This window comes from Numenius arquata, chromosome 9, assembly GCF_964106895.1.
Source record: "Numenius arquata chromosome 9, bNumArq3.hap1.1, whole genome shotgun sequence".
Classification (NCBI taxonomy): domain Eukaryota; kingdom Metazoa; phylum Chordata; class Aves; order Charadriiformes; family Scolopacidae; genus Numenius; species Numenius arquata.
In genome coordinates, this window is record NC_133584.1 from 24,867,420 (window position 1) to 24,991,912 (window position 124,493).

Below are 124,493 nucleotides of genomic sequence, written 5' to 3' on the forward strand. Positions count from 1 at the left end.
ACGATCTCTGAAAAAGAGCCTTGCAGAACAAAGACCGGTTATGAATTAGAGACAGAACAGTTCAGAAAATCACCAGCTGGAAGAAGAGATGGCCAGGTGTCTGAGGAAGAGGAATTCAAAGCACATCAAGGCAAAGAGGAAGGCTTATGTATAACTAGTGCAGTAACACTGGAAGCGTGCAATGTAAGCAATTTGTGTCAGGGAGATGGTGCCGATGTGGACCTTCAAGGGGTTGTCATGATCTCTGAGCAAGCAGCGGGCAGGCAAGGAACCGAAGGCTGTGATGTTTCAAAGGAACATATAGGTATTTGTGAAGAGCCTTCTCCTAGTGAAGGAAAGGAGGGCTCTCTTGCAGAAGACACAGCAAGTCCTAGCAAAGACAGCGCACTGAATCTAGATGTGTCTGATGTCTTTAACTATGCTGTGAAAAGGGAGACCCCTAACGCTTGCATGCTGGGCCTAGATAATGTAAGTACCTGCAGCACAAACAGTGAGGAAATGGATGAGAACTCAGTCCACATCCTGGGAAGTAACAGCAATCTCTGTAAAGCTGTGCAAAAGCCAACAAAGAATGGGAATAGTGGGAAAGCTTCCAGGTTTTTAGTATTCTCGAAAATGACATCTTTCAGGAAAACTAAGCCTGCCACAGCAGAAAATCAGGGAAGTAGCAGCTTCTTTGGCAGCAAGGCGAAGCTGGAAGAACTGGATGCTGGGAAAGAGGATGAAGACACTGAAAGTTTACAGTCTTTCAAAAGTTGTTCATCTGGTTCAGCCTTCCACAGGAAGGAAAGCTATGCCTCTGAGTACTCTGATGATGATGATTTATTCTATGAGAGACCTGCAGGATTATTCAACAGAATGAGCCTGAGGAAGGCTTCTGGCTCTGGTCGGATACTGATGGAAGATGTAGATACAAACTCAACCTCTCCCACACTGGCTGCTGTCAAATATGCAGATCGACAAGTTTCAGGTTCATCTGAAAATAATGACAGTGAACCCGTGGAATACTCTGGGATTAGAAAATCGTTCCCTGAAAATGAATACAAAAGAAGCAAAAACCCCGAGGGTAAGAAGTTCAAGACAAGGTTGGCCTTGGCACACAAATCCCTCTCAAGCTTATTTGAATCCAAATCTCCAGAAAAGGAAAATACTGAGCAAAGCTCAAGAGTATCACTGAAAAACGAAAAGGAGAAAGCCAAACTTCGCCAGAGCGCCTGGAAAGCTTTTCTGAAAAGCAAGGAGGCAGATGGACTAAAAAGGCCTGTCTTAGCAAGTTTATCACCAACACAGGAGAGTCTTGATGCAACTAGAGGCCATATAATGAGAACAACGTCAGTAGACCGACAGGATAGTTCCAACGGACACACATTTTTTAAAACAGAAACAGCTAATGGCTCCTCAACAGACACCAACTATTTTGAGGCCTCTGTGGAGCCTGTTGATGTCTCTTCACCTGCAGGTGTGTGGAGAAAACGAATACAGTCCCATGACCTGGGCATCAGATACTCACAGAGTTCAGATTGTGACGAACAACAGGAGTCTCTGAGCAACAGTTTAAATACTTCTCTAGAGGAATACTGGATGAAATCTCCATTTAGCCCCACTGACTTGCAGTTGGCATTTAGTCAGTCAAGTCCATCATGTCCCCAGCTCTCAAATTCTGATGGTAAAGACATGCCGTGTAGGCCCATGAGCCCTAAACCGCAGAGTCCACGATCCACTTCTCAACACAAGAGCTTCCGTTATCCCGGAAGAATATGTGCCACTTCAATGATCTCTCTTGGGAACACCTCTGCAGTTGAAAGCAATTTGGAGGCTCCTGAGAGACCAAAGACACTGAAACCCAGAGGTAGTCTGTTACTTTCTGTACACTCGTTGGACAACGAATACCAGAGGGATGACAGCGGCATAAGCAGTCAGTCCCAGATCAGCTTAAACACAGCTTCTTCCATTAGTGACATGCTCCGAGATGAGGTGAGTTGTTGTCTGGGAATGATCAGGGGGTGGTTTTGTTTGCAGAGTCTTTTGTTTTAATGTGGTTTAGGAATCCCAGTGAAACTTTTTAATGGCTTAGTGAACACATTGGTTAGATGGTGCCTAAATATTTCTCTTTGTCTAAGACAGGTAGCACTATGTAATCTTTCTGTTTAAGACTCTATGAATTGAGCACTCTTTAAGGGAGGATTTACCACAAAAATCTAAAGGAATGGAGTCACCACAACAGTGCTAATGCCTAATATGTCTCAGACAGATTATAAAGATGCCACCCTGTGTTCAACTCCATTTTTTTAGCTGGGTCTTACCCCTCTTAAGGCAGAATTGAGCCTTGCAATTGCTGTATAGTAAATTAGTTTCTCAAGGTGAAAGGCAACACAGAAATCAATTCCCATTGCTAGCAGTCACTTTTTAAGAAGTAAAATCTTTTTCTTTAGGCAATGAGTAGCTGCCTTTCAAAGTACCGTGAGTCTTTCGCAGTCGCCTTAACTACCCTTTGATTACCACTAGGAGTCCTTTTCTCCCTTTTCTACAGCAAACAGAAAAACCCCATGGATTTAGGTTCTGCTTTTGATCTTACATTGTATTCTACCCCTGGTAACATGTTCATTTCCTTGTGATAGGCTGGATCTGACAGAAAAGGTTGCATCTTAAATAGGGATTTCTTGGTTGGCTGAGGCCTTTAAAAGCAGAGACTTCCTCTGTCAGTAGTCTTTTAATCCCAGAGAGGACTTCCCGAGTTGTAAGTGGCTGGAAGCTTAGGAATCTCTTCCAGTGGCTGAGCATTGCCAGAGTAACTGGGATTGATCTGTTAGCTGAGTTCCCAAAACCTGGCTTGATCATGCTACTTTTTCAGTATTGCTGCTGATGAGTTTTGACATTAAGAAATGGGCAAAAATTTTGTTGAGCAGATTTTCAAAAGTGGCACTTGAGAGAGGGTATGAGATTCTGCATACCCCAAACAGACATGTTTCAGAGAGTTCATGAATCTGGAACCGCTTGATCAGTTCTGCAGCTGAGGGCTGATTGTGTTCAACACAAATGAGCCCTCGCACAGCTTTTGCTGCTGCTGCTGCTGCCTTTTGTCTCTCACATCCCAGGTTATATTAAAGTTTTAAGTTACCTCTCCCTATTTTTTTTTATAGAAATTCCCTATTTTTTGTATAGAAACAAAGAAAGGTTGGTTGGAACAGACCTTGGGAGGTCATCTAATCCCACCTCCTTCCTCAGACAGGACTAGTGTCAACACCAGATAAACAAAACCATGACTTTGTCTAACCAAGCCTTGAAAACCTCCATTGCTGGAGATTTCAGCACCTTTCTGGGAAACATATTCCTGAGGAAATTTTTTTCCTAATGCCCAACCAGAACTTCACAAGCTACAATTTCTGGCCATTTTCTTGTGGCATTGTCTGGCCCTACTAAGAAGAGTTTGGATCCATCATCCATGTAACTACAAAATTGTTGCAGACTGCTCTTGTATTGTCTTTAGTGCCCTCTTATCAGCTTGAATGAACCCAATTCCCTCAACCTCTCCTCACATATTCCCAGTGAAAGTTTTTTGGTTGATTGGTTTGGTTTTTTTAGCTAATGCTGTCTGGAATCTAAAGAAGTGTGTGGGTGGCAGTTTGAGAAGTGAGGGCTGTAGTACTGGAATTGCTGTGGGCAGAAGGGGAAGAGAATTTGCTTTATTCCCTTCTGTCCTCTGCTTTACTTGAAAGTCTTTTGTTCTCATGGGCATCAACTTAACTTACAAACTTAATACTGGACACCACATTCCAGACAAAAGACAAGTGTCAAACCAGCCTAGGAAAATGCAAGATACTTGGACTATACACACTGTCAACAGATGAAGCCTCTCAGAGGATGAATAAAATCATTGACCTGTAAATGATAACCCAAAAGAGCATCTAGAAAAGAGTGGAGAGATGTGGCACCTGTAAAGCCTTGAATAGGCAAGCCCACATCCTTTAACATAATCAGTAGGAGCAAATAAATAATTACTTAAATCGATTGCTAGATTCAATAATTTAAAGAAAATTATGAAAAACTTAAATGGTATCTAAGCCATATAAAGACAGTTTAATTTTCCTGATTCTTCTGGAGGCTGCAGAACATGATATCTGAAATTGGATAAATGCAGCTGGAACCTGGAAATTAATGTAAATGTCCCAGCTTTCAGGACACAACATCTAATCTATTCAAGCGGATAGGGCTTTTATTTATTTCCGTTTTCATAACATTGTGAAATGAAGTAGAACTGCATTTTGTAAGTGAAGTAACCTGAAAATACAGCAGAGGCATTGGGCAATGTATATTTGCAGCATTAAGTCTTTCCAACGTAATTATCATCTAAACACTAAGGATGGTCTTCCTTATGTATGTTGCTAAGTAAAAAGGTGGTAACAGTGTTTTAACAATGGATTTGAAGACAAGTCCTTTTCTGTTCCACATCAGTAAAGACATTATTGCAAAACACATGCATAATTGTGAAGTTCCTTGAGCTGACTTCCCAGTGTGCCCTATGAGTATATATTCCCAAGCTCTCAGCCAGGTATTTTTCCAGTGGTATCGGCTTCATCTGTGTTATAGTGCTGTATCAAACTGCAGTGGATCGGCTTGCCCCTGATGCCTCTGGCTACCACACTGGTAAGTAACCCTTCTTAGCCTGATGGAACACAGACCAGCCCCTCTCTCGTTACCTGCTAATGGTTAACATTGTCCAAGTTATAATTGGGATGAAGATTTTATGCTGAAAACAGCAAGACAGAACAATTACCAATTTACCAATGTGTCAGGACCTTCATTACATATTTAATTAATCTATTTGTGGCATGATTTTACTTACATAATTGTGTTACCCAGCAGGCAAGAGCAAACTGTCCTAACACGTCCCATGTTTGGAATCTGTGCAAGTTCTCTTTCTTGCTTCTCTCCAATTTGATGGGGTCAGGCTCAGAATAGCAGCAGGATACACTTTCCTTTTTACATAGCATCTTGTAGATAAAGAGTGTTTCTAGACCGTGGCATCTCTTGCCAGTGGCAAAGAAGAATTGATATGGGGTTGTTGGTTAATTGAGAGTAGATAGGAAGTGCCTGCAGTGGTTTAAGGGTTGTTATATTTGGGTTCTCCAAATGAACTGTGAGAAACTGGAGAGATGCTATTGTCAGGACACAAGATTTTCTTAGCATGAAAAGAGACCCCTGAGATCATTCATTCCTCAATGTTGTTCTCCTCCACCTTAATATGATTCTAACACTGATGCTACCTGGAGTGGTAGGTAGGTGCCTCAGGGCACACGTAATTTCAAGTTGTTCTGGTATAAAAGCTGTAATTTTGTGCAACCATTCATTAAAAGCAAATGAGAGTGAAGTGCAAAGCTGTGCAATTTCTCGCTCTCGGCCCAACATCAAGCAAATAAAATGGATAGCACAAAGAGCACATCAGGAAGCACAAGGCTTAATATATCAGACCTGCAGGCATCTGGGAAGCCTTTTCACATTGTATAACTGAAATGCAGTTGGAAAAGCACAGACAGACAAGACTGGTTATTATTCTATTTTCAGAGACACTGTCTGTCTTTGTAAATAATAATATACAGACAGAGTGACCTAAATCCCAGTAGTAATGTTATTGTAATATGCCATCTAGAATGAGGGTGAAAAGGGCATTGTCCTGTGCAGAGGGAGTGTACGTTACACTCTCAAAGGGTGGCAGAGCTGCTGCTTCAGAGTGGAGTACCCGTAAACCTATGGAGAAGGCTGAGTGAGTAGATAGGCTCGTTTCGGCCAGTCAATACTCTTAGGAAAGCATTTTCTTCTGAATAGATCTGGGGCTAAATAACTGAGCTTTACCATCTTCTCTTCAACCTGATTTGAAGCAAACAAAATTTCCAGCCAACAAACACTATGTTGTCACCTGCTGTTTGTAAAACAGGAGTCTAAACAGCAATGTCAAACGCCACCTGAAAAGAGGCCAGATGAGAAATGGGTTCCCCATCGCAAAAGAAGGGCCCCCCAGGTTCCACCATCCCTACGCCCTATCTCCACCCTGGAGAGCAAAGCCTGGAGGCTTTCCTTCCTTGCTCCAGATGAAAAAGCCAAGGAGATTCCAGAGAGGAGGAGGAAGAGACCTAAACCCCTCTATAAGTGCTTCAGCTTCGATGATGTTTGGATGGAGAGGAACCAAAAAAGGAAGCTAGAGAAGGAGACACAGCCAGAGAGAGGGATTCAATTGCGGCACCTCCCAGAGGACCAGTTAAAAGTAAGAAACCATACACTGTCCTCCTCATTCTCTGGCACTGCCTTCCTCTCTGCTCCGGCTGCTTCTTTCTACTGTCATCATATTCTTGTCCTTGCACTTTGTCTGGTACCAGTTCTGTCTGCTTTTCTTTGGGCCTGGAAATCTGCAGAGACTGATTAAACACTAACCTGGTCCGTAAGTGATGATCTCTGAAGGTGGTAAGATTTTTAGTTGCTGTAAGTGAGCAGTTCCTGCCCTGTGCCATCTTGGACAATAGGATGCAAGAGCATCAGATTGCACTGTGAGATGAAAGATAGTGAGAGCAGGGAGCAAATCAAAATTGCCTTAAATCAATATAAATTAAGCTGATGAAATCTCATTCTGTGCCCCATGGCATTGCTGTATAACATTTTAAAAGGACTTCTAAATTAGATTTCCCCTGTATCTGAGGCCAACTCCACTCCTCCTATTGAGGCAAATTCCTGCTGTGAAGTGCTCGAGAGAACATTGGCATTGGAGTTTTAGCTGTTAGTATTCTCCTTTCCACTGGGGGAGACTTCTAGATCAGCTATGATTGCTTGTGGCAAACTTTGTGGCTGTTGTGACTCACACTGATGGCATCTGTTACTCTTGGATCCAGAGCTAAGGTCTGTTCCCTTCAGGGTGAGCCATCAATCTGTATCCAAGAGCCAAATTTAGTCTTCATACATAAAAAAAAGAACTTCTAAGGAAAAAGGACATGAGATAGAGGGACATTCCATGCAGAATCTGATGATAATATGGAGGAAGCTTCTGAGCAAGCTTGAAATCAAGTAGCAGATACTCAAAAGCTTTCCTCAGGGTTTTGCTTGGTCTGTTATCTGCATTTGTTTCTCTTTCTCTCTATTGTCCTGGTTGCCTGTTTCTGGTTGCTTTTGCATCAAAACGACAATGTTTGAGGGGACCTGAGGCCCCAGTCACCACTTCAGCATGTGCTTCAGCTTATGTGCACAAGTAGTTCTGTGGCTGGCGAGGGAGAAACACTCCCCCGACACAGCTCAGCTTGTCCACTATGGCTCGCTGGGAGTAAACCTGCTGCCTCGTACCTGTCTGAGAGAGCCTCCCATCAAAGCTGACGGACACTTGAGACAGAAATTCCAGGAACAGCGTTTCTGAAAAACTGCACACTGCTCTCCCCTCCTCAAGAAAAGGGGCTAAAAGTCTTCAAAACGTTGCCAGTTGATGCTTGGATGAGTGCTGGGTATGGCTCTGTGATGTGTTGCCTACTCTCAGTTCAGTGAGGATGCTTCCCTGGCCCAGCCCCACTACTGCCTATGTGTTGGAGACAATGAGCAATTCTCCTGAGGCACGTGTATGTTAAGTTTAAAAAAATTTAAAAAGCTAATTGTGTTACTTTTGTACCTTGTTCAGAGTTCTGAGTATATGGGCATGAAACAAGCTAGGGAAAATTAATCCCTGGTTTACATAGGCTCAGTGATAAACAGAAGCCAGTAAAACACGCTAACAATATTTCTTACAATTCCTCGACAGGTACGGATAGTGGTGGAAATCTAGCCTGTGCTGCAGGGTACATTGGCCAGCCCTGAGACAATCTAAGTCTAAGCTAAGAGGAGCGACTAGTTATCTCAATAGCTTCCCCTGGGGCCATCAGATTATGCAGCTTCAGTGCTGTCTGTTTTGCTGATTGACTGCACATTTTGATGCTGCTAGAAAAGAGTTTCTCCTTTAAGCAGTTCCACCCTTATTTTCCGATGCAAACTTACCCCTAATTGTCATCAGCTGTGTAATGATTTGCAGCTGCCCCATGCCCTCCCTTAACATCACCTGCGGGGGATGGGAGGGGTTATGGGCCTGAGTTAGTTTTCTGGTTCATTCTTCTTTTGGTCGTAGAGGTGAGTAGAAGATACACAGTAGTATGTAGGTAGATCTGGTTTTTTGCTGTTTCTGTTAATTTGTGTTGTGCAGGTAATTGATGCTTTTTGTCTCTGTGGGCAGGCTAGTGCTGCCCACATAGCACAACACTAAGTTTTATTGAGAGAACTGTTGGGATTCAAAGGCTATTTCCTGTATGCCCATATAGCTGCATTTCTTGGCCTGTACTTTTTATTTATTTATTTATATATTTATTTATAATAGTCATCACATGGTTTCTTTTTCCTATTGTGTTTTATTCTGTCTTTGCAATGCTCTATTCCTGTAATAATGCTGGCTTATTCATACTCCGAAGTGTGGTGGGAGTGCTGTCACAAGCTGCAGTTTTTGAGGGCAGTTCTAGAAGCACGCTAAATCCCTTTATTATAAGGAGAAATAAGTTATCACAAAAGAAGCTTTGTAATATGTTGAGTGTCTGTTGTGTTTCTGTGATTGGAACAAGGCAACTGTATGGGGCTTTGGAGATCTGAAATTGCAAGTCTAGTGTCTTCTGACACACGGGTGCCTTGGGATGTGTGGCTTCAGTTACGACAAATTGTATTGTGTTAGTCAAGATGAGGTCAGAGCACAAGGTGATGTAATGCCGCAATACTGTGGAAACAACTTCATAGGTCAGACCAGAGAGGAATTCTTGATTTTTCTAGTGCTGATTTCTGATACTACTCTATCATTGAGATCAACATACACAAATTAGTATTTGTGAAGAATTTTCAGGATTTTGAATTCTGAAAGCTGGCAATTGAGATTGAGGGAAATGGATGAACGGTCAAGAAACTACCTTTAAACTAAAAAAATAACCAATTGAAATACCAGTCCTAAACAATTCTATATACTGGTCTTTGTTTTGCTTAGGTCCAGTAAGCTGCTCATCTACTTTAAATGGGAACAGTTTGTGTAAATCCCTAGAGTCAGACTCAAAGCTTGACCCAGCTGTCCCTTGTAATGAAATGCCACCAGTAACAAGCTGAGCAGCTTCTGATCTTGTACCTTAAAGTGCTAACGTTTAAGTGGATATGGCAAGCTTTTGAACGTAGCACCCCCCAAAGTGGAAGAAAATAAACTCTCCTGGCTGTGGATGAATCTATTTTCTTTTGCTTGGCTGTAGACTTTGCCCTTCACATGGTGATGGGTTTCACAGTGTAGCCTGGGGTCCTCATACTTATTTTTAATGCAGTCTAAATTCCCTAGCTGGAGCAGAGACGATGCCTCAAACCACTGATACGGGTAATGCTGTAATGGCAATAGACTCTGTTTGGGGAATTGTTTTTGCAGAAATTGTTAGTGATGTCTGTGAACTGCCTGTCTGCTCCCATCCTGCTCCTTCCTATTTTGACAAAAAGTTAAAACCTGACTGTTAAGCTTGATGCCTCTCCAGTGCACAGTGATAGAAGCACAGACATGGCTTCTACATGCATTTGTTAGAGCACAGTTTTTGCACTGCCAAATTAGAGAGATTCCTAAAAGGCCCATCAGGGGACTATACCCAGAGGGGGTATAGTGCAGAAAAAGCTCTCCCTTTTATTTTGAAAGAGAAATGAGAAGCAGTGAAAAATAGATCTTTAGCTTATTGTCCTGAATATGACTCCTGGAGATCCAATTTTACCCAATCTGAAATAAGAGAAAATGAAGTTTTGCTGTGTGCTACCAGGGTTATGAGCACTGTGGGCACCTCAGATACACTTCAAGAGGGTAATGAACACACTTTAGAGAGGGGATTGAAGGAGATACACAACAGGGGGAGAGTTATCTGTCAAGGCACAGGCACACAACAGGGGTAAATGCCTCTCCCAGGGACTGAATTGCTGTGCATAGAAATAACACCCTTGAACCTATAGAAGGAAGTGTAGAAGACAGGGTCTTTACTATGTTCTGGTCCCTCATTTCTGCTCCCCTCTCTTGTAGGTTGGGGAAAACCCTGCCCACATATTACTAACATCTCTGAAAATGCTTTCTCTCCTGCCTTTGGGTTGTACAGGCCTGGCTTCCATGCTCTAAAAACCAAATTATGCCTGTACCTGAGATTTGCTCTGATGTCCTGGAGATTAGTAAGGATGAAGCCTGCAGTTTTCCTTGTAACAGCCCTGAGGCAACGTTCTACTTCCTAGTTTTAAACAGGACAATAATGCTTTCTGTCACCTTTCTTGTAAATAACCTAGACTTTACCCTTGGCATTTTCAGAGCTGTAGCTCAGTAAGTTGCCTGTTTTGCTTGATTTCATCGTCACTGGAAGAGCATGTGCTCCCACTGGGGTTTTACTGTAACTTTTCTAGACAAACAGGCACTGCTCAGGTTAATTTGAACAGGGTTCATGGCATCCCTCAGGAGATGGTGATTTGTGCCAAAGTATTGGCTGTGTTCTTTTTGTTTTAGGGAAGTCCAGGAAGAATAAAGTAAACCAGGCACAGAGCAGCAGCACTCTCGGCTGCTTGGGCAGTGTGTGACTATTCCATGGGCTTAGTTTGCCATTTAGTTTTGGAAGGATGTTTTGACTAATTGCCATCTTCTAAGGAAGAGGCTTCAATATCGAGGCTAGTCAGCAGCCTTTATGCTCATGGGACATAGTTTGTGCTGGTAGGGAGAAGGAAAGATCCTAGATACTGGATCTCACTGTCCCAAATTCTTGGTTCAGTGAAGGATGGATATGTTGGTCTCATTTCCTTATATCAAGCAGATATTATTTCAGGGTGGATGGCAGGAGACAGGAACCGTTGAAAGTTTCTTGGTGTGGGAAGACTGGCAGAAAATATTGGATTTGACACAGAAAAGGAGAACAACCTTGTTTATGTTTTGGATTTTGTTGATAGATTTCTAATTTCTTTTTAAAACTTCAAGTGAATGTCTGCATGAGAGAGTGGATTGGTCTGTGGGTGGATGGAGTATCTTATGACAGTGGTTTGTTTGATTGTGTGAGTTCTTAAATAAACAAAAAATGTATTTTTGTTTATTTAAGCCTGACTTACTGAGACATTAGAAGTTGTGAGCTGTGTGTATATATCTATATATTTTTCCCCTTAAACCAGCAAAAGTTATTAATTCAATGACATATGGCAATAGTATGGAGTTTTCAAAGTTTCATAAAGTTCTGTAAGTCTTGTAAATTCAATCAGCCAGGTAGAGAACAGAGTGAGGGAACCTTTAACTGGAGCAAAGAATGCTGTGTTATCCATGTCCTATATGGTTGGGGACTAGTAACAATAAATCTTTGAGGGGAAAAGCTTTATTTACAGGAATTATCAGTCATAAAGTTGTAGGAAACAGTTCTGTAGCTGAGGGGATGACATGCTTCCCCCTTCCACTAGATGCACTTCATAGGAATGAGTGGAACTTTAACTTTCTGTGAACGTAGGTATATGTGGCAGTATGTGAAGTATCAGCCCCGTACTCTGTTACCCATTTCTGTTCTTATTATCTTGCAGTTTTCCCTGCCTTCTCACCCTTTTCTAACCTCTCTAGCCAAAATCATCGGCATGTGTCTACTAACATACTGCTTACTTACGTGAGCAAGCATCAGAGGTGGAAAGAGGTACTCCGTGGTGAATGCTGTATTTTGTCCTCTAGGGCATCTAAGTTTAATATTTGTTGTCTCTATTTTCCCTCTCTTGTTGCAGGTTGGAATAAGTTCATCCATCACTTCTGCTGTTGCCTTTGACATCCTACCGCTGAAACTGCATCCATTTTCCCAGAGCACTCCGACAGGCTTAGACTGCGTGGGCTGGAAACGGCGCATCTCCTCTCCTGGTGTGTACCCTACTTTTAGTTGGATGTGAATTATGAGAGAATTAAGTTCTGGTTTATTGAATATGGAAACTATGTGATAAGTATTCTAACCTATTTATGTGGAATGCTCCATCTGTATCTGAGCAGAAATCTGCTTTAGAGTTAATTATTTCATGTGCCTTTCCTATTCTGGTTTGTTTTCTCCCTGAGCAAATAACCAGGTACTGCTTTAAGGCAGCAGTCAGCGTTTTAGTGAAGAAAAGCTCACTAATGGCATTGATAGTGTGCTTGATGTAGAAACACTGTGTTGTCTCATGAGAGCTCTGTCTCACCTAGGATGATGTCATACATACTGCACTCTTGAATTAGGTTTCTGCACATGAAACCGACTTTCTGTCTTGTGTTTGCTGGAGAGCACTACGGTAGGTATGGTGAGGTTCCTCTCAAGTTGCTAATTAGGCACTAAAACAACTAAATGAGCCTCTAGAGGTAGAAGTTTCCTGTACTTTAAATAAATCACCTTAAAGAACAAGTACGCTGTATTTTCATGAGGAATGTGCGTGAAATATCTTGTCTGCTTCATTTCCAATGACTGACACTTTCTCAGAATTAAAATGTAAGTCGCACAGATTATTAAACAGTGAGACGTATCTTTGCCAGGTTTTTAAATTCTCCATCTGACAGTGCCTGCCCAAACACTGCAGATATCTCTGTCGTAGCACTTTGGGGTGGGACAAGAAAAGCAGACTGCAACGGAGTTGTTTGGTGATTAGGAAGCTAGCCAGGAAAAGCCAACCACAGTTGGGTGCCAAGCTGCCGTTTCTGCCTCAGAAAGTCTCTTTGTACCATCGATTAAACACTGCTGGAATTACCTAATTAAGGGACCATAACATCGTGCTAATTACATCAGAGTTGAATGGTCATAATATTTTGTCAAGCAAAACTGGTTTGCTTTCTGACACTTTATACAACTCATGCATAGAGTCATGAGGTTTCATCTGGAAATAAGAAAACAAACTACTTATTATCATGGTGTCAAGAGCCCTGCCTCTGCTCTCTCAGCACTGAGGGCTTTGATCACTTGCTGTCACAAGCACCTGGTGTTGCTCTAATGCTTAGGACCAGCTCCCTGGCTAAATTTAAAAAGCTGCAGCTTTACTCCTAGGAAATCCCAGATGGAAACCCATCATTGTCAGGTTGTCTGCATCTGTGACGTTAGATGAAATCCCTAAGTGCCACTGTCATAGAAGTACATTCTGAGCCACAGCTGATACAAGTGTCATGACAGTTCCCAACTGGGACCTTAGCGAGTTAAAAATATATATATGAATTTTGGAAAATGAATAGGGGTAGTAAATGTAGATTGACCAGTTGGTAGTGCTGTAGGTGTTTATATGCTATCTAGAAATGGGGCATGAAACCTGAATCATCTACGACTCGCACAATGTCCCTGAGGTGGGTACAAGTGAACTTCATGCTATGACCTAAGCCCAGACCTCAAGAATTTCTGTGTAAATTTCACTGAATTTCACTGAATTTTTTAGAGTTGGAAGGGACCATAGAGATCACCTACTCCAACTCCCCTGCTGAAGCAGGATTGCCTAGAGCATGTTGGAGCATGTTACTCAGGACTGCATCCAGGCAGGTCTTGAAAATCTCCAGAGAAGGGGACTCCAAAACCTCCCTGGGCAGCTCGTTCCAGGGCTCTGTCACCCTCACCGTGAAGAATGTAGCAAAACAAATTAAGTGCAGCAGAACCCTTTATCCACCACTAAAAACATGCTGGTGGGGGAGAAAAACGATGAACAGAGGAAGCACTGTAATGCTTCTACAACAGCCATCTCTATTAGCTGCTGCTTGTGGGCTTTATGTGAAGCGTTTTGGTGGTGATGAGGATGTGCATGTGTCCTTTCTGTGAGAGGATGTGGCTGGGAAGAAAATTGGAAATTACTGAAGCAGTACTCTTAAATTGTTGGATCAATTTTAGGATTGGGAATGTCCTAGAGGCAGGAGTAGTGTAGCGGAATGCCCTGTTTGATTCTTGTACAGCTTTGTTGTGATACCTGTTGCTTTTGACAGAGCTATAGATCATTTAAAATAAATATAAAAGTAAATATTAATCAATTTAATCTAATTTTAAGGTTGCTAACTCTAAAGCTGCAACTACTTGTATTGATGATCCTTGCCTGTGTTTTAGTTATAAAAGACTCTGTCATGCACCTACCCATTACCTGGGACACAACCTGATTATTTCAGGTGAGGCTGCCTGTTCCCAACTAGAACAGACTACGAGTGCTGGGAGAAGAGCTTAATTATAGTGCTGTATCTGCTGTGCTCGTTAGCTTCCTCTGACCAGTCACTGGCACTAGAGCACTGACACATTGTTCTCTCTGCCTTTATTTCATGCTGGGAGAAATGAGGCAGGCTCAAACCTGTCATTTGGATATCTCAGCAGTTGGGATCAGGCATACTGTGGTGCTCTTGGTCACTGATCAAGTTTTGCAGACCGCCTTCCTGCCATCTCTTCTGTCCAGAGCAGCCACTTGAGAAAACTGTAAGGAACCAGTAGGTGGCTCTAACATCTGCAAAATAAAGAGCAGCTGAGATGGTGCTAATCTCTATACTCAGCAAAGATTGAATGAGTCTTGAGCTTCCTCCTGAGAAGTATGGAGATTGAACCCCCCCACTAACACGCACGTGTGCACACACACACTCACACACACGAGCTCCCGAGACGAGCAAAGTTAACTATCTTGTTCAAATATCAGGAATGTTTGAACATTTCGGAAGGACCTTATTGGCTGCATTGCGCACTTTGGCAGGTAGTATTGATGAATATCAAGTGTCTTTCCCCTTTAGTTGTCTGGTTATGCCTGTGTCTTTCTTTGTACCTTGCAGTATGTACCTGTTCCTTACTGCCTGGTTTACTGCAGTGTGCGAGTTGGCTGAGCTGAAGTGAAAGACCAGGGTAGGAAACAAGTCACTTCCCTAATGTGGATATGGGAATGATTTTCTGGTTTTGGAAAGCCTCTGAAGATCTTGAGAGAACATTTGACCCAGGAAAGGGGTGAGAGGGAAGGGCCCAAAACATACTGGAGAGAGCAGAGGTAGGCTTTGGGTTAAAACAGTGGACCGGTATGTTTGTCTTTAGGCTATCTTACTTATCCTCTCCTTCCCTACCTCTCTCCTGAGTCTGATATCTGTTTATTTGTAACTTGAACACATTGCCTAAAACTGGGGATGTGACTGGGAAGCTGCTTGATGGACAGTGGATGCAGAGAGATGAGTGGATGAGAATGTAGCCATGACGGGATGAAGCAAAGATGAGCAGTTCTGGGCATGGGGGCTAATAGCCCACAGACCTAGAGCAGAGGGAACTTTCTGGGGAGATACTGCAATCTCTGAGCTTTTCCTTAGGAACTTTTCAGCAGGAGGCAATCACAAGGTGACAAGTGACAGACAGACATAGGTAATTGTCTGAGAGTTGGAGGTGTAGTTCCTTGAAGTCCATGCTTGCTGCTTTCTGTGCTTCTCAGCTAGAGACTTTTCTCTTCTTGTCCCTCCCCTCATTTACTTTCTCCCAGATGTTTCACCCCATGCTACCTCTCAGATAATCTGTGAAACATTTGGATAGGGTCACACATATGAAGATAAACCTTCAGGGTTTGTCATATCCTCAGAGAGGAAGAAACTTGTAAATACTGTTATTACAAGATCAGATTTGTAGCTGTGCTATAACAGATCTTAAACTTGTATTATTTAAAAACATTATTTAAATGCAGACTGGATCTTTTTGGCAATTTTCCCTGTTTCTTGTGGGATTTAAACAGCCTAAGATCTTTAAATTTCCTGCTGTCAGATATCTACAAGAGATGCCCAGGAATTCCACCACAGTGCTGGTGTTGGTTGTGCCAACCAAAGAGGCATGAATTCATTCTGACTGACGTGTACTAATGATGAACATACTGGTGGCCTCGGAAATCTGGCATAAGCAATAAGAATAGGCAAGCCAAGTTCTCAAAGTCTGAATCTTTTGTGGATAGTCTGGAAAACAGTGACCATTTAGTGATACCGAGCTATCCTTTGGCCTCACTGGTGTAGCGGAAAGTATTTCTCAGAGGCAAAGGGACTGTTTGTTTACTCAACATCATGTGGCCAACTTTCATCTTCTTTTCCCAGCTATAGATGGGCTGTTAAGCTCACACTTGGCAACAGTTAATGTGAAGATGTTTGACAGCCACTGGAGAAATCTGTTCAAGAAGGAAAATATTAGCTTAATAACAGGACTTCATTATGTCTTATAAATATTTAGTAGTCCTGTAGTTCAGCAAAATAACAAGCCAATCTATTTATTCCATTTTTGTCATTTTAGTTCTTGAAGAGACACAGAAAAAGGTGGTATGCAAGTCCTCAGAAGTGTATCATTGTAGCTGCAGCATGAAATGTCCATGCCATCCTCATGGAAGTAACATTGGATTTAAGTGGCTAAAAAGCAATCATGTTGCCTATTGTATTTTTCACTTTGTCTCTGAATCGCAGAAAAATTAGACCCTCTATGTCAATCTTGATTCTTTTTAACTACAGCCACAAATATTTGCTCTCTGTGAGGTCTTTGATAACACACGCTCACTCAAAGGTTTTCATCCAACCTTAACATCTGGGCCAAGTGATGGCCAAGTTCCTGAAAATTTGTCTTAGCAGGCTGAGTGGGATTATATGTATTAGCTACTGAGGTGAAAGATTTAGCATACTAATAAAAGCTTTCCATGGGGCAAAGAGCGAAAAAGAAGATCTTAGCAAATCCTGAATGATTCTGGCAATCACTGTTCAAAGATACAAGACTAGAGGAGAACCCAATGGAGACTAAAATATCCAGCAGATATTAAGGATCAGGCTTCCTGAGGCTTGGGCTAGCTTGGCTACCTTGACCAGGCTGCACAGTGAGGTCCTCAATCTGTAGTTGGAGTCAGTTACTGCTACAGCAACTTTTGCTAACTTCTCTCTCTAGGGTCACAGAAGAAAATCTCTATGTAGATTTAACAAAAAAAAAAAAAAAAATTTGTAGTCAGGTGAAACCCCTCTGTGATGGGTTGCAGTTTTGAACTCTGATACAATATTGTGCTTTCCACAACCTGGCTTTGTAGTATTTTTTCTCTCTTTCTATTCTGTTAGAAAATGCCTATCCAGTACGTATGTATAATATTCATACCTCTGTAGCACCTTGAGCTGGGATTACAGCACTATTGTCTCTGGCACTGAATAAACATCTCTTGGTATTTGCCAAGAGCATTCAGTCCAGGGAGTGGGAGGGTTCGCAGAGGAACAGATGGAGTGATTTAAGCAGGTTCAGGGCAGAGATCTCCCAGGAAAGGGCAGTTGCTACAGAGCCTCTGCAAATAATGTTGGGTTTAGCAGCTCAGTCAAGGAGAGATACAGCTACGTGGAGTTTACTTACTTCTCATGTACCAGGCATGGATTTCTAGGAGCAGGGGTAGGATAATTAGGACTGAATTGTAGCGTCTCCTTAGCACCTTTCGTGTCTGAAGAGCTGCACTGTCCCTTCCCCTTCTCAACACCCTGTGCTCCACATCTGCAGAACAGCTTTATTGTTAATGCTTAACTTATCTTCTCCCCCACTATTATGATCAAGAACTGTTTCCCTCCATTTATACTTTAATGCAGGCAGTTCTAGGAGGCCCTGATCAATGCAGAAGAGTGGTTCTACTGCAGTCAAATTGAGAACACATTTCCATTTCTCTGTTGGGAGGCATTAGAGAAAAATATTTTGGTCTAAGTATCTACATTCAGAAGATAATTGAAGGAATTTTTTTTGTTATGGGCCACTGTAGAAATGTTAGTTTTGCTATTACTGCAGAGACCTTTCTTGTAAAGAATAGCCGGAGTATTTAAGGACTCAAAAGTTGGTTCAGCGTTGTTGGATGCCTTGTAGTAACCTGCAGTGATGGAGGGCAAAGCTTTTTCTCTTAGGAAATGGTAAAACAGAAGTCTTACTGAAATAACCCTGCTATTGCACAGATAGTGGGGCGAAGTCAAAGGGGTCTCTCTGTCAGAGCTGGCCATATAATAATGTGGCTTTATTTACTTTGTACAGAATTACCTCACACAGAAATAGTAAAACAAGCATTTTCAATTTTTGTGTGCCTAGTTTGGGTGCCTAGACACACATGTAGCTACTCTTAAATTATTTTGATAGTTTGAGAAATCTACCATCATAAGGCAGGTGTTTTAGCAGACGGGCAGTCCGGAAATGTCCTTTATCATAAAACCTCTGTGGTGTCTCGAAGCTGTTTGTAAACAGTACAGGTATTTTTGCATTCGTGGGAAACTAGTATTCTTTCAGATTTCTTTTTATAGGGGTGCACTGGATCACGTTAGGTAATGAGAATATAAAACTTTCTAATTAAAAGGCAGTTAGTGATGCTGTTTCACTTGGGACTGAGGTCTTTTACAAAGATCACACACTGAAATAGGGACCGCCCCAGGTTTACAGTCTGGGAGTGGATGCTAAATGATTTTTCAAAGCTCCCAGCTGCAGCCTCCCCATATCTCAATCTGTTTTTTTCTGGCTTTGATTTAATTTTGAATTCTTTTTCAGAGGACTTACAAAAATAGTTTTTTAATAGCAGCAGCCGCAGCCAGTTCTGAACATGATTAGTTTGTATGTTAAGTCCTTTCGGAGTTCTCAGGGGAAGCAGATAACACAAGGTCTCTCTCACTTGGGCATTTTTAAAATGCATGAAATTCTACTATTCCCACTTATTTATTTTTAATCTGACAGTTCAGCTAAATTAGGAGGAAAGATCTCTGTCCCACCCTTGCTTTTTTTAATGCCTTGAAATCAGCTTTAACAAAAATCAGCTGCTAGAAGCTGTGGCTGAGAGCAGCTGAGCTGCCACAGAGGGAGCCTCCTTAGTGGACCCCTATGATGTCAGGATGCATCGAGACAAGCGGAGAGGAGGATAGGAATCCAGCTCAGTCCTCAGACAGCGCTGCCAGGTACCACTGCCCTGGGAGCAGCCCCACACCGCTTTGCCCATTTCCTCCCCCAGCAGAGCAGAGCCCCTGGCTCTCCCTCTTACCTGTCTGCATGAGGACCCAGCAGTGCCCCAGTGAGTCCAGTGGGGCACACAGTGGAGAAAACTGCAGTAGCAGTGGAAGCTCTGGGCTCTCACCGGGTTCGGATTCGGACAGCAGTGGGGTAGTGTGTGGCGGTGGTGGGATGAGAGGTGTCCTGTCCAGATACTGGAGCTTGGAGAGTCTTCACTCTGCCACAGGTAAGGGACTCTTTTTTTTGTTTGTTTGTTTTTAAAAACTGCTCTGTGATATTGTACTGACCTTGAGAAACCAAGTCAAATGTTCTGGGGAAAGTATATTATTTGGAAACGCACTCTCTTAGTCATGAGAAATAACCAAAATACTCAGTGTTTGCTAGTTGTTTCCCCTGCAGGCTTACAGCTAAAACAAAACAACATATACCCTTAATATACTTAAGTCAGAAGGCAATAAATAGGTTCTTAATGGCTTTGGAAACAGTGCTTAGGCTTGTACCTGATTAAAGCTGTCCTTTCCTTTTGGAACAGCATTTCTTATTTGAGCTGAATTATATAGAGCCCAACATTAGAGCTGGCATTTCTCTGTGTAAATGCCGGTGTAGAGTGTTGCTGCCTTTAGAAAATGTCCAAGCGAGGTGCTGTGCAGCAGCTGAGGGTAGGCAGGTTTGCACTGCTGTGTACTGAGGGAGGGAAAGGCAGTTCCCTGAGCCATCTGCTCAAGTTCAGTTTCTGTCTTCCTGTCCTTCGTTTAATTCCTTTTTGAACCAGAGATTTTGGAGGCATGTTCATGTAGCCTGGATCTGTTCTGGCTCAGCCTGCCTGGATCTAGCATTCTGGTTTTTAATCACTGATGTGCCTATTTAGGGTTTGGATGTTTGAACTGCAAGCAAAGGGAAAAAGCTTTCTCCTTCCCAACTGATACTAGCAAAGGAGCCTGGCTATGATTTTAATGGCCAGTGATTGCTGAGCTGTTCAGTTTATTTCTTGACTGTTGCTGCTTAGAGATTTTTAGTAGAGCTGCCACAAATTAGTTCCTCTCTTAGATATTCAGACAAGTGCCTTCAAGGCCACCAGTGACTGCCATTTCCTTAGTAAAAATACTCAGTGCTACCAGCTAGAGGCAAAGCTTGGGAAGAATTTTAGGTGTAGTTCTATTTAATTTGCTTCTAGTCACATGTACTTTTAATTATTGAAAGGTCTTGTAATTCCATCTACTACTGTAGATTTGGGGCTGTTTAATAAAATATCCGTTGCTGCTCTGGAGTTCTCTGCTGAAGTGAGAGTAACTGCACTATCATATGAGGAAGGACGACGGCAGGGTGGGAGCCTATCTGACTTTCCAACCCACACCAGACCTTCTAGGTGGCCAAGAAACCCTGAACACCTGCAGTATCCTGAGAGTCCGGGGGCAGGAAAGAAGGCTCAGGGTGAGATCAGGCCACTGGTGCTCTGTTTTGGGGAAAGATCTGGGCTGCAAATGCAAGGGGATGCAATTCACCATCTCAGTAGCATCTGCTGGCTCATTTTCTCCTATAACTGGGAATGCAAATTCCCCAGCATAGCTCTGACGTGGCAAAAAGTAACCCTGGCACAGGAGGCTTTTTCAAACTGCTATTCAGAGTCGTGCATGGGGCAGTAGCGGTAGTTCGGTCCCCTCTGTCTTATAGGGTTTGCTGTCGGCTGTCCTCCACGGATGCATTCTTGGGCTTAATGAGGTCAGTTGATACAAATGATGTACAGTGGTATGAAAGAAGTAAGGTTGATAGCTTCAAAGTTAGCTTTTGCTAAGTCTTTTTTTCTAAATGCTCTTTCTTTTCTACAACAATCTTGTTCCAAAGGCTGTGAGACATGGCATGATTTTGTGGATGCTGCATGCATTTAGCAGGAAATGCAGAGATGAGAGGAAATAGAATAGAACAGAAAATGGTATGGAGACAGACTGAGGACAGGGAGAAGCCAAATTAAGTTTCATAATTACAGTATTGATATATCAATACAATAATAAAAGCAGATCACTGCACTTCAGGCTCCTTGCTGCCTCAAAATACTATGGCTGGTGTCTTCTCATGTGCAAAAGATGTCTGAGCAGTTTGCCTCTAACTGCTAACACAATTCAGGTCAGAATTAGGATTAAACCTGGAGAGCAACACATCTCCTCGAAGACTATATTTTGCTTTGATTCTGCTCTATCGGTGTTCTTTGGATTAAACTAAGGCAGCCGTTGTAGGAGAACTGCTCCTTGCCATCCAGACCAATTGGCTGTCAGAGGAGTGAGGCAGGATTTCTTTAAAGCACGTGCTAAATTACATTTTTTGAGTGGTAACATTTAATACACTACTTAATACAGCAGGAGCAATAGCACCTGGCAGTGCGTAAGAGCAGTGGCAACTATAATACATGGCAATGTCCTCACCTTGCAGGAGCAGGGAGTCTCCAGCATCTTGGTGTGTGTCATGACCATCGAGAAGTCAGGGGAAAAAAAAAATATAAACTGTGTGGTAACTCTGTGAACTGCCTGGTGGCTCATTAAAAAAAGGGCTGGAGAATGAGTCCGTCTCTCTCTCTGTTTTAAAGGGATTCTGCATTTCTAGCAATGGCCTCAAGGCTGGTTAGGTGGACTTGGTGAACAGGGTTTTGCTTTTCTTCTCCCAGTGTGCACATAAACTTGTCTGTAGGGATCTTACCGAATCTGTTACTGTCAAAGACTTCAGAGAAGATTAGAAAGAAGCCAGATTTAAGTGACTGAAAAGTGGAGGTGAAAGGGAGGTTGAGAGGTCTTCATTACTATTGGAATGCAGCTGTTTGAGTTTCTCTTTTACATAATTTAGATCTCAAGAGAGTGAAAAGGCAGGTACATATTTGTGTTTACACATGTATATATTTGACAATACATGATTTCAGAAATACAAATTGACATCCCCTATGTGGAAAAGACAGGTAGCATTTTCCCAGGTTTAGAAGGGGGAAAAGCTGTCTTCTGTTAATAATCTTCCTCCACAATCAGTAATGAAATATGATTCCTTTTGGTTTGGGGTTGACTTTCTTACAATACATTGATCAAGAGGGGAAGTTAAATGTGATACAAAATTGAAAGAGAAAAGACTCATTGTTACAGCATAAACTTCTGTGCAAATGCCATTTGAAAAAATTATGCAAAAAACATAGTTCAGACTTGTATGAAGTGAAAAATTCTACTGTTTTTTAATATCAATCCATGGCATTTTTGGTCTAAATGTCAATATACATTACACTACATGAGTGGGCCATTCTCCCTGAGGCTGAATGTAAACATGAAGAGGGAATGCTTTGCAGTTCTATTAGGCTCTCCGTTTGATACCAGAGGACTTCATAAGCATTAATAACCCGTACAGAGGGCCTGAAAGGCTTTCAAAGTTTGATTGAGGGTAGAAAAAGATGTACGTACAGTTTGATATTTGGCTAGTAGCCTTGCTATTTTTAAATACTTATGAGCAATTTCTGAATGTTTGGCCAGTGCAGTGCTCCAGTGAGAACATGACTGTGAGCTGGGGTTGCTCAAAAATTCTGAAAATCAGGCCTTAAGTATTTCAGCTGGACGAAAAGACATGAAGCATCCAAATTAAAGGTCAGTTGTGACAGTGCTACAGCAAGTGATTCAATGGCACTATGGGCACTCTAACCCTGGTTTCCTAGGCAAGACTTTGTATCCCAGGCTCATGCTGCCTATATCCCATTCATCACTGTTGTACAGCTCTACTGAAGAGTTTGTTTCCTTTAGAATATCTCCAAATTCAAGCTTGTGAGTAGGTCTCTTTGCTTTTCCAGGCTCCTTTGTTGCAGGTCCAATCCCGACCTCATTAATACTTCTGTTTATTCTTCTGCTTGTCCAAGTCGGGAAGGACTAGAAGAGCAAAGAAAAGTAGGGACAAAGGAGGAATCACAGCTTGGTGGACTAGGGGTTGCCATAGTTTCCCAAAGAGATTCTCTGTGTATTTGTGCATATGTAGCAATTTAATTGTACAGACTACACTTCACTGCGACTCTGCACAGCTTTGTGACTCCTGATATGCAGATATGTTCATCTGCTGCCTTGAGAATATGGCCTTTAAACAAACAAGAAAACATAGAATATGGGTGGAGAGTTAATTTTTTTTTTTTCCCCATTCAGAGCTTAAAAAAAAAGAAAGTAGGTTTTTTTAGGTTTTTTTCAAGTCATTCATTTCATTATTGTGGCTGGTGAGGGAGCCAGTAATAGAGCTGTGGCGAATGCTTTGCATCTTTCTCGTTTGGCAAGAGATTTTCTTTTGAGCTCTTTTTTTTCCCTTTTTCTTCCCCTAGCCCTGCCTTTTTGGTACTGATGTCTGCAGCTGTGTTCATGGACTGCAGAGCATAATTCCACTGACCCTTCTCTCTCGAGGGTCACATAGTCAGCAGGAGTTAAAGAGGTCACACAACGGGAGATTGATTTAAGGTTCAAAGTGTTTCAGAATGCTTCCAAAGGAGAGCTGGGGGGAAAAAGTTAGTGCCTCAAAGCACACACTACAGCATGTTGATGTTATGTTTCACACTTGACTTGGCAAATTGTGAGCTGGGATGGTTCAGCTGGATTCATTGATTGCATTGTAGCACGTGCTATGTGTTCCCCCCCTCCCCATATATTGCCTGTGTCACCTGCCAGAATAACTTCCACTCATCTTCTGAACAATTAATCGATGGATTTAAAAAAAAAATAAAAATAAAAAAGATCCAACAATCCATGCTAAATTAACTTTGATTTTTCTCCCTATGTGGATTCATCTGTAATGGCGACTGGTGCAGTCAGGGAAACCTATGGGAAATCCTGAACTTTTGAGGAAGAATTACAAGACTTAATGTTTTTTGGCTGAACTAATGAGCTGCACTAAAGCTTAAGTAAAGATTTCTTATTTGAAAATACATCTTCCAAATAATGTGTTGAATGTTGCTGAACTGTGACTTGGCATCATACTCAAATAGTAAAGCAACTACATTAATAGTGGTTGAGTTCATTTTAATGAATGCAACCTCAGTAAATGCTAGGTGTATCTAAATTTGGCCACCTAACACATTTAGTACACCTAAAGAAATATGTTTTCTGTGCAAAACTCCAGCATCGTGCTTTTCCATAAGAAGGAATAGAAAATAGTGTTAATGTGGGTAGAAAAGTCTAATCATGTTTATGTGCCTCTCTTTGCAGCAGAAACAGTTTTTTTAAGTTCAGCTATTCTGTAGTTCTAATTACATTTTAATTTATTGGAGGGGACAGTGTTAGTTGACTTTCCCTTGAGATTTTTTTGTTTTGTTTAAAAAGGAGTAAATACTTATTCTTATCATGTCCCCATGAGGCACAGATTGCCACCTGTGCCTACCAAGAGATAAACATTCCCATTTTTGCTCATGCTGGTTTTGCAGGGGGGAAAAAGGTACATCTTTGGGAAGCATTGCCTGTGACACCTCCCCAGGTGTACACCCTGTTCAGGTACACCATCTTCATTCTTTTCTTTCTCTGCTTTCAAAACATCTCCCATGAAGAACATTTAGGTTGTGATTACTATTCCCTTTGCTGAGGAATATGACACCTTCCAAGGCTTTATTTCCCCAAAGACTCGGTTACCTTTAAGGCAGCCTTTCAGACCAACACTCCTTTCAGGTATATCCATGCTTCAGCTACTGTTATTTTTCTAGATGGAAGTGAAACAACTTTAAGGCACCTGTTTTGGATACTACCAGCATCACAGCTCTTGCAGCAGGAAACTTGCATGGTCCAAGAGGGTAGATGGAAGGGGGAATGAGTTTGGTACCATGAACCATACCTGACCCTTCCTTTCTCTACCATTGGGTAGATATGCAAAGGCTTGAAATAACTGTTGAATGTGCCCGTTCATTTTGGTTATCTGGACTTGCTTCATTTAGGTTGAAAAAGTAGGTTATAACATGTGCTGGCCAATAGTGTATCTGCCCAGTGGTCATGAAGAATGTGTATAATTGTTGCCTATGCATGATGAAGCTTCACTATTAATGCATAGCAGTTAGTTAGGTTAAATAATATAGGTAACAATCATGCCTTTTCTTTGCCATGGGGATGTATCCTTTAACTTACAAAGCTCTTCTGTAACTAAAATTGTTCCCTATTAAGGTCTTGTTCTCCAATTCATCTGAAACATGAGAAGCATCTTTAAAGTATTAGAGAAATATAGCCCTCTTCTGAGGGTCAGTAATTATCTGTGGAGGTTTCTAATTTAATTAGAATCCCATCTCATCTCAAAATTCTTTGTAGTGTGAAGTTTGTTAAACCAACTAACTAGTTCGATAATTTGCTTAAAAGTGCTAGGGACAAGCTGGATGCTTTAGACTGACTGCACAGGATACTGTTCTTCTGAGCAAGCCCAAAGTCTGCAAGTGAGTGTGAGCTGTCCTCTTGAGTACTGGATGCCTTCAGTGGCTGTGCCATTCAGTGAAAGATGCTGTTGGAAGTGGTGTGTCTGCACATGAAAGCAAGACATTACCTTGGGTGTAAGCAGATAGGAACATAGTTAGCACCTGGTTAATTGTCTTGGATTGTATTTTATGAATATATAAATGTTGGCAGCTGTCACTACAAATATACCTCGGGGTGTATTTGCCTAAACAGGTATAGAGCTTTGCTGTTGTTATTCTCAATCCCTTCTAATCAAGAAGCAAGAGATGCCCTGGACTATGATGTTAGATTTCTGTATTCTGTGGCCTCCCAGCATGATGCAGGCTGGCAAGTGGTAGTCAAACAGGAAGCAATTCATGTGTCAAAGGCAACTGAGTATCTGATGAAATCCATAACAGTTGTTTTGAATTTCCTTCTTGTTCTTGGTCTGTTGAATTCCCTTTTTATGTCATGTTCGAGTGTGTGTATATATACAGTTGTTCACTGGCTAAGCTTAGAATATTCCACATGCTTATTATCAAAACTGTTTGTGAGGTTTCTCGAAAAAAACATTTCTAGTTTCGGGCTCTGAATTTGGTTATCTACTGATGGATAAAGATAAGGCTTCTTTCAAAACCATTCTTAAGGGATCTAATAAATGCCTATATAATGACTTGAAATCCATTTCAAATATACTCTTAAGATATTTGGTACTGTCTTGTACTGGAAGGTGAATTACATGTGAGTATTTTTAAAATAACTTGAAAAAGAAGTTTTTGTTTTGGGAACATTAGGAAAACGCAGAGCTTTGATTTTATTTTCTTTTTTTTTTTTAAATCAAAAACATTGTAACATCATTCTAATGTTTCATGTTGAGAATAAATAAAGATAAGACTGGTTATGTTTTCATAACAGCTGGCAGAGACGTATTTCTATGTGGGAGCGAAACAGCAAGAGTTTCCCTTTTGGCTAATGGAAATAGTTTCCATGAGGTAGTTTTGAATTAGCCTCATTTTTTATTGAAGTCTGTCATTAAAAAGGTAGTCAAAAAGAAGATGCGCTAGGAGGCCTGATACGAATGCCAGGTGATCTGTTTTAATGGATAGGGTTAAGCAATCTATGCTCTCCCTCCTCTGCCAATGAAATCCTTCCATGCCAGGTGTTTAAAAACTGAATTAAGATCACTACTCAAATGCACATGCAGAAAGACATACTTGGTGTTTCAAAACTGCCTCATTGATTCTTTTAAGAAGAAAAGGAAGACTGTAAACAGCACGTATGCACTAATTGGACATGGCTCCCTGTTCTTGGAGCTGTCATTGACGTTATTCCTTGCAGTGATCTTTAGAAAAGTAAAGGCATATACAAATCTGGAGGAGGAAAAGTTCTCTAATTAATTATTGAATAATAATAATAAAGTGCTCTGTGAAAACTGAAGGTTCAGGTGTGGCAATAAGGCACAGCATGCAGTGGGAATCAGTCTCCTCTGCTGAAAAGATGCAACCCAAGGGCTGCTGGAGCTTCTTCCGTTGTGTGAGTTCCATTGCTGTCTCTCTGGTAACGTACTATTCTGTTTGATTCTACTGTAGAGTCTGGGACACAGCGCAGCTCTAAGGCTTCATCACACAAGTCAGCAACTCTGTTCAGTGCTGTGTGTTGAAGTGGTCAATTCAGAGTTCATCTGAAAAATATATACACCTGCAGTGTTCAGACCTGACCTCGGCTTCAGCTGTGAAGTATCTGCAATTGGAAGATTACAGCAGGATGCTGAAGGCAGGATGGTGGTCCAAGAGTGAGGCGCTCTGAGCTCCAGGCCTGGCTTGTTTTGTAGTCCTACAAAAGGCAAAACTGCTCAAGTGGTTATTGTGCAGATTTAGTTGTATGGATATATTAAAAGTGTCTCAATTTCTGATGATACAGAGTGACCTGGAAAAGAAAATAATAGTATGAATTCTGGAGCTTTTGTTTGAAGCACTGAGGAGCTTCTCAGTTGGCTCAGCTCCTGCTTACTCGACTGGTGCTCTGGCAGGAGGACACTCTCCCTGAGCAGAGCTGCGTGTCAGCCTGAGGTCACTGGTGGTACATCCTGCTCAAGGCAAAAACCTACCCTGCATGCCTGAAAGAAGCTTTGACAATAAACCTTTTAAGAGAGTTTATTATGAAAACACAGTGTTACTAATACCCTGAAACAGTGGATTTGGATCAATTTGGAATGTGGCATTCTTATCAGCCTTAAAAGCCTGAATAAATTAAAAATACGCAGAAACCATCTGTACTGAAACTTGTTGATGGGATCTGTCAGCTTTCTTTAGAGAGAGCGAAATAATTTATTTTGGGCTATTTCTGGTCCCAATTCTGAGCTTCACCCCAATCTCTATATTGCTGTAAGTCTAGGGCCTGGCAGTCCTATTTCAAGCTGGCTTAATGTCAGTACTCTCCATAGGCTGAATTCTGGGGGTTTGCTCAAGCTTTCTCCTATGCGTCTACGGTCACAGTTGGTGGTATAATGCTCACCTGTGAGGCATTATAATGCTTCATGCTGCTTCTTCAGGCTCATGTGAGAGCATGCACTAGACAGCTGGGACTTCCACTTGGTCCCCAAGTAGCACTAAGCCACGGGAGGAAGTCTCCAAAGTGATTCTATGTAGGACAGCTTATGCATCTTTTAGGCATCCACTTGTGATGGTCTGCTCTAGATAATTCCTCTGATCTGGGAACTTAGCTTCCTGAAGAACAACAATATACTTCCAATGTTAAGATAAAGAAATGTCACAGCTTTTCAAGCCTGTGACTTGATACTTAGACAGAATTATTTAAAAACCCACTGAATTAATAATGGCTAATTCATTAGTTTTGACTCATCTAAATAATTCTTGATGTCTCTAGAATCATAAATGTAGATGAGTGTTAGCACTGCTGGGTCAATTCCTGAAAGACTCTTTGGCCAAATACAAGTGGGGTTTTTTTCTGAGTAAAGATGAGGACTGCAGCCTCGCATGCTGTCTTTCCTTTTCTCAGCTTTCATTTTTGAGAAGGGCATCTTGGTTGCAAGGATTTTTCCAGGCCTAATAAAAATAAAGGATGAGGACAACTTCTGGTTTTTTATGGAATATAGTGCCAATACAGGGAAGAGGAGAATCATTTTATCTACTTGTCAGAGGACTTGTCACCTATTCTTACACTACACACTTCTGTTAGGGCATTCACTGATGTGCAGTGGCACCAGTGCTTTAACTTTGCAGCTGACTGTGACCCAGTTCCTTTATCATACTGAGCAAAGAAGGGGCAGTTTAGTGAGTTCTCGGTGCTTGGAGGAAAATGAATCTTGGCTAAGTGCAGACTGTATGCAGATAGGGTTAGAAGTAGTATCTTCTACTACTTCCCAGCCTTTGAATATGACAAAGGTTTTTAATGGCACCTTGACTCGTGTGGTTCACTGCTGGCTGGAGTATTGATCCTCTTCTCTGATAAGGCAGCGGGGGGTGTGTGGAAGCTTCCCCCACACCACTGGACTTGGCAAGGAAGCTAACTTGTATGATTGATGCCAATTTTCTTTAATCATACTCTTGTTTCCAGACTCCTGGAGAACTGAAGCATCCTTTGCAGTGGGCTGCTTCTGAAAACTTTATCTACTGTAGAACATTCTAGTTTTGCTTCAGGGCTTCTAAATCAGGTATTCCTTCCACCCTGAATCTCAGAGTGGTTTAGGCACTTCTGGAGGCTGTCTAGTCCAAACCCCTGCTCAAAACAGGGTCACCTAGGGTGGATGGCCAGTCGAGGTTTTAACATCTCCAGGAATGGAGACTCCATAACATCTCTGGACAATCTGTTCCAGGCTGTGACCACCTTTACAGTAAAAGAAGTTTTATGTTTTAATAGAATTTACTGTATTTCAGTTTGTGTCCATTTTGTCTTGTCCTTTTATCAGCCACCACTAAGCAGAGTCTGGCTCTGTCTTCTGCACCCCCTCCCATCAGGTCTGTATACACATTGTTAAGACTATCCTGAGCCTTCTCTTCTCCAGGCTGAACAATCCCAGCTTGCTCAGCCTCTCCGTGTATGTCAGGTGCTCCAGTGCCTTAATCATGTCTGGCCTTTTGCTGGACCCACTCCAGTATATCCATATTTTCCTTGCAGTCTCATTTGCACTGGTTGTCGGCTGAGTCCTGGCTGAGTTTAATATGCTGGGTTTTTTTCAGTCCTGACCACCTTAATGATCATCCTTCTCCCTGTGGGTAGCAGAGCAACTGGTATCTATTCTAAATCACATCTAAAGCTTTATCTGGCAAGTGCTTTCTTTGGCAAAGGAAGTAGGTAGATGAAGTGTTCTGAACACAGAAGCAAATCTCTCCTGCTTTGGTCCTGAGGGCCAGGGTTCCCTGAGTGTTGGATCCCTGCGGGCCTCACAAGTTGCTTCCTATTGATCAGGTGAGCACATAGTTGGAGAGGAAGCTTTGTGGGGACAAGATAGGTTGGAGTTGCTTAATTGCAGCAGATCTTGTAGTTGATGCTTCATTGACGGCACATGCCTGTACGGACAGTGTTTGATGCCTAAAGCTCTGAAATAGCGTGATTTTTCTAGGCTATTAATTGCATGGTGTGGGGTATTTTGTTTGGTTGGTTGGGTTTTTTTTTTTGGTGGCCTCTTGCTGCACATTTCTGCACTTGCTAAGCATGCCCGTGGGAAGTGGGAGAATTAACATCTGATCAGTGCTGGCTTTACTTTTCTGAGAGTAACGTCTGATACTAGCTGTATCACAGCCTCAGGCATGTGCCAGGCCAGAAGTTGATGTGCATGTGAAAAGGATCTGGTTGCACAAATAGTTTATGCAAAGGTGAAGACTTGTCTGGAGTATCTCTAGAAAGCACTGAGGCTATGTGATCAAGCCTTGTATGTGGTTGCTGTACTATATATACACTGAGACTCATTCAGCCTCTCTATTTATAGCACGTAATACGTAACAAGTCATGGCACAGAAGGGCCCTACAATATTGGATGCAACAGCCTGCTGTTACACTGCTGCAGTACTGCTATTATCAATCCCAGAAACCTATGTGAGAGGCCAGCATGCTTGTTAGAATGGGTACTTGTGAGTAAACTCCATGGATAACCCAGTTTAAACACAGCATCCCTCAGTTGTGAACATCTTCCCTTGTTGCCCAGCCTGTGGTGCAGGTGTGTTGATCCAGCAATTGTTCTTACGCAATTTAAAGCATTACAGTTAAAACGGGGCTTTCTCCTCTAGTCACTACTCCAGACTACTTGCTTCTTGTCAAAGCACCTGAGGTGGCAAGACTTTGGGAGATTCTTGGGAGAGACTCTGGAAGTAGATAGGAATCGTGGGGGAAAAGAGGCTTTGGCAGTTACTAACTATGTGCTCTCTGTGGCGGGCAGGCACATGAGCTTCATTCCTGCTCTGTTTTCCTCTCTTACAAAGCCTAAATACAAGGGACAAGCTTGTGTGGGTTGCTAAGCTCTGTCTGTAAGGTAATCAAAAGAAAAACAGAGCTGGGCTGTAGACCAAAAACATTGTTTCGAGTACCCTACAAGGGCCACAGAAAGAGCTCTGAGTCTGCTGCAGGTTGGAATTTCCTGATTCCATGCATATCACTGATCCAGGATCTCAGAGCCACCTGACAGGGAGCATTTTAGAGGATTTTCAGAGTTTAACAGTAGCTATATGTACCCATTCACTGTTTTAAATGGATTGATGTTAAAAGCCCAAGCAGTTCACACGTTGTGTAGCTCTAGCTGTGCCGGCCTGATACTTGCTACTTAGGGACCTGCAGCACAGCAACAAGAGCAAGGCATTTATGCTTTGTCTTAAAACATGCAGTATATTATGCTAAGGCACCAGCTGGCAGTAATGTCCTGCACTGTAATGGGGTTTCTTCAATGGGCAATACTGTTTGCGGTACTCTGCAGGGAGCCTTACTGCTACGTGAACCTCACTTGGTGCTATGAGAAGGAGGAAAATGCAGGTGAGTCCTTCTGATGTGGCTGAAGTTGTCTGTTCTTCACTTCTGCCAGTCTTCTACGTTCAAAGCAGAGCTGGTGAAATGAAACAAGTGTATGAGCCTCAGCTCTTTCAAAATAAGGCTGGGAAACTAAATTTAAACTTTCCTTATCAGCAGTTAATGCTCAGGTGTTTGACTGGGTACTGGAGAACCTAGGGTGAAGGTAGGCGGCTGCTTCCTTCTGGTGATCAACAGCTGAGAGCACTAGTATCTCAAAGGGGCACCATTAATTCTTCTCTGAGTGTTTGCACGTGGCCGTAAGGAAGGGACTGTGTTTAAATGCAGTGCAGTGGAACACCCTCTAGTTATGTGTCTCTTTGTTCTCTGTTTGTTGGAGTCAAATATCTATATTGGGCACATCCTAGGCTGTTGTCATGGAAATGGTTGGATTGACACATCCATAGCAGAGCAGCTTTGTTCCGTACAGAAGGATCAGAAGGACGATGGGTGAGAAAGGAAGAGGCCTGTTCTCAGCATTCAGGCATTCATAATATTTGTTCTTCAGCTCCTTAGCTCCAGTTGGAAGGCATACAGCTGTTGGATTACTTGTTCTGTGGCAGTATTGAAAGAATTATGTAGAACAATACCCAACATTTGGACTTCAACACAGAGCATTACCGAACATCATGCAAGATAGGATCCCCAGTTACAATTGCTGCCTCCTACATAGCTAATGTGCGACTGATTAGCGCATTAAAGAGCAGGGACATCTCTGCTCAGTCCTCTTTACTCTGTATTTCTAGTTCCTGTGAGATCTTGCATATTCCTACAAAGAGAAAATGCACCTTCTGTTCTGAAAATGGTAGGAAAACCCATTTACCCTCTGCGCTCTCCTGTTGAACACTGTAGCTGGGAATGCAGGATTTGTAACCAGGTATTTCCTCATGAACACATGGAAAAGAGTAATATTGAAGAGTTAATGAAGGTGAACTTAGAGGGTAGAAGTTAGTAATTTTTTACAGATCTCATGCCTAGTGTGCTTTTTGCTGCTGCCAGGCCACCCTGCACTTCCTCCAAATAGGTCATCAGCTGTTAGAAGGGGAAGGGATAGAAGAATGAGTATTAGATCTGTTTGCCTCATGTTAGAGTATTTTCACAGCCTGTTGCTACAGGGAGGTTCTCAGCTTCGCGCCAAGAAGAGTCAGAAGATAAGAAACTTCAGAAGCAGTGAGGGAAGCTGCATCCTGCAACTCAAAACTGAGCTCTGCAGGGTTCTTTCCTCCAGTGCCTGGATCTGTGGGAGGAGTTCCTCCCCCTTCCTGTGCATCTTGAACATGGTGGGAGCATGTTTAAATGCTTTTAATCAGATATTTGCTGGTTGGTTTGTTTTTTTTTTAATCTGTTAAACATGCAAATAGAGGCTGGTACATGCTTAGTAAAAGCAATGCTGTTTCTAATGCAGTCTGGTTATGTATCTATCATGATCCAAAAAATCATCAAAGTCAGACTGCAGATAAAGGCAGCCTTTTCTGGTTCCATGTCAAAAATCTTCACTTGTCTTGATGGCTTCTGCAGATTGGACAGAGAGCAAGTAAAGGTAGTTCCTGTCCCTGCATGACACCTGTCCCATGCATTCCATGTCCCTCTGTAAGAAGGAAGGGCAGGACCTATATAGAGACCACCCCTGCTGTGCTCCCAACCACTTTCAAGTGCTTTAATGGATTTTGTCTCTTCAGGTTTTGAGAATATTTATTTGCTACTTAATTTTCCAGGTTCTGTCAGATATGAGCAATCCGTATTAGGGTGGTAAAAGGTATTTTTTTATATATGAGCTTCCCAAAACTAAATTTTCAAATTTTGCATTTCATATATGATTAAAAAAAAAAAAAGCTGTATTGTTTTGATGCAATAGTCTGTTTCCTGGTGCTTTTAGTCTGTGTGTGCATGAAGGGAACCAGATTGGAAGGATTTTCAGTTTGTGTAGAAATTTGCAAGATTAAGAACATCATTTCAAATTTTTAGCTGCTTATCTGTGCCAGCTGTTCTGCCTGAGAAAGCTTCTGCTTCCTTTAGGGTTCTGTGGCCCTAGCACAAACTGGTCGTCCTGTAAATTCTGGCAGATTAGGGTTACAGAACCCATACTATTGCTGCTGCTCAAAAAAGAAGCAACAGGAGCAACCTGGAACTTACTGTTTACCTTAAAGCCAAATATTGAAAAATATTTTGTAAACTTGGCCCTTAATTTTTAACTACTGGAGAGAGTCCAGCATAGGGCAACTAAGATGATTAAGGGATTAGAGCACCTCCCTTAGGAGGAAAGGCTCAAAGAGCTGGGGCTCTTTAGCCTTGAGAAGAGAAGGCTGAGGGGAGACCTTATCTATGTTTACAAGTACGTAAAGGGTGGGTTGAAGGATGATGGAGCCGGACTCTCTTCAGTGGTTTCCAGTGATAGAACGAGGGGCAACGGGCACAAGCTGGAACGTAGGAAGTTCCATTTAAATATGAGGAGAAACTTCTTTATGGTGAGGGTGCCAGAGCCCTGGAACAGCCTGCCCAGGGAGGTCGTGGAGTCCCTTTCTCTGGAGATCTTCAAGACCTGCCTGGATGCAGTCCTGAGTAACATGCTCTAACATGCTCTGGGCAATCCTGCTTCAGCAGGGGAGTTAGACTAGATGATCTCTAGAGGTCCCTTCCAACTCTGACAATTCCGTGATTCCGTAATTTTCATGACAAGTGAAATGAAAGGTGGTCAGTACTTATTATTAGATGCCATTATCTGTTTATTATTAGATACCACTTATTAAATAAAGTGCACCTTAATTTCTCCTCCTCTTTTCTAGGAAGATAGTTCTCTTGATTAGTGACAGCATATCTACATTGCTGCCCTGGGCACAGATGATGAGAGCCTTGGATGGCTTTTGTCTGCAGGATGTGGTTATGGTTGAATAATGGAATGAACAAAATATGAAGTATGATCAGAACAAGTTATCAGGCAGTTTTTCATGTTATAAATTGGGGAAGACATTTAGAACAAATATTGTCCTTTAAAAAGCCACTTTTACATACATTTTCTTGGAGCAAAGAGTCTTTTGCAGATATTCTGAACCTTATGAAGGAATCTTTCCAGATCAAGGAACCTCACCAGGGGAAGGAGGGCCAATTGGCTGTTTTCAGTTCAGCTCTCTGGTGAACTTTTTCTTTTTGTATCTCACAATGGAAATATAGAACACTTCTTTTTTTGATTGGGACCACCTCTGGGGCAAGTGTCAAGTGACTATTGTGAGCGTGCTCGCCATTTTGGTAGCAAAGTGGAAAAGGTAAAGAAATCACTAGGAACTTGGATATATGTTCTTTTGAGCTGTACATTGGCTTTGATAGAAAATGGAGGCAGTTTGCAAACTAGCCTTTTATAAAGATAGCAAAGGTATAGAACTGCTGTCCTTATCTGGCTTCTTTAAGTGGGAGTAGATAGAAATCTCTTCTGAGGCTGCAGTGGAAAATTTGATATGATGCAGAAGCAGAAAATGCCAAATGCACAAATGTCATCATCCCTACTGCAGGGTGCCAACTTGGCTTATACGGAAAGTCCAACTCTATTATTTAGCAGCATGAGGTATTTGACACACAAGCTACTGTGCCCGGCCAAAACCTGCTCAGTTACACATTGCAACTCTCGCCCTTTTCATGCAGACGGTGTTTTCACCCTGTTATCTCATGTATCTGTTTTGTGTGTGTTTGATGGTTGCAGTTATGGCAGGCAGCTTGAGTTGTTCAGAAACACTTTTAGCAGCCAGAATTCAAGGGTCGGGAGACCTATTCAGGAGGAGCAATATAAAGCTTTGTAATCAGATTCACGTAGGCAACTAGTTATGGTTAAAACACCCAAGTGTTTTACTGTCTTCTTTTGTCACCTCCCTGCCCCCTGGCTTCTGAGTAATTAATTGATATATGCTGTGGAGCCTGTGGCTTTTGTGACATCAGTGAGGAAATGGGGTTTGGTACTTCTGAGTAAGAAGTTAAATGTGCAGAAGATGGTAATAGAAATGCTGAATGTATTGATGTTTTCAGGTGGGTGACCTCTTGGCTGTCCTTAGCATTTTGTGAGTAACACATCCTGGATCTCTGTCAGTATCATGTTCTACCCTACACTGTCCATAGGGTCTACTTCTTTATTTGTGCTCCTGCCTTTTCTGCTTGCACAGTCACTCACCGGTCTGCCTGGTGTGGATTCACAGGTTCCTACAGTTACTGGGGATCCATCTTCAGTTCTTCTCAGACATGCTGATTTCCTCTTGCTATCATCTGCATGTGACCAGCTTCAGTCAGCTCTCTTCTCCTCCCAGACTTTCTCCGTTATCACTTTCCCTTTGCTGAACCAATGGGAGCACCAATCTCATGTGCTTCTAATACAACCTGTCATTTTGGTTTGATTAGTTAAGGGTACGTGGGAAGAAACCCTTGAATTTTACTTGGACTCCATGAAAGCTTTTGATATACATACCAATTCTCTCTGTTCTCCAGACACCTCTACCTCTGTTGAATGCACCTTAAATGCTTCATAGGTCATCCTGTAATAACTCTATGGCTCTGCTGCAGGAGTTGGATTCAGCTCGCCTTTCAACACTGTGCTACTGGCCTCTGCTGCTGTAAACAGCACTAGCTTGTATCCTCTGCTGTCACACGTGTAGCTTCTTCAGTTTCAGGTCTAGATAAACTATAAAGAGGGTAGAATTGAGGTTTTTCTGTCCAGAGGGCATCAGACCTTTGTCAGCACAGAGGTGCTACATGCTTGAATCCTTGTGTTTTACAGCTTTCGGAGTAACCTGTAACTATTGCTAGCTGACTTCAATTAGCTCAACATTTCCAAAAGTAAATCTTAGAAGTGTGCCTGGAATCAAAATTGAGGCTTTCCAGTGGGTCTTACTCTGTTTGGATTGCCATGAACTGAAATCGCCTCTTGCAAGAAAGAATAGTATGTGGGTGAGAAGATGCTATCTTAAGGAAAGAGAAAGTTTCCAAAACAGTTGCATAATATAAAGTGACATGGAAAATTAAAAGCTAATTTGCCTGAGAAGTTAGCTCTGACTCACTAAATCTAGCTCAACTCTTAAAGCTATCTACAATAGTGATTTTCACATCAGGTGTCTCATCTGCATTCTGAGATTCTCATGCTCTGGAAGGTGATTAGCTCTTCTTATGACTGATTAAATTAGTTTTCCTCCTTCGGCAGCTGAATACAGTTGTAGATAAGTAGCAATTGTGATACATACGGCATAAGTTGGGAGTGTCTCTTTTATCTGTATTCACTTTCTTCTCTATGCAATAATACTTTACATAAAACTATTCATGCTAGTTTTTGACATTCCACTTTGAATCCAATTTTAATGGCTTTGCCTTTATATAGGCTGAAAATCACATGACGTAAAATCCATTTAGTCGCTTGATGTATGGATCTCCTAGTGCTGGGCTTCAAGGAAATGCATTTGAAATTGGTGACTTGCTCTGTGAGCAAGTAATTAACATGAGGTATCAGAAAAATGATTTTGCTGAAGTGAAGACTTTCTGTGGCATCAACAGGAAATACCGATGGATTACAGTGGGCAACTTCTCACTGTTATTATAATGCAAATATGCAGGAGTTAATTGGTTGTGGGTAGAGGAAGCTCTTAGTAAGAATGTAGAAAAAGAAGCAAACATGCAGAAAAGTTGCAGGTAGAGCACTTAGCGCAAGAGAGAAAAGTATCCGCAATATTAATTAGACTGTGCCTGTAGCATAGTTTTGTTCTGCAGCCAATGATGAATTTTGTAATACATACGCTTGATGGCCAGTCAGCTCACTTGCAGTTAATGCTAATTTATGACTTAAAATAATCTTACCTCTGCTTTGTGACAGTTGTTGCTTGGGAGACTGGATAAAGTAAGGACAAAACAAGACAAGCATGAGATTTGTGTAATACAGCATGGGGTTTGTGACTAAGACTGGAATGTCTCTCCATCAGTGGACCTTTCTGGTGAATATCTCGTGCCTCGGTTAAGAGGGGATGTGCTCACTGTCAGGCTGGCATAGCTGGCTCTGTGCCTTCCTCTGGACTTGCGGGCAGAGGCATTTAACCTCTGGCATTGCTCATGCAGAGAGGAATTCAAGGAGTGGTCAATATCCATTTCCATTCCAGATACGTTTTCACATTTGATGAGGCAATAAATACAGAAGCCAGCATACAAAGCTGTAAGTTCCTAAGGAGGGCTGTGCTTTACTTATACTGATGCTATTTTTTTTATGTCAGGCAAAGACTGTAACTCACTTCTAAAATGAAGCATCTGTTTATGTGTGAAATTATTGGAGGTTTATTAGTGATAGCAGGAGATAGATTGATGCCCCAGCAATCCAGTTCTGCCCATGTATCTCATATTCCTGTGCTGGGCTTCCAAATTTGGTGCATTCTTACTCCAGCAGCAGCAGAGACAGTAAGGTAGTGAAAAGTATTGGCTTTCATTTTGGGGGTTTTCTGTGTCTGAAGTGAAGGCTTTTAATGTTGTGTTTAATGTAATTTCCTCAGTGTTTCCAATTAGCCCTTACAAATCAAGGAATTAGCTACCCATTAGCTTTTCTTGTTGTAACACTTGCCAGGGGAAGGACGTAGTTCAGCCCCTGGAGTGATGAGCCAGTGGATGGATGTCTCACGTGCACTTTAGCTAGATCACAAAGACCACCACTTACCATGGAAAATCTGCTGGTATTTCCTGGCAGCTGGCCATTCATGAGGACCTTGAGCTAGATAGCTTATAGACTCGGAGCATGGGAACTTGAGTGGAATTAAGTTGGATGATTCTGGGCCCTAATCCCTGTTTACCTTGGTGTTCTCATCTGTGGTTTAGCAGTATTAGTTACCGTACGTGCTAAGGCTGAGGTCTTGGTCATTAACGCTGAAAGAGATTGAAGGCACTATTATGTTCCATACATGGGCTTCCAGAAGTTGTTTGCTATCTGGAGGCCTATAACCAAAAGGCTTTAAGTGCTCTCAGTAGGGTGGTGGATCTCTGTGTTGGGTTCAGTCTGCGCTGGAAGGAGGTTGTGTCACTCTTGCTGGTTGTGCTGTGTTGTGCGACCTTGGTTGTTGAGACATGTAAACCCACCTAAATTTGTGTAACCTTTCCTGTGACACTTAGAATGAACAGAATTAGGACTGTAACTGCTTAGTGGAGCCCATGTTTGGAGTGAAATCTGTTTCATCTTTGACTAAGAATGTATGGAATGGTTGCCATCTGAGTATACTTGCTACATACGGACACCTTTTCTGGGAGACAAAGGAACACCTGTTTGTGTTCGCACTTGCTTTGTTTGATCTGATGGGCTGGCTGGGCTTAGCCCTGGGATGGGGGAGACACAGATAGACAGTCCCTGCAATGGGCACTCTGTCATTCTTAAATGGGCACCAGAACTTGTGTTGCAAAGGGGATTTTTGTATAACCAAACCCAACAGTCTTTAGTGCCTCTTTTTACAGATGCCAGCTGAACTCTTGAATAATTATGTGCAGTTTTGCTTTCAGAGGAGTAGGAATGTCTAATGATAATGACTCTTACCTGAGCAACTGAATTTGCATCTCTAAAAATCTTAGCTTGACACCTAAAATCGTATACAGAAAAGGGCTATCATTCCTAAACCCATAGCAGAGATAAAAGAAGCTGAAAGCATTAGCCTTCTAAGCCAGTGTGACAGCTTTTTTTCTATTTTAATAATGTTTACTTTAGAAACGAAGATGTACTTGCTTAGTTGGTTCATTTCTGAGATTAATTTATGTTCTGAGTTCAGCCACACTATTTTCCTTAGTGCTATGGAATTTTGTTATACTAACAATGAAAGAAAAATACAGAGGATTGATCTAGAGACAGGCATAATTTATTATGGAAGGAGGAAACCCAGTGGGATATCTTATCGCTCCAGTTTTCAGTAATAGAAGGAAACTATTCAGCTCTCTGTCCAGATGTTATGGCAGACAGAACTCCAGAACTTTGGCTGCAGCAGTTGCAGAAAACAGAGTTAATCACTTTGGCACCTGGGAAGCTAATTTACTACTTGGCTCTGAAAAATGAGGAGCCTGGGAATCTTTATGCAAACTATATTTGGGAAGAAATAACTATAACAAAGTATAAATTAATCAGCTAGCCCAAAGCTTGAACTAAATGAATAGTTTTGAGAAAATACTACAGACCAAATGCATTGTTCAAAGATTTTAGGAGGTGTATTATAAATCCAAGGCTCTTACTTCGAGGAAATTTTATTACTGTGTACAAAACCCATGTAGCCCAAGGTGACAAATACCACTTCAGCTTTCCCCACTCTGAAGAAACTGTTCAAAATGTAAGCAGTAAATTTTTTGTTATATATTGTTGTACTGTGACCTGCGAAGAGTAAGGGCACAAGAACATGAGAAGTTCAGGACCCAGTTTGTACACTGCAGGGGGAGTCGCTTTAAATTTAGAAATTGGACAAGCTGTGTAAACTACTTCTGCATTTTTGTTTTTTTTTGTTATTTGGTAGGTTTGCTTGGATCGCACAAAATTTTTTTCAAGTTCTGTCCTGCTCCCATCTGTTCTTGGCTCTGGTTGGCTTCACTGGGAGCAGTGAAATGTGCAGTTAGATTCCACTTGTGCAGAACACAGCATCACAGCAAGTGGAAGGTTAGCTTCAAACTCAAATGTCTTCCAATGAAAAGACAAGATTCTCCTGTTTGTATTTTACCTAAGAGTCAATCTTTATGCCTCAAACACCTCTTAGTGCCATGTTTCAGGATAGAGGACAACATCTTGCTGTCTTGGGTCAGTGACCACCTAGTTCTGAGTCCTGACAATGACAGCTAACTGGAAGAAGAAAGCACTACACTTGATTTTAGGTGAATATACTGTCTTAACTGATTGCATTTCACAGTCACAGAGCATAACTGTAAAACTTCTGATATATCAGGGCATTATAACATTATCACTGACTAAAATTAACACAAACCTGGCCTGAATTAAGATTGGGAGAATTCAGTGCTTGTGGTTTTACAGCAAGGTTTCAAATCGTGATTTAAAAAAAGATGTCTCCAATGTTTGAGGTGGCAGTAAAGATTTATAATGGGATCATTGGTTGAAGACACTTGTGGATTTCTTGTTGTGTAATTAAGTATTAATCAGCAAGATATCACCTTCCCATGGTTGTATTAGGCCTGTAAAAGTAACAGGAAGGGAGAATATTATCTTTTAATTAAAATTGATAGGTCTGATCAAGTGTGTTTACTGGACCTTTGACTAAGAGTGATTCCTGCTTTAAGATCATTCTTCCACCTGTAATTTAAAAATGCAACTCAAGGCTATAAATAATTGAGCTACGAGGATGCAACTCTTACAGGAAAAGCAAGAGCAGGGTTTTTTGTTCTCTGTGACTACTGTAGGGTCTCAGAGTTAGGTCTGGTACCATTTATGGAAGAGCTCAGTTGGGTCAGCTTTTCAGGTAGATAAGAAAGCTTTATTTAGCCATGTTATGCAGAGCATGTCACTGTCTCAGCCCTATCCTCAGGAGCAAGTGCCCACATCATGATAAACACAAATGGGGGTTTCTTATTGTCAGGTTCTGAAGTAGGCTCATAATGCATTCCAAGAGTTTCCTTCCTAAAGAGGACTAAAGAACTGTGAGCTCCTGTAGGCAGCTCAGACAGCCTCTGCCTTTCCTCCACCTGCTCTCCAAACAGATGATGAGCACTTTAAAGGGTTTGGCAGCCTACTAATGTTTCTCAAGTGCTTACTTCCCATGAGAGCTGAAGGTGGTATTTGGGGACATGCTCTTCCTAACCTTGAAATGAAGTGGAAGCAGGAACATGAACTAATTCCTTTAACTTTGTAGTGTTCTGTGTCACTTCCCTGTGTCCACAGCTTGGCAGCACCTTGTTGGCTCTGTTTCCTGTCTTGTCTTCGTCCTTTTCATCCATATTCACCCTCTTTTATGTTTAGGTATTTAGGTTTTGATTTCTGAAAGAGATGGAAAGGAATTTCTGAAGAAAGAGGTGGGCATGACCATTCTTTTAAGAAAGGTGAGAAGGAAAAAGTAAAGTATTGTGTAGCATTAGCGCTGAGAAGAACAGACTATTTAGTGGCACAGACTATTCATCGTTTTATTGTGAAGCAGAATAAAATTCCCGGTGGTCAGAGTTCAAACCCGGAGGAATTGGCTGTAGCAATGAGCAACAGCAGCCCTGCTAGGAAAGGTTTTTTTTTTTTTCCTTTTTCAGAGATTTTTCTACACGAATAAATTCAGTTTGCATAATGGAGTGAGGAATACCTCTTTTTTTAGCTGACCTCTTTTTGGCTTCTCAGCTTCTTTCAGTGTCTAATAGCCAGAGACAAGCTCTATCTCAAATTCCCACAGTTCTTTGCCCTGTTCATTCTCAGGCCACCTAGAAACCACTTGCTATTTCTGGATTAGTGCTGGGAAAAAGTTATCTGGGGAACCTGAGAGTAAGAGGGAGCATTTCAAATTAATCTCAGGATCACTGGAGCTGGATGATGGGATACACCTGTGTATGGTCTGAAACTACCAAAATCTGTTCCCATATCCCAGGTAATATGGAGAGAGGGAAAGCGGTATTGGGAATATAGCATAACCAAGATATTCTCAGATTTATGTCACTTCTGCAATTCTGGGGTAGAACCAGAATTTTTATTTAATATCTGTAGAAGCACTAGAATGTATGTTTCAGAAATAGAACAACCAGCCTTTGTAAATTGGATTCTGATCCCTGCACTAAATCCTGAAGCCTTCAGGAATCATACTCGATGTCTTTCAAAGAGGGAGAAGAAGATGATAGAGCTATGTTGTGATCCCTTCTCTAGTACTGTTCCTCCCTTCCCCAGCTTTGTTTATTGGTGAAGCAAAGAACAGGGAGCAGGGAGAATATGGTATTTGCAGCCATATCTTATTTTCTGAGCATTCTGTAAATGCTGAATTATGTTGCTTTGTGCCATCAGAACAACTGGCTTTTTTCCTACAGAAAGCTGTTTAGTTGATCGTGTTTGAGCCCATTTGCCAAGACCAATTCATCAGCACATTTAAGATGCGCTGAAGAAAAATACATTGTCTGATGAGCCTTTGCTTAGTAGGCATGTTATTTAATGGTGCCATTAAATCTGGGGAGCAGCCTTTTACTATAGTATTTTCCATGAGATTATAATTGACCTCTTGAGTCATTTATTACTTTAGTTTTTTTAGAATGTATGCCTTGGGTTCTTCTCTTTGACAGTTTCAATCTACAGTCTTTATCTGCAACCAGAATGTTTTCATCCTGTTCTGGGTGAATGGTTGTTCTTCTAGAGCGTTTCTTGAGAGAAAAGCATTTGAACCCAAGTTAAACACTGCATATCTAAACCCAGGCACCTTCTGTGCCTTCTGCTCCAAGCTGGTCAGCAAGCACAATGCAAATTCGTACTGCTGCTTAACATGTTTTCCTTCGGATTTACCAGATGAAGTGACTGTGTAAGGTACAGAATTAGATCTCAGATTTATATTGAGATTTTGAGGTATTTTTATTACTCTGGAAATTACACGTAGAATGTAGGTCATGATTTCACAGGGAAAAATGGGTCAAAAATCTTACTGAAACAGTGAGGGTCCCCTGATACTGTAGGTATGCAGAACTGATATATCCTGTGCACATTTAGTATATATGCTTATCATGGGATCTGCATCTCTCATCTGCAGAAAGTGTGAGTAGATCAGGGTTTATAATTGGAAGCCCAAACCCTGTGCTGTCCATATCCAACACACTTGGTGGCCTTAGGGGAAGTCTGTGATGCACAAGGAATGTGGGTTTGCCTGCCAAGTGTTATAAAATGCAGAGATGACAGCTCTGTTCCACAGAGCACAGTCTAGGAAGATGCACAGACATCTTTTACGTGATGCTGGTGTCCTCCTTTTGAGCAAAAAGACGACACAAACTAGGAAATCCAGTAGTAAAGGTGGCTGAAGGCTTTTATTGTCTTAAATGTGAAATTGTATCTTGCCTAAAGAAAAAAGGCAATTTTGGAGTGTTTCTGCAGTTTGTCTGGTGGTTTGTTTCTGTCTTGGTGACTGAGACTTTTTGCTAAATGGCCCTGTTGACTTTAATTTATCAAAAGCCTATTAACATGATGCATGAGTTTTATAGCTCCCATCCCTTACCTATGAGCGCTCTTACTGCTTTTAGTCAGAAGTAATGTGTGCTTCTGACCACAGATCTAGTCAAATTGATTAGGCTGTTAATCAGTGAAGTGTTTTGAGTTGCAATAATTTAAACTGGTTTCACAGACGTACTACTTCATCACCAAGTCTGGGTTGATTATCCATTAATATTGTAGCCTCTGGTAAAGCCAGGACAACATCCTTCCTTGCAAATTCTCTTACTAGAAAGAAAGCAAGGTTGATGCATCCAGTGGGTCGTCAGTGGTAAATAAAATAGTAAGAAGGGTCTCACAGAATAGAGATTCAGGTGGCTGTTGCAGGCTGCTGAAACCAGTGCTGACTTTCAGCTGAAACAGAGTTCTTAGAAATGCTGGGGCTAAAATCACGCTGGTTTGTCTTAGAAGAGAGGTTGCTGGGGAATAACTTCCAGGTCTGTCCAGATATTTGTGAACTTTGAGTACTGGATGTCTTAGTGACTACTGAAGGAGCACATACAGTTTTCCAGAGAGCCTATCCTGCAAAATCAAGCTTGGGTCTGCTATCCATCTTTTAGCAAGGTCATCCTTCTAGTGGTGTAAGCACTTCTGCTCATGGTTGTCACGAACACCGTGAGCAATTCCAGTTGGAGACTGGATTCTGAATTGGCAGATTAGTGCTACATTTGGTAAAGCGTGTGTGTGTGTAGACACATATCCTTCTCTCCATTCCCCACAGAATCAGCCTAAGCCAGTATGTGAAGTGTTTTTCCTGCACACATCACTAATAATGCAGGTCCAGAAGCTGACTGCAAATCCCTTGTTTGCCTGTCAGACGCTACAGGGAATTTGTGGAGTATGAGCTTCCTTTGGGACAGACCTTCAGGCTCAGCGTGCTAATTGGTACTGCAGAGAAGTCTGAGAGGAGCTGCTCAGGAGATTTTTGAACTAGGCTGGCTTTTTGTTTTGTTTCCCTGGAAAAGAACAGCTTTTCCATTTTGTAGTTGTGCAATGCTGTGACACTGTTAGCAATGATGCCTCTGCTCTACTTCAAACAAATCCACAGTTTTGAAAGTGGTGTCTGATCCACTGCATCACGTTATTAAGTCTGAAGGTGGGAATGGGAAATGTTCTATTATCTATGCAGGCTAAAAGATGGGAAAGGTCTCATGTCAAGACTGACTCTTGCTTTCTACTAGAGAACAGACCAATTTCACCAGCTCATTCCCCTACATTGGCCCTGATTCTGCAGTTTGCTGTGCTGACCTTAGTACAAAACTTAGTTTTGGGCTGCCTTTGAGGTTAAAAGTTAATTTAAACTTTTCAAGTAAGTATTCTTGTGGCTGCTCTCCCACACCTTTGCCTGCATCACAGCAACAGGCCTCTTCAGTAACAGGCGAAATTCTTCACTTTGGGAGTGAAATGGTATTCTAGGTTGATCCCTTTTGTCAGGTGATGCATGTGTGTGAATAACTGGCAATTAGAAGTTCTGCATCATTGCTTATGCTGACTTCATGACATTTCTTTGTGTCGCTCCAGCCATGTACAACCCAGAACCTCTTTGAAAGACTATACAACAGTTGATGGGGTGGAGGGGAGACATGTCCCTCTTCTGTTTCAGAATACCTCTGTGCTGATTGGTTTATTTTGGGGAACTGACAAGTCTCCTGACATAAATCTGAAAATGTGTCAACAGCCTTTCAGCCAAATTTGAGCACCTGTTGTCTTAAAAAAGATAGAAGAAAAAAAAAAAAAAGGCGGCATTAAAACAAGAGACAATGTCAAACTACAAAAAAATGTAAAGTCTTGCCTCATGAAAATAGCTATGAAGATCCGGTCTCTTAAGAGCTTTTTTGTTTGTGTCTATTGAAATTTTTTTCTTTTTTTTTTAAAAAAAGGTAACTTTATTTGAGGTATTAGTTGTGAGACAAATCATAATGTGAAGACAAGTCCTGTGCCAGACAGCTAAATTCAGGCTTTGCTCTTTTAACAAGTCACAGATACCTCACTCTGGAATTCATTCTCTGAAAAGCAAAGTTGGACACGGGCTGGCACTGGGCTGCTGAATTACATTTCTTCCTTGGCTAATCAAGGACCTTTATACTATATGAGTGAGTCAGACCTTGGTTTACTGTTTGGATACTGGCATACCTTTGCTTCCTGAATTATGGATCCAATCCAAAATCTGTTGCTTTCGGCAAGAATAGGATGGTACCCGACAGAGCATATCAGTGCAATAGCTAGTGGGGAGATAAATGCTCGTCATTTTGAAACGCTTGTGAATCGAACTTATTTCCTCTTCCCCTAGATGGTGGTATCCAAGATGTCCAGAGGGAACAATTCAGTAGTTCATCTGTAATTGTCATGAATGTTTCGTGAAAATAAGATGCCTAATTTGATAGCAGCTTGGCAAACAAACTGAAAGAGCAGGTTGGTCAGCAGGCAGAAATGAATATCAAATATTTTCCTCGCTGTCTCCCGTATTTTTGGAGACTGTTTGGAAGCCAGAAATGTTCATTGGAAACATTCATTAAAATGATCCCCAAAGTGGATTAGTCAGCTAGTTCTGGAAGAACACTGAAAATGCTTTTCTGTTGTGCTGTTGGCCTCCTTGCATCACTATTAATTATGAAACTTAGCTCTTTAGCAGACTGCTAATTAAATTGGGCTGCAGTGATATGGACAAGTATAGTACCTCTTTCTGGTCTCTGCCGGGATAGTCATATATCCTGAGGTTGTCCCGAGGACAAGCCAGCCAGGCGGCCAGTTTTTCTCTCTAGGGATGACGTGTCACATCTCATTTGACTACCTGTCTGTTACAGTGAATCTCTCCCTTCTTTTCTTTTAATTTTAGAATTGTTTATCTCATCCTTTTTTCAAGGCGAGAGTTCAGACCGACAGTGCCTTTTTGACTTGGTTTGAGGGCTCTTAATCAGTCAACTATGTGATTCGATTCTGTCCTAAAGGCGGTGTTGGCCATAGTGTGGAAACTGAAGGCAAGGACAAGAAGTTACTAGTAGTATCATCTCTATAATCATAAGTACTGTCCCAGTTCTAGAAATCTGCTGAACTCTGATGTTTTCCTCTTGTGAAACTTAGTTAAGCTACAAGTGCCTTACAAATAGTGTGTCACTCTCTCCAGACCCAGCCTGATTTCACTGACTTCACTGGGGAGAGGTGATGGTTTACTTTATTGTATCACCTGATTTGTTGTCTGCTCTTAGCTAAAGTAACATGATGATGGAGAGGAGTTTTATTCTGTAATTTCACTCTGTAATTTTTCTTGATGACAAAAGGATGCTGAAGATGGTGCCAGAATTGCAGTTTTATGTCTTCTCAGTGAAGTAAGCTACTAACTGCTGGCTGATGCATGGTGGGCTAGGACTATGGCTTGCATCCTCTTGTATGGCTCTTTGTAGCTGGGCATCTTTCAGTTGGGAAGTCCCTTCCATATTCCTTGCTGGCCTAGTGCTAGAAAGCTATAGCATGATATTTGTATACCACTGCTTTTTCAATTTATTCTCTGTATGAAAGAGGAATGTTTGAACCAGAAACAGATAACTCTTTCTCAAAGAGAGTAAGGCTTTTGTTGTATGATATGTGGCTGCTATACCCTTCTTCTGAGCACCAGTGGAAGGCTGTTCTGAAGAAGTGAGAAGACAAATGCAATGCCATAGTAAGCAATGAGTTAACTTTCATTTCCCACCTTCTGAGTTGAATTCCACAGCCCTGTTGAACAGAAAGTGCAACACCATTACATTTTTTGCTAGATATGCTGTTCAGATATTGATCAAAACCTGCCTTTGCATTCCACTTTACCTAAAGAGCTGATGCGTTATCTCTGAGAGAGTAATCTTTTCTACCAAAAAAAAAAAATATCCCTTAGCTTTTCATGTTGTCTTGTTTTGATTAAATATATTCTTCTTGGAAATTTAAAGCTCATCTACCAAGTCTTGTGGGTAGGATTTTACAGCTGAAGAATATCAGGGGCACTGTGTGCATATAACCTCCTCGTCCAAATTGCAATTTAAAGCAGATCACAGGGATTTGGGATTTGGTTAGTATAAAAGGATAGATTTGCGGCCTACTCTTTTATCACCCTTACATCTGCGTTATATTTACCATCAGTACATGAGAAGCATATCTATATATATAGAGAGAGAGATAATTGGGTTGCATTAAAAATTAAGAGTAAATTTAATTCCATCTTTTAGGTCCTAAATCCCTTATTTGGATTTTCTTGTAGTATTTTTCTTTAAACTTGGGAAAACATTGGGGTGTTCTGTTGAGTTTTCTTGTTTGGTTTGCAGTTTCTGACACGTATTCGTATATTTCCTTACCAGACTGAATATACAACTGAAATTATTATAAACAGCTAATCAAACACTGGAATTCTTCATAGTATAAAAAGCCATGGTCACAACACTGGTTTGTGCATTCCTGTTACAAGATTTTCCTGTGATATGAAAATGCCTACAATGGGCTATTGAAACTAGATGTAGTGTGAATTATAAATAGCATGAGTTAAAATCCCTGTTAAAAAAACAAAACAAAACAGAAAAGGCCTTAAAATACATAGCACAAGAAGTTGCATATTTGTGTTTAGAGAGATGCATACCTTCAATGAGTTTATTATGCTGAGATCACAAGGTTAGCCAGTGTTGTGCACACATGCATATATGAATAAAGAACAAGCTGACTGAAGAAAAATCAACATAGGATTTGTGATTCAATAAACTCAAAGTTGCCAGCCTAAAAACCAGTGAACTTGACTGCAAATCTGGGACAAAAAATTCCCTGCAAACAAGGGGGCTGATTAGTCAGGGCTATATAATACAGCTAAAGAAGTAATGTGTACTAATAGTTTTTCCAGGCAAGTTTCAAATCTTTTCAGGCAAAATTTTATTTTGTCTTCCAGTAACTCCTGTGGAGAATTCAGTAGATGCTCACTTTATTCAAATAGGGAAATCTCAGCTGCATTGAAAAATAGGTTAGTGTTTCCAATCCAGTCTTTATCATGAAGCTATCGTGGATGCTTTGTTCTGCAGAAGGGATTCTAGCCTCAAAGACCTCTTTACGTTTCCTGTACGTGAGAAGTTTTTGAAAAGCATCTTACCAGCCTTGTTCCATGTTGTGAGTCTGTTCACGAGCATAACAGGATGATCTTGGCAAATAGATAATGATTCTCTTGCAACAGGAGGGGAAGCAAGAAGCAGTTTCACAAGTCTAACTTAAAGATGCTCAGAGGGATTTTTCTTCTGGTACCAAAGCTGGGCTGTTTGTCATACGTATTGATGGGGCAGAAAGAAGATCTCTTCACTTACGTTTCCTAACAGTATCTGTGTAAGTTTGCAGGTTCAATTGCAACAGGGGAAATTCTGAATAGAAATTTAAGTTTTTTCACAGTTCTGTTATCTCTCTCACTCACTGCCTACTGCTTTCATACTAGTGGGGGGAGAAAGGTGACATTAGACTACAGACATGAAATCTGTAGCGGGCCCTTCTCCATGTGTCTGACTCTCCTGCTTACTTTTGTCCCCATGTTTGTTGTTGAAATGACAGAGTGGTATCTACCACCTACTGGCTGTGGCTGGCTGCTCTAAAATTCTGGGAATCATAGTTTATTTAACCTTGAGCATCTCCAAAGCTCAGTGCAATGCAGGTTTCCTATTCAAGGTAGCGCGGTGGATGGAAGGATAACACTGTGCTCTTGGCCAAATGATGCATAGTGAAACCCTTCAGTTCAGTGGCCCAAACCTAACCTTTGACTTTCTATTATATGTATATTGTCAGTTCCTTATCTGGTCTTTCTTTATATTTCTTCTTATAAGCTATCACCTTCTGCTGTGCACTTCTGAATTGGTTACTTCACATATATGTGAAGCTCCAGTCTTTAGCTGTGACTATGTTCTGTTTGTGTTGTACACTTTTTAAATACCATATTTGGACACTTCTCAGCCTCCACGTAGTACGTTGGGGTATTTGGTATGGACCTTGGTTAGCTCTTTGACAGACTACAGATGGTCTGTTCATCAGTCTCTTATCTAGCTGCTTATCAGTCATGCTCTCAAGCTCCAGTCCTTGTTTCGGTTGCGCAGCTGCAGTAATTAAGACTTTATTGTTTCTGTGCTTGCCTAGTGTTGCTTCAGCCCACAAGTGGGAGGCCTGCAGCAGCCCAAGTGTGCTTCTGTTTCCCAGTGCCTCCCACCCAGTCTGAAGAAGCAGCAAGCAAGGAAGTCATGTCTCTTCTGTAGTCTGGGAAAAGTCTCTTTTTCTGCTTTCTGCTCTGCTCACTAGGGTAAGCTCTGATCTTCAGCCAGGAGTCTTACAGCAAAACACCACCTACCAGAAAGAGGAGTCCTCAACCAGTAGTGTTCAGGGAGAGTTGGGAAAGCCACACATGAGGGACAAGGCAATGGGAGGAGGACAGAGAGAGATTAATAGAAGGTTGAAACTCTTTCCCCTCCTGCCCTCATCCTTAAAAGGTGGACATCATTGATTTCTTTGAAGGAAGCAAGAAAGAACTCCTGGGTTTGAATCAAACCAGAAAATGGCTGCGGCAAAACCATCTTGAACAAAAATTTTGTAGTGCAGGCAGTGCCTCACAGACTTGCATGAAAAGCTGAAAAATTCCAGTGTTATATCCCCTAGTCAGCCAGAAATATTGCACCCTGAGGCGTGTTAAAGGATAGAGCTGTACAAGCAAGAGTTATAGCCCTTCCTGTAACTTCTCCTTGGATGGGTGAAGAGGTCTGTGGAAAGGAAATTTGTTCAACTTAGACTAGAGAAATAAAATGACAAGGGGATCTTATTTCTTTCATCTTTATTAAATTCTAGAGTACATTTCCTTAGAAGACTTACGTGATTGTAACATTTTATTGATTTAGCATTGTATGCAAAGTAGTTAAAAATACTAGTTTTAAAGAAGCTGCATCCATACTCTGGCATATTGGAGTGTCCAGATTCCCTTACAGTTTCATGAACTTTTCCCGTACATTGTCCAATAACACTTGATTGATAAGGAATTTTATGTGCCTGTTGTTTGAAGGTGCCAAGACAGGGATTTGAATGGTTAATACGCATTCAGAAAGGTAGCCCAGGGTACAGCTGACACAGAGTGCTCGACAGAGCACTCGGACTCCCCTGCCTGTGCACTTGGCTCCCCTACACTTCTTCCTGTGCCTGTGGAGTTAGCATCCTGACAGGTACACGGAATGGTTTGTAACATGCAGCAGAGCAGAAACAGTCTCCATACAGGCAGTAGTGTTCAGCACAGATGTCTGATTTGGGTGCTTTATTTCTGAGGTGTTTTTTGTTTTGTTTGGCTTTTTTTTCAATGGTGACTGATCCTTAATTCGTCTTCATTAATTTATTTTAAAAAGAATGTACAGGAACATCAGGGACTTGATGAGTCACTGTTTTACAATCTCAAATAAGAATAGTCCCTTTTTTCTTGCAGCCAAGTCTGTTCTGGGATACCACTATAACTTATTTTCTAGCAGCATCCCTAAATCAACTAGATTGTCCTGCCCTCATCCCTACAGTACAGGAGGCTGTTCCATGACCTTACTGCTCGGAGAGTTACAAGCCTTCTGCAACTAAAATGTCTTCTCAGTCTTAAATTTCCTTGCAGCAAGTTTGTACACATTTGTCCTTGTGCCAGGGTTGTCCTTCCAGTTGAATAGCTTCTCCCTCCCCACTCTCAAGTTATGTAGGCATTTCTCTTCTGAGAAGCCCCTATTGCTCTGTTTGTCACAGGGGGCCTTCTTGGTGCCAGGAGAACTGGGCTTTGGCATTAAAGATTATTTCCTCAAACAAGGATACTTTGTGCTTTGTGAATTTTATGCCAGCAGTTGAAAGGAACCTTGGCTTCCTCTGACCCATGGGAGTTCTCCTCACTGAATATGTCCTTCTTAAATAAAAATCCCCCATGTGGGAATTTTCAGACTCCTGTTAACTTTTGTAGTCGTGTAGCCAAGAGAATCCTCAGGTAACCCACAAGCCCACAAGTTTCTGAGCAAAAAAGGCTCCAGTGCCAGGGATTTGGAGATCTCAAATAATAATTAAAGCTACCATCTTTTAGTGATCCTTTTGCATTGAAGAGACTCTTACCATTGCATTTGCACTGTAAGGGCAATTTTCTTCCAGAAACACCATGAACAAATAAGATGTTTGGGTTAAAGCATCTGGCAGCCTTTATCTTGCATGCTTTTCTGACAATTACAGCTAATGTCAAATTGAAGATTTGGAGCCCTGTATTAATAGGCCTATCTAATTCTTTACATTCCTTGAGATTTGTTTATGTCTATGGAGGCTAAACAGATTTGATTATGGAAGAGACTATATGTTAGCTTAAGCTGTGCAGAGAGAGGACTGAATTTCAGCCCTCCTGGCATGTCTTTGGTTACTTATGCTGAGATCAGCATGGGACTAACCTTGTCTAGGGAGTCAATTTAAAAAGAGTGAATCTTACTCAACATTCAGGATTATAGTTACTGTTCTGTCAGCCACCATGTTTAGGTGATTTTTTGATGGGATGCAATTTTTGCTTTGATTTCCGAAAAAGAATAGAATTCATTTGTGTATCATAGGTTAAGCAAGAAATCCCCATTAGCAATAATGGGAGGTTGGACTAATTGTTGACTGATGTGTTTGCATTCATATCCTATGCCAACCAGGTTACAGGGTCATAGATTCTGTGCATGGATTCCTCTCTGCTTGAGACACAAACTGTGACTTGCAGTTTACTAATCAACTTGAGTTTTTAGCCCTATTTCACATTCAGCTGAAATTTAAAGCAGGTCTTTTGCATCTGCCAAGATAACATGACATTAACTGTGGCATAACTGTGGCCCTATAATGTAATAGGGTTTGAGCTTTTTTGCTTTGGTTTTTCCTTATTGTGTGTAAGATATTGAAAGAGACCTCTCTCTCTGTTCTTACTCCCATGCTACTCCTAAGAGGAACGTTTTTATAGCCGGGATACTGAAAGTCTGAAGCAATGTTAGAAAAATAGAAAACACAAGCTGAGAATCATCTTCATATCAGTCTGGAGCTATCTGTCACTGCACGCTCTCAAACACTCTCTCTGTTTTTAAAGCTCTTTCCTGGACCCTTGTTTTGTAGGAGAGGTGCTCATCCTTTCAGTAGCAAAGACAAGGTGTTGCCTCCTAAGGTGTGCAATAAAGATATATATCCACAACAGGTATAAGATTTATGTTGTACATACAGCAAGGATTGCCACAGGAAAAATATTTTGTTAAATTGTCTTGGAAACTTCAGTTGTGAGCCCAAATCTTTGCACATCTAGAGCAAAGCAAGTTTAAGACTAGGCTTTTTAAGATTTCTTTTGTTTCTTTTGTTGCCCTCCCTTCCCAAAAAGCCATAGGTGAGCCTTGCAATCTGTTTTAAACTATTTCTTCTGGATGAGGATAATGAAGTCTTTTAAAGTAAAGCCTTCACACTTTTCTGTTATTCCCAACTTGAACATTTCCACAGTCTCTTGATGCATTTAGTATAAACCTATAAAAGGCTTCTTCAGAATTATTTTTTCTCTTTTATAATACGTTTTCCTGGTTTACCCAAAGTTGCCTAAATAGTAGGGAATGAGGACAGGATAAACCCAGGGGCACTGAAAGCATTTTGAGTTCCTTTCAGTTCCAACCCAAGCAAGATGTAGCTAAGCACAGGGCCACCAGGCCACAGAGTGCCATGTTGCAGTTTGTGTAAGTCTGATGCTTATTCAGCATCTGTGATGTGTCTAGAATGGAGGGATTTGAAAACTGGGAAGTATGAGATTCTAGCTTGGAGAGTGGGTTTTTTTTGTGGGTTTGGGTGGAGGGGGACTTACTGCTAGCATGAATCCATGAGAACAATAACATCCTGGCCTGCTGCTAGCGACACAGCATGCTTGTGTGTATTAGGAAGCTTGTGATGCACATCCCGAATGTGTCTGTTCCCAAGGAAAATCAAAGGAGTATCCTGGTATGAGTATGGATTGAAGGGATAATGTGCAGGCTGAATTACAGAGAGCTGATTCCATGGATATTTTGAAGCACAAAAGTGTGCGGTTCTGGCATCCTACCACTGGATTCTGGGTATTGTCTTTTCCCTGCTATTTTCTTTCTCCATTGTAATTACTGCTGGGTATGTGACCCAGCTTCCTGGCTTTGGTGTCATCCTTATTTTCTCTGCATATAGCGGGGTAGACAGGCATTCTGAGCGTCTGCTGCTGCCTAATGAGAAAGCAAAGTTGAGGAATGCACAGCAATGGAAGCACCACCAAATGCTGCAAACCCCAGATTTTGCTTCCTTTATTCAAAGCATAAGTTCAGGGGTTTGCTGCACTTTTTCCTTCAGGCAAACCACATATGTGGCCATTCCCCCATCTGGGCTTCCTTCTGCAGCTTGAAAAAGTGCAGCCAAAATAGAAAAATTTTAGTCCATTGTAAATACTGTATTGCAGTGGCAGTGGAGTCCTGCCAGTCCACAGCCTCCTTCCAGTCCATGCGGTACAAGCAGACTGTGGAGGCGATACTGCCATACGAGGGCAAATCTTCTCAAAATGGTTGGGCTGTATAGCATGACTGTGAGTCTTGCTGCTTGACCTGATCAGGTAACAAACAGATCAATAAAAATGTAATCCTTCTGGCCAGACTTCTTGCAAAGTTGCGTTTTCATTTAATCTATAGCAATAAAGTCAAGCCCTTGCTTAGGTATTTTTATTAGTATTTTTTACAAGTGGTAGAAAAGTAGCCTTAGGCAAGTCTATCCTATCTGCGTGTCTCAGGACATTATAATCTGAAAGGATGCTGTCATGGCTGATAGCAGTTGTATAAGATGATTACAAAAACAAGTGAGCTTTCAGGCCTATTTACAAAAGACATGATATAGAATAGAATAGACTATTTCAGTTGGAAGGGACCTACAATGATCATCTAGTCCAACTGCCCGACCAGTTCAGGGCTGACCAAGTTAAAGCATGTTGCTAAGGGCATTGTCGAAACGCCTTTTACACACTGACAGGCTTGGGGCATCAACTGCCTCTCTAGGAAGCCTGTTGTAGTGTTTTCTGAGTCTTTCTCCCAATGTTAAGAGCTCCAGGAGGTATTTTACTGGGGAATGCAGCAGGTATTGACAGAAATTAATATTTACTTCTGTCTGAGTGATTGCAGGTAGTGACACACATGAGTTAGTGGTGCAGGAAAAGCTACAAAAGTAAGAATGAGAAGATTTTGCTTCAATATCAGTACTGTTACCAGCAAATTGCTTTTTCCATCTCTGCTTTTTACTGTCAGCCTTGTCTCAGTCTGTCCCCTTTTGTACTGCCACCCACCAGAGGGTCTGTGTCCTTAAATGGCCTTAAGTGTTGTGATCCACTCTGAAGTCTCTTTGTGTGCTAATAACACAGGATCTATTCAAAGCTTTTTTTTTTTTTTTTAAAAGAAAAACTCCTGTTACGGTTTTGGAACATGCTCATACTGAGCACCTTGTGCAGCAAAAAGTCATTGTATTCTTGGAGTAAATAGGCAGCAAAATGGTTTCCAAGGGGAGATTATAGACCATGTCTAAGATGTGATTTCTGCGGAGCTCTGTTTTAATGACAACATATTGCTGTATATAAAACACTTAACATTAAGGTAAATTCATATTCTTTGGCACCGGCATCTGAGAGGTTATTGCACGTTCATTGTAACCAGGCAGGCACAACAACAATTTTATTTTGAGTTGGCCTGTAAGCAGCTTTGGGATTATATTGCAAAAGCTCTGCAGTGCCTGGATTTTATGCATTTGCACTAAACCCCAACAATTTCAGGAAGTGTCGGCATTCCTGTACTGCTGATCGCTTGTCTTTCTTCTCACTGAAGACTGCATGGAAAAGAGCAAGGCTGCAGTTATGGCTGAAATCACATCAACAAATAGAGGAATGTCTTCCTCAATTATTTTTAAAATTAGTCTGCAGCTTGAGGACCCTTTTCTGGCATGTATCTCCCAGTTCTTTCAAAACACTGCTTGCTTAAGCAAGATCAGAAAACTGTAAACTATAGCATCTTCCGAGCTTTAGTCCCCACATGCTGTGCTTGATTACAAGGCTATACTGAAAGCAGGAGTAAAGTTCAAGATATAGGGCAAATAAGAGGGCGGCTGAGGTCACGTTTCCAGGACCTGGGGCTGGGAGGCAGGCCGGATCCTGCTCTGAGTTGGGATCCGCTTACTCTGACTGCTGAGCTCTTGCTCACTTGTGACACGTCAATGCTTTACAAGGCACAACTGCAGAGAGGACTTATAGTATGATGAGCAAAGGATTCACGGTGTAGCCTGTGGCATTCAGTTTGGGTTTGTTGTTCTAGGCCCTGTTTTAGAAGAACTTTAAATGGAATTCAGTATTTCTTTTCTGGAAAGACCTGCGGATAGAAAGCTTGAAAGTTAGCTTCCGCCTGTCAAAACAGAGCACTGTTAAAGAATTCCAAGGTAGTTACGCCTGAGCAGATATGTCTGTGTGGGTTAGATCTCGGTAGCCAGGTTGTGACAGGGACAGTGATTAACAGTGTGGCAAATCAACCTGGCTGAAACAGTGAATTGATGTATCCGTGCTCCTTCTGGAGCTAGGTCATCGTGGGCTGACTTGGGAATTGATCCTTCCAGACTTGAATTAAAACTTTAAAATCACCTTGTGCTTCCTGGTGCACATGCTGTGAGTGTAAGCCAAGACACTCCCTTTAACTAATAGCTTCATTCCTCACCCCATCACAGCCTTGCTGTTCTGGTGGCCACAAGCTACTAGATGTGATACAACCCAAAAAACTATTGTGTTTGCTGCCCTGGTGCATTGCCCATCCTAGGATTGAGGAGAGGCAGTAACATTCTGGTGCGAGCCTACCCGAACTCTTAGCTGGTCCTAACTATCAGCATTAGTTAAGTGGCTTGTATCACAGAGTGGCTTCAGGCCCTTGGATTCCCTGGTCTCCACACCACAGCACAGGCATGGCGCTGCGTCAGAGCAAAATCAACAGGCAGATTTATTGAGAGAATGAAGTTCAAACTGCAACTTGGCCAGAGCAATTTCTTAATGGTGCTTGAAGTGAGGCTAGAAGTCATGCTCTAACTGCAAACTGCTGTTCTCGGGACAGTTGGCTAGTGAGCAGCCACGAGCTAATTGGAGCAAGACAGCCTTAGCCAGTGTTGTTTGCACAGGTGAGTATCACTCAGAGCAAATCTTGCTGGTCAAAATCTTTCAAAATCCAGTGAGAGCTGTAGGCTGAGAGAGTTGTTCTGCTCCCTCCGACTGAGCTGCTCCCTGTTCCCCTTGGCTGAGTGGGAGTATTCTGCTCAGCATGAATTCCTGCTCTAAGCATTCCTCCCTCCCCGCTGTGCTCCAGTGACGGCTTGACCTGCTGCGCTGCATCAGATTGTCCTAATCCCCTGCTTCCCATGTCCTCTTCTCTTTGGGGGCTGGGGGAGCCACATGTACCAAGCCCTTGGTGGGAGTGCAGCCCCGCTCAGGCCTGTGGAACGCTTGACCTCAGCCTCTGCTGCAGCAGGAACCAAGCAGCAGCATCTTAACCCAGTGCACTAGTGCTCCTACGGTGGCGTTTGACAGGGCCCATGTTTTATCTAGAGTGGGAACTTTAACCAACACAAATAATAATATTGGAAAAAATTTTGCTGGTGACCGACTGCAATTAAAAGCTAAATGTCATGCAGTAGCGTGGGCTGTTCTTTTCTAGTGAAAATATTACATGGTGATTTGGTGGTAGCAGTTAATTAGTTTGGGCAAATGATCTCTTGCTGTGGATGTTTATCAGTGCAATCACATTTATAGTCAAGCTAACTGGCTGGAAAAAAGGGAAGGGAATACTCTGTCTGCCCTTTTGCATTAGGGAGAGCAGATCATCAAGCGGTGTGACTCTTTGCAAGACAGGGACCTGGCTCTGTGCTTTTTTCCTCAGTTCTTTGCTAAAAAAAATGCTCAGCGGCAATAGTGTCTCCTGAAGGTCAGTGAGCTGCACACAACAAGAACTGACAGGTCTCTTTCCAGGATCTGGCTGAGCTGCAGTAAATGAGAGCAAACGAGAGCATCCACGTTCAGCGAGCTCTTGGAAGGAGTGTGTGGAAAGTTCAGGCCAAAGTGGATACCAAGGGCTGTGCTTCACGTGCTCAACACAGATCGAGAGAGGAACAGTGAATATGAGTACTCTCAAATTATAGAGCATGATTGCACTCAACACGTTGTGCTGGGTTTGTAGACCAGGTGTGTGACTGGCATGTTTCCCACGGAATAGTGCTGAACTTCCATGAAGAGAGCAATGCCTACTGGTGTTCCCAAACATAGTGCCTTTCATTTAACTAAATTTGAGTGAGGTAAATGTAATGGTAATGGTAAATATATTCTTGTTGACCAGTTTAGTCTAAAATGCACTACATTAATCTTCTATATAATTTAAAATAAAGCTGACTTGAACTCGTAACACTATAATTTGAATATGCTTAGCTTTAAGTATGAAACAGTGTGTAGGCTGACTTGTTAAGTGTGTGTGTTGTTTAAAGGAGATATATTGCATATTTTTGGGCACCACAGTAAGAATGCTGTGGGATGAGTTGGAGAGGATCCAGAAGAAAGTAACTAGAGTAATCTGGGGAACGTGATCTACAGGAGAAGTTTGGATTATTTTGGGGGTCTGCAGTAGAAAAGAATGGGGGAAGAAATCTTGAAACACCTGAAAAAGCTGTTGTGAAGGGAATAGCTTGTTTTCTTATTCATGGGGTGAGGAGAGTAGGGGGGCAAAGAGGACAGGAAAATCCATAGCAAAGAAGACTCAGATTGGATACTAGGAGAAACCCTGGGAAAAGAGTATCTGGAGAGACTGTAAAGTCTCAATCAGTGAAGGTCTTGAGAAGGAAGCTGGGGAAGACTTTCTCAAAAGCTGCTATGGCCATTGATTCAGCTTTGGAGCAGATGGCCTGGTAAGAAGATCACAAGGTTCCTTTCCAGTGTTGCCTTTTGTAGACAAGGTCAGAATGAACACTGGGCCACCACCTATGCTTTGAGGTGCAATTCAAGTAATTGGCTTCATTGATCTTTTTGTTTTATTACTGCACAGTAAATAACTTTGGTTCGATTTCAATATTCTTTACTCTGGAAAAAGTTGGATTAAATCCTTTCTGCACAGTTAGGAGCACAGCTATGGTTTCAAGACATTTCCTGCTACTTAGAAAGCATTTTATGTATATGTAAAGGATGAAGATGACTTTAAAGGCCCCCCCCCCTTTCCACTTTCAGTGACATGTTGCGTAGATGTTTGAGTTGTGACTAGTGCAGAACTCGGAAGGTATCTGGATGGACTCATAGATAATTCAAACTACCCGAGACACATAGGGAGGAAGTAGTAGATAAAGTTTGGGGTTCTAGGCAGCTTAATACCCGATCTTGGAGAACTTATCTATAGTGAGTCTCCATTCTGTTCCAAAAATTAACAAAACCCATCACTCGTGACTAATTTAGATATGATAGTATTTAAACTCTTTACTGACATCATCAGTTCCTGGTGTGTGTGAGACAGAATCCAGATGCCAAATGTTATCAGGGAATGTTTTCAGCAGCAAAACGTGCTCAGTAGTTAATGGTACACACAATTTTTGGTGGGTTGTCTTGCTCACTGACTGTCTTCCAGCAATGCTATGCTACATCTGCGTTTTCTTGCCTTCCTGACCCCATTCTTTCTCTAACATGGGTCATCAACTACTAAAAATGGTATTGTATGCCCACTGGGAGTGAGGGTTCCAGATTATGCTGTGATGCCTCAACAATCTCTATGTTGTTGAGTGTTATCTCTAAGTAGCTGTATTCAGCTGCAGACTTGGTCAGCTTACAGCAGGGAGATAACTGGGGAAGGATCGAACGAGATGTAAATCAGCTGCTGGACCAAGAGAAAATTGAAGCAGGCTCTCAACAGCTTTCTCATTAGAACCCACCATAAGCTGTTCATGGGGCCTGGGAATACAATTTACAAGTTGTTCTCTCAAGCCAAAATTTGCTTGTTGCTTCTCACTGGATAAATGCAGTCCATTAGTTGGAGACTGAAGGGGCTTGTTCCACTAATTGAGTTGTTTCAAACTAGTTTCTGGAACAAATTTTTGTGGTTTCATATGTTGTTCCTAAGGTCCAAATCCTCTCTTCTCACTACAGTGGAGATTGATAGGTTGAGTGGCAGCAAGAGGGAATCTGCCCTTTCTTCAGCATATTGATTGTGGCTATGGGGCTGGGTACTCCCCTTCCTGGGGTGAGGGTAGGAAAACAAGCAGAGTATCTTGCAGGCATCACCTTGTAAAAGCCTACAGATGATGCAAGGGTAAAGAGTATGTTGATTTAGCCAAAGATCCTTTCTTCCCTGTAGTGTTTACTCAGTGATTCTGAGAAGGAAAGCTGGTGGATTAGGAGGAATTCTAGAACATCCTGAGTTAACATATAGTATTTATACTTTTAGGGGTTGTTTTTTTCTTAGTAAATCGAATAAATGTGATAGGAAAATGAGGAGTGGCATACTTTCATAGGTTTATACTGTAGCTGCACTGCACTAATGATGTATTCAGAAAACATTCTGCCCTGCCCAGTATGTTGGGAGACAGATCCTTCCTCATCTGGGGAAAAAGAACTTTTGAATCATGGGGGTATTCTGGAGAGAGAATCCTGGGTGGAGAAGGGTATAGGCTAAGTACAAATTTTAAAGTTCTTTCCTTAAAAGCAGAAAAGAATTTTCTGTTTGTAGATGTGCCTTAGCGTGGGAAAGAAAAATGATGCAATTGTAGTGATTTGAAGTAAAACAGTACTGTAATGCTCAGGACATTCTGTTTGCTTGTCCTCCTGTTCAGCAGCATGCTTGATCTTGCTCTGCTTTTTCCACATCACACAGAGGAAAGTGAGAATTTACTTGAGTATGGGTAATAATAGGCTCACTCACTGATGTTGGAAGTATAAATTAATAATGGGGGGAAAAAGTTGTTTTGCATCACAGGTCCTTTTTTTGGGCAAGGTAGATGTGTTCGTGATATGATGCAGCCTGCGCCTTTCCTCCCCTATGCTTGCTAATGTGCAACCTGCTCTAGGGGGACCTGCTTTGGCAGGGGGTTGGACTAGATGATCTCCAGAGGTCCCTTCCAACCCCATATCATTCTGTGATTCTGTGTAATGTTAAATAAAGCTGCTGCTGTTTGCTTTCTAATGGAAGACTAGGTGGTTGGCTGTGAGTCCACTGAGCAGTCCTGCATGCTTATTTCTCCTGGTCCTAACTCCTGGCGTGATCTTGCCTTTATGGTGGCTTAGGGATAGTGTCTCCTCTGGACTCTCTTTGCATATTGGATAATTTTGGGCTTTGCTATATTCTCGACTGTGGAAATATCTGGAATTTGAATGTGAGAATTTTTTCTGCTTAAAACTCCTATTTCCAGGTAATTAACTCTGTGACCATGCTAAAGATGTTGCTTTTTGTGCCTAGGAAAATATTCACAGGGTGCTGAATTAGATGCAGTATTAAAAACAACAAAAAAAACCAAATAAAAAAACAAACCAACACAAAAAAACAAAAAACCCTCACACAGACCAAACTCGGCTCTCTATTGCTCATAAGAGTAACATCCTGATAACAAGCTTCTGTACCTCCTAAAAGGCTGGATTAATCTGGACTCGGCTAAAAAGGGAAGTATGATCCATGGCCATAGTATGAGTGCCAAATGTTCCTGGATTTCAGTTGTCAGTACCCAAACCCACTCCTAAGTGACAACTCATGCCTTTGGTAATCCCAAGCCCTGCAGAATGTAATGAGAAATGGTGGGTACAAGTGAAAAATTCATGTGCTGTGCCTACAATACTGCTTTCACCTCAGCCAGAATCTGGGAAAGCTAACATCAAAGGACACTGTTTTGTTGCTTTGGACTGGGAGTACTATTATAATACTTTTAGTAATCTCTAATAATACCTTGTTTAGTTGTGAATTCATCTTCTTTTTGTCCCTCCCATCTAGTTTCTCTTCACCGCTAAAAGAGAGATATATAGCTGGAGAGTTTTTTTTTCTTTCACCTCTGCGAGAGCTTTCTAACCTTTATGAGACTGGTGATGCCATGCTCTGTTGAAACAAGGCGAGCGCAGTTGTGCCTGGTTTGATTGTTTTGCTGTTGACATTTGTGAGATTATGCAACCAGGGATCTGTGCAGTTTGGTGAAGAGAATGAGCTCAAACCTTTAAGGTTACTGTGAGGTTAATAGTGAAAACTCATACAGCTTGGAAAATGTATCCTGTAATCGATTGGAGACAGTGGTGTGTACAGAGCAATTATTCCCAAGAACAACAATTTCCAGTTCAAACAAGCTCAGACCGTATTTACAGCGAAGGGATACTGGGGTCAAGGGGATTGTTTAAGTTCTGATACGCTTTGATGACATCAGCTACGTTTTCAGCAGGAAAGATAAGCAGACGCCAGGAACATAGTCTTGAAATGGTAGTTTCCTGCTTTCAGTAGAATTGCACCTGCTGAGTTCAGAAAGGGATTCAAGAGGAAAAAAAATATTCCATTTTTCAGAGCCTGTCCTTTGCACTTGTGTCTGAAAGGAAAGGAGGCAGACAGAAACGTTATTAATCAAGGTGAGAGGAAACGGGATTGTAAAGAGATTTATATACATCATCTGCATGTATAATGGCTCTGTCAGCTGCACAAAAGCCTCTCCAAAGGGGCTGCTGTCTAACATGGTGGGATTTAAAGCTCTACAAGGCTGAGGCAGGTGAAGGTGGGGAGGTTGCTACAGGGTGATGTGGGTCCCTATTGCCCTCATCCTTCAGTTATATTCTGATCACTGCAGAACTGTGAGAAAGAAGGGGGGAACAGAGGGTCAACACAGCTTATTGATATAAACAAAAAGGTAATTTGTAAAGATTTGTGGGTTTACTTTGGTCTAATTTGTGAGTAGAAGGGGCATACCTGAATGGCTAAAGAATATCCTCTTTGCATTCATCTGCTGTTGTCCTGTATAGGACTGCAGTTGCTAGCAGCGCTGGCTATCTCCAGCAAGAGTAAGGGATGAGGTCTGTTAATCATTCTGCTTTTCTAGGCTATCACAAAGGCGCTGCATTGCGGCATTGCCCCCTAAGTCAGGCTGATAACCATGTGCTGCAGTTTAGCCATACGCTCTGAATGCAGGATGCCAAATACCAAATGTACGTGCGTGGAACATCCGTCATTGCTGCACCCACACGGCCTTGTGGACTTAAAATGCATCCTAAATTTTTTCATGAATTTTACAGCATGGTAAACTTCCATGACCCCCAGTACATGCTATGTGCCTCACTCACTGATTTTAATCACTAGAATAATCCTCTTTTAAAGCTCCTTTAGAATATATCAGCAATATTCTCACTATTCTCTTCTGTCCCTGAACTCTGGATTTTACAGAAACTGAGAAGCAGTAGACCAGTATCTCCCATGATTGCTTTTGGGGAAAAAATCTGGAGGAGTTAAGTGAGGGGTTAAGGAGAGCCACTTCAGAGCTGCCATGGTGTGCATGGCAGTACACGGGCAATATGCGCCTCACCCTGCTGCTGTTTTCCTCCTGTTGGTCTCTCCACGTCACTCTTAACACACTCCCTATTTGTCAAATAAAACAAATTGTTTTGGTGCTGAGAGCATTGGTCCCTGTCAAAGCAAAGATAGATGGCTTCCTAGGCTGGACGAACATCTTCTGGGAATTTGTTTTAGAGGGGTTATTTTATTTTATTTTTTTGTATTGGAGGAAGAAATGTGTATCTTTTGACATTAGTCTCCTGGGGGACTCCTTCCTTTATTGATACTTCAGTGTTGTTCTTTGATGTAATAATCCTGCATTGCATAGTCTGTCACTCAGAAATGATGAAGTTGAACTTCTGGTGCAGGGAAATACCACCAAAGCTGAAAATAAAAATAATTATTTAAATCTACAAGATAGAGACAACAGCTATGCCTTAACTTAAAGGAAGATGCTACTGCACGGAACCATTCATGATGAATATGAAAATAAGCTGCTTGGTTTCGCAGAAATATAATCTAAACTGACAGATTTTGTGTCATCCAGGCAATGTCATCAGCCAACTTAAAATACATAGATATTTACAAGTAGCCCTTTCATTGCATTTTTTATATATATATGTATATATATACACACCTCAACCACATCCTGCTCTGTAGCAGCTTTCTCTTTGGAGAAGATAATCTGTCTGTAAATATGGGGAGCGATTGGTTTGTTTTTTTTTTTCCCTTGGAACTTCATTTGAAAATGGAATAAGGGTACTAAAACTACCAGCCTGTAAGATTTGAGCCTGGAGAATTTGTGTTGCTTTGTTCAAAAAATCAAATTTTCATATATATGAGAGTAAAGCTCATAGGAAAAAAAAAAAAAAAAAAAAAAGAAAAAAAGACTACAAAGAGAAATCAGCTTGGTTAAATTCTCAGGGAAAGGAGAAACTGGACACTTATATTCGTCATCCTAAGGGAATATGCATCAGGTGTAAGCCTTTGGAAAATAAGGTTAATTTAAATTTCACTTCTAAATTGCCATGGTGTTACTGGAAGAATCCCTTTTCCATTTGCCTTAGTTCTGAGGAACAGTGAGTTTTAGTCACTGTAGCACCAACTAATTGTGTAACTAGTAAACCATAGCACATCCTTCAGTGTAGTTGAGGCTAATGGTAGTTTTATACATTGAGCCCTTTACAAAGCTGGGTGGCACGGCCTTGGATTCCTTGTGTCTTTTCTCCTGCCCTCAGTTGGATACAGTGTAGCTGGAGGCATGTTTGGAAAACTAGAATGTATTTCTGGAATTTTGAGTCTGGAGTCTGTAACAGAGTCTGGAGCGAGTTATTTGTAATTTTTTACCTGCTTTGGAAATGCTAAGGGTTGGGAAATAGTAAATGTGCAGTTTCTGTTCAGAAATATGAAGCAATTTCCTACTCTTATTGGTGGCATATGGGATATAAATAAGAATCAATTAATAAATGGAAACAATAACAGCGGCACCGTGGACTTAAATTTTTAAATCTTAGCTAATCACAGGAAGGGTCAAATTTGACATATTTACCTTTAAGTGAAAGTATTATTGTTTGTTTTATAAGTTCAAATAATTGATAAAGAATTGCAGGTTTGCTGGCTAGTGCTGTGTACTAGAACATGTGAGCAGAGTTGCTCTGGAAGGTACTCTCCTTTTTTTAGCCTGTTTTTATTTTGCAAGTTACACCACTAATATCAATTTGCAAAGATTATTTTGACTGCTTCAGCTGTCTCTCTAGAATAATGTCTATTTTCTGCCATGTGCCTTAGGTAGAGCTGCATTTGACTGTACACTGTATGTACTGGTCAAAAGAAGGATAGTCTTGCTTCAGGTAGTGTGGCTTCTGAAGAGGCTTCATCTTCTCATACTTTTTTAGGAGACCGTGTTCAGTTTGGTCACTGCAAATCAGCAATGCTCTTCTATTGGTTAGTGTTGGAATCTCATTGCTGCCTGTGCTAATATGCTTTTGCCATTTAATTTTAACATCTCCGGCTGGGGATGGGTTCAACTTTTAAATCAGTCTCCAAAGCTTCCAAAATATTCTGTGTTGTATCCAATGATCTGTAAGTGGTAATGTGTCATTTTGAATTCATAGTTCAAAATGCACACTTAGCATCTCAGGCTCATGGTTTGCTGAAATGCTGATCTTACCAATTCTGCTATTCTTATTTCCATGTTGAAGCCCGCAGTAAACATCCTAAGTAATGACTTTAACTATTAAAGACACCCTGACTGGTGTGACCTTGCCAGAATGCTTTCCCCTTTTAAAGGGATGATTAATAATGGCTTTGAATTGAATACTTGATGTATTCCAAGAGGAATAATGTTTTGCTTGGAAGAGTTTTCTTGCTGTAGGGTGAAATTGCATCTGTCACATTCAGCTAAAATTTGGACTTGGAGCTGAATGTTGTGAAAGCGCTCTGAAATAAGGTACCTTCTCACACAAGTTTCCTAGGAAACTTAAAATTATTGAATGTGAAGTCTCTTTTTTTTTTCCCCTATGATACTTGACAATTAATTGAGATGCATCAATCTACAGATTCAGTGTCTCAAGCTTAGTTCTTTCAACTTGATTTGCAGTAATATATTGTATCTGCACCCTCAGATTCCCAGGGAGCAAATACTTTACAGTGGGTGACTTTGTTCCTACTACAATATGAACAGTATTCCATGTACAAGGTTGTAAGGCCTGTCCTTGAGTTCTTAAATATATTTTATAGGAAAATTGCTCTCCATGTACAGTTTGAAATTATTTTGATGCAGTCTTCCACTTTCATATATATCGTTGGTAGGGAAGTCTGGAGGCCCTAGGGAGAAGAGGTAGTGGGGTGTGGGGACTACTGGTAGAGCTGGTGTGAAGCACACTCCCAGCCGTGCAATGAGGGCAAGAGTCTGCACCGTCTATTTCATCCGGGTCACCTCTGTGCTCCAGCCTTCTTCTATCAGTTTGTAGAGCTGATCTTCAACGCAGATGACATATCAGTGCTGGATATTAAAACCAATCAAGCCTGGGTTGTGGCAGCGAAGTTTACACTTGCAGAACTGTAAATATGCAACATCTGAGTGAGTTTGAAATTTCCACCTTGTCTCTGTCCATGAGATTCCTCTAAACTGACCTAATGTGACACCCTCCTATTCTGCACCCATCTTCCAGTGGAGATGCTCTTATGTCTTTCTCTACTCAGAATATAAAGACTGGATTACACTTGGCCGTGTTCAGCATCTCTCCTGTAGCTTGCTCGGAGCTGACCTCCCAAATCTGTTCTGAGTAACATCAAAGAACATCCTAACTCAGAGCCTGACTTTATCTCCTCCATTTGTGTAGCGATTCAAACACATACGCTGTAAAGAGCCTGATCCCTTAGCTATCGTGGCAGTTGTAGTTAAATATTATTAATCCTTGATTTCCTGTTTTCTGTTTAGAAATATTTGGTAGCTTGATCTCGGGGATTTTCTTAGAACTCAGATTAAAATATAAATAGTGACAGAGGGATTTCCTGATTTCCTAAAGGTAAAGCAGTTTTACCAGTGTTTTTAATGAAAAGACTGTAGCCCAAGTATGAAACCAGAAGATCTGTTGTGTGTTACATGAAGACTTGGTCATTCAAAGTAATGTCAACAAAACAATCTTGCTGCCCCTTGAGACTTATACTTGATAATGCACAAGAGCAATTGAAAGTCTTCTCATGGCATTCATTTTTAATTACTTCTGTGGTACAAGGTCATAGATATAAGCCACTTGTCAGCCTGGATAGCTTCACAGAGATAAGGACTAGATTTATAGCATTATGTGGAATTCTGGGAAAAAACAAAGGTCACATTTTTCAAATTTAAGTGTTCAAAGTTGGCCTCTTAAATCTGTCTTTGGACACTTTTATAAACAGCCTGCTTTTCAGAAGTGCCAAGCAGTGGTTCTTTGTGCTGACTTTGCTGGAAACAGCACGGGCCCAGTGCATCCGTGTTATTCGTCGTGTGGGTCAGCGAGCTATAGGGTGCAGGCCTCCTTTTAGGGTCTGGTCTTAAATAGCTTTGTCTTAACCAAAGGTGCCTGCGTTGTGAAAGGTTTTAAATTATTATCAAGACAATTCTTCATTCTTAATCATTCAAGTTATAATGTGGATTACTCCATTATAAGAAAGACCCATGTCTTCTTTATTTTTCCTGCTCCAGGTTTGACTGTCATGAAAATAGTGTAAGGGAGTAGATATTTCCACTCAAAATTGGCATGACTGAGTGCAGCATTTTAAAGACTTTTGTGATATGAATTGTTTTACTTCCTAATGACAATTCTTCATAAAAATGACCTTAACCGTTCTTTACAGCGTGGTCTTTTCCAGGCCAGTAGTTAAAGTTTAGTGTAGAGTGGAATTTTCTTGTTTCTAGACTCTGACTTGAGACAGAAGAAAACTGTACACTTTTTGGAAACAAAATCTTTAGCAAAGACTTAGCTTCCAAGCTCTTGGTCTTCTGAGGGTGTACTTGGATGTGAAGACATAATAAAAGCACAGAATCTTTGGAAATATAAATCAACCGGAATTTCGTGCAGCATGTTTACATTCTTTCCTTTGTTTAATAAAGTAACAGGTACGAGAAAGGAGAAAGCCTATGGTAGCTTGGGTTTCTAACGCTCTCCTGTGAGTGCTCTTAGGAAGTTGTTTTAGAGGTGAAGCAAACATCACAGCTAAATCAATATAATTAAAACAGACAAGGGCAGCGTGAGATTTGGGAGATAACAGCACTTGCATTAAGAAAACTCCAATTAAGTCCCTGGAAAGTAGCTGCAGAGGTAGGAGGAATAACAATTCCTGAGAGAATAGCAAGGAACATTTTATATTCAAGGTCTTCGTTTGAGGACTAGTGATGATTAGAAGCATTGGTTATATCAGATTTGTTTGAGGCTTTTTTATTTGCTTTCTGGAGGAGAAAAAAAAAAAAAGATTAAAACACAGAGTTTCAGTATGTTTGAATATTGAGGGTTTCGGTTCAGATGAGCTCAGGTTCGGTAATGGCAGAGCAGTAAGGCTCAGCAGCGGTAAGACAGTGTGGCTCCTTTGTTTGCATGTTCCCACAGGCAAGTTTCATATATTTGTGCAAGCAAAAGATGAGAGAAGCCCAAAGGACCTTTAGGAGTGACGCCACATGTCACTGTGCACTGAAGTAGTGGTGGGTGTTGAGATCATATAGGGGAATCTCTGGGAATTATCTTAAGAAAATTATGTGACTTTTCTTGCCAGATTGCTGGTCTTCCAACTTGTGAGATGCACCTATAAGGTTTTGAAAAGCTGGAGCAGATGCTCTCCTAAAAATAAATTTTAAAAAAGCCTGAAGTTTTATTGACAAAGCCCTTTCAAATTCACATTTTTCAGACTTGTCAGCTGCACTAACACTCTTTGATGTTGCTTTTACCTCCTGTGTTTGCTGAAGTAGGTGTTGTCCACTGTAAACAACTATTGTTCTGATTTCCTGACTCATTTGCTTGAATTTCCTCAGTTGTTGTTACACTTCTGGGTAAGAATGGGTAGACATGGAGACACGGACATGGTATTTTCCTCTTTGCAGGTGAGCTGGAAGCTCATCCGAGGTTACTGCTGATATGAATTGACTCTGTGCTCTACTGGACAGCGTCAGAAAAGTTGTTTCCTAACCAGCAGCCTGTCAGAATTTTGGGAGGCAGTTGTCTGATGAAGGGGCAGCTTTGTTGTTGTTGTTTTTCCCTTCAAGGGAGGGGAGTTTGGCCTGGGTTTGATTTTTACTTCAAGGCATAGCAGGCACAGTGCTAAGCAGCAGAGTTAAATGGACAGGTAAAAATTCAGCATGAGTTTGGAACGTCAGTGTTTGTTACTTGTTAGAAATAAGAAACGCAACCATTTTAGTCTTCCACACAGGAAACTTTTGAAAAATTATGATGGACAGTTTCATCTATCCCCCCCAAACTCCTTTAAATAGCAGCTGCCTGTTGTTGGGGCAGTAAATGACATGTCAGATACTCCAACCAGTACATCCTACCGAGGAAATGGTAATGTGCCTGGATGCTACAAGGGATTTGTCTGCTACGATTTGATTGCTATGATTGATTTAATGTTTAGATTGTGAGAGGGCTTAAAGGACTAAACTAGAATTGGCCCCATCGTGTTCAACGTTGTCCAGACATAAAGTAAATACCATTTCCAAAGACACTGGTCTGAGAAATGAGGGCAAACAGGTCGGTATGTATGAGTAATCAGACCTGAGCAAATAAACAACAAATAGATAGAGTAGGAGGACATGCCTGCTTTTTCCAAGTCAGTAGCTGTGATGGGAACACATCCAGTGAATTAATAGTTTGTATGCAGTACAATAGAGGGGCTTTTCAACAAAGGATCAGGCTTCGGATTGAGAAAGCACGTTTATGTGATTTCCTATCTGGTTTTCCCATTGTTTCCACTCTTCTTCAAATCTAGTTAAGCTGCTCCCCCTCTTCTCTCCCACTCGTAACACCACTGAACAAGCCAGGAAGGGACTGGGGGCAGTTCTCTGCTGTGTGCCTGCCAAGGCAAAGCAGACCAAGCTACAAGCGCGTGGCAAGTGGGAACGTGGGAGTCAGAGCTGCAGAGCCATTCATAATCCACATCTCTCTTCCCCATAATTATCTCCACTACCCGAGAGAGCTGAGAACTCCCTTAAGCCTCCCTGCAAGTCATTTAGATTCTAATTGGGATTTAAAAACTCTTGAAACCTGAGTGGGTGGCTCAATGCATTATTGCTGATGAATGTTACCCTGGGTGATGTGCCCAGCAGACCCACAGAGGACCTACGCTCAGCTTTCCATTGAAGAACTGTCTCCTTGTTTTCAAGCGTGGATTTGCTCCTTGCCTCAGCTAATTATGAACTGGTTTCATTCATAACAGCAATTCCATTTGTGGCATTATACCAAAATGTTAATTTAATTTTATGTTGAATCCTTTCCCTTCTTAATCTTCCTTAAAAATGGAGGCGATGAAGCTTGCTTTCTTCACTTAAATATTTTCTGCCTCTCCTCCCTATTCTGTGTTGGCTTTTTTTCCTCAAAATTCACTGAACACAGTTTCATTGTCTGCTCAGTAATGTCATCATGAGGACTTCAGCTCTCTAAGGCTTGACTTTGCAGGCCCTGCATGTCTTTGGTTGGGTTTTTTTGGGGGGGTTGGGGTTTTTTTCCCCTCATGAAGCTCATACTAACTGGTCATTGTTCCCTTGATGCTAATTCCCTGCCAGACGTCCCTCTTCCTGTTAAACTGGCCCACAACCATAAGCAGAATGATGTGAGAGGGTCCATCAGCACAGTAAAGAGCTGGAGAATTGCACTGCTGGGGCAGAAGTGGGATGACATCACTCTGATGGATTTTACTGTGGCAGCTGCATAGGGACCTCTGTATATCAAGCATCTGATAAATGAAGCATAAAATTCAGAACAGGACTGATGGAGGCTGCAGCACTACTGTGGCAGCTATTTCTAAGGGAGAACGAGGGTTTAGCAACTCAAAATGGGTGAAGAGGAGGATGGAAGGGTTCTTTTCACCTGGGCAATGTAATCTGGGTTTGGTTTCCCCACCCCATGCACCCCTTTGGTTTGTTTATCATAAATCTCTTGAACTACTCCCTTCCCCAGCTGCAGTGCACTTTCCTGTAGGCACTGCACACAGCCACAGCAATCTCTGCTCACTGAGGCAGAGGGAATGATGTTGTTAGCTCTGAATTAATTTGCTCTGTGAGTGTAAATCAGGCTCCTACTGTTATTTTGGTGAATTATTTTAAATGTAAATGCTGCAGAGACAAATTAAATGTGTGGATGTGGTACTGAAAAAGCACTCCTGAAAGAGAGATACTTCAAATACAAAAAAGTTGTTCCCTTCATCATTAATAAACTATCCTTTTAATAAACTATGGATGGTCTTGGCTTTCAAAGCTGTCTGTAATCATCACAGATTCCTGTCCCAGCCTTACGCCTAAAAGCTGTAGGCTATGAGTCAAGTGAAAACAGATAACCGCGTTTTGGGGAAACTGCCTCTAGCCCATTTTCCTTCAGTCCTGGGTCATCGTTCAGGCTTCTGATCCAGGGACATGGCTGGAGCTCCTCGCCAACGGGAAGCTACTGGGGTTTATTCCAGCAGAGACATAAACCTATGTGACTTTGAGAGATCTCTGTTAGAGTCTCTGATAGATTTGGGGCTGCAGTGTCCAGCTGCTCTGAGGAAACTCTTCTAGAAATTTGTTCTGTGTTTCTCCAGTGGGATTTTTTTTTTTTCCTTTTTTTTTTTTTTTTTTGAGGGTGGTGGTAGGTGGGTTTTTTTGGTTGGTGGTTTTGGTTTTTTTTTTGGCCAACAACGACTTGTGTTCACTAATTCCTGGCACTTGGGATGTAGGAAGCAGGTCCGTCCTTTCCATCCTTTGACAGAGGAGAGGAGCTCAAACATGGCTGTCACCTCTACGAGGTGGCACTAGTCTTAACTGAAATCTGGACTATGGTTAATATTTGTTTTCAGTCTGTGAACTTCAGTAGATCATCTAATCCAGACTTCTTTTGGTTTGCCACCGGTTAGATGAACAACACAAGGTTTCTCTCCGTTTTCCCTCCTCGCCACCTTCTGTTGGTTATTAACATCGAGGCTCGGCATCAACCTTTTACATGCTCCCCTTCAGCAAGGTGGGGGCACAAGCGGAGCCCAGCCAGGACCCTTCCCTCTGCTGACTGCTTACGCCCGCATCCCAAAGCCTGTAGCAGGGTGAAAGGGTGAACCCATATACCTTCTTCCTCTGGACCATTTTGATCAAGCTTTATTTGATTTTTATAGAATCCTTCCCTTTTGTTTTTGTCCTTGAATGTAGCCTGCCTCAGTGCACTTGAACACAGACCACCTGTGCCAGTTGCTGTTTTCAGTGCCATTTTTTGTATGACTTTTGCTGCTTCATATCCTCAAAATATTTCTTCATGGAGTCAGACTCTTTACACCTTATTCTCTATTTAGATGCATAAAAAAGAGTTTGTGCGGCATTCTTTCATGAGCTACTATTGCTAGAATTATCCATCTGCTTTTGTACTTTAATCATAGTCCAAGCCCAAGGTCTGGATTTATAACAAAAATATAAAGCACAGTTTTAATACTTGCACAGAAGGTTGTAGTACTAAATGTTGGTGACAACCCCTCCCAGCATTCCTCTGTATGGGATTTGTTGCCATATTTAGTGAAAATTATCAGGACAGCCATATCAAATATGGAGAAATCTGGTTGAGCTGATTGGATGCTTGGCACTATTTTTTGACAGAACGTTGTTCTTTGCTGTTGCCTGGTTGCCAGGGACAGGTCAGTGGTTTCAGAGGGACACGGAGAGGCCAGCTGCGACCGTACCAGTGGATTTCAGTGTTAAATGGAGATGAGCATTTTGGAGGGAGGGAATGAGGCTTCTGAGTCAACTACCGTGCAGCTTAATAGCTGCCTGTCCGACTAGTACTGTGCTGTGGAGGAAGCTGACTGTTCCAGCAATCTCTGCTAACTTGTCTTTAAAGATTTTTGTATAGTGCTGGCTTCTTTTCTACTTGACCTAGTTTATGCTGTGCATGTTGAGTCACTACCTACGTTAAAAGCCTTCATTTTCCTACTTCCTTGATGGATTTCTAGTGCATTGGGTCACCATTCCAGACTACTGTTTTATTTATTTATTTGTAATCATGTCTCCCATGTAAGCTGCTTCAGAGCAAATTCTTAGTCTTCATTAGTTTTATTCTTCCCTGAAACATTACTTAGTTTGGGAAAACGTGTAATGGCTATCTTGGGCCATTCTTCCTCAAGGATTGAGAACTTTCATATGACTATGACTATGAACTACAGGTTTTTGGTGAAATATGTCTGTGAGAGCTTTTCTGCCAGGAAAACTAATCCAAAATGCAGTAGCAGATTTTGAGACTGCAGAAAAATTGATGAGCTTGGTAAGATCAGAGAAGAAAAACAGATCTCTGGTAAAAGCAAACACAGCTTTCAAGGCACTTAGCAGAGGTACAGAGCATTTTAAGTAATACAGATAAATATCTCCCTGGAGCTTTTGCTTTTTCATCTAAGCACAGATCAGAGAACAAATAGGAAAATGTGGGGAAAAAAACAAAGCTTTAAAGATGTCAATGAACATTTTTCAAGCTGAAAATTACTTTTAGCAGTGAAAATAACACAAGATGCATAAGGCAAAAGCAATGAAGCTGTGAATAAAATAAGGGAAAAGAATGAGATCAGAGGGATGCAAAGAAAGTTTTGAATTAAGTGACTACTAACTCCCCCCCATAAACGACTTATTTTTATTTGTTCTTGAAAAAAATTCTAATTTGTTTTTGTTGCTGTACTGATACACTGGAAGTTGTTAATTACTATCAGACAAATGTTTTTCAGACAGTGTATGAGCAAATGGTGGTACTTTAATGCTCTTAAAGAAAAATAACTAAGTACAAACCATGGTAATTCTGCATAAAATGATAATATCAGTGGCATTCCAGCTTGTTTTGAGTTTTATATTAATGGGCTAAGTCTTAGCCCCAGAACTGCTTGATATGCAATCTATACTACTGGCGTGTATTCGGTAGAGAACTTCTGTATAATGATATGATGTGTCAGAGCAAAGCTATGGGAATGTTTGATTTTTTTTTTTTTGAAATGTCACTTAAAATTGCGTGGTTGGGTAGTTACACGCTTCCACAGAAAATTCTGCTTTAATCATAAGCTCATAGGCACCTCCACGTCCTAAACTGCCATCGATACAGAGCGGAGCTCCAGGTTTAGGCAATGAATATATCTTTGCTATGTTGTGCGCATTTATTGAATTTCAAGCATAAACAATCAAGTATTTAGTTCAAAAATAGCTCATACTCCAGTCACTTTGATGTTAAGTTACCGCACTGAAGCGATAGCTGCTACACTGAATTTTCACCTCACCATGTTATTAGACATAATGAAGTGATGCGGCCTTTACAAATCATCACATATAGTGAAAGCATTGACAAGGATGAACTTTGCAGGTCTTGCTGTAACCTCTGACAGCACTTTATTTGGTATTACTGCGGAGCTTTGCTTTTAGGTTCTAATAAGCTAATGAACCCTTAGGCTCATTCAAGGCCAGGCTGGATGGGGCTTTGAGCAATCTGGTCTAATGTGGGGTGTCTCTGCCCATGCCAGGGGGTTTGGAACTTGATGATCTTTAAGGTCCCTTTCAACTTGAACCATTCTATGATTCTAGGCACTTCTTCTTGGCCCATTGACACAATTAAGTTCATAAGGTGCACTTACATTATGGAGTGAAATGAGGGCTCAAGAACAGGCTTATGTGTCCCCAGACTCTGACTGTCCAAGCTGTACAAGATCAAGCTCAAAGTGTGGTTTTTTTCACCTGTTCTGCAGAAACTTTGAGTGTGACATCATTTGTAACTTGGACAGCCAAGCCTGTCACCAGGAGTGCTGATAGCAATATCTGTTGATATTGAACATAAGAAGTTCCGTCTAAATATGAGGAGGAACTTCTTGACTTTGAGGGTGGCAGAGCCCTGGAACAGGCTGCCCGGAGAGGTGGTGGAGTCTCTTTCTCTGGAGACATTCAAAACCTGCCTGGACACGTTCCTGTGCAACCTGCGCTGGGTGGACCTGCTTTGCAAGGGGGGTTGGACTAGATGATCTCCAGAGGTCCCTTCCAACCCCAATCATTCTGTGATTCTATGATTCTGTGTTTTCACTTAATTCAATTCTACTACTGTAACTGTGTCGAGTCCGCTAACTAGTAATTTAGTTTATGTTGGCTCTTGTTCTCTGCATCATGTTAGTGTTAGGTACTTACTTCATGCATAGAAATCTTTGTGAAACCCACCTCTTTGTCATGGAAACTGTTGTCCTAGCAGTTGCTAATCCAGATGAGTATGTCAGCGAATGTTTTCTTTAATGATTGACATTTTTCACAGATCTTGAGAACAGAAAATTTATGCTCAGTAGCCTATACAGGTATGGGATAAATGAATGATTGGTCAACATGCCACTGAAGGTATTTGCTCATACCTTGAGGAGACCTTAGGAAAAGGTTCCTGCCTGTGAACCAGATGAAATGTCATTTTCTTCTGTGCAAGAAGCATATATGCCATATTTTTATTTCTCTCAGGCATAAGCTTGTATCTGAAGACTTCAGTGCTTGTTCTAGCTACAGACCTCTAACCTTCCATTCCTTCCTGTAGCTTATTCAGAACTGTGCTGAGCGGAATGGCCCTCCTGCGGTAATAATGGATACTTGTATAGCAAACACGTTTTTAGGCAACAAAAAGGGTTCTCAAATGAAATAAATGTGTGGATAAAGAGGAAGGTGAATGTTTTTCCCAAAGGCTGAGAGTTTCCTTTGTCTGATAGGATTTGGTAAATTGTTATCATCAATGCATGAATTGGCAGATATGAGCTTGTTACCTAGTCAAGTTTCCTGTCAACACAGCAACGTCGTAATGAAATCATGTTTGCATCATCTCTGCCCTGCACCTTTGTTCAAAGCCTGTTTTCTTATCCTTATTTGATCTTTTCTTGCAACATGCAGTAGATGTTGAATTTTTTTTAAAATCATACTTTCCAGTCTAGAAAAAGACACAATCATTTGCGGTAACAAAACATGAATGCAGAAAAATTCTCTGAAAGATGGGCGTGCACCAGGCTGGAATTGCCTGTCTAGTTTCCGTGTCTTTTTTTCCTGTATGCTGTGCTATAGTGCCCCTCACCCCAGCCAAGCTCATACAATTGATGCAGAACTGTTCTTTTTGTTGTTGCAGTGATCACCGATGGGGCACTGGATAAAACAGCTCTAACAGATGATGTGGGAAGTGAGGAGGACCTGTATGAGGACTTCCGGAGCTCCAATCACCGCTACGGCCACCCTGGAGGAGGCGGAGAGCAGCTTGCCATCAATGAGGTATTGCGCTGGTCGGTCTCTGACAGGAGGATAAGGATGGATGCTGGTTCTTGCTGTGAACCATAAGAGAGGTCAACAACCAAAGCAATAACAGCAAAGTGGATGGGGCTCCAAATGCCATTTACTGTGGGTACCACTTACAACTGGGTAATGACAGGGTCTGGGCCTTCCATCAGCGCCCTGTCTCTGACAGTAGAGGACAACGATGTAAGGTAGTGTGGAGCCGCAGGTCCTGAGCAGGTAACTCTCCTCTTCCGTGGTTTTAAATGGGAAGTTTAAAACCATTAACGTGCAGCCTGATCAGGGCTGGTGTGAGACTCGAAATGTGATGTACTGAGGGCATAAAGGAAATCTGGAGAAAAAAATCCCAACAACCCGGTAACCCGGTCTGCATACTTCTTTATTGGTAGATGAGAAGGGTGCAAAGTTTAATGTATGCTTGGTCTTCACTGCTTCTTCCTGTTCCCCAGTAAATTGACTCTAGGGACGTGAAAGACATGCCTTTTTAGTTGGTGCTTTTAGCTATTTTCTTTTATAGTGCTGACACTGATTAACTTGACATCAGCAATTTAAAAATGTACTGCTTAAACTGATGCGATGAACAACGTATTTAACAGGATTTAAGATGTTATTTTTCTGCAAAAATACAATGGCTTTGTCTAATGCATTAGAACTGGCATCCTGTTACACACAGAATGCGTTTTCGGTGGGGTTAACTAATAAGCTTTTTCACTGGAATAGTGGAGCATGCTCACCATGTGAATGATCTCTTGCACTCTTACGCCTTCTTTCTCTCTTCCCTATACTCGTTACCTTTACATGACCTCCACAAGATGAGAAGGCAAGGATAAAAGATGTATTATATTTTCTTGTGGCTAAGCTGTAACTGAAACTATGTTGACTGAGGCTCTGTGCCTCTGTTTGATACATACAGCAATAGAGCTTCTGGGGTCTGCAAAAGCTCCAGAAAGCTACACAGTGAGGATAACAGCTTTTCTTCAAAAACAACAGCAGCAAAAGCTCTTGTAGCAGTTTTCCTGCTTCTAGTGCTCAGAATCCCAGAGGCCCTGGGTGCCTGGGGTAGGGAGCAGACTTTGCTGTATTTTCTTCCTCTATTGCTTACATCCAGGTATTGTCAAACCACGGCCAGAGCTTTTTGATTTAACTTCAGCTGGTTTGGACTGTTGCCACTGGCAAGCAAGCATTAGTAGAACACCAGAAAATCTTGAGTTGCATTTTCCCACGTTTACCTGGTGTCTTTATGAGAGTCCCAGGCACCACAGGAGTCAGTCCCACAGTGTGCACTGAGAGTGTGGGAGGAGGATTCTGCTTCTCTCCCATTCAGGTGCTTGCCTTGGTAAGTGTTCTTAGTGTGTCACATCAAACAGAGCATTCTCTGGACTTTTGTTTCCCTTTTTTAAAGGAAAAGGCAAAATATTTTACTTTTTTAAGGGAAATCTTTACAACTCTTTAAAATCAGGAAAAAAATTAACTTGGCAGTGGTCTGTATATCCATCGTGCATGTTGTGGTTTTCTCTTTCAGATACTGTTCATTATTACTGAGAACAACTGTTTTTCTTTCTTTTCTTAAAAGTTCATTTTATTAGAGTAAGATTCCATCATTTAACTTCTAATCAGGAAAGCAAATGATGTGTCCAAAGCAGGTGTAATTTGTGTAGTCTTTGAAGTGTATGTGGGGTTTTGTTGGCCAGTTGACTGGAAGAAAAAAGATTATTTTTGGCTTGTTCCCTAGGAGCTTGCCTGTTCAGGGGCCAACATAATTGTCAGAACAGGCAGTACGTTATTTACTTTGTCAACTGGTTCCTACAGGTAATTAATCCATCACTTAGCTTCACTGAGCCTTAGCAAAGTGCTTTCCTTACACCATCACTGCCTGGAACAAAAGAGTACAGTAAAATACAAAATCTCTGAGGTGAAATACTAAATCTGTGAGGCAGGGATTTTACATGAACAGACATCTTAAGTGTTGGAATTGAAATATTTCAAATAGCTGGTAATCGGACAGGCTTCAGCTTCCCTGCTGGACCAAAAGCTGGATATTGCTTAGTCTTGAGTATTTTCTGCAGTAGTGCAAGGAGTGATGTAGGGTGAAGATATCAACGTCTACTCAGTCACGTTTTGTGAGTAGTCTTGTCTTTGTTTTACTGTATTCCAATTGCATTTTATTGGTCGTGGATAAGGAAACTATGGTAACCACATTATTCTTAGCCTTCTTGGAAGAAGCAGCTTTCAAATAAACAGAGAAGGTTGAAATACATTTTTAAAGCATTTGGCAGACCAAGTGTTGCATTAAAAAACAAAATACCCAGTCACTGAGTTTTAGCTCATTTTGGATCAAGAGAAAATGGTTATGGAATTGAAAAGAAACCTTTCATAAAACTAGAATAGTTTATTGGCAAGAAGTCGAGAGGGATAAAAGAAAGCTGGGAAGGTTGTATAGAGCCCACCTAAGAAGACCAGCATGAGAGTGCGTAAGAGCCAAGAAAAATCAATCAAAAAGTAATAATAAGGGTTTGGGATGAGAAAAGAGGCAGGGGAAGCAATTTTCTTGGGGCATCTGTTTGACATTCTCTCAAATGCATTCTTGATGCTCGTGAAAAGAGATTTTTCTGTTTAGATTGTACTTGGTGGAGTTTACTTTGTGTTTGTTCCAGCTAAAGACTCTATCCTCGTATCTTTTTGCTTCCACAGTATAAGGTAAAATGTGGGAAGGGAAAAATCTATACTGCAAATGCATTGCATCTCTGTCCTTCCAGTGAAGAAATATTATGTACAGGGCAGAGGTAGCTTCAAGCTTCATGAAGTGTATTATATTCAGACTGCAGTTGAGAACGTGAGGGATTAAGCATATAAAAAGCCTGCCTGCCCAGCTCTCAAGCGATCGTGGCGATAACGAGGAAAGCTATGCTGCTTATCAAGTAATTGGCCTGGGTGAGTAGGCTTAGGCTCTTTGCTGCAAAATATCTGATTTGTACAAAGGGTTCGTTCTGTCCTGTTGTGCCAAGGGTCCGTATGGCTCTGTGCTTTGGAAGAAATGCGATTGCAGTTCAGCGTGTGGAGTGTTTGGCCCCTTGCAGCCCTAGATGAGCAGTACCATCCCCGTCTTGTGAAAGCACTAAATGTTTGGAAAATAACAGCAAGACTCCCTGTTTTTTCCTTATCGCTTATGGCTCTATGTTTGATAAGTTTGGAATTTGGTATGTGAAGTCTTGTTCTTGGGGAAGTGCACGACTCGTTGGCTTCAGCAGGCCAGGATTTTATCTAAGACATGTAACACCATTGCCTTATGTTTTAAAGTGACTATATTGTAGTATGTTACAGATGTTTGTGCTAATCAGTGCTTGTTGACAAGATGCAATTAAGCTAATTGGTTCCAACCTATATGTTTCTGATTTAGCAAAGTAGTTCGTACAGAAAGATGTTCAGGAAGTGGCACAAACAGTACATCTGCCACGTACCAAGGGCAGCAGACACTGTAGAAGTCCTCTCTTTGAATTACTGAGCAGTGTACAACTGGGGCTGTTGAGTCTCTAAAGCATTACTTTTGTGCTAAACTCTTTGATCACTCACTGGGAAGTTGTTCTAGGCTTACCCAGTGCTCCTCCAAGCACAGCCAATTTTAAACAAGACAGACGTGTAAACTGTTGTTTGGGTATTTTAAAAAAAAAAACACAAACCAAGCAAAACCCAAACCTCATAAAATGTTAATGCAGATGAAATCAGAACAACGTATTTTAATTTGTTAAATGTGAACGGTATCCTTCGTAGCATTTTTCACATTATCTGTCTACATTCCAATTAATAGAAATCTCTTGTGTACTGTATGAGGACAAATTTCAAAAGACACAAAACATTTAAAATAGTGCTGCAAAATGTTATCATCCCCTTTTTTTAAAAGAGCACAGAATAGGTTGAAAAGGCAGTGGTCACAACAGATTTCCAGGCTGAAAACAGAATTATTGATCACATGGAAGCAATATGTAACATTCCTGTGTAATCTGGGAGAGAAGATTTATTACCGCTTTTATGTTTTAATGTTAGTATATTGCTCTCCCAACTGATACTAAAGCAAATAGAAACCAGTTAACAAATACCCCCCCCCCCTTTTTTTGTTTTGGGTTTTTTTTCTGGAGGGCTTAATTCCCACTTTTGTGCCTTGCGCATTTTCTGCAACCAAGATTGACAACTGTGGTCCAGAAGCAGCAATTATGATTTATTTGAAGAGTACTGTATAAAGCTCAGTGCTGCCAAGGACAAGAAATAAAGTTCCCCGATGGACATAAATCTTTACTGGATCCGAGTTTTTGGTCCCAAGTGCTTGCGTAACTTTGTATAGGGCTCAGATGTGAGCATTCAGAGTATGGAGTCGGAATTGTAATTTCTTTTACTGCCTGATGGATTTAGTTTTTACAGTTCTCAGGTCTGCAAACTTCTAAGGTCGTTTCAGAGGGCTTTTTGCAATGGATTTAAAGCAAATCAGTATATTCAAATACTCTATAGCAATTATGTCCCATCAAATATCAGGATCAGGAGCTAAATGGTCCCAGGGGTTGCCAGAGCCATATTTCTACTTTCTACCATGGGCAGCTGTGGCTGCTCTGAGCCGCTTTCTCATGCACTTGTCAGCTTTAGGGCTTGGTTGTCCCCTGTGCAAGGGATCCTCCCCCAGCAGGCTGAAGATGAAGAGAGGGTGATGGAAGCCAGCTCACTCAGCACTGTGGATTATCCTCACCTGAGGACAAGCTGTCTTGCAAGTAGATGTTGGGGTTTTTTGGAAAAGTGGGAGAAGTGGGATAAGCTTTCACATTTGCAGTCATGCAGTGAGCCCTTAGCAATCCAAATGCTTGTTCCCACACATACGTGTGAGGTGTGAGTATGTAGTTCCCATACCATGTATGTTCTGGTCTGTAGCATACACATAGACCAGCAGCGGTTCAATCCACACAGAAGCATTTCTATGAAATACATAGTTTTTTTGATAGACCCACGCTTTCCCTAATAACCCTATTGATCTGATACTCATTAGGAACAAACCAAAAAAAACCCACCAAGCTTAGCTTAGTTCTTGGGGCAAGAATAGCAAAGGGATGGGTCTGTCACAGTTTTAACTCCTAAACAAAACTGCTGAGGTGTTACAGTGGAAGGGGCCCAGCGTTATCCATAAGAGAATGATTGATTATGGGGGCGGTCTCCAAATGGACCTAACTTCTTCCAGGAGCCAAACTGAAGAAGCAGAACAAGACAGGTAGCCTCCGTCTTTCACCCCTTTGTGGGCACGGGTGTGTCCCTACACATATACCGACATGTTTAAAGAGGGGAAGGTACTGCCCAAGCTTTCATCTGTGGCTGTAAAACAGACCTAAATACGTCACTCAAAGGAAATAACTGGAGACAGTGTGATGGCTTTGGAGTTCTTACATCAGCCCTGCCAGCTGTTAAATTTTAAAGACTCTAACAGCTTCTGTTAACGCTTGTTAATGATAGCTTGTGGTATTAGGGGACTCTTAATAATGTCTGTTGTTTTCCGGCATTAAATGTGTTCCCAGTTACTGGGGTGTAGAGAGAGGCTTGGCTCCATGGTTTTCCCCTTGGAGGAAAAAATGATCCAACAGTGTTTTAACTCCTGAAGTTACTTGTGCCAAATCATCTCAAAGTCTGCCTGTATTTTATCCAGTGTATCCTCTGTCTGATGTTCCCCACCACTTAAAGAAAATATGGCATATCTGTTGATGCTAATCACAAGAGGTGGTTGTCTGTTTATGGTGAAGGCTGCAACCAACTTCCAATACTTTGGCATCCCGTTAAAAGAGCTGCTTTAATCCATACCAGTGGCATATCCTGTAGGGCTAAGGGTTACACTTGCAGAAGGTCTTGGCTTCCTGCCTGCCACTTCTAGCACGAGGGCCATCTACCATGGCGCCACAGAGATCTTCAAATCCTTGCTCTGCTGCACTTGAGTTAGTGTGGCAGGCAGGCGCTAACCCTCTGAGGTCCTGATGGTCCCTACCTGCTGAGGGTTCTCACATGCACCTAATCACAGGCTTTCTAATCTGCTATACTTCAACCAGTGTTGCCTGCAGGACCCAGTTGTGGTGTGCACGTGCTTGATCAGGCCCTGTGCAATAGCCAAGGATAACCTGTGGGCAGGTGAAGATGAGTGATTTCACCGTTCGTTCATGTGTAAAGTGGGAGCCTTTCTTTCAAACCTGCCCTCTGTCTGATACAGAGAAGGAACTTACCCCGTCTTTGACGTTTCTCACCAGCTATCCTTGGGACCTCCTTGTTTGGCTTTAGGGGATCCTTGGTTTGGTACCTAACTCTCCACTGCTGTTCTGTGGGAGGAAGAGCATCAGAAGCTCTGCAATATTTGCACCCCTTCTAAGATTTGCCTTCACAAGTGAAGCATGAATTAAACTGCAGTTATTCTTGCTTGAAATGGTAGCCTGACCATGTGCAAAGACAAGTCTGTTTTGCAGAATCTTGCTGTTACAATTCACTCTGTCAATGTCTTTATTTTAAAATTAGTTTTGGGGATGTCCATTCCCCAGTTTGCTAGTTAAAGAAGCGCCTGTTATAGATAACAGCGCAATAACAAAGTGGATATTGGAGTACAAAGATTTGCTGTGCGAAGCAGATAATGAAGGAATGTAACAGAGTAGGAATGTTGGGTAAAGGTTAGTGTAGAGGTTATTCCAGGTTTAAGTGTTTGCATAGAGGCAGAAGAGTGAATATATCTGGTTTTATAGCATATCTGGTTTTTATAGCTGGGTAGTGTAGAGGTTATTCCAGGCTTAAGTGTTTGCATAGAGACAGAGGAGTGAATACATCTGGTTTTATACCATACTTGTGCCTTAGGTTCCTCTCAGCATGATTTTGATATCAGAACATTTCTTGGATTCATTCTCCTTTCTCCAAATCCTGATTTAGAGCAGCTCCTCTCTGCAAAGTTTTCTTTTTTTCCTAATCCCCAGAAGACATTTCGACCCTGGTGGAAAAGTAAAATCCCTCCTGACTCTTCTGGCCCTTCAGAGAGCACTGTTAATCCCTCCAAAGATCTTCCCTGTTGGCTTCAGCCCTGTCTGTGACCAAGGCCTCTTGTCCTACACTCAGTAAACTGGGGGCAGAGTTAGCAGCAAGCTCAGCCGTGCTGTAATGCAGCGAAAGCATTGGCGTATTCCTTGCAGTTTTAGATTACCGCTCTGATAAAAGCAGCAAAACTGTGGGAGCTGTAGGGGGAAGAAAGATCAGCGAGAACAACCAAACTGCTGAAGTGCCAACTCTGCTTTTCCTCAGGCTCATGGAAAGACTCCCCCTCTCTCTGGGATGCTCAGGGCCAGCCCTCACTGGGTGCCCTTGGTGTGCCCTGGGAGAGCCATATGCCTGCTCCTCGCAGCAGAATGAGGAAATGTTACTTGCATTAACCCCATGACTCCTACTCTTGAACACACGTGCGCTCCATGGGCAGGCGAACAGAACGGCCTTTGTCCCCAGCAGTAGGGGACTGACTGGCACACCTCCATGTGGCACATACTTGTCAGGCAGATTTGCATGGAGTTGTGGAGTGTGATCAGGGCCTTGGAGGACAGGAGTAGAGCTGTGCAGCTCTGCAGCAGCTGAACCTCAAGTGCAGCTTCTTTCTTGAAGTTTTGGGTTGAGGGGTAGGTGCAGTTGTAGGGAACAGTGACCTAAAAAGGTGTTGATGGGGTTTGGTTTTTTCTTTTCCAGTCCTACTTCTAGCTGGTTTTACCTATAATCTTTAGAGAGGTTCCTGCTTCTGGCTATTCCACTGGCAAGTCTTCATGTCAATGGGTTTTATGAAAATAAAGCTATCCAATATGTACTGAAAGTCCTGTTTTTTCTCATTCCTCTGTCCCTAGTGGATGCTTTGCTAGTAAAGCAGATGGGCACCTTGTTCATTTACTGTTGGGGCTATCAGTTTCCCATCCTTGCTTTGCTGATCATCTTGAAAGCCACTTGCAAGGTTTGCTTCTGAGCTGCGTCTTAGATTGTTACTAATTTCTTGGTTGATGAGGCAGGCTCTTGGAGAACAGCCCATCAAGACTCATTCTTTGGAGCACGTTGTTCTGCTGCATTTTTTCTGGCCTGCTGGCTGAAACAGAGGTATCAGTAAAAGATGGCTTCAGAAGGCCACTTTGTCCTGTGAAATTTCTGTCCTGCTTTCCTGTTGTGTAGGAAATAAAAACGTCTAGCCTGTTTCGTTTACACAGCTTATGTATGGCTCTTACACTCCCATAGCTTTTCTCATTCTCACACTCCATGGAGCTTGTTGTTCTCCCCAGCCCTCCTATGGCTCCTTTAATTGTATTAGAAGACAATGAAGGAGGATTCTCAAATTGGCATTATTACATGCCAGCTTGGAAGAACTTTACAGAGCTGTTACTTGTAAGCAGTTTTCCTGTCTTCTACATCCGCAAGGCTGATGTGTTCTGTAAGAGGTGAGGAGGCTGAGCAGTCTGAAAAGTGTCATAACACTTCTCTGCAACCAAACACATTTTTTAAAGATGACAGCTAAGGGAACCCTGTACTCGTGTTTTATAATGTGTGGTCTCAACAGAATATGCCAGACAGCCCAAAACTACATGGCTTTCTTGAAAACTCCTGTTTAGTCAGAAATAAAGGAGTCTTATGGTCTAGAAACTACCAAAACAAAACGTGTTCCTGTTCCCTCCCCTCTCCAGCCACCTCTCTTAAAAACTCTTACAGGGATTATCTTTTAGTGTTTTTTCATCTCTATACGTTATGCATCTTCCTCTACCCCGTGTTAGTCAACACACTCATCACTTACCTTACACTGTTATTCATCCCCTTCTTCTCACCCACTTTGTCTATTGTCACTGCCTTCATTGCAGCTTCCTCTCACCTCCCCTGCTGCAGGTCCTGCAACTCTACCCGTGTCTGTTCTCTCACTCCTTTTCCTGAATTTTCTCAGAGTATTTCTGTGCCTCTGCTTCTCCCTTATTTCTCTGTTCCAACACACATAGTGCCCACATGAAGACCATTCCTTGTCTTTCCGTGCTATCCATGGCTGTCAAATTTTCAGCCCAAAAACAGGATAGCAAAAAAAAAAAAAAAAATTAGAAATAATTTCTAGGACCATAGAATCATAGAATTGTCTAGGTTGGAAGGGACCTTTAAGATCATCTAGTCCAACCATCAACCTAACTCTGATAAAAACCCATCACTAAACCATGTCACTAAGCACTATGTCAACCCATCTTTTAAATACCTGTAGGGATGGTGCCTCAACCACTTCCCTGGGCAGCCCATTCCAATGCTTCTGAACACCTCCTCCCTTGGTGGTGGTTGTTGTTGCTAGCCTGTCTATTCCTGTTCCTCACCTCTGTAACGAGAGTGTAATCTTCTATTCTGACCCCTTTCCAGCTATTGCATTCAAGCTGTTAATCTTGCCAGGTGTCTAAGATGCAGCATTTCCTTTCCTATCCAACCATCTTACTGTATATCCCATTCAGCCTGTCTTTATTTCAGAGCATCATTACTACAGCATCCTTGTGTTCTGTCTTGTATCCAATCTTATATTGAAAAGATCCCTTTTCCTAGGCTATTGCATGTGCCAACCTGTCTTTGCTTCTCTGTGCTTGTTCCTTGCTCCACCACATCTATTGTAAGATGCTTTGTTTTGTTTCCCAGGCCATTTCCATCTATATCCCTTGCCTGTCATCTGCCATATTGAGAGAGAATTTTCCACCTTCAGTCAAACCCAAATGTGTGCCCAGCACTAACCCAGCCCACCCTGGAAATGTGTCATCTTCTGTCTGTGTGTGATACTGGAAGCTCCCTTGCCTCAGCTCGCACAAACGCGTGGGATGTGTTGTGTCGGTACGTGGCTCGCAGCAGCAACACGGCTCCTCTGACACTGAAGCTCTAGGCCATGACAATAATTCCCAGATGCTTCAAACTTGTTAGTAGTGATTGTTACTGTTCTCGAAAATAAAACTTGATTTAGGAGAGCTTGGAAGATTTTCTATCTTTAGTAGACCCTGAAAGCAGAAGACTGGTTGCTAAGCAGTTTTTGTCTTTTTTTTTTTTTTTTTTTTTTTTTAAGTTATTGTCAGGGGTGGCATCTAAATGGCTGCTTTTCTTGCAATGTACCAACATGGCCATGCCTTAATCTATGCACTACACAAAAAAGTTTCAAGCCAATTTTCTTTCCATTGATAATTATCTCTTGAATCTCAATACTCAAGAAAGAGAACAGCTTGTAACATTTTGGCAGTATTGCATGAGTAAACTGTCCAGGGAAGTGCTGGCTGTTAAAGTTGTGTGGGCTTAAACCGTGCAGTACTAGCTAGAGAAACGTGCAGTGGGAGGAACTGTGCTCTAGTAACACAGTGTTACACACTAAAATTCAGAGCAAATTGTGGGCCTTTGACAGACTGTTTTCCATTTGAGAAACACATGATCATATGCTGTTTAAGAAGATGTAATTGTTCTGATGTTTTCTGGCCACGGCTCAGTAGTGAATGATATCCTTTTGGGAGGTGCTAGCTGCAGTTGTTACTGAGGGTTAATTCAATGCATAACAGGATTGATAGTTGCTTAGTTTGGGTGCTGGGGAAAGTGTGATAGTGGAATTTCTGGGAGTTAAAGAAAGTTGGTTTTCATGGATTGATTTGCAGGTAGCAATGCTTGCCCCTCTCGCAGTTTCGTTCTCAGTCTTTGTTTTCAGTTGCTGAACTGAATAATGAGTAGAAATTCATCCATCGAACCTCCACTCAGAGCCTGGATTCTATTTTGAAAGATGCATTTGAAATGGTTTGATCACCTTACTTAGTGTTCTTAGGTGGAAGAATTTTCCTCACCCAATCAAAAAAAAAAAAAGAAATTAATAGAAGCTTCTTCACCAAGAAGCTCTTCAACAAAAGGGCAGTAATACTTTGGTGATTTTTATGCCAAAGAAAGGTTAAAGGGGGGGAAAAAACCCAGTCATTTGGATCCAGGTGACACTTGTTACTTGTGCTGTTGAAGTCTTGAAGATTTCTGTGTGTGCTGAACGTGTTCTCTTCCTTTGTAGTTCTGCGTACACAGCATCCAAACAGCCAGTGATGCCAACCTTGTACTTGTAGCAAGCACATCCCTGTTTGTGCAAAGTCACATAGAGGAAGTCCTGGAAACGTGCTTTAGCATGGTGTCTAGCTTACTACTCGGAGCCTTGCTCTCTGAGTCTGCTCTCCTGTGAGAGGGTGAAGGTGCTGGCGGTGGGGCTGGTCCCTCTGCACAGCTGGGCCTTCTCTGGGGCACATGCTCTCTGCTTTCCCAGGGCACTGGATATAACTTCACTGCTCGCCTCCTTGGTTATTTATTTGCCCGTTCTACTGAAGTACCTGTGCTGCTAATTACAGTTATTAATTTTTCACATTTATGTACGTGTGCCTTTCAGTTCCCAGTTCAGCTGCTATAATATTGTAATGCTCTTTCCATTTGGGAGACAAGTGAGTTTGTCTCTACAGCTCCTGGCCTCCTAAAACTGACACCTAAAGCAGTCTTCAAAAGCTTAGGTGCCACTTGCTGCACATACAAGGAAGGTAATGAGTAAGGGCTGAACAATGATTAATATCATTTTGATGAAAAGCAAAGGGCTGTCTTACTCTTTCTGCTTTATCTAATATTAGACTGGGGGTTCTTGAGTAATTTGCTCTCTGAAAGCTTGGTCACTGACCAGCTTCTGTGGCTGCAGCATGGATTTGTGTGCGATCAGGCCCTCGAGGCCACTCCGCGCTCACCGCTTGCACAGTTTGAGTGGCAGCGGTATTCCCTTGGTGCAGTCCTGGCTGAGGATGGCTCTTAGAGGAAGGCTTGGAAGTAAATTATTACAATTGCAAATTAGATTCCAATGAAGATTGTGCGACACTTACATGAAATATACTCCCTCGGTGATAGTTACGCAAACTAAATCCCACTCTACTACAAGCCACAAGGTAAAACCTTCAGTTATTTCATCTCTGGCTGGTGCCACCTACCACAGAAGCATGTCTGATCAGTGAGGAATAAGAATGAGGCTTTATTTCTGTCATAGAAAAATGCCATGTGGTGTATAGCAGTGTGCGGCAGGAGCTGGAGGGCCCCCACCACCACCACAAGCACTTGGAGTTACCATGGAAGTCACTCCCCCCGTGCACAGACTCTGTGAAGGACTGTGTGAGGGGTTCACTGCGGGGGGGTGAAGACAAAAGCCAGGTCACAGCTAGAGTCACCCTGCAGTTTGTGTCCTTGTCGAGACCAGTTTTACTCACGCCCGCTTATTCACTGCAGGGTCGGAAGGGTGACTGCAACTTAATGTTAATTGTGTAATGCTCCAAGATGTACACAAGGTGAACATGTTAAATGTCCCCAGGCAATGTAGTGCAGGAGGGCACTTAGGTCTGTACATCAGAAAAGGAAAGGAACGTAGCTGTGGCTTAGGATGTTTCTTAGGGACAGCTCCAACAAAGTTAGGTGAAAATAAGCCCCCCATTACAATTATGCATCTTTTTTTTCCTGCATTTTCATCTTGGTATCAGTTTCCCCCCAACTTCTCCTTCCAGGTGGTCTCTGAGCACTGTCCAAGAAGTAAACTACTTTCCCCTTTAAGATGCCTTTATAGATATTCAGTCAAACTTTCTGTGCTTTCACCTTCAAATGCTCGAGCATGTTCATGAGTGGCAAAGATTTCAGAAGGCTACTGGAGAATTACAACATCACGGATTTTAGAAATTGCCTGGTATCCTGTGGCACCAACGGTGTAACCTCTGCCAGCCTGACTCACCAGTGTGTGTCTTGATGGCTCACTGGGGTTGATTTATTTTCTGTGTAACTAAGTGACTAGAGATGCTGGTAGTTGCTGTGCAGGTTTCAAAGAAGCATGTGGGATCATGATTCCCATTTGCCATGATTAGCTTCTCCTGAAGATCCACATCCCTCCCAAATACTGTTTGGTGGCTTATGCCCAAAGTCAATCAGTTCATGAAAAACTTTCAAAACCAGGCAAGATTTGCAGAATGCCTGGGAGTTGAACAGTGCAATAATGAGAGTCAGCTGTGGACTTGAAGTACTTTCACTAAATTGCAGCCTGCAAGCTTAGGGGTCTAAGTATTATGCTGTGATGCATATGGCGGGGAGAACTGGTTTTTTAAAACCATTTAGCGAATGCAGGCCAAAAACTCAAAAACACCCGGGAGCTCGGGCAGCCTGTGGATCCCAGTAGTTTGCTTCATATGTGAAGTTCTGCTTATCAGGTCTTGAAGCTTCACTGGGAGCACAAGCCCTCTTCCTACACGTTATTCCCCTTGTTCTATATTTAGACTAGAGACAAGGAGATGTGCAGGATCTTTATGTTCAGAAACCAGCAAACTGAAATAATTCTAGACTTGATTTTATAATGGCTGAAAAAGACAGATATCTTAAACACTACAGAAGCATAAGGAGACAGTGGAAGTTGTTTGACTGCTTGGCACTTTCTATATAAACCCCTGCTGAGGTTATCACAATTTGGGAAAAAATGAAATGGAAGAAAAGTACCCAGCCAGACCATAACTCTTAAACCTTTTTCCTTTTAAATCTCTCACCTGCTGTGTTCTAGGATACATACAGGAGCTTCAATAACACATACAGATCTTCAAGAAACATTATGGGCATTGATGTGCTAACACCTGAAAAAAGACAGCTTTTCTTATACACGTTCTCTCAATTGTGAGAGCAGCTGAGTGCGTTCTGCTCATACCCACATCAAGTGGCTGCTCATTGCCCTTCCCAGAGATGGATGCTACCATAAGGGTTTAGCAGTTAGTATGTTTAAGGGGGGAGCATGACTTCTGGTTACTGCTCCTAGGAGTGCGTCTGTGTGTGTGTGTATGTATATACACGCACATGTTGGGGTTTTGGATTTTTTTTTTTGGTTTTTCATGTTTGAAACTATTGGGTAAAGTGCAGAGTCATCCTCTTTGTACCCAGCCCCATGCACAAGCTACTGTATCATCTAGCCCTAGCTCCAGGGGCTGGATTGCTGGATTGGTATTTCTCAGTTTCACGAGGCAAGGCATTGTGGGGTGAGCCCATAAGAACTGGAAGATGTGGAATTACCTCCTGTCAATGAAGGTCCTGAATACTGGGTCCTCCTCTTCCTTTCCTGGGGAGTGCTATTACTGGCAGCTGCTGAGTAAAAGGTGGGCTCTGCTTTGTTGGCAAGAAGAAAGAAAAGGGCTGCAACTGTAGTCAAAGAGCCTGTCTGTGGTGGGTGCTCTGCAAGAACCATCCCTGACCTTTCCAAGGAGGAGTGTCTTTTCATCCTGATCCAGATCAGACACTGGTGGGAGCTGTGCTTAGGCTGGGGTATCTCAGAGTGTTCCCCAGGCAGCTTGACACCTGGTGAGCTTCACAGTCCTGCAGCAGAATGATGAGTTCGTAATAGCAGGTTTGGGGCTCTGCAGGGCTGACTAGAGGTTTTCTGGTTGCAGAGATTTGGGTTTTAAGTGCCTCAGTCCCACAGAGGCGTTGGCAGAGGTATCCAAGTCCTTTGGACATTCTGGCTCTGGGATCCTGCCTGGAAGCAGACAGCAGAGTCCAACAGGAGCCTCTTCTAGACCCGTAGTTAGAGGGTGGCATCTCCCCCATCCTCCTGGCAAACACGCAACAGCTTGTTGCCCACTCAGGTGTGTGGGAAGCCGTGTGTGTCCTGGCCGTGCCCTGGCTTTCCCCAGCCCCACCCGGAGCAGTGGGATTTGCCTCCTGGCAGGACTTGTCTCTATTGCTGGCACACTCTTAGTGCGGGTGGAAGGATTTAAAAAAGCAGCCGCCTAATCCACTCCTGACCCTCCTTAAAACCTCCCCTGCACACCGCCACGTCGGGCTGGGCTTGGCGCGTTGCTAAGGCCTGCATGTATCCTGGAGACGGCGCCCAGCAAATAGCTGAGCCGCTCTCTGGAAAGCCAATATCGCAGCCCGGATTGCAGTGCTCCGGCACGCTCGGGCTTTCTGCAAGAAGGAATTCAATGTCTTCCTTCTGCTAAAGCGATGGCGACGGTTCCTTCGGCAAAGAAGATGTGGAAACCCACGGATGTGCTGATAAGCATCCCCCTGAGATAAAGGGGTGGGGAGGGGGCGTTTTGGCACACGTGTTGTGCGGGACCAGCAATGGCTGTGTCAAATGATTTAGACTTCTGCTTTTGAGAGCTGCAACACAGCTTTTGTTCACAGCCCTCTGCCCCCCTCCGTGCCTCTGCTGTGGGCTGTACAGCAGTCACTTAACAAGCCTGCTGCTTTTCCTTTTTTTTTTTTTTTTTCCTCCTTTTTTTCCGGGGGCTGAAGCCATGGCAAAGGTCCCTGACCGAAGCAGGCACAAATGGAGTGTGCTTCACACTTTCCTCCGCTGCAACATGAACCCGGAGACCCAGCGGGTAGTGGTCTTTGTCATCCTGCTCTTCCTCATCATCGTCAACGTGGTGCTGATGTTTCTTTTGGCATTTCACTGAAGGAGGACTGCCGGTAGTGGTGTGGTGCATGGGGGTTTCCAGGACTGGGCGACAAATCAGCAGGTCAGCATGTCGTTGTCTGCCTCTGGTCTGCTTGTCTGCCGTTACGGTAACTGTGTGTCTCAGAGTATCCCTCCTTTGTTTTTTAATCATCACCTCCTTCCCCACCCTGCTCCCCTCACTCTCCTCCTGTCATCACCTGTGCCTTGCGGTTTGGATCACCGTTAAACCAGAGAAAGGGAAAGAGGTAACAGAGCCAACCTGCTTAATCGTAACTGCTCCCTGTGGCACTAATCAGCCTCGATTCCTACTGATGATGATACTGTGCCTATACATAGCACTGCTCAGCCCTGGAGAAGCCCAAAGTGCTGCTGCTTTGTTTGCAGAGGGGCAGTCATCCTATAACGAGCCCTTACACAAGGACCTGCTACATGTAAACACCTGCTGTAAGAAGCTGAACCCCGTGATGCCTCCGTGGCTCTGCCGTTATGAACACTGTGCTGTGCGGTGGCGTGAGTAATGCCCAATTAGCCAAAGTGATTGATCAGTAGAATGCATCAGGAATTCAGGCTGAATAAATGCTGCAGCAGCGTGGAAGAAGTGTTTTGTTGGCTTTTATCCTGTTTCCTATATTAAACCTCAGTGCTTATCTGCTACGTGTATTAAAATGGCGGGCAGAACCCCAGCACAGGACACGGCTTGCAGGCCACATGTTTCTCTTTGGCCAGTAGTAGCCACGCACAGCAGGGAAGCGACTCAAGAAGCACTCTTGTAGACCCGTTAGGAGGGAAGGGCAGCAAAGCAGCGCACTCACTCCAGACCTGTTCACCTTGATGATGTTTTATCAGCAGCCCTGTACATCGCAGCACTTCCAGATTTGGGCATTGACACCTCAATGGAACAACCCTCTACTTGATGGCATTGAAGGAGACCGATTCCTGGATGAAGACAGACTGGAAAGGAAGCCACACTGCACTGTTCTTAATGACACTGCTTGCATTTGTGCTGGAAACCGTGCAAAATATCCAGGCCCTTAAAATTCAGCAGGATCCTTCATTTTGTGTGTTAGGTAATCTGCAATTTAAGTGCAGCTTTCACGAGGGCAGTGCATTTGCTGGCACTAACGGTTGAAGTTACAGCAGTCCTTTTAGACCTGAACGTTTATAACTCCTGGAGTCTGATCTGATGTTGAGAAAGGTTGGATGGTGATGTTGTCTCTGTTATCATGAGTGATGTATTCTGTGCCAGTTATTTATGTGATTGTGTGTAATACATCAGTGTTGTACGAAACCACGTCACTTTAGCACACAAAGAAATTACATTTGCACTTGCTGAGCTCCTTTCTGAGTTACATCTGAGTATGGAACATCCTTGTCCCTGAGAGGAGAGTCTCCTGCAGTGCTGGGTGTGGGGCAGCAGCAGGCCCCAGCTCCCTGCACTCCTCTGAGCATCTTTTATGTACGTGAATGGTTTTGGATTATTAAAAATTTCAAACTAGGCTATTCACACTATTAGATAGGCATTGTGATAAACAGCCACTGGAACTACCCAATACATGTTGTTTTCTGAAATTACCATTTCAAAAAACCCCAAACCTCAGCACACAACTCTGGCTTTCAAACAAATCTGTTTTTTCTCCCCTCTAAACTTTACCTGTGATCTTTAGTTACAGCTGGCATCATAACTTCACGATGTAAGGTGGTAAAAAGATTGATTTTGGGAAAGGACAAGTGAAAGCTGTGAAAGCATAGCTCCATCTTCAAATGACAGATGAGGGACTGAAGTATGGCTTTGGGGTCATAGGTGTCAGTGACAGAAATCTTTTGGCAGCTGCTTGTGAGGGCAGCTCGTGCACGAGGTTTGAGCAGGCTCTGAAAGTGCTCAAGCGCTCAGAAGCTCTCACCCAGCACCTAGTGGGCGAGTGTTTTGCTCTCGACAGCAGTTGGAGCAGCAACAGGCCTCAGCATCATGGCAGCCCCTGCCATGTGTTTGAACTGTCAGTTATTGCTGTCTGGCCTGCTCTGTATCTTGAAATAGTGCGAAACACATCCGATATTAGATGAGAACTGTGGTTATTCACAATGCCTGCATGTACACGTGTAGCTCTGGAGAGTATCCCGTAGGTCGAGTCCATTCATAATCCGAATGTTTGGCTCAACACATAGAAGCCGTGTGGGGCAGTTGGTAAGCCAAGCACAAACATCTGCCAGCCAAGACTGATCCCAGATTCACAAAGGGACTCATGCTCTTGTTTTGCTCAGTGTCATGTCACTGAAATGCTCCTTGGGTGGCTTTTGTCACTGACCTGGAGACTGTAGCTCCCTGATATACTCTGCCTAGGAAGGTGCTTCAGGGAAGTTTTCCAGGAACTCATATTTGTTTGGAGTCCCAAAAATTGATTAGGTAGCTGGAGCTGGTCTTGTGGTGGTGAAGTAATTCACCCTCTGCTAGCTGCTGCTCGCTTGGTTTGGGGGCACCCTGTTCCCGCTGCTCACTAAAGGACCCTGCTGGGTTTGGAAGGGATCAGATACCAAACCTGGCGATGGCTCCCGGGGCAGGCACAGCCCTGCTTTGAGCAGGCGAGTGCTCCCCTACTGCTACAACCTCCTCCTTCCCATCTCTCTATGGCTTACTTCTACCACATCTACACCATACCTGGTATGGTGTCCTTATTTCCAAAAAGTTCCCTTTGCTCTGCCCAGCTACAGTGGCTGTGCCTATGGGAGCCAGAGCCATTTGCCTTTGTTCCTTTGACACCTCAAAGCTCATGCAGAAGCAGCCAGTGCATGCACCAGGAGGTGGAGGAGTGTCTTGCTAACAGCTGATCCAGCACCCCAAAATGCTCGCTGCTGATACTAGAGAGAAAATGTAAGTCTCAGGAATAACATGAGTTGGGGCGGTTAATGCCTCTGAGGTACAGAGTCGCCCCATTGCTTCCCGTAGGGTAGTTCTCCTCTCCGGGAGACATTGCAGTTGTTGACACTAAGGACCCAAGACTTCCCCAGCAGGAGAAGACCTGCCTGCTGCTAGAGAAATAGCAAAGAACTGTTTTCTTTAAGAGCTCTGGAGAGTCCCAGACAGTGAGGGACAACCTGGAAGAAAAGTACGTTATAGAAAAAGGTAATGTATCCCCTGATGAAATTGCCTCCGCCTTCCCTGTATGGGGCAATCTGCATTACCCCTGCATAGAGCACTTTGGCCAGATTATTGGTACCAGAATAGTTGCGAGCAAAAACAAGTAGAATTTTTCTTGCATTGAAAAATTCTGATAAGACAAATTGCAAGATTACAGTGTACTCATTGGAGATACGTGTTATAACACTGCCTGCCACAGGTGTTAACAGTGGTTGCTAAGAGCCTGGGAACACTTTTCCACTTAATATTTAATGTTAGGTGAATCTTAATTTTCTCTTTCCACTGCTTGTCTAGGTGTTTGATACCTGACTAATCCTGAAGTATCTGTGTCGAGTTTTGATGTGGGGAAGCCAGTGTTTTTTCTCCTTCCTCAGCTTCACCTACAGCCGTATCCATTCAGCTGGAAGCTGAGGTTGACATATAGGCGTTAATCAGTCTGATATTAGTTGTGACTCATTCAAGCCTGCCTCAGATCTTGGCTGAAAAGGCTATGATGGCCGATAAAGCCCAGGAAAAATAAAGCTGGTGAAGGATCCCTGAATCATGTGCAGGGGCTGTAGGTGGTGATAGGAGGACAGTGGGGAATGAGAGGCTTTTGGCATTTCAGTCAACAAAGCTGGCTTTTTTTCTTTGCTCTCAGTGTACTTATTTGACACGAGAGATGGGTGCTATGCAGGAAGGCTGTGATTGCCTTCCCTGCAGTCATCTGAATGTCAGGCTCTGCCCTGGCATTTGGGCTGTAGCCCCTGGGGGGGGGAAGCAGCACAGCCAGGAAAGGGGGAGCCAGGCAGTCGCTGCCCCTCTGCAAAGCTCTTGGGGTGCCTGGTGCCCGCTGTGCTCTCTGCTCCTGCTGCGGACCAGGTCATGTCAGCAGAGCCCTTTTGTGGCTGCTGGACTGCTCCTCTCCTTGGGGCGCAGAGTAGGAGTTGTGCCTCCACTCTTTCCCCGTGCTGCTGCTGCGGTGCCGGTGTGATCCAGCTGCGGGGCAGAACAGCGTGCAGGGATGGGGCAGGGGTACTGCTCCCCCGAGCCCTCCACAGGTAGTTTGTGTTGCTCCTGTGTGGGGCAAGTTCACCAGAACATTTAACAGACAAGAGCTTTGCCCTGTGATGGCTTTCTTTGAGCCTCTCAAGTGAAAAGAGCATCTATGAATGGGAGTGAGACCAAGGCATCGTTTCCAAAGGGAGATCTGGGCTTTAGATTGTATCTTTTCTTAATTTGTTCTCCCAAGCTAAACTCATTTCTGTGGTGATATGTGGTATCTGCTGTCTTTGTGATTTATTCTTGGAATCTAAGGCATGAGCTGGACAGATAAGAAACGCAGTAAGCATTTAGGATGATACCATCAACAATTACTTTTAATTAATGCTTCCAGTGTTTTGATTTAAAGAAAAAAAAAAAAGAACAACAAAAGAATTCCCATTATGCAGGTTAAAGAAAGATTTTAAGAGGGGGAGTGCTTGTTATTTATGCCGTGTCACTGGGCTTGTTAACTACAGAATGTGCTGGAAACTCTGGAATAAAATTATGTCTTATTTGACTCTTTGTATCTGTTCTTTGGCTGGCATTACCCCAGGCATGACCGTGGTTGTCACATATAGTGCACCCACTTTGGTCTGCGTTCGGCAGTGGTGGAAATGGGACTCGAAGCGGTAGCACGGACCTGCTGAAGGCCCACAATGGTGTTCTGCAAGTCTTCTGGGTTTGTAATTGATAGGAGCGATAGTCAGCTCAGCTATACTGGTAATGCTAAAAGAAAAATGTCTCCCCAAGTACCAAAAGGATGTCATTGAACCTTTCAGCAGAGGAGTCAGTCAGGCATGAAGGGCCACGGATAGGGAAATTTGGGAGTTTGCTCTCCCTTGCAGCTGATCTGGCCCCTCTGGAACAAGGGCCTGGTGCAGGGCTGTGGTCCCACACATCCCCCTTCTCCTTCCAGGGAGGGAGACCCTAGTGCAGTCCCTTCCAGCATGCTTTTCCTTCCAGACTGCGCCTCCAGAGAGCACCAGTTTCACATTGGGCGCCTGAATCTCTGCTGTCCCTTGGTGGCAGAGCAAGTAGAGCCTCCACCAGCTGGGGGAGCAGGGGCTGCCGTCACCCTCCTCTTTCCTTCCTGCAGCAGCTCCTACCCAGAGCAGGCTGCTGGGCAAAGCCAAGGTGACACAGGGCGTGGAGCAAACCACCGTAGCATCCACCACACTTAAAAATCTTGTGCTTGTTCGGTGTTGCATCCATTTAGGATATCAGTACAAGAATGGAATGAGTATGTTGTTTGAGGGTCTGTTTACAAAGGCCTGCAGTGACAGGACGAGGGGCAATGGTTTTAAGTTGGAGAAGGGGAGATTTAGATTGGATATTAGGAAAAAATTCTTTACCATGAGGGTGGTGGAACACTGGAACAGGTTGCCCAGGGAGGTGGTTGAGGCCGCTTCCGTTGAGATATTCAAGGTGAAGCTCGACGAGGCCCTGGGCAACCTGGTCTAGTTGGGGGTGTCCCTGCTGACTGCGGGGAGGTCGGACTAGATGACCTTTGGAGGTCCCTTCCGGCCTGGACCAATCTATGAATCTATGTTGTCTTCTGCTAAGCTGTGCTGGCTGGTAGTGACCACTGTGCTGGGGCAGTACGTGAATGTTATTTATAGGCCCAGTGTCTATAGCCTTTGTGGTAATGTGGCTCGGAACAGCATAGTAGAGCTGGGTTTGACTGCTTGTGGTTGTTTTGAATCATGATCTTGTCCAGTCTTGGCATGTTGATTGTCTGCAGAGTTGTGGCAAACTTTGTATGGAAATACAAACACTGTTTATAGGCATCACATGTGAATCTAAAGAGCTACAGCAGGATCTCTCAGCAGCAGCCTAACACAGCTTTCCTCACCTCACCAGATGAAATAGTTCCAGCAGGAGATTAGGAAAAGACGGGCGGCTAAGGAGTCATGACTCTAGTATTTTTAGTATCGCAATTCACACCTGTAGCACCCAGAAGTCAGGACTTGTTGTACTAAGCTCTGTATAATTATGTAGTGAGAAGATTTCCACTAGTCAGCGATAGAGGAGAGATAGGGGCTGCAGTATCCCATTGCTGCCTGATTTACCAGAGTGTGCCCTGCATTGAGCTGCTTTTGCAAAACTACTTTGTTGTACTGAAAATCCTGTGGCCATTATGGGAGGGTTGGACAGGGAGTTGAGGTGACTAAAATGAGAACCTATAGGGAGCAGGAGATATGTCGACCTTCTCCTATTTGGACTAAAGAAGCCACATTCCGCAGGAGGAACAGCAGGCGCTTCAGTCTCCCATAGTTAGAGGGCTTATTTGCAATGTGGTACTGGAAGCAGGAATGTGGTTCTGGTTGGAGGCTTTGGCTTTGTTTAGGCCATTAGGTCTCTTCATCCAGATGGTGTGGACTTGAGACAAATGAATAAAATGGATATATTCAAAAGCATAATAGTACAGGGTCTCAGAAGATCCCAGGAACCTGCTGCAGCTTGAATCAATCTTCTTTACTTAGCACAGGACACTTGCAATATGAAAAGGTTAGTGTTTTGGAGGGGTTTTCTGAGTGTACTTAGCTTGAAGCACCTTCTGTAGGGACTACAAAAGAAATGATTCATTTTTATATTTACAGATACTAACCAAAAACAAAGGCTAGGCAGCCTCCTTTGCCTGACAGTGAGACATTATCAAGAATTTTTGTTCTTTTCCTCCTCAGATATTCAGATTTTCCTCTGCCCCATTTTCAAAGAGAAGGACAGACAGCAATTCTTAGTTCAGTGAAGGAAGGATCTAAACCAGCGTGTGTGCATTGGGAGAGAACGGCTGGGGGTGGGGAGCAGAAATCATAAGTTTTGGGTCACCAAAACCCTGCAGGACTTTGTCTCTGAGGAGAAGGTGAAGAAAGGAAACAGGTACTAAACTGAGCATGGTTCTTTTGAGGCAGGGAGACCATTTTTGAGAGCCAGGTCATGGAAATTGCTAAACAATCTCTGTTAGCCCAGCGTATCTGCCAGCACCTAGCAGTGTTGTACAGCCTTTGGCACGGCACTGTTAATCCAGGGGAGATGTTTTCACAGGAGATAGGAGCAATAAAAACCATTTCAGCGTGTTCATTGCAATGTGTTCCATTAAAATGAAATCATGCACACACATGAAAAGGGAAGCCGTGCACTGTGTTTCTGGCTTACAGCCCACTGTGAGCCCAAAGAGATGCTGACCTTTTGATGATTCAGAGCCGTTTGCTAGCAACGCAGTTTGTATCTGCTTTAAAATGTTTTCTTTAACCTTATTTGTAAAGCAAATTTAGATTAATTTGCCTTCAAGCTAGAACTGATTCTGTAACTTGCTGTATCTTTTGGGGGAAGGGAATAGCAACAGTCATCAGCGGGTGGAGAACTCTGGGAACTGCACGGGTCCCTTTCCTTTTCTTCTGCAAAGAGCCAGGATGCAACATTTATCCTTAATAAATCCCTGTCGGATGAGCTGCAGCTGAACTGTTTTGGACACATTTCCCTGGGGGATCTGTACAGTATGTCCCTCATCTGTTCAAAGAAATAACGGTGAAAGAGGAAGCAAAAAGGGAGGTAGAAAGGAAAAATCTCAAAACTAAGTCATGGGAGAGGCAGTGGAATTGAGAGCTGTCCTGCTGTGAGGGAAATGTCCCAAGGGGATGTGCTGGTGGGAGTGCACAGAGGAAGGGTAATGCTGCAGGCAGCAGCAAGAGGAGAATGGGGCAAGTTTGTAGCATCAGTGGCATAAAAATGTGTTAAGGAAACATTAAGTACAATTTTTCTAAAGCAAATAGTTTCTATTTGGGTGCCTGAGACACAGTAGTGTAAAAAAGATGCAATAGCAATCGCTCTTAAACGTGAGAACAACCAAACAGAAACATCCTGGGCTATTTCCATTCCTGGGTTGTACAGTTAAAATCAGGGCATTAGAAAATGTAAAAATTGCATTAACCAGGTATGCTTCATATTCTGCAGTAAAGTTAGACTTCAAAACTGTTGGTGAGGTGAGGAGGGGAGTCAGTCAGTCTGACAGAGGTTTCATCTACAGCCAAGCTGGAACCAGAAACTAGAAACTTTGTAGATGTGTGAGCCCTAGGTCAAAGTCTTGTTCAAACCTGAGAGTTCAACCCCAGGCCTCACTCCTTTCCAGTCTTGGATACCAAAGAAAATAGAGGAGTGTGTGGCTGATTTCCAGGTGCCATTATGGCAGCAGCCCCGTGAACTCTGTCACCAGCCCCTGAGGAATTGTGTGCACCCACCTCCAGCTGCTGCAGGATGTGGGGTCCATGCTGAGCTGGGACAGAGGGGCTCAGCGCTCCCCAAAGCACCCTGGAATAGCTTTTGACAGGGGTCAAAAGAGTGGTTCTCTCAGACATCTGGGCTGTTCGGGGTAACATGGGGCTGGGGCGCTTGGATCCTACCTTAACCTGGAGTGATGGGTGCCACACAATTGGGAGAGGTATGAGGAGTGGGTTAGCCAAAAGTTAAGGATACTTAAACCACTTTTAAGCCTTGGAGTATTTCAAGGTTCTTAAGCCACTTTAAGGCTTTAGATGGGTTTAAAATGCTTAAAACACTTTAAGGCCTTAGATGAGTTTAAGCTGTTTAAGCTGATTTAGAGCTTTGGAATGACTTAAGTTCTCTGTCTTTGAGTGCATAAGGAGGTTTTGAGGTCCTTTGAGCTCTTAATTGTTAAGGCCTTTCTGAACATTTTGAGTGAGGATGCGGCTCATACCCACTCCTGGCACCTGTGCGCCGGGACTCTTTCTCCCTGTAAGTCTCCCAGGCAATGTCTGAACAGCCAAGTGTCCCTGGGTACATGTTAATTCTCCCCTATTTGGGGAAAAAAAAAAAAAAGCCAAGAGTTGGACATCCATGTGGTAGGGACAAATGTCTGCTCCAGGTGTGTGGCCTGACCTTCTTCCATGTGCCTGGTGAGTGTTGCAAGGGTAGGATAAAGTGTGTGAGATCTGTTATGTCAAAGCTATGTGGAAGTGCTGCACTTCCCTCTGCCGGAGTCCCAGCCAGAAGGATGACAGCCCTACCCCAGAGAACATCCTTGTAATTACTGCCTTAGCAATTGCTAATTTTCCACCTGAACGGGAGTGTTACTGTTACCTCAGGGAACATATCTGTCCCTGTCAAGTTAACATTTCCTGGGCTCACCATTTTCAAGAAGTATTTGTGGGTAATATGAATACTCAGCATTTCTTCTCTTTTGTGTTTTTTATTACCCTAATGTCCTAAGACCAGCTCTGTAGGGGCAGCCAGTAGCACCTTCATCTGTGACTTGGGGTAACTGCTCAGGAATGGATGCAAGTATGGCCTGGCTTTTTCCCTGCATGCCCTCCCAGGTGTGTTTAAGATCCTTGATGGGCTGTATCCAGGCACGATGTGTTTAAATGGCCTTGAAGGACATACATTTGCTTAAAATCTTTTTAAATCATCTATGTGTTTGGCTCTGTGGCACCCTGTGGCACAGCCTAATTATGCACCACAAGGGAAAAAAGTACTGCTTTTGTACTAAACTTCTTGCCTGGTGATTTTACTGGGCACCCATCAGCCTTGTGTTGCGAATAACCGGTTTGTAAGCCTGCATCTCGTGGCCACCCTCCATCCACCTTTCGCTATTGCAGCTCCAAGGTCTGTTTAGCTTGTGCTAGCCTAGAAACTCTTCCCAATTTAGATTTGTGCTGCCCTTTGTGCCTTGTCTAGTTCTCCTCTTCCCTCTCTCTTTCTGAGTCGTTCCTGACATTCAGACTTGGTGACCCTGATGGAGCGGCCGATGTTTGATTAAATCTGTCTGCAGAGACATTCCCGAGGAGCAGCTCATTTGGTCGGTCATTTGTGTTAGATACTGCTTGTGTTAAGTCTGTCAGCGTAGAATTTCATTTGCCATTTTGGCACCCTGTCAGTCAGCATTGTATCTGCTTGTTTAGAAAGAGTGAAAATATATTTCACTTATACCGGAAAATAAAAGTCTTAAAAGTTTAAATAAGTATCCTCTGGAAACTTGTATGAAAGGTTAAAATGGGAGCTATTTTACAGCTTTACTTACTGTAAGCACTACAGGCAACTGCAACATTTAACTCTAAAATGTGATACAAAGACAGCCTTTTGCAGATGACTAACAGGTTTGAGAAGGACTTTGCTCCTGTTTTTTCCCTATGCCAAAGCTTAATGGTGTTAGTGGCCAAAATTAGCAGACTCCCTCGATATGCAGGTCTTGGGAGAGTGATAGTAGGGGTACTGAGGGCACTGACAGGACCTAGATGAGTTGGTGTCCTCCTCAGTGATGGGTAACTATCCCCACTCTTTCGTAAGAACTTTCCTGGCCTTTTTCAACCACAAGTAAAATGGTCTAAGGCAGTTTCAGTTGGTTTGGTTTGCATTTATAATAATCAGCTCCCATACCTTAGGTGAGGAACTGGGAACTTCTTGCATCACTCTGGAGTTTGAAAGATCACATTTAACTGGACTCAGATGGACATGCTCTCTCAGGCTGTGCTCTTCACAGGCAGGTTGAACTAACACAGAGCACAGCTCTGCCGCCTCCGCTTTTTACAAGGGTTGCTTCCCTCCTCCTCGAGCACTCAATAAAGGGAGTTTTTAAAGCATCTCCTTGCCTGCTGCGGGGGGACCCTCCTCCTCTTCCCATCTGTTTAAACCACTTCTGAGGGAGAATCAGGACTCAGATGATATAAATAAAAGGGAATAATGTAATTAATGCCAGTCAGAATGGTTTTGTGGAAAATAGTTCTTACCAAATAAATGTGATGACAAATTTTGAATGTTTGGTAAATGGAGGCAGCTGTACTAGATGTCACATGAGGAGTTTGACTACAGGCACTGATTAAAAAAGCAGCACTACAGAATATCAGTGTAGCACACTTAACTGGATTAAGATCTTGGTTGACTGACATCTCAAATTTGTTAAGGAGAATTGCTGTCAAATTAAAATATTTTGAATGCCATTCTGCAGTGTTTGGTAAATGCCTGAAAGTCCTCCACTGTCCTTAATCAGTGCTCTAAAATCTGTGCTTAAAAAATATGCAGCTGACACAGAAGGGAAACAGGCAACGATTGCTGAGGGCATGGCCTGATGGGGGGTGGCGTGTGGGTCTGTGCCCCACTGCCCGTGTGGGGACACGAGTCTGGTGTAACGCTGTGGCAAGGAGGCCTTGTGTTACCCTGAAACGTGCAGACAGAGGAACGGGAAGAAGCAATGAAGTGTTCACTGTGGCTGAGGAGTTGTGTCAGTGGCTCTGGCACCCTGCAGCCAGGCAGCGAGTCCTGGCTAGCCCAGATTCCTCCCTGGCAGTGAAGGGAGAGAGGACCCCCCGGGGGCTTGGTTAATTCATCATGCTAAGATAGATGCCTAAGATGAATCCTTCCCTGGGGTGCCTGTCTCTCTCCACAAAGGGGAGATGCTCCATAAAGACAATCAAGATAACTCGTTTGGACTAACTGCCTGCTGTTCAGATGACGGGAGCTCTGATAGAAATTTCATCTCTGTTGTCCATCATTAAACAGTGAAGCAAAAAGTGGAGAGGGGAAGCAAGAACAAGCTGTCAGGACGATTTGAAAACTAGCGCGTGGGTTCAGTGCAGGGGAGAGGCTATCTGGCTTCTACCCACCGTCAGAAAAAATAAGTATTTGTGTGAATGAAGCTTTGGGGAAAGAGTGGAGTAGAATTTTTCTGTAACTCCTCTGCTGCACTTTGCCTGAGAGAAGGCAGAAGAGAAGCTCTGGAAGCGAAGTGAGGGGTGAAGGAACTGGAGCTGGGGGGGAGCTTTGCCTCTGGGGTCAGGGCTGCTGGGGGGGTTTGAATGTTTGATGTGCTGACCCAGTTCAGTTTCAGTCTGTAACGCACAAGTTCTGGGGGAGCCAAGCAGCGAACGCAGGCTTCACAGCAACCACTTCAGGTCACCAAGAAGGGCTTGGGTTCAGGTCCTCTTCATGGAAGGTGTCTGGTTTAGGGCCACAGAGCTGAAAAGTAAACTCTGTTTTATTGGAACCTTCTCCCTGAACTGCCCCTAGTGTCTTCTGATGTTGCTGGGTTCATTTTTTAGCTCTGTATCATCTAGTGTACTTCACATTATCAAGACAAAACTATTCAAATTTTATTCAAATAGAACTGAGTAGCTCAAAGATAAATATTTCCTAAAGGCATCTTGATCCCTCCTTCTGTAAGTTGTCGAGATCTTTTATCTCTGTTAATATTGCCGGGGGCTCCTGTCAGAACAAGACCAGGATGTACGAGGTAATTATGTCAAGGTGTTCAGCCTGAGACAAACAGGGACCGAGTAGCTGGAACAAGCCCGTAGACGTGGGCCTTGGCACACCACGTCTGTTTGCCCATGTGTAATGGACTTAATTTGGGACAGTCCTGGCTGTGTCTCCTCTTTGGCAGCCTGTGCACAGACATAGCTTGGAGGAGTAATGCAGCAATCCTCCCCCCCTCCATCGTTCTGTGATAGGGCTGAGCAAACCTGCACAAGCGGGACTTTGCCGGCACCGTCCCTTAGCGTCTGCCCTGTCCGAAGGGGAGCAGCGAGGCTGTAGCTGCGTGGGCAGAGGAGAAAGCACCTGCAGATGCACAGTGCAGCGTTAAGAGCTGCAGTCGAATTTCAGTTTCAAAGCATCAGTAGCACTGCCTTTGGGCTGCAAACATTGCTGCCTACAAACTTAAATGTTGTTACAAAGAAAGAAAAATAGCCAATTTTTGTTTGTTTTCACTGCAGCCAACTACAGTAGCTAAGGCAGCTGTGGGGTGGCTGGGTTTGCATTCTCCCTCTTCTGATGTTTCTCTTCTAGAGGCTGGTTTGGGGCTCTTCGAGAACATGTACTGAGTTGTCCTTGATCTTACAAAGCCAGCACATAAATGGTATTTCATATGGAAATTAATAGTTGTTTTTCAAACCTTGTTTTAATTGCAAAGATCAAAACCTGTGGTAAGATGAGCCTTTTCAGCCGAGGAGCTGCCGTGCTTGGAAATGGTGAGCATTCCCTTTAATACCTCCTTCTGTGGAAGACAAGCAGCTCACAATAGAGCCGGTTGGTTCTGCCTTGCTCTTAACACGGTTTGCAGAAAACCTTCTTATCTGCTGGTGTGTTTTAGCTTTCCTGGGACAGGGAGTGAGAGTCCTAACCCTTTTTTCCCCAGTAACAGTATGGTCTCGGAGAGGATGCTGGAGCAGCTCCGCCTGCTGCAGTGACACGTAGCACCGTGGCTGCTCCTGTGCCATGGAAATGTCACTCCTGGCTCAGAGTTACCCTTTAGTATTTGCTCTGGGAAAGGGACTGTTAGACTGGATGTGTTCGATATTTCTGGATCAGCCTAGGAATTGGACTGGATACCATTGAGAAAAATAGTACAAGGTACAGACTGGTACAGATTGAGGGCTAATAGAAAGATGAGCACTGAGCATGGTGATCATTACACACTTCCCAGCATTTGTGTTTGCTCCCCTGCCCACTTCCAGAAACACTAGCACGGACTGAAGCAGGGCAGGGACCAGGCAGAGACTGTCAGCCCGCAGTCAGGGAAGTGTTTAAATGCTGCTGTACTAAATTAACTGAGACAATCCAAACTGTATATAAAGTATTTTTTATGCTTTATTTCTTGCTTTATTCCATATTGATCATTCCTCCCTACAAACATGATGTTTTGTGTCAGTCAATCAAATCCTGACCTGTATTTCAGGTGTATTTTTAGTTACTCCTTTGCATGAGAACTGTCTTGTAGCAGTGGTTTGTCTGCTTGCCTGTGCCTGTTTGGCCAGGCTGGTGATCAGTCCGTTGGGACTTTCTCTATTTGGCAAATCATATTCACAGTATGGCTGTTGTTATAAGGAGAAAATTTAAGATATTAATGTTAGTGAATGGATTAAAATACCAGCTGAGGATTCACTAGTCAGCCCCATGGCTTTCAGTGGCCCTGAGAAGAACCATGTGGCTCCGTCCCCTTGTGAGCTGGTGTATCAACCCTAACGTGCTGTTAATGCTAGGTCAGGCTTGGTCTCTTGTCTTCTCATTAAGATACCGAGATCTGACAGCTTGGTAGTGTAAGGTATTAATGCCTTCAAACCATCAGTGCTCCACTTGTGTGATCATCAAAATGCTACAGAGGCAGTCCATTTAGTCTCTCTCTGGTCAGGGTCGTGGTGTGTGCTCCAGCTGCCACACCATACTCACAGCACTGATTCACAGTGGCGTAAGAAGCACACAGCAAAGGTATTTTATCTCAGAAAGGGCCATGTTCTTTATGTGCTGGTCACAATTTGTAGGTTGAAAAGCCCGCTGAATGCTGCTCTTCCCAAAGATGTATTAGCATATCCCTGTTTCCTGAGCAACAGCCAGCCCTTACCCACGAGGATACGTAACTCGGTGTGGTGTGGCAGCAGCTCCGGCGTGACCTGGAGCTAGGGCTTACCTAAGCGCAGGTGACTCCCCAGCACTCCGTGTGAGAGAGAGCAGCGTATTTCATCAGCTCCTCTCCATAGGGGTGGCCAGACGCTCAGCTCCAGCCACCCCATCACCCTGATACTGCTCTGCTCGCCGTGCAGAAGGGAGGAGCTGGGCTCAGCTTGTGGTCCACACCGTCACTCATCACTGAAGTCACTAAAGCAAGTGGATCGGCACAGGCGGATTGCTCAAAGCAGCAGCAGAGCTCTTTTCTGAGAGTAGCCAACACGCGCCGTCATCCACAGCCCTGCTGTTCTGTAACTGCAGCCTGAAAGCTGAGCTTGGAAAAATCCACTCTCTTCCCTACTCTAGTCATCACTACTTTATGTTAGAAAGCTCAAACTTCTAACTTTCTGGAAGCCTGACAAGACCTACAAGTGTTTCAAAAATATGAATAAAGGGTTTATTCATAATGCTGAGTATGCTTCAAGCTTGTCAAACTATATGCAATATGTCTGTTAAGTGAACTATGCGTAAAAAGCACCACACATAGCTCTATCAGCTGTGTGCATTAATTGTCAAGCCAAATACCCTTTCCCTCCACATTAGGACAAATACCTGCCATTTGACTGGACTTTGCTGCCTCTGCTGTGTGGTGCACTCCCCACTCTCCTGGTGTGTGGTTTGCTGAGGCTAATGATCCTACTTCTCTACTTGCCGTGTGATCAAAGCCTGTCCTTGCTCTAGGAGCTTAGACTAGTGAGACAACCGCTTAAGATTCTGGGATTATTTTCCCGTGGTGCCACTGGCCGGCTGTGTGACAGCAGCATGTCTCTTACGTTTCCTGCTGGCTGGGCCTCGTGAGCAGAGACCTGCTGCAGTGCAGACGCAGCCAGCCCTGTGGTGGCACAGCAGAGGGCAGCTGAGAAAAGCTGGGGGGTGAAGGGGGCACCAACACACTGGCTATGGAGATAAGTGGGAACCTCTCAACCTCTCCTTCCCAATCATCCTGTTATTTTTGTCAAAATGGAAACACTGCATTAAGCTGTTTCTGGTTCAGTGGAGGGGCTTTTGCTATCCAAAGGCAGACAGTATTTGAATTTTCTTTCAAATGCCTCGTTAACTCTCTCCGGATTTACTGTATGCACAATTATCCTGATGTTCTTTTACAACACGCATCTTTCGTCTTTGGGGAGGGGCAAAAATAGCACCCAGAGCAGTACCTAACTGACTGTGTGACCGAGCAACAGGACCCTGCCATGGTAAACCTGTGGGCGTCAGGCAGGCACTCCCTGTTGGAGCCCCCAGCAGGAGCAGCTTACCAAAATAAACTACCGCACCATAGCTAAGGTGTGATGGCTGAGAATGGCATCACGCACACAAAGACACAATCATCACTGTGTTCTGGAGCCCCCTCACAGCCTCTGGCCATGCGGGTTGGTTTTTTTTTTTTACTTTGGTTTTTTTTTTAATTGTTGGGGGTCCTTCTCCTAGAGTAGGCCCTCTATGGGACATGTAGTAAATAACCAATGTCCCTCAGCATAATTAAACTCTCCAGGAGACTTATTTTAAGCACCTTAAGTGCTAAGTTTAACCACCTTAAAGACTTAAGGCTCTACCCATCCTAGACTAGCTCTGAGGTCTCAGAATACTTTCTGCTCTGAAGTATGGCTCTAAATGTTGATGCTCAAGGTTTTATTTCAAGGCTTTCCAAAGCAGGGCTGCACCGGCAGCACAAGAGCATCCTCCACCGACAAGGTACCACTGAGCCTTGTTTCCTGGCTGAGGCAAAGTCACCAGTAAGAAATTCCAAAGCATCAAATTTACATTCTTTATGGTAGTAAACGTACTGTGTCTTAGCGATTCCGAGTAAGTGCTCAAGGTCAGTCGAAGCAACTGCCAGAGTAGGACCAGCTCCTTTTCACGTTGCTGACGGGGAGCAAACAGTTACCAGCGCTTGTTTGGCCCAGCAGCAGCGGTGCCAAAGCTGCAGCCACTTTGGCTGCCTGTCCTGCTTTTGTGGGGGGAGCTGACAGTTTGACTTGCTCTGTCCACAGCTCATCAGTGATGGCAGCGTGGTGTATGCAGAAGCCCTCTGGGACCATGTCACGATGGATGACCAAGAGCTGGGATTCAAGGCTGGTGATGTCATTGAAGTAATGGATGCTACCAACAAGGAGTGGTGGTGGGGGAGGATTCTGGACAGCGAAGGCTGGTTTCCAGCCAGCTTTGTACGGGTAAGAGCTTGATGTTTCTTTATGTCTCTCCATTAGAACCAAGTGTTTGCTCTTTTTCTCCAGGTTTAGTGTTTTGTAGTGACTCCTCAGCACTTTCACTGCTAGAGATAGTTGGTTCAACATGTCTTGTTACATGTGCTATGGTACATCGGGCCCTCCCGGCTGAGTTGCCACCAGCGTGGAGAAGTTCCTCTTACAGGAGTAAATCTGGGCAAGGGTGGTTCAGTTCCAGACTCTGGAGCTAAGCTGAGCTGCGCCAGCTGGGGAGCAGCCCTGCGAGGAGCCCTGGGCTCCTGCTTACCCATATTGGCTAGTTTGTGCCCGAGCATACAGCATCCCCTTCAGGAGTGAGCAACGAATACTCTCCTAGAGAGTAATCTCTAGGAAAAAGAGGGAGAGAGAATAGAGTAGAATCCCAGACGCAGCTGGCAGAAGTCTTCGCTGTAGTGTCCACTTCAGACAGTATGTTTAAGCATGGCACCAAATTTAGCTTTCTCCATCCGGTGCTGGCTCCACTGCAATGCCACATCCCAAAGCATGCAACCATCTGACTCATGCATGCACCTTCTCTTAGCCCTGGAGTCTTAGAAACATCCGGCTGCTGGGCTACCACACAGGCATGAAAAAATGGAGGAGAAAAACACCAAAAAAAGTCTTGGTGGTCATGTGGGATAACTGATGGGGGGAATATGAAACACTTGATACTTTTGCGCCAAGGCTCTCCCTTGGTGCCAGCCCGAAAAGCCCATACAGAAATAGCTATATAGAACAGCCCCAGCTGTGTACTGCAGAGGTTGGAGTAATTTCCAGCAGAGCATTCTGAAACACATCCAAATTCTCTGTGCAAGTTGGGGTAAAACAGGGGTCTGGGTACCTGCTGTGCACTCCTTTCCTGCTGTGAGGAGAAAGGCTTTTTTCCTTTCTTTGGGCTGTGACTTGGCAAGGACGCCTGACTGCTTTCACCGCTTCAGGGCAGGCTCCTCAGTACTGCAAAGGCAATTAGGGGCCTAAAGGCAGAGATTCTCAGCCCTTTAGCTCTTTATCCGGGTCACTTCAGATCACAAGTGACCCAACACCAGGTGAAGCATGAAAGGAGGTGATACGAGGTGATCGGGTGTCTTTAGCAAAAGTCCTTGGAGAAGTGGGGCAGACAGTGCTATAAAAGTTTTGAAACGCTTTGTTATAGATTGCAGGAGACAGTCTCAGCTGGGTAACTATTACAAACGGTGAGTGTTTTTGCAATAAGGTTACTAGGACCAAACGCTCAGCGCCGCTGGGGACAGAACTGCTTTTTTTGCAGTCAAAAGACAGGCCTTTTTTTTCTTTTATGTTACTGATTAAGTTTAATTGTTGTCCTGGCTGGCAAAAACCTGTGACAGTATTTCAGGGGAAAGCAGACTAGTGCTAGCCATTAGGGATGCAGAGCAAGAAGTTCTTCTAGCAGAGTAATTACAACACTTAAGCATCTGAGTGAAGATTTCCTGCCAATTATCACTGGGTCTCAAGCTTACAGCTTGGAAGGCCACTATGTCTGGGGACTTGGATAAATCTGCAGGTCTCTCAGTTACTCCACACAAGTTTTGGGTCAGGGTCTGAGTTTAAGACTAGGCAATGTCGTTCTGCTTCCAGTGAAGGAAAACCAGGATTGGACATCTTGAGGGTTTCACTAGCTGTAAACAGTGAGTAAATGTAATCTATGCATATGGTGACAGGGGATGGGTATGCACTATTTTTTATATGTAGATATATCTGTATTAAGTGGTAAGAAATCCTGTCTAGAAGAAACTACATTAAAAAAAAAAGTTTAATGCAGTTCTTTTGATTGTACTAAAAATGCCTATAGTTGCGCATGTTCCTCCTTCAGTGTTTTTCACTGCTTCTCTGTGCTGGGACTGATGATTTGAGTTCTGTACAGAACATTCCCATGGGCACTCTGAGAGCTACAATGCTACTACATAAAAGAAAGCTCCTAAGTGAAATGCCCCAATAATTGCCTGCTATTAACTAAGGTACTTTGCTGTTGTTGACAATATAGACTCTGTAGGACAGAGTGCCTACAGAACGCTGGGGTTTTTCTCTGCTCGTGCTGTGCTGCCATCTGATGGGCACTGTGCAGGAACCATGGGTTTCACACACAGCCCTGTAATGTAATGCCATTCCTTACCACATTATATGCCCGCTGGTGTCTGTATCTGCTTTTGTATTAATACTAAATTCTCTTCAAATAATCTTGGGGAAGCAGATACTGAGAGGCCATCTGTTATTTTTAATATGCGAACAACAATAAAGCTATATAAAAAAGGTAACTATTTACTGGTTTCCCCCTCCCTCCCTAAGCGCCCTCTCACAAGTACCTACACAGATTTCGCTCGGTAAACCATTCCCTGTCCTGATTTTGTATGTAGTCCCGTGACTTCTGTCCACCAGAGATGCCTGCTTAAAACCACCCCTGCCACACAGCAGGAGCTCCTGTCACGTGGCTTGAAAGTACCCTCCCAAAACTGATTATCTGGCCTTAGCTCTCCCAAGGGGAAAATGTGTTTGCAAGTAATATACACGTAGCAGCCCTTTTCACTCCTTATCCTAGCTCGGTCTTTGTCTGCCATTCAGTCAACTGTCCCAAACTTCTTGGAAGAGTTTATATTCATAGATTCATAGATTCATAGATTGGTCCAGGCCGGAAGGGACCTCCAAAGGTCATCTAGTCCGACCTCCCCGCAGTCAGCAGGGACACCCCCAACTAGACCAGGTTGCCCAGGGCCTCGTTGAGCTTCACCTTGAATATCTCAAATATTATATATATTTATATATATATAAAAATATATATTTTTGTATAAATAATATATTTGTATAAATATATATAAATATATATCTGTATATATATCTATATATACAAATATATATAAATTGTGTATATAAATAAATATATATAAATAAAATATTTGTATAAATATATATAAATATATATTTGTATATATATATCTATATATCTATATATACACAAATATATATAAATATACAACTATATATACAATACAAACGGTGAACATCTTGTCTCTGGCACAGCTGCGAGTAAACCAGGATGAACCCATGGAAGATTATCCCCTGAAGGTAGAGGGTGGCAAAGAGGACGACTCCAGCAGTGGCAGCCGCCGCTTCGGGATGGGGCAGACCACCAAAGACCAAATGAGGACCAACGTCATCAATGAGATCATAAGCACAGAGAGAGACTACATTAAGCATCTGAAGGACATTTGTGAGGTAACGGAATAAAGGGGGAAGTGAGTGTTAGAACTTGTCTGAAGGATAACAGAGGATGTCCCAGTCTTGCCCAGAGAGTGACACTAAGCAGGTTAGCTTTTCTTTTCTGAAAATGAGACTGTATTTCCACCAGAGCCTGCTCTGTTAAATGGTGTTGCATGCTCAGAAAACAGAAGACAATTCATTACAGTAATATCCCAAACGCCCCTGTATTTGAAGCGCCAACTTGGGCTCTGATTAAATGGAATTAATTGAATTTCCCAAGCCAGAGAAAAGTCAATGTCTAGCATTGCTGTCCTCTTTAATGTATTTTCTGAGGTAATATAATCAGCAACTCCAGCCTTCAGGCAAGTCATGCTCAGATCAAAACAACTGGGGGATGTTCAGCCAATTAGGTCTTTCACTTGCAAATATGCTGAATATTGCAACACCTCTTCTAAAAGAGACGCGCTGTCACATGCACTGGGGTAAATGGAGGTAATTGGTAAGAGTTTTGCAGGAACATAGCTCTTCACTGAAATGACACAAAAATGTAGTGCCTGCCAGGAGAAGCAGCTGGGGCAAAGCAGCACACAGTAACAGGCCTTTCCTCCTGCAGTGTCCCCCCACGTCCTTCGTGCACTTCTCCCGTGAGTCAACCAGGCATTTCCTAACTCCAGCATCCAAAACAGATCCACAACTGGATTTAATTGGCCTAAATCTATCAGTGGATGAGTGCTGGGGTCAGAACCCCCCGCAGCCTGCAGAGAGATAAAGGTGTCTCTAACAGGAAAGAAAGCACCTCCAGGACTCCTTCAAGTGTGGGTTACAGTATTGTTTAAGGCAATGATGTAACTGTGGTTTGGTTTCTATTTCTACCATGGTTTGGGTGGTATTAGAGGAAATAATAGCTAAAACACAGATGCACTTATGCAGGGAGAGGGTACGGGAACCTGGCGTACAACTGACTACAGTCCATGGGGTTTTCTGTTGATAACCAAAGGCCCCAGAGCAAATGCCCAGGAAGCTTTCCAATTTGGTTTCCTCCTAGGGTTACATTAAGCAGTGCCGCAAAAGAGCTGACATGTTTACAGAAGAGCAGCTGAAGACAATCTTTGGGAATATTGAGGACATCTACAGGTGCCAGAAGAAATTTGTTAAAGCACTAGAGAAGAAATTCAACAAAGACCACCCACATTTGAGTGAGGTTGGCTCATGCTTCTTGGAATATGTAAGTAAACTTGACTTCATGGGAAAGGGGTAGTTGAGCATGGATTAAGCCGGAGGATTTAGAAATTGATCTGACAGAACTGAAGCTCTGTTTAAAAAACCCCATCCAACCAAATTAAAATGCTACCACCACCCCCAGTCAGCCACCTCCCAATCAAAGATCCTCTGGCTCTTGTGCCTATGGAAACATTTTCAAAGTGCCTTAGCTTCTGAGCACGGCACTTCCTGCCAGACCATGCTACTTTAGGCAAAAACATAGAAGATTCCAAAATTTCAAGCTGGACCCGAGTTTGTAGCTGTGGTATTTTCAGGTCAGTGCAGGATCAGCAACTGCTGATCTGGTCATTGAAAACATTCAGCTGAGCACAAGCCAGAATCCATGGAAATGTCTCGGTCTCTCAGATAAGCTGCACGTGCTGTAACTTGTAATATACCTTGCCCATCCCCAGCTCTGGGGCTCCGGGCTTCAAAGTCTGGGGAGGATACAAATTACCAAAAGCCCCGTGTGATACAGGAGTAGGACCTACACAGGGAGCTCGCACACAGCGGTTTGAGCCGGGCCATCACCCTAAAGAACACGGACAGTAAATCCCTTCCTTTCCCTTGCAGCAAACGGAGTTTCAGATATACTCCGAGTACTGCAACAACCACCCCAACGCCTGCATGGAGCTCTCCCGCCTCACCAAAGTTAACAAGTACGTCTACTTCTTCGAAGCCTGCCGTCTGCTGCAGAAGATGATCGACATCTCTCTGGATGGGTTTCTGCTGACTCCCGTGCAGAAAATCTGCAAATATCCACTGCAGCTGGCTGAGCTGCTCAAATACACCAACCCCCAGCACAGGTAGGTCAGCCTGGGGGGCAGGGAAGGAACGAGACCCGTCTCATGGACGTGGACTAATGCAGAATCATGTATTGAGGGCAGCTTGCCAAGGGCATCCGACACCACGATTCTTCTGAGTTACCTTGTAGAGACCAGGGGACAAAAAAGTATTTTTCTATCAAATACATCATTTTCCATTACCATAGCACTGGGCTTTCCTGTCTTTTACACATCTGGAGCTGCAAGGTCCACTTTATAATGGTACTTTTCTATTTTATTTGGCCCACGTATCTGTGATACCAGCACATACACACTTCGGAGCTAAATGTTTCCGGTGGTGGTGTTGAAAACCTTGCCTCCAAAAGCACCGGTTGAATATACCCAAAAATGTCCATGTAACTCCACCACAGCATGTCAGGGCTGAGTGGTAGCCATGCATTTTGCCCAGTGCTTCCCCCGTGGGAAGCTGTGGCCTACAGCCGTCAAGCCATGCACCTCTTCAGCACTAGCTCTAAAGCCCCCAAATCCCTTGCTCCGTTTCAGGGTGAAGGCCCTGCCCTTGGCTCAAATAACTATGTAAATTAATCAAGCACCTGAAATAATTAGGTACGGAAATAAAACATGAAAAAATCTGTATTAAAGGAAAGTGTTGATATTGGTCCATTTTGGCTTATTTTTACCTTCCTAATTACAGCATTGGTATTTCTCAGAATGGTTTTAAGCATGTCTTATTAAACCTGTAAGCATGTTGTTCTGAATCTGATGTCTTAACAGAAAGCTCCTCAATGCAGTACACAGATGTTTTGGACATTGTATTAGAGACAGGTTGTGCAGAACAGCTCCTCCCCAGCTACTCTACACTCAGCAGAAGTAGCTGGTGGCAGCAGATGGTATCAGGGGGAGGGCAGATCAGCTTCTGTCCTACCCTTCCAGATAAACCATCGGCTCCTATTTGAAATGATGCCAGTTACTGCTACAGTAAGTTGCTGCCTTACCTGTGCGTGACAGAATCAGTCCCTCTATGAAACCAGTGACATTACGAATATATTGCATTTTGTTGTGGAAAAAAACCCGAGGCTTGGAAAGCCCTGGAGATTCTTCCAGCAACTTGTTTTTACAGCTCTGTGGCTGAATTCGATTGCTTGCCCCCTTGCCTTCCCCAAACTGGGCCTGGATTTGCTACAAGACTATCTTTGCCTCAAAACCAGCATGCAGCTGATCTGAAAAGCTGTCCACACAAATATCTACCTCCGACTTCCAGCATAAAACAGCTGGGATAGAACTGCAAGTGGAACTCATGCTTTCTGCTCCCCAGCCCCAGGCTGAGCTCAGCTGCACTCCTTTGGAGTGTAGGTACAATAAGCACTTGTCATTTTGTTGTGCCTAACACCTCTACCCTACCCTAGGGATTTTAAAGACGTCGAAGCTGCCTTAAATGCCATGAAGAACGTTGCTCGGCTCATCAATGAGAGAAAGCGGCGGCTGGAGAACATTGACAAAATCGCTCAGTGGCAGAGTTCGATAGAAGACTGGGAGGTAAGAGGCTGACTCTCCCCATGAATGTGTCCTGGGTTGCCCCTCTTCTCCTCCTCCATTAGCTTCTGCCCTACAGCAAGATCTTCATAAGGATGGCTATCTAGCCATACCTCAGTTCTGCTGTCCCTGTTTATTTTTTTTTTTCAGTTTAAACACCTGTGATCTTTTAGTATAAATGAAAAGGTCTAGCACCTAACCCAGCTAGATCAGCTGCCTTTGTAAGTTCCCTGGAATTTTTGCTTCCCCATTTTTCTTGCAGAATAAAATTAGCATTTAGGTTAGTGAAATAGTGAAATCCTATTATTTTCCTCTTGCCTCCCATTTTCTCTTGAGGGATTTCAAACTCACAAGATGAGCAGAACTTCGCCTTAATGCTTAATAAGCCACGTTATTCTTGCAGAAAGGCAAGCTCTGATACAATGACAAAGGAAGCCAAAGTTGCCTGTAGACTCATTAATAAAAAAAAAGCTAAATAAAAGAAACAAAACTACTAATTTTCTAAATCCTAGATTGAATAAAACCAGATTGTCTCCTTCCCCAAGGATGTCAGGCTGAATTCTCAGCTCCCTGCTTATGTGCCTGCTTCAATATCAGGGATACACCACCCGCCCTGAGCAGTCTCCCTGGAAAAGGAGATTTTTTTTTCATTTAACACACTATTGTTCTTATCAAATTCAGTTCCCATTCCCTGGGTGCCAAGGGCACAGTGTCTCCCTGATGTGACAAGGACTGTCCTTCAGCGCAGGGGCTCCCTCTTATTCCCAGAGGAGAGTTTCGTCAGCAGGAATTCACACAGGCCCCTCAGCCAAGCTGAGCTTCTCCTATGAGACTACGGGCTCATTTCTTCTCCCCAGTTTTCAGATGGCTGACACCAGCCTGTTCTTTGTGCTGTTCTCAGGGTGAAGATGTCCTAGTCAGAAGCTCAGAACTCATCTATTCCGGGGAATTAACCAAAATCTCCCACCCTCAAGCCAAGAGCCAACAGCGGATGTTCTTCCTCTTCGATCACCAGCTTGTCTGCTGCAAGAAGGTAACCCACTAGCCAGGCACAGCTACTGTCTATTACAGTGCTACAGAACTGGAGTGAACTCCCTCTCTACCCCTTTGTTTCCTTATTGCTTCCTGGCATCATACCTGCTTCTGGCACAGAGATCTTTATGTGCACTTGTTGCAGTCTCTTCTTTCACGTCCTGGTGTGTTCTGTGAACCTGACCACAGCAATAAGGCACAGGAACTGATGCTTACAGCAGGAGAGGAGAGCATTGCACTGCTTCTAGGGTTAATGCATGGGTTTATTTTGTACAACTCAGTTATAAGCATTGCCACCCATTTTCTTTTATGTATTTTTTTTTTCGCTGCATTTCTATGTGAGATTAATACCATATTCAGAAGGTGTCCCTGCAGCTTTGATGAAGAGCTGTGGGCCTTGACAGTCAGTAAGACCATACTAACAGTGTATGGAAGTCTGTAAGTACAGCCCATGCTATTTTTCATAACCTAACAAATAAAAGAAATCTTCCTTCTTAGAGCAAATAAAAGATACCTTCCATTGGAATTTCAGAATTGAACATCCCAAATTTTTTTGCACGATCCACAGCATACAGGTAAGTCCAGGTAACTTGGGCATGAGACCCTCACTGTTTTATCACTGCTGTCAAATTTACTCTTCCTCGTCAACACAGAAACTAAAAGGTTAATTAGGATTTTCTTGGCTTTCTAACTGGGCCTGTAGGATTCAAATAATATTTTCTGACACAGGCTTAATGAGCATTTGGGATCATGGGTAATAACACAGGCTTGATTCTCATGCAGAGCTCTTCAGGGCAGCTGATATCCCACAACCATAGATGCCACCCTATTCTGACCCCACCACTAGAAGAAACCATGCGACTCCCCTCACTGCCACCAGTGTCAGCAGGAGCTGAGCACTCTGCAATTCCAGAGATTCAAATCCAGTATAAGTTTTTTCTTACAGGACTGTAGTGACCGCCAAGAAGATTAATACTTCATCACATCAAAAAAATGAATGTTTAAGGAAGGGACAAAGAGGAAAGAGCAACTGTTTCTGTATGAGTCTCTGTGATCTCTCTTACAGGACCTTCTGCGCCGGGACATCTTGTATTATAAGAGTCGGATCAACATGGATGATATGGAAATACTGGATGTAGAGGATGGGAAGGACAAGGACTTCAATATCAGTGTGAAAAATGCATTTAAGCTGCACTGCCGAGACACTGAGGAAGTCCACTTATTCTGCGCAAAAAAGCCTGAGCAGAAACAGCGCTGGCTGAAGGCATTTGAGAATGAAAGGAGACAGGTTCAGCTCGACCAGGAGACGGGTACGGAAAGAGCGATGCTGTGAAACTTTGGGTTTTGGTTGGTGGTGGGTTTTTTGTTGTGTGGTGGGTTTTTTTTGGTTTGGTGTTTTTTTTTTTTACCCACCAGCCAATGCATAGGAGTGAAAGGGCGGGGAAGCCAGTCCCTGCTCCAGACCAGCTCTGGGCTGCTGAATTGCACATTCTCAATGAATCTGTGCAACTGAAAAAAAAAAGAAATGGAAACCACCGTTAGCAGACGCTGCAGTACGTCCTCAGGGGGGGTGAGGTGTCTTTAATGAGTTCAAGCTGAGCTGACAGAGTAGTCAATACATGACACACAGCTTCCATTGTTTTGCAGTACAGTGCGAGTGCCCAACTTGGCAATGTCTGTACAAAACATGTTCAGTCAAGGGTTCTCACTGTGAGAGGGTTTTCATTGTTTTGTCCAAATCCTGCTTAATTCAGGCTTGTGTGACTTAATGAGATTTGAACCACAACTGGTCTGCACTGGCTTCTTCACCCAGCAAAGCGTGGGGGGAAGGGCAGACAGTAAACCTTGTGTGAGAGGTAGGGAGAGCCGTGCAGCACAGCACAGGCCGGGGGAGCTGCCCCTTCCAGCTCTGGGAGTACTTATAGCTTGTGCCCTCTCACCTCGGCCATCTTCCTACCCTTGTATTCCCCTCACTGTCTATGCCAGTGTCTTCCCGTGCGATGGGAAACTCTGACAACTCTATTTTATCTTCAAGGTTTCTCAATCACAGAGGTGCAGAAGAAGCAGGCAATGCTGAATGCCAGCAAGCAGCACCACACTGGGAAGCCTAAGGGTGAGTCACACCTGAACATAAATAGGTGCTAGAACTGGGGGTGGTTCTATATTTACTATATGGGAAGAGTTTCAATGAAGTGGCACTAACAAGCTCTTGAGGAGGCCAGATGGTAAGCTCTGATGTGACAATCTGCAGTATAGCTCCTGGTAGAGTGAGACAGCTGGACTCGGGAAACTTCCTAACTACAGGAGAGCTCCTTGCACCAGATTGCTGTGCCAGAAACTCCAGTTACCTACAAACCGGCAGCTTCTGTTCAAGGGCTGGTTCCCAGCCTCGCCCTAGGAGCCAGGCTCTCCAAGCAGTATGGCATTCCCGCTGTGGAAAGACAAGCTTAAGCTTTGTATTAATCCCCGTGATGCAAGGAGGGTGAGAGAGGTCACCGCAGCAGGGACCATTCCTGCCCGGGCAGTCATGCCTATGGAAGATGCTTCAAAACCTGCGATTTGGGCAGAACACCACAGGTAGGGACCATACTCATTGACAGAGCTGTTCCTTAAACCTTTGAGAGACAAGACAGATTTAGCAGCAGCCAGGGGAGAGCAAACTCAAGCAGAAGAAAGGAAGGTTCCTGTGCCCACAACACTGGCAGCTCAAAATTCCTGCTACCCCATTTTGTGATGCCATCAGCCCTCTATATCCAGAGGAAGAGATGGCACTTGCTTCCCTCTGGACCCACAGCAAGGAAACCACTTCTCTTGGTGGTACCAGCCCACAGTTAAATCCTAGCCCAGTGTATCATAAGAAAGCTTGGCGAAATTTAAAAGTAAGTCAGAAGAAAGATTTGGCTGCAAACAGAAGGAAGTTTGGAAGGAGGCCAGAGCGCTCTAACACAGAGAAGCCCTAGGAGCAAAGCAGTACAGGAGACCCCACAAGCCAGCCCTGTCTGCAGGCTAGGCACTGTATGACTCAGAAATCCAGTGCAGGACATTGTAACAGCCAACACAAGCACCACATGCATGTCAGCTTCTCCAAAAACAACCAAAGGCACCAGTTCATTTGTCACAAATGACGAGCTACAGCTATTTAGCCCTGCTGCCCTGTTGACGGAACACCTGTCAGTTACGCTTGACACTTCCGGACTTCCACAGCATCAACGCTAATCCTAAAAAGCAGTGCTGGAACTAAGGGCAATACTAGGAGAAACCCAGTTTGTTCCCCTGCAGCTTTAGCAGGGACTGGGCAGGGGGTGGGGAGGGGAGTTGTGCTCCACTAACGTGCTTCTCATCTCCTCCTCATCACAGCTGTCACCAGGCCATACTATGACTTTCTGATGCGTCAGAAGCATCCCACCCTGCCTACCACGCTCCCTCAGCAGCAAGTCTTCATGCTGGCAGAGCCTAAGCGCAAGCCCTCGAACTTCTGGCAGAACATCAGCAGGCTGACGCCCTTCCGGAAATAAGGGCAGCCCCGTGTTTGTGCCTGAACCCCTTCTGAGAAAGCACTTTATCCGTCAGTCCTGGGAGGTGGAGCCCAGGTTCTCCCAATCCTTTGTTTACAAAGGATGGCACGTGTGCTCCTGCCTTCCCTATTTATGTTGCAGACCGACTGACCGTGCTGGCTCTGAGGTGAGACACTGCGTGTGTGTGTGTGTACTTGCACACACGTGTGCATTTGTGCCAGTCCCATGGAGCCAGCCTTGCACAGCGCCCAAACGGCAAACTTCCAGGAAGCGCTCACAGGAGGGAGCCTGACGCGTTTCATCTGAAGAGATTTCGCTTGTCAGCCGTACTTGGACTCGCTCCTTCCCGCAGTGAATGCTGCTGCTGTCTGGCAGCTGTCAGAGAGGGAATGGCAGCCAACACTCCAGCCCGCTCCGTGCCCACTGACACGCTCAGAACAACAGCTCAGAGTCACTGACATGATACGTTTTTCGTGGAGGGATAAACCCTTCTGCTCTCTGCCCACCCCCACTCCCCCCCCGTTTCTCAGAGACATGATCCTCCTACACAGGTCTCGGTCGGTCGGTCGGCCTTTGCGGGCTCTCAGACCAGACAGCAGTGAGTATCGCGCTGTGACCTTTTCCTTTCCACCACTGATGAACTCCAGCGTACGTTAACGGTGCCAATCAACCTGCAGCATGAGTAAAGTTCAAGAATCTCTCGAGTGGGTTTGAGTTACCTAAGTTAGAGAAAAATGTGCCTAATTAATACCGTACTCAATTCCTTCGATTCTTGTCTCTCCATCGTTCTGCCATATTTCCTGGCCAATGAAAATGCTCATTGTTTGTAATGTGTTTATTTATGGTAAAAAATCAGAACTGTGTATTTTGTAAGTCTGTAATTGTTCTTGTCAGATGTTATTAACTTGATGCCTGTTTTGTCTGGTTGGTTTTTGTTTTTTGGTTTTTTTTTTTTTTTTTCTTTTTTTAAAGAAAGGTCAATATTTGCAACTCTAGCTCCCAGAAGTCAGTCTACAGTTCAACTCTGAAAGACTAACCCCATGGCTGTTATGCAAGCTCCCACACACCTTCAATCCAAGGGGTACTACTACAAGTTTTTGAAACCTTTAAAAAATAGAAAGCCACTTTTAAAAAGGCCTAAATTTGGTATTAACAGCCTCACTTTAAGTACTCAAGTTTCAAACTGTGGCCAAAAATTAATTAATTTAAACCTTGGATAGGAAAAGGAAAGATTTGCCTTACCATAGTGAGAGTTAGAAGCCATACTGACTGAATTCCCTAGCTTAGGAGACATCCTGTGACAGTGGAAGGAAGACACCTGCTCATTCCAACAGGAACCTAGTGTGAGTGAGCACTAACTGTCTGCAGAGCTCAGAAATCCGGTGTTTGCTGATGCTGTAGCTGACCAAAATCTGGTCATCCAGGGATATCTGAATTCAGTAGCATGTACAAAGTCATTCTTGCACTATATCTTCCCCCTAGAGCAGGGGCAACATTTAATTTCATAAAGAAACTGGTAAAAGTGACTCTCAGCCTGTGTTTGTCTCCAACATGTCTATCTGTGTGAACTTGTTTCTCTTCAAAATCACTGTAGAGATTCTGCTCTTGCAGCTTAAAAAGCTACTGCTGATCAGTAGAGGCCATGCTAGAAGGTTACCCTCAACAAAGCCATCCCTGGGATGGAAGACTGGTGAAGCAGAGATTGTACTGGAGATGTGCTGGGCGCTTAGAACACTGATCGAGGTTAGCAAGTCACCAGCTCCCAAATTCCTGAGAGTTACTTGAATGGAAAGCATGTCTAGGAAACATCAGAAGCGAGGCAAGGGCTGCTCAAGCCCACTTTGAGCAATCTGGAAGTAAACAGGAACAGCCAGCACCAAGAAGTAAGAAACATACTTGGAAAGACAACCCAGCTTCTCCTCCTGGGACCTGCCCACCTTGCCCAGCCTGCTCCCCTGCCCTACCTCCTTGGAAAACACACAACTCCATGCTCTTCTCCTAGGCAGGACCATCACCATTCAATACAGTCCTACAGGGAATGGTGACCAACCCCCCCCCCCCCCCAAAACTTCCCTCACACAGCAGCACAAGAGATGTCTGCCCATGGAAGCTTTAGCCTCCCACCCCGCCATGTCACCCCATGCACCAGAGGACCATGGGCCTTCCCGAAGTGGTAGCAGAGCCTTGAGAGGCCGCTGGCTGCCTCACAGTGACCTGAACCAGCACAGTTAGAGGTCTGGTCTGTCTTGTGTCAAAAATGCCCCTCTAATGGTGAGAAGCAGTTGGGAAAACAAGCCCATGCCACATTGCAGGTGTGGTCCATTAAAGTCAGGAGGGGACAAAAACCAACCAACAACAAAAAGACCAAAAAAGCCCAAACCTCAGGCCTCATTCGCACATTACATCTGTATTATCAGCCTTACACGGCTCAGCATTGCCTGTCCTCACTCTCTTGTCCTTTCAACCCACTTCCCCCACACCATGAGCCCCCCTATGAGCCCCTCATGGCGTAGAGCACAGTGTCAGCCTAAGCGTTAGCAACCAATGTGAAGATCTTTTGACAGCTGGGTCTCTCAACCTGAACTAAGATACAGACTATTTGTTCTCTACACTTGAGAGGACAGTGTGTCAATACATGGTGGGGCTGGGGGAACTAAAATAATAGAAAGAAAAAAAAAAAAAACCAGACCCTATAAGAAGCCACCGAGATCAGGCTCCACTATGCCAAGTACCAAAATTAATAGTGATGCCTCCCAGACCCATGTGCCAGGTTACTGAATGCTCTGCATGCCCTGAGCATTATGTGTCCCACCCCAGATCTAAATGCTAGTAAGAGCTGTCTGGACACATGACACACACACACAGAGATGCGCGCGCGCACACACACACACACACACACATATATATCCCCTACCTATCCCTCCCCCCCCAACCACCCCTTCCAGGGAAGAACCCCACGGTTGGTGCCTGACTCTCAGGCATAAGCTTAAGCCCCAGAGGTGCCGCTGCACTCGCCCTAAGCAGAGCAGCATTTCAGTGGGACAGCAGAGCATCCATAGGGCTCAGTTCCCCCGGCTGCACTGCCACAGCCAGAACAGGCCCAGCATTGCAGCCAGCACCCCTCGGTAACAGGCAGCCATTGTCACCTTTGTGTTTACCTTACGTGTCTGCACCCTCCTTTCCTTATCCGTGGTGTGTTTGTTTTGATTGGCCAGGAAGAAAATCCATTGGCACAGAAATGATCAATTCTCTGAGGTTTCCAGCTTTGTGGGAAGGGGGGGAATGCTGGGCTGACCCAGTGAACCTAGGCTGGAAGGGACTTTGGTGGGACAATTCACCCCACAACACACGCACACCCCATCAAAGCAAGACCAACTGCGAGGCTGCATCAGGCTGCTCATGGTCTTGTCCAGTTGCTCCCGAAGTGTGCTCAAGGATGGAGATTTCCCCACCCCCCCAAACCTCTTTGGGTCCCTTCTTGATACCTCACTGTCCCCATTATGAGAAAAAGTTCTTACATCTAGTCAACGTTTTCCTTGCTGCAACTTCTGATCTTTACAGCTACACTGAAGTCAGGCCAGCACAAATCCTGACCTGTTCTACTGAATGACATGGGGGACAGTGGCACCATACCCTGAAGTGCAACAGCTTTGAAGGGCAATAAAAAAAATTATGCCCCTGCCCTGTCCCTGCTAAAACACACATAAGAATCGGCTACTATTAATTATCTGTGTAGCAACAGTCTGAACAGTAAATATGCATCAAGTTGTTTAAATTATCAGATTATTTACCACCTCTTCCAGAACTTACTTCTTAGCTGACCAGTGCACACAAACGTTTATAGAGAGAAACTTTTTATAGAAATCTTTTTAAGTGCCAAAACAGACTTTAGCCTTCTCTGGCCAAACATTATGCCAGTCGCTGAAAAGTTATTTATTTCTGGTAGAGAGAGACACATTCTCTACTTGACTGCCTATCGGTATTCTTCCCTAAAAAAGTGTCTTCAGTTGGGATTCTAGTCTTGCAAGACACATTTGGAGCTAGGATCCGATCCCCTATGCAAGACTGAAATCAGGTACAAAAGCCGATCACACTGAAAGAGGTGGGAACCTTGTAACACAGCAGGTGGAGTTACAGCAGTGACACTGATGAACAGGTAAGGATCAAACTCCTTTTGCTCAACATCCCTACCCACGCACCCGCACGTCAGCAGACCTCGTTACATCTGAAGAGGATTTCATCAAGAAACGCCAACCTTTATTTTCTACCCAGCACGACTTCCTCATCCTCTAGCCACAAAACCTATCATTTCCTGAACAAACTGCGTATCAGATCATGTGTAAGCTCCATTGGTTTTAAATGATTAGACACTCAAAAGTCGTAAGTTACAGATTAAATTGTAAAATGTATGTGTGTTAGTGGTAACAGACTAACCGACACTGAACTTCCCTCCACTTCACCCTGGCATCTGGATTTTGAATGGAGTTACTCACATTGTACTGTCAATCAAATGTATCAGGGAGAATGTGTGTGTAGGACAGAAAGCATTCGTGTACACATTACGTAGATTCACGAGGTCCTCATCTAAACTTGTAATAAAGGGGTTTTCTGGCATATGAAAAACAGGTCAAGTACAGCTTCTGTCAAGCTTTCTGAGCTTAATGGACAACACAATCTTACCAGCTTCAGAAGAAGAGTCCATTTGAAGGAGGAATAAGCAGAGACACGAGACTTCAGTACCCACTTCGCTGAGATCAACCTTCTACGTGGCCAGAAATGCAGATTTTCATGCAAAACAAACAAGCTCTGGGTATGAGCCTGAACAGCACCAATCATTCCAGATTTCAGGGCACAACCTACC

At 43.2% G+C, this 124,493-nt stretch overlaps 1 protein-coding gene across 3 annotated transcripts; it reads left to right on the forward strand.

The window, feature by feature from the left end:
• The first annotated feature begins 1,674 nt into the window (after window positions 1-1,674).
• Window positions 1,675-121,162, forward strand: ARHGEF4 (Rho guanine nucleotide exchange factor 4). 3 transcript variants are annotated; one of them, XM_074152962.1, is made up of 13 exons: window positions 1,675-1,974; window positions 5,933-6,259; window positions 11,779-11,908; window positions 75,835-75,974; window positions 108,082-108,261; window positions 111,328-111,522; window positions 112,553-112,732; window positions 113,341-113,573; window positions 114,959-115,088; window positions 115,987-116,118; window positions 117,184-117,427; window positions 118,153-118,230; window positions 119,475-121,162. In XM_074152962.1, the coding sequence occupies exons 1-13, from the start codon at window positions 1,675-1,677 to the stop codon at window positions 119,630-119,632; spliced, it is 2,427 nt and encodes an 808-aa protein (XP_074009063.1). In that variant the 3' UTR covers window positions 119,633-121,162. The 3 variants fall into 3 exon arrangements, with proteins under 3 accessions (XP_074009063.1, XP_074009064.1, XP_074009066.1); XM_074152963.1 differs by lacking the exons at window positions 1,675-1,974; window positions 5,933-6,259; window positions 11,779-11,908 and having other exon boundaries at window positions 75,846-75,974; window positions 118,153-118,255; window positions 119,485-119,632; XM_074152965.1 differs by lacking the exons at window positions 1,675-1,974; window positions 5,933-6,259; window positions 11,779-11,908; window positions 111,328-111,522 and having other exon boundaries at window positions 75,846-75,974; window positions 118,153-118,255; window positions 119,485-119,632.
• The last annotated feature ends 3,331 nt before the right edge of the window (window positions 121,163-124,493 follow it).

Coding starts and splice junctions, on each gene's coding strand:
- ARHGEF4 (XM_074152962.1), top strand. CDS start 1,675: ATGCCGTGTAGGCCCATGAGCCCTAAACCGCAGAGTCCACGATCCACT. Junction 6,260..11,778: donor TCCCAGAGGACCAGTTAAAA/GTAAGAAACCAT, acceptor CTCTTGTTGCAG/GTTGGAATAAGTTCATCCAT. Junction 116,119..117,183: donor AGCTTGTCTGCTGCAAGAAG/GTAACCCACTAG, acceptor TCTCTCTTACAG/GACCTTCTGCGCCGGGACAT.